Source organism: Vulpes lagopus, chromosome 2 (genome assembly GCF_018345385.1).
Source record: "Vulpes lagopus strain Blue_001 chromosome 2, ASM1834538v1, whole genome shotgun sequence".
In the NCBI taxonomy this organism is placed as follows: domain Eukaryota; kingdom Metazoa; phylum Chordata; class Mammalia; order Carnivora; family Canidae; genus Vulpes; species Vulpes lagopus.
The window spans coordinates 40,045,235-40,162,123 of record NC_054825.1 but is presented as its reverse complement, the minus strand read 5'-3'; the positions used below and the strand labels follow the sequence as shown (position 1 = coordinate 40,162,123).

The following is a 116,889-nucleotide window of genomic DNA, read 5'->3' as shown; positions in this document are numbered from 1 at the left end:
GTGGAAGCAACTGGTTCTTCTCAGCAACTGAAGGATTATCAATGCCTGGTGTTGTAGGTGTCAAGCAGTGGGTGGTGTTAACAATGGTATTTTCCTGGAACAGTCCTGTGTATTTTTTTTTAAGATTTTATTTATTTATTCATGAGAGACACACAGAGAGAGGCAGAGATACACGCAGAGGGAGAAGCAGGCTCCTTGCGAGAGCCTGATGTGGGACTCAATCCCAAGACTCCAGGATCACAACCTGAGCCGAAGACAGATGCTCAACCACTGAGCCACACAGGTGCCCCAGTCCTGTGTATTATTGGGCAATTTCCCTGGCTGTGTGGCAACCAAGTTCATTCACTGGTTTCCCGGGAGATCCCCTAGGCAAAGTAATATGATTTTAAAATCCCCTTTCTGATTAAACTAACTAGTGTGGCTTTTGTTGTCTGCTGGTAAGAACTCTGTCCAACACAGGTGGGGAGCCCAGGGCATGAAGAGTTACTGAGTGTGAAAATACTTCAAAAATATTGTCCCCTTTAAACATGTTCTCTGAATGCAAGCCAAGAGAATTTACAAGCATCTTGCTGAAATAGTGAGGAAGAGATACCAAAAGTTTCTAGAGAGAAAGGGATGGTAAATGGAAATTAATTATAAACTTCCTGCTATTACAAATTTATGATGTAGAAAAAGCCAAGGTTTTTTCTTTATTTAGTATGCTGCCTTTGTTTTATTGTATTGAAGATTTAAAAAAAAGGTATGTACGGTGCTTCATGGATTCATTTATGACCGCAGACCTCAGCCTTATTTTTCTCAGAAGCTTCTCAGCAATGGTTTCTCCTGCTGCTGAGATGTCAAGAACACTCACCATTAAGCTGAGCACAGATTCCTAGCCACACATGGCCAGGACGATACATCCAGTGACTAAGTAGGACCTGGTCATTGCAGCTGTTGTCTTGAGCAACCAGAAGATCTTATGATTCTTTGCAGCCATAGCTTTTTACAACCCTATAAATTCAATTTCTAAAACATTGAATTCTTGTTTCTCTAACCAGACTGCAAGGTCCTAGCTGGCCAGGATTATCTTCTTCAAAAGCTCTGCGATCCCCACACAGATGGTCCTACACAAGAGTCTCTGCCAGCATCCCAGGGAAGGGACAAAGGACCCACAGTTGTCCGTCCTAGCTCTGAGGGAGTACTTTGGTAGGTAGCACAGTTCCTCAGGCCACCATGATGAGAAGAAAGATGGCTAGCCCTCCATCACCAGCGTGTGGGCAAGTCCCACAAAGGGAGACTATTGTGTGCAGTGGGAGGAGCCTCTCGGTCAGTCGGTCTCAGTCTCAGGATGCCCTCACACCAACGCTTGGGAGCTACAGAGTATACATGGGTTTCTGTGTTTCACTGAGCCTCTTGGATGCTTCTGAGAGTTAACAGGCAATCATGGATGTGGGCACGTTGCAAAGACCATCCCTGAAGGGATGATCATTGCTTGGTGGCAAAAGGTTTATGTGAGAAGCTCCTTATCTGAAGGGCTTTCCTCACTGGGCTCTGTGTTCCAGACCTGTTCTGTTCAGACTGGGTGGCTTATAAACAGCAAACATTTACTCCCAGAGTTCGGGTGGGGAAATCCATGGTCAAACCAGCAGGTTGGATGTCTGATGAAAGCCTGCTTCCTGGTTCATAGATGATCATGTTCTCTCTGTGTCCACACATGGCAGAAGGAACAAAGGAGATCTCTGGGGTGTCTTTCACAAAAGGACTAATCACCTCCCAAAAGCCGCACCTCCAAATACTATCACATTGGAGATGAGGCTTCTACATATGAACCGGGGTGTGGAGAACACAAACATGCAATCAATATCACCAAAAAACACACTTTGGACTTCTTAGAGCTGAGAGATAAGCAACCTGATGGAAATGGGTTCTCAGCTTCTCATCTGTTAAAGGTGTGATGACACACACAGCAAGGATCATGTTACCTCCTTGCTTAGAGCTGCTTGGGATTGTTGCATGGGGAATAAAATCCTACCCCCCAACCTAGGGTTCAGGGCTCCACGTGAGCTGCTCCTACAGTCCCCACCCAGCTCATCTTCTCACCATTTTCTCCTTTACTCCAGCCGCAGTGCTCTTCTCAGTTCCTTGGGCATTCTGAAGTCTTCCCTTCCCTGGAGCCTTTGCACTTCCCTCCCTCAAGTCCAGGATTTCCCCCGTTCTTTGCCAGATCAACATTCCTTCACACTTTGTCTGTCTTGCTCACTGCCAAATCCTTCACTCCCAAAACTGTTTCTGCCTCGTAGATGCTTAGTTATTTGTTATTAATGAAAAAAACTGACTGAAGAGCAGTGTGGGTTCTAACTAGCATAATTTATTACTGTAAAGTGGAAATAGAAGTAGTTCCAGCTTTTCCATTTTCTTTACCTTTCCATTCTTGGGCTTCCAGTCTAAAGGCAGAAACTATATAGAGTCCAAACGGGTTTCTTAGATCCAACATTTTTCTTTACAGCATTTCCCATAGGCTTGTCTATGTCTTTCTTGAGGCTGAAGGCTGTCCATGCTTTGGCAGTAATCAGCAACCTCCTTTCTAGGTGGGAGAACATGGCAACTCAAGTCCACTGACAGCTCCAGAGTGCTGGGAGAATTAACTAATAAATGATTGGGAAGCACTCGGCAAATGTAAAGTGCTATATAAATGCTTAATAGTAACAACCACCCTGTCAGGCATCCAGGGTTGCTTTTGAGCCCTGTGGTCCCTGTGTAATGATACGAACCCTATAAAGTGCTTTACGAATAGTAAATAATTCATTCTCAGGGCACCCCAGGGAAGCGAGAAAGTATCCCTCTTACTTGAAAGGAACTGAGATCCAATGATTGCTGGGGCTGCTCAGCCAGGAGTCCTTGCAAAGCCAAGTTTGGATCACCATGGCCCTCTGCATTGGGCCAGGTTGGGCCCAGCTGCTCAGGGCTGAGAGCGAGCCTAGGCTCCCTGGGGCTCTAGTTGGACATTTGTCTGTCAGGCTCTGGAGCTGAAGGCTGTAGCTTGGAAGAGTGAGAGGCACAGGAAAATGAATAAACATAGCTGGGAGCACAAAACACCCAGTGGCTTCTTGTTGTCAAGGCTCTCGCCTTGAGGTTAGATATTTCAAAGGCCTCGGAGAGAAGGGAACAGCCAAAGAGGGGAGACAATGGTGTAGGGTGGCTGGAGGAAGAGGACTCCCTCATAAGGTCCAGGGACACCCCACCTCAGAAGTGGTCTTGAATCCACTAGCCCTCAAAGGAAGCTCTCTCAAGTAGGGCTTAGTATGCTGGCCCTGGCCTCACTTCCCAGGTGTCAGGGCAGAAACTCACCCTTCAGAAAAGCTGCTACATGGGGCTCAGGCCCAGGGGCCTGAGGTTCAGGACAGGTTGGGCCTCCAGGGGCTGGGCATTAGGATGTTCCTTACCTTAGGGGTCTTGACTGAGAGGTCTAGGAATTGAGACTCCACGTCTCTTCATTGCAGTTTTGGCATTGTCTCCCTCCTCTGAAACCTCAGAGAGCCCAAGGATCATGCCTGGCTTTCTTTACCCTCAGACAGGGGATGGAAAGGCCTATCCATTGTCTTCTCCCAAAACATGTCAGAAGTGGCTGAAGGTTGCTTCTCTGTTTGTGATGCTGTAGATGCAGGTAAGAAATTCCACACAAGATGAGGGGTTTGGCTTCTCCAAAGTAGGTGCTGAGTTAATTGAAGGTATTAATAGCTCCAGCTCCCTACTGACTCACTGTGTGACATAGGACGAACCCTTAACCCCGCTCCCAAAGATAAAATGCAGATAACCATCGCTGTCACTTTGCCCCGCTGTGTGGAAGGCAGATGCCCTGACAAGCTAATAGGCTCATGAGTCATGGCACCGCAGTATCAGGTCACTCCCTCGTGCTAGGACTGCACTTACATCCCTCTTCTCAGGTCCCGGGGCAGCACTTGGCACATCTAACAGCCAACAGTCCCAAGACCATCAGCCCACCCACAAGTCAGTTAGCAATCATCTGGCAGTGGCATCTTTATTGTTTTCCCCTAAAGCAGCGTGGGACTGGAAGGCAGCATGGTGCCTTCATGTGGGGTCAGTGCCTTACACACACCTTCTTCCTGATCCTCAGCAGATGAGGAAGCCGAGGTCCAGAAGAGTTCAAAAGTATCCTCAAGTTCTCTCAGCTGGCCAGCCCAGCTCGTGACCTGCTCACCTGTTCCGAGCCCAGAGCTCCTTCTGGCATGCCCTTCCCCCTACAAGGCCCAGCGAGACTGCAGCATAGGCAGAGCAAACAGGCCTAGGGGAGCAAATGGGAGTGGACAGTAGGGCTCGTCCCACCATCCCGCAGCAGCCAGACCCCACTCTCCCACCAGGGAGCAGGGCAGCAAGAGGAAAGGAAGCAGGAGTGATCAGATTCTTTCCAGATGAAATAAAATTTAAGGTTAAGGGGAAAAAAACATTTAACCATTTAACCTGTCCAAGAGAGCCATTTGTTATCCGTTCCTTGTGCTGGCACCACGCTGAGCATGGGGAGGAAGCAGTCACCTGGCAGGCAGCACCCAGGCCTCAAGACCCATAAGGAATTAAGGAGACATGAGTGCATTGCAAATGTTAGGGGAGTGTTCTGCAGAAAACAGAGGGTGCACGCCTCAGAGAAAGCCACTCTACAAGGGAACACTGCAGTAGGTAAAAGACACCGTTCAGGGTAGATATGTAATACTCACCTTCTGACAAACAGAGCACAGCAGATAGGAAGCACCAGAAGGAATACAGAAATAATGGAAGGAAAAATCATCATGGTAGATTTTAACATACATCTTTTAACCTTCAACACTTAAGCAACTAAAAATGAGGGACATAGAAATAAGAATCACAGTTAATAAGATTGGATTAGCAGGCAGGGTTTAGACTTTGTGCCCTACTGATCAGCATCCTGGAACATTTATGAAAGAGGACTCAAAAACTTAAAAGCAGAATAATTTGATAATTAATCAGAATCAGTAGACAGCAGTCTAAAACAAAATACACCAAGACCATAAGTTGATTACAAAGTTTAAGGCCCCATGGAAATAAAAAAGAGAGCTCTTCCCTAACTTGAATCATAGGGGTCACATTTGCAACTACAGATTCTTGGGCGGGGGGGGAACAAAACAATAAAACCAAAATCACTGAATTTCAAGGAACATAATGTGGCCCAAAGTAGAAGCAGAAACAAGTTTATAATCTTAGGTGCTCTCATTATATATTTTGTGTATATTTTATATATTTATATATATTTAGAATATATATTATAAATATTCTATATTTTATATAATTTATATTTTAAATGTATATTTTATATTTGCATACTTTAAATGTATATAATATATATTATATTTAAAATATTTTTAAATGAATATTAGTCAGAAGCATGAGAAATTAGCAGGGAAAAAAAGCCTAATTAGGACAGGTGGATGGAAACTATAGGGATAAAGGCAGAAATCAATACTGCAAACAAAACAAAGAAGTGGAAAGGCCCTCACCCTAAGAGGAGGTAATTAATAAATCCTTCTGAAATTGACCATTTGTGTAAGGGGAATGGGGGTGGGAAAAATCACTATAATTAAGAAAAGAGAGATAGATGAAGCACCTGGGTGGCTCAGTGGTTGAGTATCTTTCTTTGTTTTTTTTTTAAATTTTTTTAAATTTTTATTTATGATAGTCACAGAGAGAGAGAGAGAGAGAGGCAGAGACACAGGCAGAGGGAGAAGCAGGCTCCATGCACCGGGAGCCCGATGTGGGATTCGATCCAGGGTCTCCAGGATCGCGCCCTGGGCCAAAGGCAGGCGCCAAACCGCTGCGCCACCCAGGGATCCCGAGTATCTTTCTTTGGCTCAGGAAATGATCCTGGGATCCTGGGATCGAGTCCCACATTAGACACCCTGTAGGGAGCCTGCTTCTCCCTCTGCCTGTGTCTCTGCCACTCTCTGTGTGTGTCTCTCATGAATAAATAAATAAAATCTGGGGAAAAAGAAAAAGAAAAGAAAGAGAAAGAAAGAAAGAAAGAAAGAAAGAAAGAAAGAAAGAAAGAAAGAAAGAAAGAAAGAAAGAAAGAAAGAAAGAAAGAAAGAAAGAAAGAAAGAAAGAAAGAAAGAAAGAAAGAAAGAAAGAAAGAAAGAAAGAAAGAAAGAAAGAAAGAAAGAAAGAAAGAAAGAAAGAAAGAAAGAAAGAAAAGAAAGAAAAGAAAGAAAAGAAAGAAAAGAAAGAAAGAAAGAAAGAAAGAAAGAAAGAAAGAAAGAAAGAAAGAAAGAAAAAAAATATAATTAGTTAAGTGAGGGAGGAGGGGCAAGACTGCGGAAGAGTAGGGTCCCCAAGTCACCTGTCCCCACCAAATTACCTAGAGAACCTTCAAACCATCCTGAAAATCTACGAATTCAGCCTGAGATTTAGAGAGAGACCAGCTGGAATGTTACAGTGAGAAGAGTTCGGCTTCTATCAAGGTAGGAAGACGGGGAAAAAGAAATAAAGAAACAAAAGGCCTCCAAGGGGGAGGGGCCCCGCGAGGAGCCGGGCTGAGGCTGGGGCGAGTGTCCCCAGGACAGGAGAGCCCCGGCCCGGAGAAGCAGGAGCTGCACCAACCTTCCTGGGCGGAAAGGGGCTCGCAGGGAGTTAGAGCAGGACCCAGGAGGGCTCCTAAGGGAGACAGCGCAGACACCTGCGCCCCGGGAGAGTGCACTGAGCTCCCTAAGGGCTGCAGCGCGCACGGTGGGACCCGGAGCAGCTCGGAGGGCCTCGGGCGGCGGCTCCGCGGAGGGGGCTGCGGGGCGGGAGCGCGAATCCAACAGCGCAGGCCCGGGAGCACAGGGCGCGGGGACACAGCCCAGGATCCGGCCTCCCCCGGGACAGGCAGAGGCCGGGAGGGCCCAGGACAGGGAGGACGCTCCTGCCCCGAGCTGAGCAGATCAGCGGCCCCACCCCAGAGCCTCCAGGCCCTGCAGACGGAGAGCCCCGGAGTTACTGCGGGGCTGACTCCAGGGCTGCAGAACTGGCCCCGCCACTGCGGTTGTTCCTCCTGGGGCCTCACGGGGTGAACAACCCCCACTGAGCCCTGCACCAGGCAGGGGCAGAGCAGCTCCCCCAAGTGCTAACACCTGAGAATCAGCACAGCAGGCCCCTCCCCCAGAAGACCAGCGAGACGGACCAGTTCCAGGGGAAGTCGAGGGACTTAAAGTATACAGAATCAGAGGATACTCCCCTGTGGTGTTTGTTTGTTTGTTTGTTTGTTTGTTTGTTTGTTTTTGCTTTTTGATTTCTGTTTGCTTCCCTCACCCTTTTTTCCCCTTTCTTTTTCTTTCTCCTTTTCTTCTCTTTTTTTCCTTTTTTTCTTCCTTTTTTTCTTTTTTCTTTTTCTCTTTCTTTCCTGCTTTCCTCTCTTTTTCTCCTTTTCCCAATACAACTTGTTTTTGGCCACTCTGCACTGAGCAAAATGACTAGAAGGAAAACCTCACCTCAAAAGAAAGAATCAGAAACAGTCCTCTCTCCCACAGAGTTACAAAATCTGGATTACAATTCAATGTCAGAAAGCCAATTCAGAAGCACTATTATAAAGCTACTGGTGGCTCTAGAAAAAAGCATAAAGGACTCAAGAGACTTCATGACTGCAGAATTTAGATCTAATCAGGCTGAAATTAAAAATCAATTGAATGAGATGCAATCCAAACTAGAGGGCCTAACGACGAGGGTTAATGAGATGAAAGAACAAGTGAGTGACATAGAAGACAAGTTGATGGCAAAGAGGGAAACTGAGGAAAAAAGAGACAAACAAGTAAAAGACCATGAGGATAGATTAAGGGAAATAAATGACAGCCTGAGGAAGAAAAACCTATGTTTAATTGGGGTTCCCAAGGGCGCCGAAAGGGACAGAGGGCCAGAATATGTATTTGAACAAATAATAGCTGAAAACTTTCCTAATCTGAGAAGGGAAACAGGCATTCAGATCCAGGAAATAGAGAGATCCCCCCTAAAATCAATAAAAACCGTTCAACACCTCAACATCTAATAGTGAAGCTTGCAAATTCCAAAGATAAAGAGAAGATCCTTAAAGCAGCAAGAGACAAGAAATCCCTGACTTTTATGGGGAGGAGTATTAGGGTAACAGCAGATCTCTCCACAGAGACCTGGCAGGCCAGAAAGGGCTGGCAGGATATATTCAGGGTCCTAAATGAGAAGAACATGCAACCAAGAATACTTTATCCAGCAAGGCTCTCATTCAAAATGGAAGGAGAGATAAAGAGCTTCCAAGACAGGCAGCAACTGAAAGAATATATGACCTCCAAACCAGCTCTGCAAGAAATTTTAAGGGGGACTCTTAAAATTTCCCTTTAAGAGGAAGTCCAGTGGAACAATCCACAAAAACAAGGACTGAATAGATATCATGATGACACTAAACTCATATCTGTCAATAGTAACTCTGAACGTGAACGGGCTTAATGACCCCATCAAAAGCACAGAGTTTCAGACTGGATAAAAAAGCAGGACCCATCTATTTGCTGTCTCCAAGAGACTCATTTTAGACAGAAGGACACCTACAGCCTGAAAAGAAAAGGTTGGAGAACCATTTACCATTCAAATGGTCCTCAAAAGAAAGCAGGGGTAGCCATCCTTATATCAGATAAATTAAAATTTACCCCGAAGACTGTAGTGAGAGATGAAGAGGGACACTATATAATACTTAAAGGATCTATCCAACAAGAGGACTTAACAGTCCTCAATATATATGCCCCAAATGTGGGAGCTGCCAAATATATCAATCAATGAATAACCAAAGTGAAGAAATACTTAGATAATAATACACTTATACTTGGTGACTTCAATCTAGCACTTTCTATACTCGATAGGTCTTCTAAACACAACATCTCCAAAGAAACGAGAGCTTTAAATGATACACTGGACCAGATGGATTTCACAGATATCTACAGAACTTTACATCCAAACTCAACTGAATACACATTCTTCTCAAGTGCACATGGAACTTTCTCCAGAATAGACCACATACTGGGTCACAAATCGGGTCTGAACCAATACCAAAAGATTGGGATCGTCCCCTGCATATTCTCAGATCATAATGCCTTGAAATTAGAACTAAATCACAACAAGAAGTTTGGAAGGACTTCAAACACGTGGAGGTTAAGAACCATCCTGCAAAAGATGAAAGGGTCAACCAGTAAATTAAGGAAGAATTAAAAAGATTCATGGAAACTAATGAGAATGAAGATACAACCGTTCAAAATCTTTGGGATGCAGCAAAAGCAGTCCTGAGGGGGAAATACATCGCAATACAAGCATCCATTCAAAAACTGGAAAGAACTCAAATACAAAAGCTAACCTTACACCTCAATAAGCTGGAGAAAAAACAGCAAATAGATCCCACACCCAGCAGAAGAAGAGAGTTAATAGAGATTCGAGGAGAACTCAATGAAATCGAGACCAGAAGAACTGTGGAACAGATCAACAAAACCAGGAGTTGGTTCTTTGAAAGAATTAACAAGATAGATAAACCATTAGCCAGCCTTATTAAAAAGAAGAGAGAGAAGACTCAAATTAATAAAATCATGAATGAGAAAGGAGAGATCACTACCAACACCAAGGAAATACAAACGATTTTAAAAACATATTATGAACAGCTCTACGCCAATAAATTGGTCAATCTAGAAGAAATGGACGCATTCCTGGAAAGCCACAAAGTACCAAAACTAGAACAGGAAGAATAGAAAACCTGAACAGGCCAATAACCAGGGAGGAAATTGAAGCAGTCATCAAAAACCTCCCAAGACACAAAAGTCCAGCGCCAGATGGCTTCCCAGGGGAATTCTATCAAACATTTAAAGAAGAAACCATACCTATTCTACTAAAGCTGTTTGGAAAGATAGAAAGAGATGGAGTACTTCCAAATTCGTTCTATCACCTTAATTCCAAAACCAGACAAAGACCCCACCAAAAAGGAGAATTACAGACCAATATCCCTGATGAACATGGATGCAAAAATTCTCAACAAGATACTAGCCAATAGGATCCAAAAATACATTAAGAAAATTATTCACCATGACCAAGTAGGATTTATCCCCGGGACACAAGGCTGGTTCAACACTCGTAAAACAATCAATGTGATTCATCATATCAGCAAGAGAAAAACCAAGAACCATATGATACTCTCAATAGATGCAGAGAAAGCATTTGACAAAATACAGCATCCATTCCTGATCAAAACTCTTCAGAGTGTAGGGATAGAGGGAACTTTCCTCAACATCTTAAAACCCATCTACAAAAAGCCTACAGCAAATATCATTCTCAATGGGAAACACTGGGAGCCTTTCCCCTAAGATCAGGAACAAGACAGGGATGTCCACTCTCACCACTGCTACTCAACATAGTACTGGAAATCCTAGCCTCAACAATCAGACAACAAAAAGACACTAAAGGCATTCAAATTGGCAAAGAAGAAGTCAAACTCTCCCTCTTCGCCGGTGACATGATATTCTACATAGAAAACCCAAAAGCCTCCACCCCAAGATTGCTAGAACTCGTACAGCAAATTGGTAGCATGGAAGGATACAAAATCAATGCCCAGAAATCAGTGGCATTTCTATACACTAACAGTGAGACTGAAGAAAGAGAAATTAAGGAGTCAATTCCATTGACAATTGCACCCAAAACTTAACATACCTAGGAATAAACCTAACCAAAGAGGTAAAGGATCTATACCCTAAAAACTACAGAACACTTCTGAAAGAAATTGAGGAAGACACAAAGAGATGGAAAAATATTCCATGCTCATGGATTGGCAGAATTAATATTGTGAAAATGTCAATGTTACCCAGGGCAATTTACACGTTTAATGCAATCCCTATCAAAATACCATGGACTTTCTTCAGAGAGTTAGAACAAATATTTTAAGATTTGTGTGGAATCAGAAAAGACCCCAAATAGCCAGGGGAATTTAAAAAAAGAAAACCGTATCTGGGGGCATCACAATGCCGGATTTCAGGTTGTCCTACAAAGCTGTGGTCATCAAGACAGTGTGGTACTGGCACAAAAACAGACACATAGATCAGTGGAACAGAATAGAGAATCCAGACGTGGACCCTCAACTTTATGGTCAACTAATATTCGATAAAGGAGGAAAGACTATCCACTGGAAGAAAGACAGTCTCTTCAATAAATGGTGCTGGGAAAATGGGGCATCCACATGCAGAAGAATGAAACTAGACCACTCTCTTGCACCATACACAAAGATAAACTCAAAATGGATGAAAGATCTAAACGTGATACAAGATTCCATCAAAATCCTAGAGGAGAACACAGGCAACACCCTTTTTTAAGCTTTTGAACAGTAACTTCTTGCAAGATACATCCATGAAGACAAAAGAAACAAAAGCAAAAATGAACTATTGGGACTTCATCAAGATAAGAAGCTTTTGCACAGCAAAAGAAACAGTCAACAAAACTGAAAGACAACCTACAGAATGGGAGAAGAGATTTGCAAATGACGTATCAGATAAAGGGCTAGTTTCCAAGATCTATAAAGAACTTATTAAACTCAACACCAAAGAAACAAACAATCCAATCATGAAATGGGCAAAAGGCATGAACAGAAATCTCACAGAGGAAGACATGGACATGGCCAACATGCACATGAGAAAATGCTCCGCATCACTTGCCATCAGGGAAATACACATCAAAACCACAATGAGATACCACCTCACACCAGTGAGAATGGGGAAAATTAACAAAGCAGGAAACCACAAATGTTGGAGAGGATGTGGAGAAAGGGGAACCCTCCTGAACTGTTGGTGAGAATGTGAACTGGTGCAGCCACTCTGGAAAACTGTGTGGAGGTTCCTCAAAGAGTTAAAAATAGATCTGCCCCACGACCCAGCAATTGTACTGCTGGGGATTTACCCCAAAGATACAGATGCAGTGAAACGCTGGGACACCTGCACCCCAATGTTTCTAGCAGCAATGTCCACAATAGCCAAACTGTGGAAGGATTCTTGGTGTCCATTGAAAGATGAATGGATAAAGAAGATGTGGTCTATGTATACAATGGAATATTACTCAGCCATTAGAAAGGACAAATACCCACCATTTGCTTCAACGTGGATGGAACTGGAGGGTATTATGCTGAGTGAATTAAGTCAATCAGAGAAGGACAAACTATATGTTCTCATTCACTTGGGGAATATAAATCACAGTGAAAGGGAATAAAGGGAAGGGAGAAGAAATGTGTGGGAAATATCAGAAAGGGAGACAGAACATAATGACTCCTAACTCTGGGAAATGAACTAGGGGTGGTGGAAGGGGAGGAGGGCGGGGGGTGGGGATGAATGGGTGACGGGCACTGAGGGGGGCACTTGACGGGATGAGCACTGGGTGTTATTCTGTAATTTGGCAAATTGAACACCAATAAAAAACAAATTTATTATAAAAATTAGTTATGTAAAATGAGATGTAACAAAGGTAAGGAAGTTGCAATGAGTGTTATGAAATCTCACATTGAGATTTCCTCCAAAGAATATAAACATTCAGGTAAAGTTGATCGATTTTCTGGGGGGATAAAAAAAAACATGATATAAATTGGCTTTAGAAAATCAGGAAACCTCGAGGGGAGGTGGGGGCAGACAATATTCATGTTGAAATTTTTTTAATACTTCAAAATATCTCCTCCAGAATGCCCCATGGCTAGACGACCACATCTGTGTGTTATCCTTCACATTTTCAAGGCAAAGTTGATTCCCATGCTATATACACTCTACAGGAACAAAAAAATATGGTGAGTTCTCCTACTCATTCTCCAAAATGGACTTGAATGTGATATTAAAATGTGACCCAGAGAACACAGAAGAGCAACCATGGACCAATTTCAACCTCATGCATAAATATAAATATAAAAACAAAAATCAAGCCCAGCTTCATGGGTTAGCACAGGGCCCTATGCTCTCAGAAGGGCCCCATGGTTGATTTAATACTGCCACCCATTTGAGATTCTTAATAATTTTTCAACTACAGGCCCCACATTTACACTGGGCTCTAAGTATTGCAAATTATGTAGCCTGATGTAAATATTAGCAAATCAAATATGATAGTACAATAAAATAATCCCTACCTCAGTCAGGGCAATTTTCTTTGCAGATTCAAGGAGGACTCCACCTTAGGAAACCTACTAACTTACCTCTGTGATACATTAAGACAATAGTGTTACTCATATTGAGCAGACATTTGAGAAAACTGCATTCCCATTATTTTAAAAGTTGAATGACATATTCTTAAATGGTAAAAGCTAAACTTAAGCCAGAACAGTACTTAATTCATTAATATGCAGCCTCATTGCCTTTGAAATGAAGCACATTAAAAGAAGCAGTACAGGGAAGCTCTGAGAAGTTCTGTCTGCTGCAGTAAGCATGCAGGCTAGGAAGTGGAAGGCCTCCAGGAAAGTGCAGCATTATGTTATTTACAGACTATATGGTTATAAACTAAGAAGACTCAAGAGGGTTGACCAAAAAACTGTTTAAATCAGTAAGATCGTTGGGTGCAAGATAAACATAAATCAAGATCATCACTAAATACTGGTGAGACTCACTAAAAAGGAATAATAAGAAAATGACATCTTCATAATAGATTTTTTTAAGTAACCACAAATAACTATTACAATGACGTGCATAGTCAACATGAAAGTTTACTGAAATACATAAAGTATTATTTTTGTAAATGGAGAAAAATTTCAAGTGTATTGCAAAGTTGCCATAGGATTCTATAACCAGGCATTAGTTCCTTAATCAATTAGCTAATTAACGTTCTCCAATTAAATAGTTAATACAATTACTATCAATACATCAGTAGAATTTTTAAATGAAATGAATATTTATAAAATAATTCTGAACATTACCTGAAAAATAAACAACTGAGAAAGATTGGAAGCATTTTTAAAAAGCAGACTAGACTGTTGTGCCAAATTTTAAAGCATATTCTAAAGTTCCAGCAATTAAGTGTTTTGTTGGTGGAAGAATTTCAAACTGATCAATGGAACAGAGTAAGCACAGAAAGAAATCTCAAAATTATATAAGAATTGAGAAGTTGAGAAAAGGGAACATCACACCCAAGGAAAAAGGAATGGGTTAGTCATAAAATGGAGTTTTTATTCATAATGAAACCTTAGAAAAAAAGAAGGGAATACATGTCAATAATTACTGATATTGGAATGAGAAGGCACTTCTAAGATCAGCAATAACAAATACCACAAAGAAGGGGCACCTGGGTGGCTCAGTCAGTTTCTGTAGTCAGAAATCCAACTCTTGATTTCAACTCAGGTCATGATCTCAGGGCCGTGAGATCGAGCCCTGCATCAGGCTCAACAGTCAGTGAGGAATCAGCATGAGATTCTCTTTTGCTCCCTTTTCCTCTGCCCCTCCCCCTTCTTGTACTCATACATGCTCTCTCTCTCTCTCTCTCTCAAATAAATAAAATCTTTTAAAAAACACAAAGCAAAGTACCGATAAATTAAACTGTATAATCTATGTTTGTATGTTACATGTATATCACATCAAAAGTGCCACATTTAAATAATAAAAGGTGAAGACAAGCTGAAAAGGAACACTTTTGACAAATATGACAAAAGGGGTTTCTATTCTTATAAAAAAAAACTCTAAAATTTAGAAAGAAAAAAATTATCAAGATCCCAATAGAAACATGAGTTAAGTTGAAATCAGATGCCCAATAAGCCATCAGTATGTGAAAAAATGTTCACCTCACTAGTAATCAATGGGATGAGAACTAAAGCAATGAAATATTTTCTAGTGTATGTGGAGTTGATGATGAGGAAGGGACTAATTTTTGTTCTTGTTTTTAACATTGAAAGAGAATACTACTATAGGCACAAAACGAACTCTGAAGGGTTCATAAGTTGTGCACATTTTCTGGAAACAATTTGATAATATGTATTAGAAACTTCTAAAAAATTGTACCTTTTGATTCAATAATTCCATTTCTACAAATCTATACTAAGAAAGAGTTATCAGAGAAGCACCACAAGATTTAAGAAGAGGAAAGCCAATACAATATTCACTTTTTCCCACGTACTTTCACCTTTAATTAGGGGATACATCCTTTACACTGATTCCCATTTTTTGGTTAGAAAATTTAATTTCTTAACTTTCTCTTTGAGGTAGCTGAGATTCCCATGCAGTTATAAGAAGATATAATAGAGATCTGGCCTACCCTTCCCTCAGTTTCCCCCACAGTAACATCCTATATAATTGTAGTACAATATCACAACCAGGAAACTGGCACAGATACATCATTATTCATACTGTCTCCTGCTTTACTTGCTCGTGTGTGTGTGTGTGTGTGTGTGTGTGTGTGTGTGTTTAATTCTATGCAATTTCATCACATGTGTAGATTAGGGGGCACCACATAACCAAAGTACCAGCAGTTGTCTCCACAAGGATCTCTTGCATTTTTATAACCACACCCCCTCTATCCCATCACAGGCCCTCTCCTCAGTTACTACTCTGTCCTCCAAAACTATCATTTTGTCTTTGCAGGAATGTTGTATGAAAGGAATCAGACAGTGGGTAACCCTTTGGGATTGAGTTTTTTTCATTCAGCCTAATTCCCTTGAGATCATCTAAGTTGTGGCATGTATTAATATTTTATTCCTTGCTGAGTAGGATTCCATGGTATGGATGGACCACAGTTTTGTTTCATTGCTCACCTGCTGGAGGACATTTGAGTTGCCTCCAATTTGGGGCTGCTATGAACATTTATGTATAGGTTTTGCAGTATTATTCTTAAGAGTAAAAAAGTAAATAAATAAATACATACATACATACATACATACATACATACATACAACATGAATTCAGATGTCTAGTAGCAAGGAAATAACTATGTAGATTATGGCAAACTGAATATTTCAGTTATATGGACTTAAAAATCCATATATGGATTTAAAAATCCATATAACTGGGCCACCTGGGTGGCTCCGTTGGTTAAGCAGCCGACTCTTGGTTTCAGCTCAGGTCATGATCTCAAGATCATGAGATCAAGCCTGGAGTTGGTCTCCACATTCAGGGCAAAGTGTGCTTGAGATTCTCTGCCTCTCCCTCTCCCTTTGCCCCTCCCCCCACTCATGCACCCTCTCTAAAATAAATAAATAAAATATTTTAAAAAATACATATAATAGGGAGATAAACCATAAGAGACTTTTTTTTGTTTTTTTTTTGTTTTGTTTTGTTTTTGTTTTGTTTTGTTTTTTGTTTTTTTTTTTGTTTTTTTTTTTCCATAAGAGACTTTTAATCATGGAAACAAACTGATGGTCACTGGAGGGGAGGGGGTATGGGGATGGGGTAACTGCGTGATGGGCATTAAGGAGGGCATGTGATGCAATGAGCACTGGGTGTTACATAAGACTGACGAAACACTGACCTCTACTTCTAAAACATTTAGTTAATTACTGGAAGTTAAATTTTTAAAAATGTTTTAATTAAAAAACCATAATAGACATATTCAATGAGCTGGACTCAAAGGTACAAACAGAAAACGACTTTCTCCCCTCAACCACTGCGTTTAGGAAGGGAAGGTCTGATCTCCCTTGCTCACCCAGGCAGCATTGACCATACCCCTTAGCCTTCCATTCACTGTGAGGTATTTCATAATTTGTTCTTCAGGTATTTAAAGTCTTGTCCAATCAGAATCGAAAGCTCCATCTCTCATCCATTTAAAATCTCCCCCCACACACAATGGGAAATGAGGCATGGTGCAGCTTTTCTTGCTGAGGGTCCTGTACCCCTCCCTCTGTATTCTGCATCCCCTGCACCCCAGGGGCTGTGGAGAAGAAAGAGAACAGGATGCCCTCCTGCTACTGTGGGGTTCCTTTGCAGCCTCTTGACACCCTCCTGTCCCTGTCAGCTGTGCAGTGCAAGTGCTCTCTCCCTCTCTCTCTCTCTCCCGACTCCCCTCCCTCCTCTTCCACACTTGCCCCCTCTCACTGTTCTCACTGTTCTCTGCCCAGCCCCTAGGCCCTCCAGGACAGTCAGGCTAAGTTCTCCTAAACCACCCCCTGCCCTAGTCAAAGAATCCTTACTCTGAGCCATTTCACACTGAGCATATATTAGGGATTGGTGACTGGCTGAAGGAACCAGGCCCTATTGTCATTGATCAGGTAAGAATATGTATAGAACCTCATTTTAGAATGTGTATACCCCATACCTTTGTTTGTGGCATTATGGTCTTATATGAGACAAAACAGAAAAGCACATAAACTTTCCATAGTGGACATGACAGTGCCCTTCCCTGGTCCCCTGAGATCTGTTTGACCAGATCTCTGCTCTCTCTCCCAGCTCAGTTATGCTTTCCCCCTCCCACTCAGAGCACGGCTGGGTGTCAGAAGTGCCCCTTAGTCTATAGCTGAAAAGTATAAGGGTCCAGAAACTGCCCCTTGGCTGTAGGTTGGAACAGCTGTAAGGTGGAAATAACCTTCCAGAAACCCCCAGAATCGGGCTGAGGCTAAGTGCTATGGGGTTTTCCCTGAAATCACACCACACTGGCCTTCTCACTCTCCCTGCCATCCCCCCACTCCCTCTGCAGTGTCTCCTGGGAGCACTGCTTTAGCAACCCTCATCTACCCCAGGAAATCCTGACCTAAGAGGTTTTTAAACAGATGACGTTAAACCCATACTTTGGGGATGTCAAAAATGCTTCCTTGCATTACCTAGGAGCTACGGATAAGGGGACCACATATGGAGCCTCTGTTACATAAGGGTGCTGATCACACAGCATCTCATTCAATCTGCACAGTAGCCCCAAGTGTAGGGATTGTGTTCCTATTTTACAAAAAAGGAAAGTGGGATTTACTCTGAAGGTAAATACTGACTCTAAACTATATGTTCTCAGAGTCAGTGTGCCAGATTACTAGCAGCAGCAGCAGCATCTTGACAAGAACCAGGCCGGCCACCATTCTCAAGATAGTCCTGACAGATAAGGGTCATTATCCCCCTTTGGTAGACCGGGAACCTGTGGTTCACCACGTTGAGGGCTGGTATCAAAATCATTGTAGGACTTGAACCCATGACTTTCTGGCTCCAAAGTTGTACTACTCTCACCAAACCCCCAGAACTTTTCAGCAGCCCCAAAAACTTTCTTATAACAATAGGACCCAGGCAGACCAGAGGCACCCCCAAATTGCTGGCTGGTTGGCCCTGCAGCCCATGCTTTGAAAACCACAAAGGTGCCATCCATCAGAAACAGATCTGTCACCATGGTTTTTTCCCCTGGAAGAATGTCCGTGCCTCTGTGTGCTGGCTGAGTGCTAGAACAAGAAGTCCCTGGGAACAAGATCACCCTTGTCTCTGTAGACTCAATCCTAACAGGAAGAGGCACTCCATAAACAATTGCTAAATGAACAAGAGGTCACCCTTATGCCGCCTCTGTGCTTAAGTCTCAGTATGTTACCTAGTGGAATCCCGTGACAGAGACAGTGACTGTCTACCCCAACCATCACCCTTCTTTCTTCCTTAGTCATAGAGCCCTGGTTTTTTAGCTGGTAGAAAATACATCAGCAAAAATACTTGGTTCCCTCTCTCCCTTGCAGTTAAAGATAGCCTGTGGCTGACTCTGGCCAATGGAGTAGAAATGAGTTCTAGCATTCAATGGGAATGCTAGAAAATCTATTCAACTGGGCAGGGCAGCCTTCAATCTCTCCTTTCCCCCACCTTCCTTCCCACCACCAGCCTGGAATACTGGTACAAGACACAACCGTGTCCAACTGTATATAGCCGCCAATTAGTTTCCTTTGTTTTTACTTTGTCTTTTGCTATCTGTGTTACGACTCGATGTGGATTTGTGTTTATACAAATTTTATTTGTATGATTTCATGTTAAACCTCAAATAAATGCTTCCTTATGTGATTGTTAAAAAAAAAAAAAACTGCCAAACTTTTGTGATGGCTCAAACTTTTCAACCAGTTTGGACCATGAGGTGTCCTCATCGCTGAAAAGTACACATCAGGTGCACCATGATGGCACCATAGGACTGCCTTTCTACTGCAGGGATGCCCGGCTCCAGACTTCCTTAAATCATCATGATTTTTATTTTGAGAAAGAGAGATTTAGAGGGTAGGGGCAGAGGGAGAGAGAGAGAGAATCTCAAACAGCCTCCATGCTCTTCACTAGTGGGAGGAGAGGCAGAGGGAGAGAGGAAATCTCCAGCAGACTCTCCACTGAGCATGGAGTGAATGCAGACTCCATCTCATGATCTTGAGATCATGACCTGAGCTGAAACCAAGAGTCAGATGTTTAACCCACTGAGCCACCCAGGCACCCCTAAACCACCCAGATTTTTTATTTCTTAATAAAAGAAATTTATTATTATTTTTATTTTTTATTTTTTTTTATTTTATTTTTTATTCTATTGCACTTAAGCTTAACCCAAAATATTATAAATCCTTTCAATAATTCTGAAAGGTAGACTAGGAAGTTTTGCAGTTGATAGCTAAATTGTCCACTCCCCAAAAATTATGGCATTTGAGGGACTACAGTAAAGTCAGATTGAATCTTCAGATACCACTGAGCATTCTGAAGTGTCCCAGAGAAGTGCTCTTCCCCCACAGTGGGAAATGATGGCTGACTATCAAGAATTGGAGTGTGTAAGGGGTGTCCCACAGACGTTTTCTTCATGCCCTTTCTCGGCTATTTAGTTAAACAAATAGCAATAGGCTGCCTAGGCTTAACTGAAGGCAAAGAGAAAAGATATTTAAATACTTCCTCCAGACTGCTTTCAGCTACAGAAGAATTAACCACCATTAATTACAATGGTGATCATTATACAATGTGTAAAATACAGCTATGTAGATAAAACATGCAATTAAATAATTACCATTTTTCACGAGCTCTTATGGGTTCATTCCAGAATAATGAACAAGGTTAACAATGTTGTCAAATTAAACCTACCTCATTTCCATGCCCATTGCCCAGGCATTTACCTTCCTGGACCTCAGTGTCCTCATTTATGAGATGAGGGGTTTGAGTGAAGTGTTCTTAGGAGCCTTTGGATCTCCTGGATCTGGCAGATGAAGCATGGCTGTTCTGGGCCCTGGCAGAAAGAGGGCCCGTTTCCTTTGGCACATGGGATTTGACTTGGAAAACTGAGAAAGATGTTTATGGCAATGCAAAAGTGATTTTGTCTCCTTATTGGAGATACACAGCACTTTTTGCCTCTAACACTCAAAGCAAGTTCTCAGCGGCAAAAGGATTTACAAGGTACAACCCAATCTTTTCTAGGTTATGGTGCACATATAACATGGAAATAAAAAGAGGCTGCCTGTGGTTGTGCCCCTCCACAGCTTACCACCTTTCCCAGTGCTGAGGGAAGAGGTATGTTAGCACTTCTGTAACCTATGCATGGCACACTGAGAGGTGCCAGATTCAAGGACCAGAAAATCAAGAAAAGTAAACATTTCTGTCATGTTTGTCCTGCTATCAGATTTAGTTTTGTTTTTGTTTTGCCTAAAGGGGCTGAGACCTTGTGACAACCTATCCAAAGCCATGTCAGGGCAACTTGCCTCAAAGGCTGGGCCTGTATGTCCACAGGCTCTGTCCTCTTTGCCAGGACCCCAGCTCCAGGCTGGCTAAAACCCCTTGGGTCGGCCAAAACCATGGAACCATAGCGTGGACAAAAGGGCCCACTCCTCACGGGGTGGGAAGGGTTCTCGAACTCAGGGCCAAGTTTGTTCAGCTTACTGGACAAGCTCTGTCCTTCCTCTTGCAACCATGACAATCTTCCACGCAATGGCTAACCTAGGTTGGGATTCAGGGAAAAACCTTGAAAGAGAGAAACCCTAGATATCTTCTTTGGGCACTGAAATGTGAACTTCATTTTGTTTGTCCCATCAGCCAGATGACCATCACCCAGATGTCCTCTTTCACATATGTCACTGTTCGTGAGTAGGGATAGGAGGCAGTGGCCAGGGCTAAGATCTGTTAGGGACATTCCTTCTAAGTCTAGTTCCATCATTTACTTTACTTTACTTTACTTTACTTTTTACTTTACTTTACTTTACTAAGACTGGGTGTTTTCTGTGTGAAATAGGTATATTCTAACTACATTAACAAATATTGATTAAAAAACCTACTTTGTACCAGATACTATGTTAGAGTCAAGGGAGATTTTGATGAACAAAACTGCAGAGGATGTTGCCATGTGCCATCCAGAACCCACCTCAGAGAAGGACTTGCTGCCCCAGCTGCAGGATGTGCTGTGGGGGAGGGGTTGCTGTAGTGGGGAGGGAGGATGCTGTGGGTGGGGGGCTTAGCTGTCAGGCCCGTCACAGGCCCTGTCAGGACAGAGCAACCTGGCACAAGGTTTCATCTTTCTGAGGGCAGCTCCCATCCAATGACTGACCAGAGCCAAAAGATGAAGAACTGGCTATCTCAGGCGAAAACACCTCTGAAGGGCCACCCCACCCCCAAAGCTCCCAAAGATGTTGGACAGGATCAAAGCTTGATTGTGCCTCCACCTCCACCTGCTTCTAACTCCTCCCTTCTACAGGAGTTGGTCCCAAGAGCCCTCATTAATAGACATCCTGCCCACTAAAACCCATCTGGGGAAGAGTCTGTTTCCCCAGGAAACCCAACATACAACATAAACAACCTTCCCTTTCTTAAGCAATAAGCTTGGGGAGAGAAATTTTAATTCTGTGAGGACTGTTGAGAAGGGCAAATGAGATGTGTGGGAAAGCACTGTTGAGGCTATGAGTAACTTTTATTTCTAGTGGTTTGAAGTGAGTCGAGTTGCAATGTGAAAACATCTCTGATTGCTTGTAAAGAAGATATGCCAACCAACCCAACCCATACCCCCATACCCCTGCCCAGCCCCCGTGCCACACACACACACACACACACACACCTTTTCTCCCCTATCTTCAAAATCTCATTTTCAGTAGCCTGAAAGGGGTTACCCACCCAGACAGATGTGGCATTGTCCGGGTCCACTCTGGGGACAGGAGCTGAGGTTACTGCAGGCATTCCAAGGAGATCTCTTAGCTCATGCCTGTTAGGTACCTATCCTTAGCACAAGCCCAATTCCAGAAGCCACAAAAAGGAGAGAACCACATGACCCCAAGCCCAGCTGACAACTTTCCAAGTTCTACAGTGCTATAACCTACTGCAGAAGCAGAATCCTTGGCTCCAAACCACTAATGAACTCCTTCTAGCTCCAGGTTTAATTAGTTTTCATTGCAATATTAATGATCCTAACAAACCATTTCAACTTTCCTGTTGCACAGCTGGAATTCTTTTATTTGGCATTTGGTCTCTTTATAAGAAAATCCCACATGCATCCTCCTCCCTGCCTGTTCCATCGAGAGGGAATAAGATCACATTCTTACTTTGCTTATGACTTTGGCCAGCCCGGGGACAGTAGCTTTAATAATTGTGAAACTCAGAGCATCAAACACATCACAAACTGCCATGCAAATAACATATAATATAACTCCAGGATTTTAATTACAGTGACTAATATATGTACCAATCCTTAAATCTCTATAGTACCATTAGGGCACATGCATGGACATTATTGGGAGGCTTAAAATCTGCACAAGGTGTGTCATTAGTTGATCCAAGACCTTTTAGATCTAGAGTTCTCACCTGGGACTCAGAATTCATTTGCTGGGCACTTTGGACTACCCCAGTGAGAGGCAGAGCTATTTTCATTAGTGACTATGAAAAATGATTAAACCTTGCTACCAGCCCGAGTCAGTTCATGTTGAGAGCAGGTTTGGCTGCATGGCAGAACGGTCAGGCATTTGAGGGTGGATTCCAAAGCCTCTTTATTCTCTCTGCCTCTTCAAAGGAAGAGAGAAGCAACAGCAAACTGACATGGGATAGAACGATGTCCCACCTATTTCCAGACATTCTCTAGCCCAGCCCCAGTGGAAACTGATCTGGATTTATAGAAGAATCCACTGAATATAAGCACAGTGTTCTCCCAGGCAGAAACTTGGACTTGGGTGGAACGGTTGGGTGATGACTGATAGAAATTGAGTTAGGTTCCCCAGTAGGCATCTCCAAAGGAAGACCAGCATCCCCAAAGTTCAAGGATACATGATGAACTCAATCTCAACACCATCAGCATCAGCACTTAGAGGCCATGCTGTGTGGGATTTGCAGTGCTGAGCTTGTGGTGAGAGTCCAAGCTCAGATATACAGCCAGTGTGACTCAGTCCCAATAGATACCCAGAGAAGGAATAAGGAAGAAGAGAGTCAGACTTGCCTCATAGATGTGGCAAGGAACAGAGGCAATCATGAAGGTTCACATTAGAGATGAAAAGCAAGCCATTCCAGAGTCTGTTCTCTAGTGGGAAAGGATCTCCTCCTGTTCTTCCAACACCTCGGGAGGGAAAGTCTTCAGTGCCCATGGTTGGGGGAGTGACTTCAGTCAGGACATGGACATGGCTTCCTTAGGGAGAGGCCCCTCACCCCCACTACAAAGTCATGCAGTCTGGGACCACTCCCATGACAACACTCTCCAAACCACTGTCCTCTGCATGGCCCCACTCCCTGTGCTTCTGAATACTATATGCACTATGGCCAGAGGACTCTTTCCCAAACTTAGATCAGACTGTATCCCTTTCCTGCTCACAACTCCTTGAAATCCATAAGTGTTATCAGCTACACCAACAAAGGGGACCCTAGGTCCCAGAGGGCCTCATGAGACTTGCCTACTTCACTGTCCAGGACTTCAAAGGGGTCTCAGAGCTCCTGGTGTCCTGATGAGGTCTTCATAATCAGTCAAAAAATGGAAAAGGATAAAAAGTCCCATGTACAACCATGACTATAAAGTGTTTCTAAATAAACTTAACATGAAATGTGAAAGATGTATATTTCTTAAAAACTATTAAATATTAGTGAGGGAAATAAAAGACAATAAAGGAAATACTTTGTTACCATATGGAAGCTCTTAATATTTTTAATATATCAATTTGCTCCAAATTGTTCTATCCATTTATTTCAACCCCAATTTGTGGAAAGTGACAAATGATTCTAAATTTACATAGAAATGTGAAGACCTAGAGTAGCGAGGCTAATCTTGGGGGAAAAAAGAACAAAATTAAGGACTTAAGCCACCAGATTTCAAGACTTACCATGAAGCTATAGTAATCAATAATGTGTGGTTTTAGCATAAGAATAAACAAAGATGCCTTAAAATCCTGATAGAAAAGTATCTTTTGGGATGTCTGCATGGCTCAGCAGTTGAGTGTCTGCCTTTGGCTCAGGGTGTGATCCTGGAGTCCGGGAATCGAGTCCCACCACAGGCTCCCTGCAAGGAGCCTGCTTCTCCCTCTGCCTGTGTCTCTCTCTGCCTCTCTCTCTCTGTATCTCTCATGAATAAATAAATAAAATCTTTAAAAAAAAGGAAAAATATTTTTCATGAACTTAGAGGTAAAAACCCTCAACGGAGTATAAGCAAATATAATTCAGTGATATGCCAAAAGAATTACATGCTGTAACCAAGTGCAATTTATTTCAAGCGTGCAAGGCTTCGTCAATATTCAAAAATTAATCAGTGTAATCCACCATTGGATTTCTAACCTGTAATCCAGGTTAAAAAATAAAAATCATATGATCATATCAATTGACACAGGAAAAACATTTAACAAATCACAACACTCATCTATGATAATAATAAGGAAAATAAAACACCCAGTAAGTTAGGAATAGAGGGGAACCACCTCAACATGATAAAGGGCATTTACAAAAAGCCTTTAATTAACATCATACTTAAAAGGGAAAAACCGAGCAAGGGAAGGATGTCTGTCTCATCCATTCCTCCTCAACATAGTTGAAGTTCTATCCATTGCAATAAGGTAAAAAAATAAAACAAAAGGCATACAGATCGGAAGAAACAAAATTCTCCTTATTTGCAGATGTCTACATAGAAAATTCCAAGAAACACACACATAAAAAAACTAAAACTATTAAGTGAGTTTAGCAAAGTTGCAGAATAAAAGACCAAAAAAAAAAAAAATTGCATTTCTACATACACAAATGAACATTTTGAAACAAAAATAAAAACAGTACCATTGACTATGCTTCAAAGAAAATGAAACACATAGGTATAAATTTGGCAAAACAGGTACAAGATCTATATGCTGAAATTATGAAATAGTGAAGGAAGAATCAAAGAAGACCTAAATAAGGGAGACATACCAGGTTTATAGATTAGAAGACTCAACATAATAAAGATGCCAATGCTCCCAACTTAATTTATAGGTATAATGCAACTCCTACTAGAATTCCAGGAAGGTTATTTTGCAGACATAGACAACATTTTTCCAAAATTTATAATGAAAGGCACAAACCCTCAAATAGCTTACACATAAAGAAAAACAAGAATATAGTGGGACTAATCACTCTACTCAATATGAATCTTACTACAAAGCTACAGTAATGCTGCCAGTCTGGTGTTTGTGGAAGGATAGAAACATAAAACAATAGAACATTATAGAGAGCCTAGAAATGGATCCACACTACTATATTTTCATTAATTTGTTAGGCCTGCCATACAAAGTACCACAGACTAAGTGGCTTAAACAATAGAAATTTATTTTTTCACAATTCCAGAGGCTAGAAATCTGAAATCAATGTGTCATCAGGGTTGGTTTCTTCTGAGACCTCTCTTTTTGGCTTGCAGATGGCCGTCTTCTCCCTATGTCTCCGCATGGTCTTCCCTCTGGGTGTGTCTCAGTCCACATCTCTTCTTCTTACAAGGATACAAGTCATATTGGATTAGGGCCCAGCCTGATGATCTCTTTTTAACTTAATCTCTTTAAAGACCCAATCACCAAATACAGTCACGTTCTAAGATACTGGAGGTTAGGACTTCCATATAGGAATTCTGGATGGATACAATTCAGCCCATAAAAATGCCCAAATGATTTTTGACAAAGAGACCAAAGCAATTCCATGGAGGAAGGACAGCCTTTACAACATATATAGTGCCAGCACAATTATACATAATTGGGGGAAAAAATGATCATCGACCTAAGTCTTCCATCTTACACAAAGATGAACACAAAATGGATCACAGATTTCAATGTTCAAACTATAAATCTTTTAGAAGAAAAGGAAAAAAGTATTGTGATCTAGAAGTAGACAATGTATTCTTTAACTTGACATAAAATGCACAGAATAACCATAAAATAAAAATTAAGCTACATCAAAATTAAAAACTTTTGTCCTGGGCAGCCCCGGTGGTGCAGCGGTTTGGCGCCTCCTGCAGCCCAGGGCGTGATCCTGGAGTCCCGGGATCGAGTCCCGCGTCGGCCCTGTCAGGCTCCCTGCATGGAGCCTGCTTCTCCCTCTGCCTGTGTCTCTGCCTCTCTCTCTGTCTCTCTGTCTCTCTGTCTCTCTCTCTCTGTGTCTCTATGAATAAATAAATAAAATCTTTAAAAAAAGTAAAATAAAAACTTTTGTCCTGCAGAAGACTTTGCTAAGAGGATCAAAGACTAGTCGAAAATATTTGCAAGCCAAATATCTAATAAATGTCTTATATTTCCATGTATAAAGAATTTTCAAAACCCAATTGAAAAGAGTAAAAAGGAAATAACCCAATTAGAAAATGGATGAAAGCCATGACCAGATATTTCATCAAAAATGATATGTAGAAGATACACTTGGACTATTTACACTCTCACCGTTGTGAAGCCAGGCAAAGTCATATGTGATTTTGTTTTTAATTTGCTAGCACATCCTCAAATCTGTTTCTCCGCTTGGTATGACAACTTGTCCTTCAAGCTATCTGGGATCTCTGGACACATGTTTTCTTCCACTGTCAGTTTGCAGCCCTTTGGATCAGGATGGCTGCACCCGACCACAGCTCCTATCCTGGTTCTGTAGTGACCCTGAAGCTCAGAACATCAGGCCAATTTACCGCCTCACCTATGAGGCCAGCTGGCCACCTCCCAGAGGTTCCTACCCTTCCTTTCAAACCAGGCCCTTCAGTAAGATGGAAATGCCAACTGCATCCTCAAGACTTCCTTTCTTACCCAGGTCATAGGAGGGCCTGAATGCCAAAGCAGTGTTCTGTCCGATACCAACCCTGTGAGACTGGGGGAGGCTTTGGGGGGTGGCTGGGTCAGTCAGAAGCCTTTAAGTGGAGACTGGCAGAGCTCCTCACGAGCTCTCTGATCCTGATGCTTTACCTGTCACTTACCTGCCAGCCCTGCACTTGGACTAGCCCCATGGAGGTGGAGCCTCACACTCACCGCCTGGGCTTGGTGCTTCCAGTCACTGACCTGGATTCCAGTCTCAGCTGGACCCACCTTGGCTGGACCTGGTGCCGAGTTTCTCTCTTCCTACCTAAGCTGCTCTATCCTCACTTCTTCATGTTGGTACCAATGGCATAAAGGGGTCTTAGTCCCTACTAGGAAGCATTGGAGGCTGCGGCAGTGCCTTTGACTGTGGCATTCAGTCAGCCTTTATTGCATTCTTCTTTGGGATCTTCTTGGGTGGTCCCAGCAGAGACCAAATTAAAGGGTTGATGCAGGCAATGGCTTAGGGAAGAATCCCAGAGATATGGAAGGTAGGTCTGGGGGCCTGGACAAAGACAACATGAGAGGCAGTTCAGGGATTGGTTTACAGGTGACCCACTGCTGAGGGACATGGCACTCCATCTGGCCAGAACCTTCAGGAGAGCTTTTGAAATGACTTTCAGAATTATTCTCCCAGGGCTCAAATGGGAAGCAGCCCATCTTCCATTGTTCTCCCCCAGGACAAAGGCGGCCCAGGGACACACACCTCTGTGCTTTGGGACCTCACCTGTGTGAGTGCTCAGTGGGTTCCCACAGGTGTCCCCACATGCCCTGAGGGAAACCCTGAGACAGGAAGTGAGAGGCATGCAGTGTGGCACCCAGAAAGGGAAGGGGTGGTCCCCAGAGGGCTTGTTTATCCCAGATAGAGGCAGCAGCAAGCAGAACAAGAGGTGTCAACCATCTGATCAGCATGGTGCTCAAAAGGTATCCAACACCACAGAACCAGGGGTGTCAGTCTCTGAAAGGTATCGACTACCGTGACACAGTCCTGTCCTAGGGTGGCTCATGGCCTCTCAAGGAAGGCTGTTGCCATATCCAGGGGTCCTGGTTAATGAGGCACTCCTTCTCGTCCCTTCCCTGCAGCCATATTTCCCTTATCAAACGGAGTCATGAATACTTATCTTGCCTGACGTCCCCACTGGCTATAAAGTCCATGAGGGAAAGCGCTCACACAGGCCAACATACACAACCATGCTCAGGGCCCTGCATGTGTTAAGTCAGGGCAATGCAAGTCACAGAAACTTCACAGCTGACAAAAACGAGGCCCAGAGAGGGAAAGCGATTTGCCCAAGGTCACACAAGCGGTCCAATGTCAGATGTTGCGCTCCAGAGCTGGGGCCCTGGACCATGACCCTCCTCATCCTGCAGGAGAGCCAGGTAGGTGGGCTGCATTCGCTGCAGAGTGCCAGCACCTAGCCCAGTGCTCAGTCTGGACAATGGGGAGCGGCAGGAGGAGGGGGGGAATGAAGAGCTAAGGAGGAGCACAAAGAAGGGGGCTGACAGGAAGAAAGGAGAGAGGAGGGAAAATGACGGCTGAGAGAAGGAGGGGGTGTGGAGGTGGGCTGGGGAGGAGATGGGTGCTCTGAGCAGGGTTCATGCGGTTTGGGGTGCAGGGCATGAAGGAGGAGCTGTGATCCCTGAGGCTGCCACGTGGGTGGAGCTGATTCTGAGGGACTTGATCCAGCAAGGGTGCAAAAGCCTCAACATGTCTGAGCAGGGAATGTGACCAAGCCAAAGCTATCGCTGGCCCCGGCCACTAAGTGAAATGGGGCTACGAGAGAAGCCTGAGGCAAGAGCAGTGCCCCAGAGGCTGCTGCAGGGGCCCAGGGAAGCAGGCAAGGCACTGCAGGACTCGGAGAGAGGGAGGGGGAGAAGGGGGAGGCAGTGGGAAGTTTCAGGCTTCTGGGGACGGTGGGCAGTGGCACCCTCCCCATCCTGACATCAAAAACAACCGTTTAACGAGTGCCTACTATGTGCCAGGCCCTTGAAATACAATCTGCCTCCATAATGACAGCAATGTTTCCAGGTGGGTTTACCTCTTCTCATTTTACCTAGGAGAAAATTCTCAGAGCCTCGAGAAGTTCCCACCAGCCTCCGTGTTGGAGGGGACACAGCCAGGGTGTCTGTGCGAGTCCACAGACCACGTTCTTTCCGTGCATCGTGAAATTACACTCAGGTCATTTCAGTCAGCAGAGAGCATGACCAGGTGACAGCTGACCAGGCTTGGTGAGCTTCGTAGTGGCTGAGCACCAGGCCACAAATCATGCCACGTCACCATGAAAGCCAAAATAACAAGTGCCGATGTGTGGTCTGATTACTCCAGCTGTCTCAGCTCAACCGGATCTATTGACGATTTACTAATCCAGCCGATAGCCGAGGCTGGGCTGCGGACACACAAAGTGCCAAGCCGAAGAGGACACGCAGCCTGTCCTGAGTCCTCGGCTTAGCCAGCGGCAGTTCACTGGCAGAGTCGCTTTCAGGGTCAGCATGATTTACCTGGCGCCGGAGCTGGGAGGCCAGGCAGCAGACCAGTAGGCATCCCCCTGCTTGTGTCTCTCTGTTACAAATCCCTTTTTTTGGGCTTCCTCGCTGGACCCACTCGCAGATGGCCATCTCCAGCACTTTCATTCATGACAAGCTGCAGCGAGCTGATGGTGACACCCAAGCCATACTTTCAACATCCTAATCCCCAGAACCTGCGAATGTGAACTTATTTAGAAAAAGTTTCACTGCAGATGGAATTAAGGATCTCGTGATGAGGAAATCATCCTAAAGTATCCTGCTGGCCCTAAGTCCATAGACAAGTGTCCTTCTAGCAGAAAAAGGTAGAGAGACATTCGAGACAGACACCAAAGAGGTGATGCAGCCACAGAGGCAGGGACCGGAGTGGTATGTCCACAGCCAAGGAGTGAATGGTGCCACCCGAAGCCAGAGGAGGCAGAGAAAGGTCCTCCCTCTGGACCTTGGGAGGGAGAGTGGCCCTGCCAACCCCCGGATTTTGGACTTCTGGACTCCCAATATGAAGATGTGTGTGTATGCAGGGATCTGTTAGGATGGTCACAGGAAAGGAACGCACAGGCTGGCTTGCGCTTTGCACTGTCCAGGGCGAGTTGCTATTTGCAGGAGAATTTGTGACCTCATCCCTCAGGCCCACAAGCCCGTCGGGTCCTGCTCTGCCCTTGGCTGGAAAGGGAATCCCGAGGTTGCATCTGCTTCTTGGGTGTGGAGCTCTGGGCTGGAGCAAGATGAGAAATAGGCCTATTTATAAACAAATAGAACCAGAGGGCAGGCACAGAGTTTGCCAAGGGCTTTACCAAGGTCAGAGGCCCAGTCCCTAGGGACAGGACACATCGCTGAAAAGCAGTGCTCCCAGAAGAAGGGGGTGGGAGCAGGGGGCACTGGGGGCCTCTCTGAGCAGTGGGGCTGTGGTCCATTTCTGAACAGCCTAACTCAGGAATGTCCAGCTGGCTTCCAAGTCATATCTGGTGTCTCGAGTGAAGGGCAGGCCCGGCTGGGTGGGAGGGGATTCTTTCCCACTGCCTCATTGCTGCTCCAAGAAAGGAAGTGCAAGTGCCCAGGGCCATGCAAGGAGCCTGCGTCCTGTCTGTGGGCTGTTGTGCCACCCACCCACCCACACTCCTGCTGCCTCAAAGGCTGCACTGTGACTGGGCCTTGGAACTCCTCTGTGTCATGGTGACTGGGCCTTGGAACTCCTCTGTGTTCCTCACTGTAAAGCCCACTCTGTCAGCAGGACCAAGTCAGAGGGACACACTGGGTGGTGTGTCAGCCCAGGCTGCCCCATGGAGAGTGGGGAGCTGTGCAGCAGTGCCAGGGATGAGGGTGGACAGTGGCTCTGATTAGTGGCTGGGCCAGGGTCCACTCTCATCTGAGTGGGTGCTGGGCCCAGCTGTCCAGAGGAGGCCGTGCTGCACAGGCTGCCTTACCCAGCCCCTCCCACAGGCCTGCGCTCAGTTGATGCCCAGCTATCTTGCACCAGGGCTCCTGGCAGACGGGTTTCCTCCATGTCAGGAGCAGCCTCTGACATGGCCAGGAGACCTTCCTCATTTATATCTGTGACCATATCACATCTTTGAGTCTTGTACTTGTTAACACTTCTCCCTGTGGGAGTAAATTTCTGACTGCACAGCTGTAGCAGGAGGAAGAACAGAGGCAGACATTCACCTGCTTGGGTCCAGAAGACATGACCTTTAGTAAACCTTCAATCCCTGCTTCATCCCCTTCTCATTGTGTGACCCTGGATAAGTCAACAACTCAGCCTCTCTGAGCCCCATTTTCTGTTTTTAATTTTTTATTAAATTTAATTAGTTAACATATAGTGTGTCACTAGTTTTAGGTGCAGAGTTCAGGAATTCATCAGTGGTATATAACACCCAGTGCTCATTCCATCAGGTGCCCTCCTTAATGTCCATCAGCCAGTTGCCCCATTCCCCTACTCCCCTCCCCTCCAGAAACCCTAAGTTTGTTCCCTATAGTTAAGAGTCTTTTATGCTTTGCCTCTCTCTCCGTTTTCATCTTATTTTATTTTTCCTTCCCTTCCTCTATGTCATCTGTTTTGTTTCTTAAATTCCACATAGGAGTGAAATCATAGGGTATTTCTCTTTCTCTGATCAATTTGTTTTGCTTAGTGTAATACCCTCTAGTTCCATCCATGTCATTGCAAATGGCAAGATTTCATTCTTTTTGATGGTTGAGTAATATTCATATGTGTGTGTGCGTGTGTGTGCGTGTGTGTGCTACATCTTCAACCATTCTTCTGTGAGCCTCATTTTTTCATCTGTAGTGCGGATAACATGGCCTACCTCACCAAGCCCCTGGGGAGGTTAGATGGGTGGTGTGAGACTGAGAAAGCCTGCCACAGGTCAGGGGCCCTGTGCACTCTAGCTATGCACCCAGTCACATGGAACACTCAGCACAGCACCTTGCACTCAGGCTGCTCTCTGTCTGCTGAGGATGCTCATGGGGGCATCCATGCAGCTCATGTGATACCTGTAGCCCCCAGACGTCCTCTCTGCCTTCCCCTCCTAATTCTGGCTCTGGCCCAGCTGGTCCCCATCAGGGGACCTGTATTCCAAGCCTAAAACCAAACTTGTAGGGCACTTGGGTGGCTCAGTGGTTGAGCATCTGCCTTTGGCTCTGGTCATGATCTCTGGGTCCCGGGATTAAGTCCCACATCAGGCTCCCCACAGGGAGCCTGCTTCTCCCTCTGCCTATGTCCCTGCGTCTCTCTGTGTGTGTCTCATGAATAAATAAAGTCTTTAAAGAAAACTCATATCTTTCTCACTCACTTGCCAAGTCCTATCTTTCCTGCAGAGATCTGGCTATGACCTTCTCACGTTGAAGGGAATGTAGACTCTACATATGCTAGGGACTGACCTACCACCGCCACCACAGACTCATGGGACACTGCTCCATGTCGCATGGATGGCCCTGGATAAGTCATTTTTCCCTCCGTTTCTTCATCTTTAAAGTGGATATAATTATACCTACGTTTCAGAGTGACCATAGTTTGGTGGTTTGTTACTGGGCCCCACCCTGCCACATCGTAGGAGCACAGTTAACATTAGGTCCCCCCTCTCCTCTTGCCCAGAAGCCCCATGCATGAACACAGTGATGTGATGCAGGCCCCAGCACAGGCCCTAGCTGGTCCAAGGAGGCCGCAAGACCCAGGAGCCCAATCACAGGAGGAAGGGCAATGCTATCGCTCCTCTGCCCGGAGCAGTGCTTCTCATCCGTAATGGCCAAGCTGAACTCACTCATCTTCCTGGCCACCTGCCCCCACAACACACACACACCCAACACTCCTACCTCCCCTATGCTCAGGAGCATCCAAGTGTGAGGGCAGTTCTCTTCTGCCCCGTGCCCACTTGGTTGTCATGGGCTATTGTGGGACTTCGGGTTGCCTCCCTCTTTCCTCTGTTGCCTGGGTCGGACCCTCACGGTACCCGCCACACTGTCATAACAGCCTCCAAGGGCCCCCTGCCTTGCTTCTGCCCCTCTCAGACTGCCCCACATCAGGAAGGCTTCCTGACAGGCAGCTCCCAGAACCTCCATTCCCACCTCAGAAGAGGGCGTTAGCTGGATCTGGACATTGGCCTTCAATGTGCATGACAGGAGGGTCTCTAAGGTTGTTTAGCTTGGCAGCCTGCATTTTTCTGACAACCGTGACACTGGAGAAACAGACCCAACCCCTGCATGCTCAGACATCCCAGAGAAGAGCTCCACCACCCCTCAGGGGCCTGCCCTAGCACCCACTCCCTCCAAGCCCCAGAAGTTGGCATCTTGCACACTGAAACCAGCACCGAGCTGACAGCAGCACCTCCCCAACACACACACACATACACACTCACTTGCATGTGCACACATGCGTACTCTCTTACACAACCATCTCCAGGGCAGGTAAAGGGGAAAGCAGGATGGAGGGGCCATGTCCCGCAGGTGTCCAGCTGGGAATAAGGGGCTCCACCTTCATGAATGGCTGCCCACACTGCTTTCTGCATGCACGTGATGGTGCCACCACCTCCAGTTCCCCACAGTCTGTGGGGGGCCCACTCAGACTCTAAGGGTGCAGCTGAGGCTGGAGCAAGCTGACCCAAATGGGGACACAGTGCTGTGGCTCAGCACTGGCCAAGCAATGTAGGTCCACTCTCCTCAGTCAGTCTCTAGGGCCCTGGGACAGCAAGGCAGTGCCCCAGCATCTGTAGAGCACCTGCCAGGAGCAGGCCCTGACCCCAGCAGCCGTTCCCATAGCAGGTGCCATGATTACAGGACAGCATCCTTGGGAGGCACATCTTCAGAACCATCATGGATCTGTGTTTAAAGACTGTCTGAGACTGCAGAGAGCTCCCTGACACCACCACACCAGGTCCTCATGACGTCCTCTATGTCACAGCCAAACTTGCTCCTCCTCTGTGAGTGCCACCGCCCCACAGTGCCGCTACTGGGAAACAGAAACCCAGTCATCCGAGTTCCTGGGCTTGAGCAGTCTTCCTTCCAGCCGGTCACATTAATAACTATGATAGAGGCCTCACCAGGAGGCACCTGGTGAGGCAGGATTTGAACCAGGACCCAGTTACCGGTATAGACAGCCATACATCAATGTGAACTGAGAATAACTAGGGGGTTACCAGAGCCAACCCTCAGGCCCAGAGTAAAAAATGGGGGCAAGTGAGTAGCCAGGCCCACTCAGAGGCATCTCCCCCAGCTTCTTATCCATCCGTCTTTTCATATATTCATCAGATTTGCAAAGCAGTGGGCAAGGCAATACCACTCTTAGGAACCTTGCTTGAGCTTCTCAGCAACTCTGGCCATATGGGGAGGTCAAGTATCTAGAGATGGTGCTGTGGGGGGTTGTGTCCTACAGACCTCAATGAGGAGGTAGGGCAGGTACTCTCTGGGGCCGCCCTGGAGAGGGAGAGAAGATAGAAGAAGTTAGGGCAAAGCTTGTCTGGATCCAGGTGGTGCTACTGATACCTGAGGTGTCCAAAAGGGTGGACAGTGGGTTGGGACAACAGAAATCCCAGGGGTTGCTCATGCTTGCTAAACTGTGAGTATTGGCTCCTGTTAGAATTGATGCTAAAGCCCAGGCACCCAGGGTGGGAGACTGCAGCTGGGCGGGCAGGTGGCCAGGCTGGCCCCACCCACCAGTAGGACATATCTGAGGATGACATCTGCTGGTCCTACCCTCAAGGGTGACTGGGCCTGGCAAGGACAGAGGAGAGCCAGTGCATCTGACAAAGAGGTCTTTAAAACAAAAAATCTAAAAGATGACTCTCATGTAGGCAAAAAGATGGTCAGACAAATTAAACCTGCTTAGGCCAAATGCCTAGGTTAGAATCCACTACCTAAAGCCTTGTGGCCTTGGGCAAGTGTCCTGGCTGGAATGGGCTGAATGGTGTCCTCCAAAAATATATGTCCACACCATAACCCCTAGAACTTGTGAATGTGACTTTATTTGGAGAAAGAGTCTTTTTGCAGGCTTTGCATCCAAGGGCAAAGTGTTACAAGAGGCACTTGGGGGAGAGAGGCATACACAGAGGTAAAGCCCTGTGAAGATGGAAGTAGAGATTGGGGTGATGGCAGTCACAAGCCAAGAAATACTGGGAGCCACCAGAAGCTGGCAGAGGCAGGAAGTTTCTCCAGGAGAGCCTTGCAAAGCAGCTCAGCTCTGCAGGCACTTCAGCCATTGATGTCTGGACTCCAGAACTGTGAGAGAATAAGCTTCTATGTTTCAAGCCACTCAGATAATTTGTTACCGCAGCCACAGTGCACTAGCATAAAGAAAACAGGTTAATCATATCTGCTCTTCACAGTCATAAGTTATAGAGGACTAAAACAGGAGTGCTCATAAAAGAAAGTATGTAAAGATCCAACAATGGGGGATCCGCATAGGTCACGTACATTCATAAAAAGGAATAGTATGCAGCCATGCAAGAAGCTTGTGGACAATTGTCACTGATGAGACAGATATTCACATTATAATATCAAGCCAGAAAAACAGAGCACCTGAATAGTAAAGTACAAATGCATGTGAATCCAATTTTGTTTTTAAAACTATGCCCAAAAAAGGAAAAAATCACACTGACCATCTTTGGGTGATATGATACCAGTTCTTTTTTTTCTGCTTTATTTCTTGTATTTTCCAAATTCTCCTCAGTGACTATTACTGCTATTATAAGAAAATAAAAGAGCTGTCCCAAAATTTTCTTCCTGCAAATATCACACAATTGTGCAAGGTCGAGGGGCACTGAGGTGGCTCAGTCAGTTGAACCTCCATCTCTTGGTTTGGGCTTAGGTCATGATCTCAGGGTCCTGGGATCAAGCCCTGAGTTGGGCTCCAGGCTCAGCCAGAAGTCTGTTTGGGATTCTTTCTCTCCCTCTCCCTGACCCCGCCCTCTCTCTCTCTCTTTCTCTCAAAAATGAATAATTCTTTGAAAAAATTGTGCAAGTGTCACTAAAGACCCACTTTGTTTCCAGCTATAATCTCATGAGGTCCTTATAGAAGCCCTTATAGTAGCTCCCACTCTTACTCATTTTGTAGGTGAGAGAACCAGGCACCAAGAGGTGATGGCCCAACCCCAGAGCCAGCCTGTGGCAAATCTGGCAAGGAGCACCTCCAGCCTGCCTTCTGAGCCTTGGGGGGCCCAGCAACCCATAAGGATGGCCACCACTCTGGCCTCCTCTCCTTTCCCTGACCACTCCCAGGGCTTGGCCATGTCCTTCAAGTCAGGATGGCAGATCAAAGTCTCAAGTGCCCTCCAGGCAGAGATAAATAACAGAGAGAGAGAGAGATCCTAGGATTCTGCTTTCTTATTTTTAAATGAAATGAAGGATAAATCATTTCTGCTAACTGTTTTTACCTGGCTGTAGGAAATGATGCATCGCCATCTTTTAAAAGAAAATTAAGCCTTTAATTCCATGGCACATGTAATAAAATGGCACTTCAGCTCCCTGCCCTGAATATATGGCCCATCATGTCCTAATTTACTATTTCGAAGCTGCCTGAAATGTTCTGAAGTTATTAATGTGGCAATATATTCAAGCACAAAACCCAGCCTTCAAATGCTGTGAAGCACTCAATTAACGCAATGGATGGCCATGTGGGAGCCAAAGAGGTAATGGCTAGAGGCAGGCCACGTGAGCAAGGTGCACAGCTGGCCTGGCCCTGGGCCAGAGCCTCAGTTTCTTCCTCTGGAAAACAGAGATGATGGGACCTAACTCACAGGTGCAAGCTGCCTGATATGACCCCGAGATCCTGAGGAACACCCTTGCCCTCCCTTACCTGGATCTCTGACTGCACTACCATCTCATCTCTGCCAAGAATGCCCCAAATGCCATCCTCTCTATTCTGACTTGCTCACCATCTGCAGGGGAGCTGCTGCACATCCATGAGCGTACCAGTGCTTAGCACGTTCACGCAGCGCACACAAGGGGCAGTTCAACCCCAGGTTCTGAGCTGGCACATCCCACTGCACTTTGAAGACCAGGCATTTATGACCAGGGAACCGGCCCAATGATCCATGCAAAGGTATACTGGGGTGAAGTCTCAACATCAGAGAAAGGACGGGAGCCAGGGGCTTCTGTGTCTGTCCCCTTCTGCACGTCTCTTCTCTCCCCACAGCATGTGGTGCTAACCCACATGGCCATGGCCAACTTGCAGCCAGCTTCACGAGCTCTCCTTGATGGCTAGCACCTGGAATGGCCACTGCAGGTGTGCATCTGGATGGGCCCACCCGAGTGAGAGCCCTCCTGCAGTGCAGAAAGTTCCAAACAGGCTCAAAGGTACTGCTGGGGTCCCTGGGGGTAAGGGACTCCAGACCTTTCTGTGGGCCCCTTCAGCAGGCTGGCCCAACCCCCGGAAGGCACAGGCAGCCCTGCCACCCTACACGTTCTCCAGGATAAGGCTCATCTGCTGTTTAAGGGACAGAGAGCGGGGACTGTTCAGTTAGTCCTCAGCAAACTTGTAAGAGGAATTACAAACCTATGTTTGGAGAAGGCAAATGTCAACTTCTCAGGTGTAGACATGATCCCTTAGCAATGGCGGTGAGCAGAACTCCCTCTGATTGTCAGAGTCTGTGGCCTGAGGAGAAGCTGACAGCTACTGCTGAGACCAATTTTCTGGAGGAGCCAGGATGCCTGGGCAACTGCCAAGTGAATAGAGCAAATTATTTACATAGCAATAGGACCTCTTTCCTAGGATTGCTGTGATTATTAAAATGAGTCAGTGTGTGGCGATCAATCAGTCACATAGACATGGTCACCACCTGTCAGTTGTGGATACCAGCCCCTTGCATGGCGGTTTCCCAAACATACACAGATTCTAGGTGGCAGACAGTGAGTAAATGCTCAGTACTAAGAGGCCTGCTTGTGTGTCTTCCTCATCCCTCACACTCAAGCCTTCAGAGCCAAATTCTATTCCAGATGACCTCCTCCTTGCTCTCCTTGAATCTCAGGGCCACCATCTCTTGCTCACCGGACCCCTACATGTCCTTCTGATTGGCGCCCTGCCCCCCATCTCATCCTACAACATTCTGCATTCCATTCAGCAACCAGAGAAGTCTTTCTAAAATGCCCATCAGATCCTGGTGGCCCTCCGATTGAACCCACCACTGGCTCCCTATAACACTGAAGAAAATGCAAACACTGTGCCCTTGTCCTTCAAAACTCCACACTCTTTGCCTCAAATCCCCCACCCCAATCCCCAAATTTAAGCTGCAGGAAAGCAAGGACCCTGTCTGTCTCCTTCACTGTTGTATCTTTGTTGCCTGGCCCACAGTGGTCCCAAAACAAATGCTTCTAGAATAAAGGAAGGCTACAAATCCAGGCAAACTCACTACACTGTGTTGCACCACTAAACAAGGGAAGACACTCAAAAGTAATCACTTCAACTAAGCTAAGTTCAATCCCTCCTCCTAACCTAGGCTATATCTCTAAAGGGCCAAGGTGGCCTGGAGGGAAAGTGGCCCTAGAGGGACCGCCACATTCAGCGCACAGGCTGTGGACCGCACAAATCCAGGGATGCCGTTGATATAGGACAATGCTCTTAGAGTTTTCAGATGAGGTGGTGGAGCAGCTCTGTCCCCCCCACACATACACAACCTGCTCCACTGGGGATGAGCCCCCTTTGAGCCCCCTTCCTCAGCCCTGTCCAGACCCTCCTGTACTCCTCTGCCCTCAGTTAGTTTCCTCCCTAAGAATTTTCAGAACAATAAACCAGAGAAAGTTGCAAGTGATCATCTCCTGGGAAGGGAGGAGGATAGAGCGTTGGACAGGGATTGTGGAGACTTTGGCACGATTAAATCCAGCTTTGGGTCCTGTCTCTGCTGCTCACTGTGTGCTCTTGAGCTCAGCGTTTTTCCAAGCCCTGGGCTGCCAGTGCACAGAAACGCTTAGAACCTGTGAGCTGTGCTGGACTGGGTATCCGTATGGCAAGGCTGGTAAAGACATGGCAAAGCCGGAACCTCGTGGCCGACTCAGGACACAGCAACTCCATCAGCATGAGGAGCTTCGCTTCCCGAGAGAGTCAGCACACCCTTGCCTGCTTTTATTCACCATAGAGGTAAGCACGAAGTTACCATGTCGCTTCTTGCACGAGGCCACTGCAGCTTAGAAGGTCAGTGGCTGCCCGCCACCCCACACTGGCGATGGTGGGACAGTAACTGCCCTGGCCCTACAGGTGAGCCTTACAGCTCCTGTGTGGCAGCGGTGTTCCCAAGGCCCTGGAGCATAGGAGTCAGATACCTTGCTCTTGACAACTCAGCCCACTAGGTCTGCAGGGCCAGGGACCGCCACTCCCACCCCACCCCACACCTGCCCTCCCATCTGCTCTGTGGGGTCCATCCCAGTGCCTAAAATCAGAGTGGGGAAGAGGGTAGGCCTCCCGAAAACAAAATCTCGACCCCGTAACTGAGCTTGGCTGTCAAGTCACAGGCTGACGCTAAGTCTGAAAACTGGGGACATCACTGACAGTGCTGATGACAGCCCAGCTGGGAGAGTGGCTATATTTAGCCACATGCTTGACCTAAGATGCTATCGGGAGCAGAAGCACAAGGTTGGGGAACAGGAAGGAGGTGGTATAGAGAGCCCCCACCCCGTGCCGCCCCAGCTGTGCAGCCTTGATTAACTGCTCGGGTAAGTTTCCACTTCCCGAACAATCTTTGTTTCCAGCGTTAGGGAGGCTTTGTGATTTCCAAGTGCTTTTGGCCTGGAGGGGGAGGCTGAAACCAATCGGCTCTATTTGCAGCAGGAGGAATTCAGCACAAGAGAGTTAAGAAGCATGTTGGCCACGGGTGACAAAGCCAGGTTTTGCTTCCGTGGCCCTGGGTGCCTGCACCAGGGGGAGAGTCTCTGTGCCATGCTTCGGTGCCAGGAGGGGAACCCAGGCTATTTAGCAGGACGGATCCAAATCCCAGATTGCAATGCTCTCCCTCCTAAAATTTTTGAAAAGATCAAATGAAATAGAACATGAAAAGTATACAACACAGCAAACGGTGTGACTTTCTCCCCCTTTCCCTCTCCTACTGGGCCATTGTACAGATGAAGAAACAGAACAGAATACTCCGAGACGGTGATTTGCCTGAGGTCTCAGCCAGGGTCTCAGCAGTATCCGTGTTGCAGACACATCAATATTTCTCATCTCTGGGTTTGACCTGTGTTAAATGGTCCAAGAAAGTTGAGGTTGGGGCGGAGGTGGTGGTGCTAATTTCCCAGAAGCAATCTTACCTCTGCTCTTTGAAGTGTCACGAAATTGGCTGGAGACTGCTCCCATCAGCAGCACGGCACGAGGCTGCTGAAAACACTTTTAGCCCCTGATTAAAAAGGAGCCTTCCTTTCCTGAGCAATTACCAGCCTGCATCTCCTGATTTCATCCCAAAGACAAGGAAGATGAAAGGCTGGCCTCCAGATGCTCACCCTGCAAAATGCTGAATGCCCTGACCGTGCCCGCCATGAGGTATGCCAGGCCCAGCTTGGGCAGAGGTGGTTGGAGCTGCTGGACAGCAAGCAGGGTTTGCCATGGCGGTCACTTGTGTCCTTTCAAGCTCTGACACGGGCCCCCCACCTGGGCTGTAGCTGCTGTGGTCTCAGTCATAACCAAGGACATTTCTGTGAGTGGTACGCTCCATTTCCTACAGTTCATAGTAGCAAAAAGCCATAAAAAGGAAATACTCAATGTTGCCAGAGATGTGGTCAAACAGGCAGGCTTCCCATTGCTGGTGACCACAGAAAACCATTTGGCAAGACGTGTGCAAAAATCTTTGCTCCAGTAATTACACATCTACAAATATATCTTAAAACAAGTCTAAATAAGATTAAGTCTTACCTAAAGACATCTTTACTGTGGCATTTTCCAAGGAGCCAAATACACTGAAATCCTAGAGTATGGAATATTAAACCATTAAAAATAATGTTTCTGAAGAAACCAGAGTAACACAGAAATCTTTTTATTATAATGCTCAATGGCAAAAGAGCATTATGAAATTGTCCTGGTGAAATTGGCCACAACTATATAAAAAAATTAGTGACCTCAACTGTATAAAAAAATTAGGGGGGCACCTGGATGGCTCAGTCAGCTAAGCATCTGACTCTTGGTTTCGGCTCAGGTGATGATCTCATGGGTCATGAGATCAAGCCCCACGTCAGACTCCGGGCTCAGCGAGGAGTCCGCTTGAAAGATTCTTACTCTCTGCCCCTCCCCATTCTCTCCCTCTCCCTCTCTCTGTCTCTCTGAAAATAAATAAATATTCAAAAAAAATTAGAGAACTTATGAGTGGAGGTTTCTGTAATTAACAGACTTTATTTTCTGCAGCAGTTTTAGGTCCACAGCAAAATTGAAAAGAAGTATAGACTCCCTATACTCCCTACAAGCATAGACTCCCCCACTGTCAACATCCTGGATGGGGTTTCTCTTCCTACTTTTTCCTACTCTTCCCAAAATTGTCTATTATGAGAAAACTACATTTTGTTAAGAAGGAAGTAGGAAAGAAGGGAGGGAGGAAGGGAAGGAAGAAAGGCAAGAAAATTCTGAGCCTCATACCAAATGAAGAACGCAGACAAGGTTATGGCCTTTCACTTTCCAACACTCCTCTTTATTTCACCAGCCATTAGAATTCCTCACCATTAAAAAAAAAAAAAAAAAAAGAATTTCTCACCATTTTGACTTGTGACCTCATTCCCCCAGTCCCCATGCTTCTTCCCAGGGAGGGGAGACCATGTTAATAAGGCTCTATCAGCACTGCAGCCCTCCTGAAAACTCCAAATTCCAGCAGGCCTCCAAGGGAAGCTTCCTGAGCTCACTCTCCCACTCTCTACACCTTAGGCTGTACACACGTGCACACACACACATGCACACGCACCAAGGCCAAAGGGAGAACATAGCAGCAATGTCCACAAGAGCCACACTGTGGAAGGAGCCTCAGTGTCCATCGAAAGAAGAACGGATAAAGAAGATGTGGTCTATGTATACAATGGGGTATTCTTCAGCCATCAGAAACGACAAATACCCACCATTTGCTTCAACGTGGATGGAACTGGAAGGTATTATGCTGAGTGAAATAAGTCAGTCAGAGAAGGACAAACATTATATGGTCTCATTCATTTGGGAAATATAAAAAATAGTGAAAGGGAATAAAGGGGAAAAAAGAACAAATGAGTGGGAAATATCAGAAAGGGAGACAGAACATGAGAGACTCCTAACTCTGGGAAACGAACAAGGGGTGGTGGAAGGGGAGGTGGGTGGGGGGTGGAGGTGACTGGGTGACGGGCACTGAGGGGGCACCTGATGGGATGAGCACCGGGTGTTATGCTATATGCTGTTGGCAAATTGAACTCCAATAAAAACAAAACAAAACAAAACAAAACAAAACAAAACAAAAAGCACATGACCTGCAATGTCAGCGGCCCACCAGCAGGGGCCGAGCGCTCCAGCTGGGTGGGGGCCAGGGCGGTGTCTGTATCTGAGCCTCCAGTACCCAGAACCAGAGACACAGGAATGTTAAATGAATGAGTGGACGCATCAACAGGCCCATTTTTGGCCCTCTCTTTGCAGCGTTAACTTGGGAAATGGGATGTTCTGGGCAGTGATGGTGGAATTTACATATATTAGATCCTGCCACAGGAAGAACATTTAATACCTGGCCCACTTTAATCTCTGATAGGTCATTCTAAGAGCCAATTCCATCCAATTCTGTGCCACAGAAGAGAGAAGCCAGGACTGAGGTTTACCACCCACACACCACATAACCTTGGAGCCCATTCCTTCTCTCACAGGGCCTGGCTCTCCCCAGATGTAGAATGAGGAGGTAGGGTGACCTCTTTCCAAGATGCTATGATCCCATTAAAGATCACCTGAATATATGATGAATTCTCAGCCTGGAAGCACTTACAAAATATGACACATTTTATTTCTTGTGTCATACATAATGATATGTACAAAGAATTCAGGGTAAGTTCCTTAGGAGATTTTCTAATTAGAAAATAAGATCCTTAGAAAGCCATGAGAGCTAAGAAGTGAGCTAACAGTGGAAATCCACTTCTTGTTATTTTTTTTGGTAAGATAATAGTGCAAAGTCTGACCCCCAGGTGTGCCTGTGCCACACACATGCACACACGCACACACTGTCGCACACTCACACATATGCCCATAGGCATTTCCCTTCACCACCCCCACTGCCCCCCACAAATGACTGTATTGTAAGTGCACATGGAAAATGTTTAAGAATGAGGCCACCCAGTGGAATCTAAAAAGGGAAAGATGAAACATGGGTCTCAATGAGGAGGAAAGATACCTGGGAAGTGGAGGCAACCAGCTCCTTGTGGGATTTAAAATAGATCAAACACTGGGCTGTTTTCGTCTTTCTGGGGAGGAAAGCATTCAGGGGTGACCTGCTGACTTTTTGCCCAGAACATGTACTAAGGGCAAAGAGGCATCCTGGCACTGCTTTCTGTTGCCTAAACAGGTAGCCCTAACCAGGCAGGGTCTGTCCAAAGAAGCTTCTTGTTTCAAAGACCACAAGTAACATAGCACTCTCCTAATCTGAGCTGCTTCGCACGGAATGCCCATCTCAGGTTGAGCATGGAACAAAAGACTGAATACACATCGCTTATTTAACCTGTATCAAAACTGCCAGATCAATATTATTATGCCCATTTTATAGATCAGACCACTGAGGCAGAGAGTGGATTAACAATGTGCCAGTATGGTCAGTAAGAGGCCAAGCTGGACTATGTAGTCTGGTACCAGACCCTTTCTCTTGTCTGACTGCTTTGCAATCCCCTTTTATCTGGAAAAGTTGGGAGGGGCATGGAGAGGTGGCCAACATTTCTCAGGGGAAGTGGAGAACATTCCCGGAGGTCACAGCTCTGCCTTTTAAGTCTTGCTCTTCTTTCATCCCTTCCGTTCTTGCATCTCCACATCTCTGGCAATGGAGTTAGATCTGAGATAAGAAGCTGCTGAATACTCAAGCTCCACACCCATCTTTACAGACCCTCATGTTGTCTGGGGAAGAAGTTCATGGGAGTTCTTGGGTCCAGAGTCAGGAACCATGGCTCTGAGTTCCAGCTCTGTGCCCCCTCTAGTGTCTGACTCTGGATGAGTCCTGCTGCTCTCTGGGTCTTGGTTTCCCACCTATGAAACATAAGGGATGGAAGAGGTCATGTGTGAAAATGCTTTGTTAAGGCCAGCAGTTGCAGGAGAATCTCCTGGAGGGCTTGAAAAACAGAACTCTCTGAGACAACCCACAGAGTCCGAACCAGTGGAGCCTGAAAAATCTTCATTTCTAACAAGCTTCAAGATACTGCTGCTGCCATTCCAGGGTCCGGCAAACATCCAGATAAGAGTGAAGGGACACACGGTGAGAGGTGTGTTATGGAGCTGGAGGGCAGGGTCTGCATCAAAGGGAAGTTGTTCCCCTTGCCACCACCCCTCACTTTAATTCCACATAAAGATCATCTGTGGTGCTTATAACAAAACAAGACAGATTCTTCGACCCTGACCCAGATTTACCAAATCAGAAGCTCCAGGGGGAGGCCTGGTAATCCGTATTGGAACAAGCTTCCTGATCAGTCTTATCATCAAGGTGTTTGGGAAACACTGTAGCTTAACCACTAGTTCCAGATGGCAAAGATTTCCTGTGAAAGCTAATGGTTCATGTCCCCTCCAAGTGGGGACATGGTAATAAGTGTCAGCCTCTTTTCTGCAAGGAAGAGGTATCCTCCCACCTCCTAGTGAATACCTTATAAGTCCTGCAGGGTAGACTTCAGGGGTTTCAGCATTAGGACAAGTGTCAAAGAAGGAAGGGGACCTTAGTGGACTTTAGTGTGGCCCTCATCATCAGCACCAGGAGAAATCTATCCAGAGCAATGTAGTCATTCACTTGTATGTAGGCAGCTGTGTCCCATCTCTGGTCCCAGAGATCCCCACACCAAGGAACCAACAGCACAGCTTGAAGCAATAGTTCCCATCCTGGCTGCACATCAGATTTGCCCTCCCCTGTATGTGTGGCTGAATGTGGCCCCAGACCGATTCTTTTTTAAAGATTTTATTTATTTATTCATGAGACACACACAGAGAGAGAGGGAGAGGCAGAAGGAGAAGCAGGCTCCATGCAGGCAGCCCAATATGGGACCCTATCCCTGGACTCCAGGATCACGCCCTGAGCCAAAGACAGACGTGCAACCACTGAGCCAGCCAGGTGTCCCAGCCCCAGCAAAATTAAATCAGACACATAAGAGGGGAGCCAGCATCACAATATAATGCCCCACAGGTGATCACCATCTGTAGCTGGGCCTGCATTAAAGGGAAGAGGTGACACCCCAGCAGCTGCACACCTTCCTAGGCTCTCACCCTTGATCACCCATCAAGTGGTCAGCCCATCAAAAGTCAGTTACAAACCATATGGCATGTTCAATATAAAGACTCTAATTTAAAATAAAACCTCAAGGGACGCCTTGGGTGGCTTAGCGGTTAAGCCCCTGCCTTCCGCTCAGGGCGCGACCCTGGAATCCCAGGATGGAGTCCCACATCGGGCTCCCTGCATGGAGCCTGCTTCCCCCTTTGCCTGTGTCTCTGCCTCTCTTCTCTCTGTGTCTCTCATGAAGAAATAAATAAAATCTTTAAAAAGATAGAATAAAACCTCATTAAGTGATGTTTACATGCTTCTTTAAAAACTGATATTTTTTAAAAGATGCTCAACATCACTAACCCTTAGAGAAATGCAAATAAAAACCATAATGAGATACCATCTCATACCCATTAGGATGGCTACTCTAAAATTGTTTTAAAAAGAAAGAAAAGAACATGTGTTGGTGAGGATATGGGGAAATGGGAGCCCTTGTACCCTGTTGGTCCCACCAACACTAAGCCACTAAGAAAAACCACATGGCAACTCCTCCAAAAGCTATAATTAGAATTACCCATAGGATCCAGCAATCCCATTTCTGGGTATATACCCAAAATAAATGGAAACAAGATCTAGAACAGATATCTGTACACCCATGTTCATAGCAGCACTATTCATAATGGCCAAACCCTGGAAACAAACCAAGTATCCATGAATGGATGAGTGGATACACAAAATGTGGTCTATACACACAATGGAATATTATTCAGCCTTAAAAAGGAAGGAAATTCTGACACATGCTGCAACATGGATGAACCTTGAGGACATTATGTTAAGTGCAATAAGCCAGTCACAAAGGGACAAATACTGCATGGCTCCACTTATATGAGGTACCTAGTGTAGTCACATTCATAGAGACAGAAAGTAGAATGGTGGTTTCCATGGGCCAGGGGAGGGAGGCAGTTAGTGTTTAGTGGGGACAGAGTCCCAGTTTGGGATGCTGAAATAGTTTTGGAGATGGATAGTGGTGATGGTTGCCCAACTGTATGGACATTCTTACTGCCAAAGAATTATACACTTAAAAATGCTTAAGATGATAAATCTTATGTCAAATGTATTTAGCCATGGCTTGTTTTTTTAATTTTAAAAAACCCTGATATTTTGTGGAATTGACTGGGGTCTGCTCCATGATAAGGTGGATTTTATTTGAATCAAGTGCCTAAATCAGGACTAATGCTAAGGGAAGCGTGGCATGCATGTGTCAGTGTTCAAAACACCTCCTATCAAAGGCACAAGAGAACCCAGCCTCTTGCCAAACACAGAAACAATCCACCAGAGAAAAACTGTAAGGGAATAAAAGTTGGTCTCAGAGGGTCGGCACGTATCAATGCCAGGCACGTGTTTACCATTATGTTCTGTTCACTGACCCTTTTCATGCTTTCATTCATTTATTTACTCTTAGAGAGGAGAGGCCATGGAATCTCTCACAGGCTGCTTTGGAGCAGTTGGAGGGGAACAGATAGAAGTTCCCTGTGGGGCTTTGTCCAGGAACAAGGCTTCCAGGAGGCCCAAGGCAGAAGGTCTGGTACCTTCTGCAAACCCTGGCACACAGGAGGGACCCAGCAAATGTTGGCTTGTGACATGTCAGAGCAAGGCCCATCGTATGAGAAGTACAAAAGTGCCACCCAATCTGGGCCTGGGAATGAGTTTCAAACGCAGACCAAGCTGCCCGTGCCTCTTGGCCTGGGTGGGCAGGTGAGGGAAAGAGAAACGGGGGAGGCTCTGACTCTGCCCACTGGTGCGTGCTAGGAGGCCTCGCTACTCATCAGAGATATTTTGGGGGGACAGCCCTTCTGCACGCCTATCTCTTTTCTAAGCCAGGGATGGATTGTTTTCATTTCATTCAGAATGAACAGCAACGCGAAACTGGATCCAATTTCTGATCAGTGTCATTTCTCAGGCTTGCTCAGAGAAGACAAAATCCATTAAACTACCCCCCCTGTTCCCCTATGAGAGGCACTGAGCTCCCCATAGCAGCAAGATGGGAGCTCTTGAGGGTAAAGACTCATTTTATGTGGATCAGTGACTGGCTTATTGTAGGTGCTTAATAAATATTCAATCATAACAATCTTAATTACTGGATTACATCATGTCTGTCTTAGGGTGGGATATAAATAAATAATGCCATAATAATAATGAGGCTCTAACGGAGGGCTGCTCAGTTTGAGCTCCTACTACTTCGCAGGCGGTTTTAATAAATTTGGGTGGATTTCATATTTCATAAAGACATATCTGCTCACAGCAGGTAAATGCTTCTGGAGATAAGCCTTATATAGTATTAATGCCTGCAGAACACGTCCTGGTTTATGTCCTGTTCAAGGTTTAATTCAACGCAACATAGCTCCCAGTTCTCCAAGCGATTGATGGTATCCAGTGGTGAGGAGGGTGGCGGGGCTGGGCATTCAGGGCTCTGGCCCCACTGCTGGCTTTAGGGAAGACGTTGAGACAGGCCAGCTTTATTGTGATGAGCTATCCGTCTCCAACACTCTCTAGGCCACCTCCTGCTTAGAAAGCAATTGAAAACACCAAAGTCTTCTCCTGACAGGTTATGTAAATGAATGAAGTTATCTAAGGGCTAGCCGGAGGGCGCATGCCCCGCCCCTCCAAGGGGCAGCCCTAGCCCCTCCTCCCATGCATGGATGCCATCCAGTGGTGCCTAATCTTCCATTAAAAAGAGCCAAACAGGCCGCTACCACCACAAAATCTCCTGGTCTTTAAATGCTGCTAACCAATCCAAATTATTTTAAAGCAAAACCCTCCTGCAGCCTTCTGGGCCACACCTGGCCATGGGCTGCTTTATGAGAATCTGGGGTTTGAAGCTGAGAGCCAGGGATGTGTAAGCCATGGTATGTGCTGGTCCCTCCATGAAGGCCAGGAAAGAGCCCAAATCCCTTTCCTAATTGTTGGGCACCTGAGGTATGCACTAGCTTTGTTGTCTGCTGGACACACCATGTGACTCCCATGAAATCCCCAATACCCTGCCCTCTCTGCTGGAAAGTGTGACAAGGTTGTTGAGCCTTCCTCAGAGGACTGCACTGAGAACCAATGTTTCATAAAGTGATGGGGAGCCCTCTGTAGACCAGACGGCACCATCTGTGCCAAGAGAACAGTGACTCACGGATGCCCAGGACATTGTATGAAACCTCCCTGAAGTCCAGCCTCTGGAAACTTCTGGAAGCAGAGCTAGTCTTGGGGTATGTGGAGATCTGAATGTCCCAGGTAAGGGAAATGGTGACCTGCAAAGCTACTCATCCAAGAGTGCAGACTGGTTCTGTCCTCACCTTGCAGGTTGCTTGAGCCAGCCCCTGTCCCACTGTGCGTGTCCGCTAACTACTCTGTGCCCTAAAACAGGACAGGAGAATGCAAATGAACCTCCCCCGGTGGAGCTGAGGTGCCTGGAGTAGGTCTTGGCATCCTCTATTCCCCAACAGGAAACTAAATTAAAGGTACGTGAGCTGGGCGGCCCATCTGTGATTGGGAGCACCTTCCACTTCCCTCCTGGGACCCTCTGCAGCAGAGGCAATGCCTTAGGGACTTTGGGATATGCAAGGATCTGAGAAGCAGTATTTGCCCTAGACACGGTCATCACATCACAGCACTGGCCACAGGGCCGTGACCTCCCCAGCCCTTGGGAGAAAGTAGACAGCTACGGACTTTCTAGAGAAACTCCTGCCCTGGGGTATTTTTAGTACCACCATCCCATATAGCCATTCCAGGGGTGTTAACATCATGGGTGAAATTAGCCACTCACCTTTGCCAGGGGAAGGTGGCTCCAGCAGGGCGAGCAGGTGGGGGAGCTGAATGTGCCCCACTAAAACTCTGCACTCAGGTTTCCTCAAGCTGGTCCAACTATGATCTCTTATCAAAAGTAGGAACAGGTTTTCTTCACCCTGCTACAAATCATCTCAATGAAAAATGCATTATCATTTTTTTAAAAAAGGAAAAAACACACACATTCTGTTTATAAAACAGTATCTGTTCGTTTTAGGTATCCTTTTACCTCATGCTTAGTGATATGTTACTAGAGAACGTCTCTTGATGTGACTACAGTTTTATAGGGTTTTTTTTCTTTCCATGAATATGCACATTTTTGCTTGATTACTTAATCAACCACCATGAATATTTTCTTCTATTTTAAGTTTTTAATTTTTAAGCATAGCCTTACCCAACCAAACTCTAAAATTGGACATTAATTGTTTCTGGTGTTTTGTATAGCAGCCAGCATTTGTAGAGATGCTGGCCTTCTTGAAGCCACTTAATATCAAATAACCCTAAGTGAGGTTACCAGACAGACTGGAGTCTACGGGTTGGGCCAGGCAGCCCCAGGTGCCATCTCCTTTGCCACATGGCCTGAGGGACAGTCTCAGATCTCACCCTGGATCCCGCGGAGCCACCTGACCACAGTGTTCTCAGACTCCCTGCTGTGTCTCTCTCCTTCCCCAGAGCTCCCATCTCCCCCTCAGCTCACTCTGGCCCTCTTTCTCTCCTCCCTGCCCTAGGGAATTTTTTTAAATTATAGAACTTTTCAAATGTATACAAAAGTTCAGAAGATAGTAAAGCAAATGCCCAAGGCCAAAAAATCATGGTTCATGTACTCTAACCCATGTCCCCATACTGCCTGACTTAGAAGTAAGTCCTAGACATAATTTCATTCCATTCGTAAATGAGTGTAGGTCTTGCTAGATAATAAAGCTTCTTTCTTTAACATAGTATTACCACGCCTAAAAATATGAGCCATGATCCCTGAACATTATCAAATACCCAGGCAGCACTCAGATTTTTCAAGTTGTCTTATGTTTACTATGTTTGTTGGAGTCAGGATCCAAAAAGAGTGTATATGTGGCATTTCACTACTGTGTCTCTTTAGGGAAGCCTGGATGGCTCAGTGGTTGAGCACCTGCCTTTGGTTCAGGGTGTGATCCTGGGGTACCAGGATCGAGTCCCGCATGGGGCTTCTTGCATGGAGACTGCTTCTCCCTCTGCCTGTGTCTCTGCCTCTCTCTCTCTCTCTCTCTCTCTCTCTCTCTCTCCCTCCCTCCCTCTGTGTGTGTGTGTGTCTCATGAATAAATAAATAATATCTTTTAAAAAAATGTGTCTCTTCAGTGTCTTTTAATCAAGTGATCCCACCTACCTCAATTTCAATGGTTTGTGCGCAAAAGAAATTGACCACTTGTCCTGAAGAGTTTTCCATACCCTGATTTTGCTCCTTGCTTCCTCACAGGGTCATTTAGAGATTTTCTTGGTCCCTGTTATTCCTTTAATCTGGTTGTTAACTCCAGGGTTAGGAACTTATTATGATTCAGGCTTGATTTTTTTTGGCAAGAATACTTCATGGGCAATATGTATTTTCATAGGGGCCCCATGGTGGTTGTCATCTTAACCCACTGTTTTGTCGGGGGGTTTGAAACTGATAATATTCCAATTCTATCCTTCCTTCTTTATTAGAGAGACTGTTCTTCATCCATCATCCATAGCTCCTTGAACTATTCTATATGGTTCCTTCGGGGAAGTCAGGCAAGGTACTCAACACTATTCCACTTTTCAAAAGAAAGAAGCTGCTCCATATATCTGCCCAGGGGGCCATGGAGGGTGGCTTGAGTTGTTATTTTTTTCAGTATTGTTATGAACTCATGGGCTCAAGCAAATTCAACGTGTTTCAGTCCATATGGTGTTTTCTTACACTGTTCTACTTTTGCTGGTGGGAACCTCTTCACGTTGGCACCTTGTTTTTTTGGTATCCTCTCAAGGGGTTTTCTTAGCCTGCCTGCCTTGCAATGTGACAAGGGTTTCCAGACTCTTTCTTATACATTTTCTGCTCAGGGAACTTTTGTTCTTTTTAATGAGAAATCATGTTTAGAGACAAAAATCTTTATCCGAAGGAGATTCATTGCTATTATGTTAGTTATGCCTTTTTATTAAGCAATGCTTTTCTTTTTTAAAAGAAAGTACATTTTGATTTTACGCTTGATTTTTTTATGTTTGATTTTATATACTCTCTTTACTCTATATTGATATTCAATATAAATATAGCAGTACTGGGTTTTACTTACCATTTTGACTTTATATCTGCATCTGTTTTCTCTAACACTAAAAAACAAAAACAAAAACCTTTGCTTTATAATGTCATTAACATACTTACTAATTTGTTTTATCTCTTTCCATCTATATTTCTGAGAACAGTTCAAAATTTTACTTAACAGTTAATTTTGTGTTAGGCTATGTCCTGATTATGGATGTTAAGTCAAATTAATGTATTTCCAAATAATTCTAAATTATTCCCCTCTGTGAAATTAGGCCACCTACACACTAAATTCATTTGTTTCATTTTACTCTAATTTTTAGGGATTGCCTTTTTTTAAAGTTTTGGTTTAATCTAGCTTTATAATCTGGCAAGTACCTACATGGCTCCACATCAAATCCACCAAACACGGGACTCAGAGAAGCTCAGCTCCTATTCCCATTGCCACACACACCTGTGCTTTCCCTTCCCTACAGGTAACCATTTATGAGTTTTTATTTATTCTATCGTTTTTCTATAATATAAGCAAAAATATATAAATACTCACAGATTTATATCTTCTTCTTTTTAAGTAAATGGCAGCATAGGGTCCTGAGAGTCTCCCTCTAGCCCTGGGAGCAATGGAGAAATGCTCCTCATTGCTTTCTACAGCTGCGCAGTGCTCTACCCTGTGGTGGAGCCCCACTCATGGTCCTCCATTCATCACCTCCTCACCGAGCTCCCAGGTTTCTCCATCACTGCAAACTGGCTGTCACTCTCCTACCCAACTGAGCTCAGGTGCTCAGAATTCCATCACAAGAGAGCCTTCCTCAGCATGTCGCACTGTGAGTAGCTACCTGGGTCAACCATTTGCATCCTCTTGTTTATCATTAGCAATAGTCACGTGAAGGAATTATCAAACTGAAGTTTGGAGAAGCCAAATCACATGCCGGAGATCACACAGCTCTTGTTGGTAGGTCTGGGAATGGAATCTGTACATCTCTAAGGTCAAAATCTACAATCTTAGCCACTCAGCTATACATACTCTCCTGGCCATGCCTCCCAAAGTTCTGTCAAGTTCTGCCAAGTATCATGAAGATTACAAGTGGAAATAGGTGGCTGGATATACCTGGCACCTATGACCCACATCCAAAGGCTTCCAGGAGGTGAGACCACAGAGAGGCAGCAGGACAAGTGGGAGCCTACTGATGCTCAGTGCCGAACTCCTGAATTCAAGCCCCAGCCTCATCTTCTCCTATTTATTTAACTCATGTCCTCAGACCTCTTACCTGTAAATTGACCTCAGAGATTCAGTGAGGATAAAGCTTCACCCTGAGTGGGAAGCCATTCTGGAACAGTAACTCCCGGAAAATCACCTGTCACAATAGTGGAGTTGGCTGTGCTTGCTTAGGAGCAGCTCTTTCTTCTCCAGGGGTAGTTCCTGGGCTAGCAGGGTGAGCCCCACCTGGGAACTTGTGAGACATACACACTCTGAGGGAGGGTCATAGCAATCTGTGTTCTCAGCAGCCCTCCAGCTGCTTTGAGAACAGCTGCCCTGAGATAAGGCCCACACTCTTAGTTGGTAATGGTGGGGTGAGATGTAAGGCGGTAAGGAGCCCCCTCACCTGCACTGCTTTCCCATTCATCCACTAGCACGTGTTAGGTGGGGACAAGAAGGCAGACAAAATTAAAATCCTCTTGGAGCTTGAATTCTAGAGAGAGCATAGACAAGGCATAAACCCATGACCGAAGAAGGAGATGGTCCCATTAGGGATTGGTGCCATGAAGGATATAAACAGGATGGAGGATGGACGGGAGCTGAGAGAGAGAGTCAAGAAAGGTCTCTCGAAGGAAGTGACACTTGAGCTGACACTTGAATGGGGAGAAAGAAGAAGCATTGTAAAGATCAGGGGCAGAGAGCTCCAAGCAGAGGATCAGCAGGTGCATTGGCCCTGAGGCAGGATGGAGCTGCATACATGAAAAGGAGCAAGAAGCCTGGAGCCAGGGTGAGAGAAGTGATTCTTATATCGGTCCATCTCTGAGGTCAAAACAATCATACTATTCCTGGCCCAGAGGTGAGTATGAAACAGTTAAACAGTGGCTTTCCTCCCCAGCTACTGCTGGGGGACAGAGCAGGCAATGCCTGGGAGTACAGAACAGCAAGAGAACACATTTTGGCTTTGCACCCCAGCCCTGCCTTTTTTTTTTAAGATTTTAAAAATGTATTTATTCATGAGAGACACACACAGAGAGAGAGAGAGAGAGAGAGAGAGAGAGAGACCAGCCCTGCCTTATGATCCTCTTCTTCCACAGCCAGGCTGCTCTGTGAGTTCCCTCCACCACCTCTCTGCACTGTAAGGAGAAACAATTCTTCCAGGAGGCCCTGCTTCTAAGGGCACTTTAGTGATTATATCCCCAAGAAAAAGATTCAGTCTGGGGATACAGAGTGACCTGGCTTTGAGACCAGCTCTGCCATCAATTACATAATTTGGGACGAGGGATTTTACCTCTCTGACTTTGTTCTGCAACTGGAAATGAAGATAGGAATGGTCTGCCCACCCCCCTGGGTGATTGTGAAAATTAAAATATCCACTGGATAGGAGACAGGTAACCCAGTATCCAGTGGGTGCTTGGAAAATAGTAACTATCTCCCCTTTTCTTCATCGGCAAAAAGTTTAATTTCTTAAGGTTCAGTATTTTACAGATAATGAAAGAACCAAATAGAAACAATGATACTACTAATCTAGGAATACACAGTTCCTGCTTAACTTCCGAACTCAGAGTGGTTGGCGATGGACACGTTGGGACATTTTCACCATAACCACATCAGCTCTGATCCCAGGAACAGACTGGCCTCATGGAAGCAGTGGGTAATGAGGGTCAGGGTCACAGCCAGGAGAAGAGCAGCCCAGCTCTGCCCACTAGAAATACATGGTATGAGCCACATGTGTTATTTTAAATTTGCCAGTAGCCACATTAAAAGAATAAAAAGAAATATGTGAAAACAATCTTAATAATATATTTTATTGGGATGCCTGGGTGGCTCAGCAGTTGAGCATTGGCCTTCGGCTCAGGGGGTGATCCCAGGGTCCCAGGATCCAGTCCCGCATTAGGCTCCCCTCAAGGAGCCTGCTTCTCCCTCTGCCTGTGTCTCTGCCTCTCTATGTCTCTCATGAATAAATAAATAAAATCTTTTTTTAAAAAAATAATAATATATTTTATTAAAGCCAATATCAACACAAGACCCAACACACTATTCTATACAGAACACGATTAGGGAGATCTTTCACATTCTGTTTTGTTTCAGGGGGGGACTTTTTTTTTTTTTTTTTGCACTATCTTGGAGATCCAGTGTGCATAGTTTTACCCCCTTCAGCATGTCCCAGTTAAGACTGGCCAGGTTTCAAGTGCCAATAAGCCACACATGCTTGGCGGTGGCCAAAGGGGACTCAGTGGCACAGTAGTCGACACCTAAGACCCATGAGCCAATCTGTCCTGCCCCTGATTCTGTATAGTCTCATAAGCTAAAAATGACTTTTACATATTTAAGTGGAAAAATCAAAACAAGAATATTCTGTGATATGTGAAAATGATATAAAATTCAAATCTGTGTGTCCATAAATAAAGTTTTATTGGAACCCAGCTACGCCCATTTGTTTACAGATCATCTCTGACCACTTTGCACAGCCAAGCTGAGCAGTTGTAACAAAGACCATCTGGCCCGCAAAGCTGACAACCTTTACCTTAGACTACTACAGAAAAAGTTTATGGACCCCATGTTAAAGAGTAGAGCACACCTCTTCACCCCGTGCTCCTTCTGACTCCAGACTTTCAGATCCCTCCATATAGGAGAGATGACTTATATAAACTCCACATGCACTGTGGCTGACCTCTCAGCTGGCCACCAGGATTTCATTGGTGTTTGATAGCATTTTCATAAACTGGATTTACTTCATTTCATAGCACAGGTGCTATTTCTTGCATTGAAATCATTCATTGGAAAGTCCTAAGCAAAGAATTCTCAAGGAGAGAATTCTTAAGGAGAATCCCCCAGCCCAGGTGACTCTCAATGGACTATGACACTACCATCCTGGCACCGGGCTAGTTAGGCTAGAAGAGCAACACCCCTGGGGAAGGGGTACCAGCAATCTGAGCCAGTGGTCTGTTTTCCAGCTGTGAGCTGCAAACAGGATGCCCCCCTCCCACCTCCATAAATCCAGCCTCCCTGAGCTAGGCACGCATTATCATGTAACATCCCTTCCCAAAGGAGCCAACTCACGGTTCCTGGTAAGAAAATCCATCTGAAGGGAGGGGTCTGATTGCTCCAAGCCCTCAGCAGGTGAGTAGCCCAGCAAGGCTTGAGCTCCAGAAGTATCTTCCTACAGTGACGTCTCATCCTGCCATCAGCCCTGAGGATATACTTTCACTGTGGTGACACTGAGGTACAGAATCCCCTCAGTTCCCATAACAAATCAGTAGCTAAAGAGGTGCCCTGGCAAGACTTTGCTCTCTTGCCAGAGACAGGCAAGGAAACCAGGTGGATGGAAGACAGCCATGCTCCCTGGATGTCGGGGGTAGGGGGGCACAACAGAGGTAGACACACCACACCGGACAGGCAGACAGAGGGACCCTCATCTGCATCCTCAGTTCACTGAATGACATCCAGGACCACTGCAAGCCTCAGTCTGCTCAGAAGTGGAGGTGTGAACAGACATCAACACTGGGATATCATGAGGATTCAGTGAAAGAACACACAGGCAGTGCCTGCACATAACGCACACTCGGGAAATTACTGGTTTCCTTATCGTGTCTTTGCTCAGCTCCCTGACAGGTAGCAGTTTGTGGGCTAGAACAACATAGCGCCAGGCCCTAAGAGAAAGAGCGTACAGCGTCTGGGTTAATTTAGGTCAAGGCTCAGGATAGTGCAGGGCCTCGAGTAAAGGTTTTGTAAGTGCTAGCTGGCATTATTATTGTGTTGTTATTATTAGGCCCAGGAAACGCTCCACCCTCCTGAAGAACTTTTTGCAAAAAAAAGTTCCTAAAGAAGGCTGAGCGCTAGTGAAGAGCGGGCTGGGGCCTCCTGATGAGCAGGCCGCTGTAACCACAACCGTGGAAGAGCTGGGGAAAATGCCTCCCGCCATTCGCAGGGACATGTGCTTCAAACACCCTGCCCTGGAAATTCTGCACGGCTCTCGCTACCAACTTTTGAACATTCCTGAATAACACAGATGCAAAGCAGAGCTGATTTGCTGCAGAATTAGGTTAGTAAGCACCATGTACGTCCAGGCCAGAGCAAGGCCATTTTCACACTTGCTTTCAGGTAGGAGGGCCCTTCCCACAATGTTCCCGGGGTTCTGCTGCGAGCTGGGGCCAGGGACATCACTGCCAGGTCGGGATGCCGTAGCCCGCCGCCTGAGGACAGCTTTATTTATGCTCCTGCAGAATATACATGCAGGTCTTGTTTTTCTGGATGACTAGGGAGCCAGCTCACATAGCGTCCATGGTTCTACATTTAGAATCGTGTCTTCATTCACATTCTTTCCACGCAGCTCACGGCTCCTGGACTGGGAGAGAGTGGTCACTTTGCCTGGGCCTGGGCCCTGGAAGCCTGCCAGCTCCTCTCGAGCTCCCATTCTCAAGCTGGGGCTGAGGTCTCTGGCGGTGCTCCGTGCTGGGGTAATCCACACCGGTTGTGCCCACCGAGACGGAACCAGATGCAGAGTCCATGGCATGGGGTAGGTAGGGCACATTCTGGGATATGTCAGGTTCTACAGCGGTCAGCTGTGGTCAGGCGAACCAGAGAGGGCCCCTGGCCAAGCTCTGAGGGCTCCTGCTTCCAGGAGCGGGTCAACTGTGTTTTATTGTTCTCTCCCGACCCCTCCTGCTGACGCTGACAGAGCTGCCAGCCAGGGTCCTGCCCCCTGAAAGTCCCCTGGGTCACCCTACTGCTTTTCTTTCCTCAAACAGCCCCTTCAAGCAAACACCGCCAGCTCCTGCTGCACTTCAAAGCTCACGGCTTCTAGGACCCAAACCAGACATGTGGTCAGGCTCTCTACCTGTGAAGAATTAAAAGTAAGCTGGGGAAGGAATGTGCTAAGGAGCGGGAGGAAAGCAAGTTAGGAAGACCAGGGCCCTGCTAAATGGTTTCACACTCCAAAGCAAACTCCCCCATAAAATGGGGTTTAATGATGGAGCCTTCCCTAAAATCTGGAACAAAACGATTTGGGTCATACACGGATAACATGTGAACTGGCTATGAATTTGTTTCAATGCGTAATAGAGGGAAAAAATGAACCAGGACATCAAGCCTATGCTTTTGCAGGGATTGCTATTTACTGCAAAGCTCTATTTTTTAAAAAGTCAATCTACATTCTTCTTACAAAAACATAGTAAGTGATGGTATGGGTGGGTGAAGGTGTGGCAAAAATCATTTAAAAAAAACAAATGACTAGCATTTGAGAAGCTTTGCAATATGCGAGTATATCTGTGTACATGAATTCATTTGATCCTCAACCCAGCAGAGCTGAGGCAGTCTGTCCATGCTAAAGATGAATAAACTGAGGCCCAGAGAGGTTATGCGATTTGGCTGGTGTCAGATAGCTAGGAAATCTAAGAGTTCAGGGTTCCGAGTCTTTGGTGTTGTGTTGTGTTGTGTTGTGTTGTTTTAACAGTGGCTCACATCTCAGGTTGATTCCTTTCATTGGCCAGGTTGGCTAGTGTTGGTTTTGATAAGCAAAGGAAGTGAGTGGTGGGATGGGGTAAAATCGGGGGGTTCAGTTTGAGCCTCCCTCAAACTGTCTCTGAGTCCTGATCAGTGAGTAGGTGTCCCTGGAGTCAGGTCCTAAGTGCTCAGGGGCAAAAAGCAAGTTTCAAGGCTCCAGGGAAGAAAAGGGGCCGGATAATCCTGCTGGTTGGGGTCTGGCCCCTCCATCTGCAGGGAACAAGGAACTGTTCTTTCTGAGCTGGTTCAAACTGAAGTGCATGGACCCGGGTCCCTGTGACCCTCGCTACCAGCTGATTCAAGGCTGGAGGTGGTGCCAAGCCCTGAGTTAGGGCTGGGACACAGGTTGCTGGCCATGAGGAGCCCACAAGGCCAGGGAGTGGAGGAGGAGCAGTTCACAAATAGATACAGAGATACAGTGCAGTGCAGACTTTCAGGGGCTTTGAGCACCTCATACAGCAGGGCCCCTGGCAGGGACCAGCACCCCTGCTTTTCCAGGCTACCAGGCAGGGGAACACGAGAAAGGGCTCTTGGAAACAAAGACAAAAACTCTTGCCTTAAATCCTGGCAGTGAGTGGACTGTCACAGGGCCGATTTGGGGAGGGGGGTGGGGGGCTCCCAGGGATTGGAACAGCATGGGCAAAGGCAGAGGCAGGAAGATGTCTGGGGGTCTGCAGGCAGCATGGAGAGCAGGTGAGCCCCAGCCAAGACGGAGAGTGGCCGCCGGAAGCTGAGAGGGGCTCTCTGGGCTGGACAAGACCTGTCCCCTAGGACGTGGGGCTCGTGGGGCTCGCACACAGCGGGGTCTGCTGCAGCCGGGCTCGCCAAGTGGGCACTTACCTTGCCTCTTCCCCGATTATTCCCCATCTTTCTGAAACTGTCCCCCTGACATCCCAGCCTGGCCTTCCCCCAGCCTGTGGCTCGGCCTGTTATTTTGCTGCAAAGGCCCAGCGAGCGCAGTTCCTTCCTCGAGGAATGCGGCCGGTCCTCCGCGGGGATGATGAAACCGGCTATTTCTGCCCGGGACGTCAGCAGGGCCCCGGCCGCCCCGCTCCGGGCGCACCGGGCCTTTTAGCGTCTCCCGGACAAAGGTCGGCGGCCTTCGCGCCTCGGCCGTCGTATGTGCCTCTAAGTGCTGGAACCGCTTTGGGGAGCCACTCGGGGTGGAAGCGGGGCTCACGCGTAGGGCCCAGCTCAGCCGCAAGCCCTTGCTCACTCCCCAAGTTATCTATTACCCGCGGCCCGTCTGGATGTAAAAATAGCTGCTGAGGCTGTTTGTTTAATCTGACTGTTACTCGACACCACGCGGGTGCTGCGGCCCGACTGTTTGCCTCTTCCCCGCCGGGAGCGCGGCACTTGGCGGCTCGGGCCGGCGCCTGCTCGGGGACGCTTCGTGACCTTGCCGCGTCCGGACCACCTCGCGGCCCCGGTGTTCCCAGGTGCGCGGGTCCGAGGGCCGAGCGGCGCGGGTGCGGGGTCGGCCGAGGGGAGGCCGCCGGTCCGTCCCGCCCGCGCCCTTCCCGAGGCGGAGGAGCCGCAGCCGGACGCGCGCGGAGGTAGGCGGCGGCCGCCGGGGGGGCGTGGGGCGCGGGTCCTGGGGCGCGGGTCCTGGGGCGCGGGTCCTGGGGCGCGGGTCCTGGGGCGCGGGTCCTGGGACGCGGGTCCTGGGGCGCGGGTCCTGGGGCGCGGGTCCTGGGACGCGGGTCCTGGGGCGCGGGTCCTGGGGCGCGGGTCCGGGGACGCGGGTCCTGGGGCGCGGGTCCTGGGGCGCGGGTCCGGGGACGCGGGTCCTGGGGCGCGGGTCCTGGGGCGCGGGTCCTGGGGCGCGGGTCCGGGGACGCGGGTCCTGGGGCGCGGGTCCTGGGGCGCGGGTCCGGGGACGCGGGTCCTGGGGCGCGGGTCCTGGGGCGCGGGTCCGGGGACGCGGGTCCTGGGGCGCGGGTCCTGGGGCGCGGGTCCGGGGACGCGGGTCCTGGGGCGCGGGTCCTGGGGCGCGGGTCCTGGGGCGCGGGTCCTGGGGCGCGGGTCCTGGGGCGCGGGTCCTGGGGCGCGGATCCTGGGGCGCGGGTCCTGGGGCGCGGGTCCTGGGGCGCGGGTCCGGGGGCGCGGGTCCGGGGGCGCGGGTCCGGGGGCGCGGGTCCTCGGGCTGGGCCGGGCCGCGTGGGGCGCGGAGGGGCCGGCCGCCCGGGGCCCCGGCGCAGACGTGGGGGCCTCCGTCTCGCGCGTGTCGGGCTCCTCGCTCCCACACGCGGCCCGCGGACGTGCCGAGGTCTCACGGCGCCGGACGGGGGCAAGCCCACGGCCACGGGCTGACCCTGAGACTCCGGTGCGAGGCCAGGACCGAGGGGACAGCGGGTGGTGGGGCGCTCGGGCGCGAGCTCCGACAGTACCGGGCCTCGACCGGATTCACACTGGGCCAAACCTAAAATCGTATCTTTCCTTTCTCATGGAGAGGAACTGAGCCCTCGAGAACAATACTGAATAGGTGTGGGAAACTAGAGAGCCTTAAAAAATTATGATTTAGGACTTGGAAACTCTCCCATGAACATCGGTCATGGAGGGGGCCATGCGTATGGGGAAGGGGGCGGCAAGGTCAATATGGGAAATCTCTGTACCTTTCACCAAATTGTTCAGTTTCACTGCAAACCTAAAACTCTCTAGAAAATAAAAGCTCTTTTTAAAAACTAAATTATAGACCACTTCTTTCAACGCATCTAGCCCAATTATAACAAACTGTATTTGAAGTAATATTTTCTAAAACCCGTAGTATAGGAATCCTAGAGAGTAGGTTAAACAAATGGTTTTGTTATATGAGGTCCAACTTGCCAGCATTTGAGTTCCCTCTGCAAGGGCGGCTGGTAAACCACAGCTGCGGGCTGGGCACCTGGTTTTGTAAATAAAGTTTTATTGGCACACAGCCACATGTGTTCATTTGCATTTTGCCCATGGCTACAAAGGCTGAGGCCATTCGGCCAGCTAAAAGGGAAACATTTACTATGAGGCCCTTTACAGAAAAAGTGTGCTGACCCCTGCTGTACAGGAACACTCCTTGAGATGGGTCATCTGGTACCCACACAAAAAAGGCAGGGAAATTTCCAGCTGTTAAAACAGCTAGACCCTTCAGTACCAGTGACCGGCTCAGGAACCCCAGTCTGGGCTGGTTCTTCCAGTCTGGCTGGTACAGGAAATGTTCCGTTTGCCCCTGGGATGTTAGTTTTGCTGTGGAGTGTGGCCTGGGCTGAGCAGAGCAGATTGTGCTTATCGGGATGGTTTATAAATAGACATCTCTGGGTGACCCAAGTCCAGCATGTTTCTGTCCCTGGGTCTTTGAGAGGAGAACAATTGTGCCCGCTATTTGGTGGCCATAGGCTGGTTGGGATGGGAGCAACTGTGACTACTGGGAGGAAAGAAAGGAAAGGGGTTGATGAGACGCTGGGTCCTGGAAACAGGGGCTTGGATCTCCTGGAAACCTGGGGAGACAGGTGTGTGTGGAGGAGACTGGGAACGCTACAGAGGGCCGTCAGTCCTCAGAGGATGAATGCATTCACCAGTATGCAGGCAAGTGTCTTGGCCTCTCCTCCTCTTCTTTGCTCCTGACCCTAAGAAGCCCTAGATAGAGACCCTTACAGAAAGGGGAAGCCCCATGTCTAGAAATAGCCCTGTCCTCCAGCCTATGCCAGAAATCTCAGTAACCAACACCTGCCAGCCACCAGAGACAGGGCTAGGCCATCTTCTTCATTGTCTCTTGGGATTTCGCTCCGTCCGCCAACGGTTACTGGAGAGATGCAAAGGGTTTTAAGAGAAGGTGGCCCTCGTGGAGACATCAGAGCTGACATTTCCCAATGAGCTACAGAGGATCTTGGTTTTATTTCCATTTGAGGGTTTAAACCACCTTTCACCAAATCCAGCCAACCTGTAACCCTACAAACTCAATTTTTGTATGTTTCATTTAGTTACTTGAGAACACTGCTTGTCAAAATACCTCTTAGTTTCTGCTTGGTTCCCAGGGGTTGCAAGAGACAAATTGGTGAGGACAGACGGGGTTGGGGGGAACAAGGGATCTGTCAAGGCACATGGATCAAGTCCCAAAAATGGAGAGCATGGAGCACTGCTGAGCTGTGTGTCACCCCCAGCGTAAGTCATCGGTATCCTTATGGAACATCCCCTGGAGGGGTGCGTGTGGGAGCAATACATGTCTTTGATTTAAGGTGGAGGCAGAGCAGGTTCTCAGCTGACCTCGGTTCTCAGGTGGAAGCCTGCAGACCACTTGGCGCAAAGTGCATTCCCTTCTAAGCCTGTGTCTGTCAGCCTTGGAGAGCTTGACCACGGAGTCAGAGTATTCGGGAATCTGACAGCAGCAAGAGGATCTGAGGAGACCATCAAGCAATGATAGCTTTCTCCCCAGGACTTGACAGACAGACCTCCCTTTCCTGGTAGGAGAGGGCAAGGGACCCTTCTGGGCCAGAGCATGTGAAAGTGGGGAGCTTCCCTGTCCTCCATTCTCTACATGGCAGGCCCTCAAAGGTCTGGCCCAGAGAGGAGGAGCACAGCACAGGTGTCTGAGGCCTAGAAGGGCTTCCAAATCCCACTGAGACACCTGTACATGGTGGCAACAGCAGCCCAGGGGCTCTGTCGCCTGGATGCTGTTTCCTGCCTCAGTTGGTCCCTTCAGTCCCTGAGGAGCCCCTTCCAAGGGTGGGGCTTGAGTTTCCGAGTGACTGCAAGGCTGAGCTAACAAGAATTTTATTTCAGCCATGTCTTCACCTGGAGCCTCAGGAAGGCCCGGGGCAGAGGAAACCTTGAGATCAAGTTGAACGACGCACTCCCTGCTGACTGCCAGTGCGGAGGCCGGGTCATGCTGGAGTGGCCCCTTGGTCTGCCCTCTCCTGGGGCAGTCTGGCCATATGCAGCACCAGGTCCCCTCACTTGCCTGTTGGCTCCTCTCTGAGGCAGGTCAAGCCTAATGGCTGCAGAGGCCCCAGAGTCAGGATTCAAACCCACTGAACTAAACCCACCGGCTCAGAGCCACTTCTCTCCCTTTTTCCCCATCGTTTCCATCAGGGCTGGCCCTGGCTGCCTTATTCTCATGTGCAGAGCGCTTGCATCGATTGTCTGAGGTTTACTGCCGGGGTCGTCCAGCGTGGTAGGTCTTAGGATCCCCTTCGCAAAGGCAGGCACTGCAGTTCAGAGAGGTTTAGTAACTTGGCCCGGGAGGCACAGCTAATGAGATGCTAAGATGCAAACCCAGGACCAGAGTCCAAAGCCCACTCCTCTTCTGCATCCAAAAGAGTCTCTACGAGGAGGCCAGTCCACTTACCAAAGGGTCAAAACTGTCCTCCAAAAAGCCATGCATACTCAGACAGGCTGCTTCCCTTAGAGCCTCAGAGGTTCCCTGATGCTCCCAAGAGGCCTGCTGGAGGTGCTCTGCAGGGGCTTTGGGGCAGGGCATATCTGGACCAGCTCCACCCTTCTTAGCCAGCCCCTGGGCCTCAATTTTCCTCCTCTGTCAAATGGGAATGCCAACCAATCAGAATCCATCTCAAGGGCTCCTTTATGCATTAACTGAGCAAACATGTGAAAAGTACCAGGCACATAATAAACAGGATAGCTGGTTTCTCACTGCCCTATTTGTCAGTTTCTTTCCTCTCCTGCTTAGACTCCAACTTGGATCTTTTCCTTCCAGAGGTCACTCAAGAGAAACCCCACTGCTGATTCATGTTCCTTGCTTAGCTATAAGGTAGCTGGCACCATGGAGGACTGACCCATCCTCACAGTGACTGCTGGACATTCACACATCATTGTTACCTTCCCTCGTATACCAGATAGCATTGTGGACCTATGCACCTTCCCCACATACGGTGGAAGACTCTAGAGGGGAAGCGAGGTTCCCACCCACACAGCAACCTGGGCAGTATCTGGGCGACTCAGTGCACATCAACATCAGTCCCCTGCTCTGCCCCCCAACCCCTCCCAAGGGAGAGAAAGGAGATTAAAACTAATTAATTTTAGGTAATTTAAATTTACCTAACTTTAACTTAAATCTCAAGGGCAAGGGTAGGAGTCTAAATTTTAACTGGAGTAGAAGGTTTCCCCCAATTGCTTCTGGTGACTGCCTAGGAACTCCAGACTCACTGTTTATGGGGAACGCCCTACAAGCACCAGTGCTGTGAAAGGTCAGGCAAGATCCAGTCTGAGAATGAGGGAGCTGAGTGGTTTGCTAAGGCAGAGAAACCAGGTGGAGAGGACACACATGGCGGCGGATCCCAGAGCAGGGAAGCCCGATTGGCATGCTGGTCAGTCACCACCTTGCTTAGAGCCCCCTTTTACATTGGCAAAAGGCAATGGCATCCTAGTGACCTTCGCACTTCTGCCCTAAGTTGGGCATGATGCATGGTGGAAAAGATAGCAACATTTACAGATAGTTACCAGGGCCCGGCCACCTTGCACAATGCATTAGGTCCTCACAATGACCCCATGAGGTAAGTACTACTGTTAGTCTCACTTTACAGATGAGGAAACCAAAGCACAAATAGGGTGTGTAATTTGCAGAGGGTCACTCACAGCTAGTATAACCAGGAGCCGTGCCCAAAGGGATCTGGCATTGGTCCATGCCCTTCCCACTATGCTATACTTCCCCCTCTCTGGGGATTGGAAATGATGCCAGCTGGCATTTAGTGAGCACCTACCATGTGCTTTGCACATGTATACTGATTTAATGCACTCAGCAATCTTGTTGGTGGGTGTTAGCAATACCGTGGTCGATACGGGATTCCTTCCCTGCACTGTCAGCTTCAAAAACCCAAGGTCACTGGACTGGTGGAAGCTTCCATTCATTGAGTCCTCATGCTCTGTAAGTCTCCTCTGGGCTCTTGATATTTTTTCTTTTACCCCCACCCTTCACAACTACCCAGTGAGGTGGGAACTGTTGCAGATGAAGCATCGGAAGCTCAGAGAGGGGAGATAACTTGTTGAGATCACCCAGTGCTAGGAAAGGGGAGCCCTGGTCTGATTCTAGATCTTGTGCTCTTCCCACCACCCTTTGCTTTGTGCCCAGGCAGGACCAGGTGGATGCTCATGCACACACTGGCAGCCAAAGGTCTCCTGCAGCTGCCTTCACACAAGCCCCGCCCCGTGACACCTCTTTCCTTCCAACTTCTGGACCCACAGCTTGCATTCACCTCTGCTGCTCTCTCCTCCTAGGTGATTGTCCCTTTAAGAGGACAGCATCTCTGATCCACCTCTGTACTCCACACAGGCCCAGCTTGCCCAGAGTTGGGCCTTGAGTGAGGCAGACACAGCCCAAACCAGAGTGGTTGATGACCATGGGGCCCAAGTGGCCCAAGAGCCCATGGCTTATCAGTACAACCTCCCAAAAAAAGGGATGCAGCCTCCAACCTAGGGCAGTGGTGTTCCAAGTGTGGTACCAGAACTGGCAGCACCAGCATCTCCTGTGCCCCACCCAGACCTCCTGAGTGGGCATCTCTGTGGTAGGGCCCAGCACCCTGACAAGCCCTCTGGGGCCTTCTGAGAAGGACCACTGCCTTGGGGAAAGAGGGGACATTGTTCCCAAACATAGTTCAATGTTTGGGAACATTGTTCCCTGCATTGTTCCCAAACATAGTAGGAGATGCTCCGAGAAGCTGATCTTTTCCCATCAACTTAAACTGTAATCTTAAATAACTTTGCCTGTTGGAAGAGCATTGTTCAGTGTTAATTTTTAGAAGGATAACCTGGATGTCCACATCTGATTTTTTTCCAAGCTTCCTCTGAGGAATTCCACAAAGAAAGCAGGATGATTGTCTCTCCTTCCCTGGAAGAGCTGGGCTCTCTGCTGCCACTCCCCTTGGAGAAAGGACAGCTGTCATCTACCAAACAGACGTCTCCCATCTACTTCCAACTTCCAGCAGGAAGTGGGAAGGCCAGGGACAGCTGGGCTCTGACAAGTGTGTGTGTGTGTGTGTGTGTGTGTGTGTGTGTACACGTGCACACCCACATGGGGCTTAGAAATTCCTGGGTTTAGGACTTCCTTGACTCTCCATCCCAGAAAGTCATGCCCTCCTGGCTGTGCAAGGACAAGGAAGATGGCACCCTGCAGTATGCTCCCTGAAGGACAGCCAGATACGACAGATGCCATTTCTAGCTTTGCCAAAACCAATGCTCCCTGATGGGAAGAAGAGGAGAGCCACTGAAGGTAGAAGAGAAGGTACTAAGTGAGAAGTTGTTGTCCCTACCCACCCCGTGTGGACACCATGGCAGATGGAGACACCCTCAGCAACTCAAGGCATCCCTCTGCCTTGGCTGCCTAGGAAGGGCAGAGCCATGTAGCACCTGAGTCTGACTCCCCACACGGGCACTCTCTGGCTATGTGACCTTGAGCAAGTTCCTCAACCTCTCTGACCTTCAATTTTCCTGCCTCAAATTCCTTTGGCACCAGCCCTACCTAACTTGCCTCTGGTTGTGACTCCTGAGCAAGACCTTGTAGCAGGTAGTAGGAGCTGGATAAATGGGATGGACACCCAGAATTATCCAGCAGAGTGCTGGTACTCAGCAGGGCCTCTTCTAGCTCTGCTTCTGCCCCTTTGCTGCCCAGCCCCATGGTATCAGTTTACAGATGGGGAAATTGGGCACATGGTGAAAGCTGTAGCACCCCTGACCCTGTGGTCTGGATGCCCTGCCCAGAATCTCCCCTCATCACCCAAATCTGGGACACTCCAGGGCTGCTCTTAGGGGGTACTCTTCCCCAAATTTCTTGGCTATCCTTCCAGGGGCTGGAGAGAGGATGGGTGCTGAGAGACCTCCGCTCTCAACAAAGCCAAGTGTCTCTTCCCCTGGGACACCCTGAAGGGGCTTCCTCTTTGGACAAGGCTCTCCAAGATGGAGTTCAGGCCATTGGCTACAACCCTTTCTCCCTGAAAGACTGTTTCATGAGTCATAGAGATGTCATGAGTCCTGGGCTGCTGGGACTACCCATAAGCCCCAGCCTACAAAAAGGAGGTGGAGGCTCAGAAACACAAAGAGATTTGCCCCAAGTCTGTCTGACTACAAAGCTCATAACCAGAGAGACCCACTTTCCAATGAGACACAGGGTAGGCTTTCATGGCCTCTGCACCCCTTATGCAGAATCTCAGGTGTGACGGGGTGTGAGCAATAGGACAGCCTGTGACCAAGGGTCTTAAGATGCGCTCCAAAGAGAACCAGGAATGGAGGCTACAGGGAGCCAGGGGTGGGGTAGTACTGAGCAAAGGTTCTCAGCCTGCAGGAGGCATTTCAGGAGCTCCTGGAGGAACCCTTTGAAATGCAGGTTGCAGGCACCCTCTCCCTCTCAGCAGTCCCAGGGAGTGGGACTCAAACTCACTCAAACCCCATGCCCTCAGGGAGTAAACTTCTCTGGACTCCAGGTTCCTCCTCTAAAGAACAAGGCTAATTTCCACCTCTCAAAGCTGTTGCAAATATTAATTGCATAGTAATAAACATGAATCAATAATATTAGAGTATATAAAGTGCTTGTCTTATGCCAGACATACTTAGTACATGGGGATTTCTCTTATTCATTCATTTGCTCCTTTGACAAAAGCACAGGCACTGAGCAGGGTCAGGAGACACAGCAAAGGCAAGGCCCAGCTTGTAAACCCACCACCCGAGGTGGTCTCCTCCCCTGCCCAACAAGAATCTGATCAGATCCTGCCAGTCACAGCGGCTATGCCTGGGGTCCCTATTTCTCCATCCATATGAAAACCCAGCATCGCTACAAACAGAGCAGCGGCAATGGAACCAAAGCAGGAATGCCTGGTGTTACTGGTCCAGAGAAGTTCATAAAAAAACACTGTAGATCATAACTCATTATTAGGTCTGAAATCACCTACCTACCAAATTGCAAATAGGTTTTTTTTTTAATGAAAGAATAGAATAGAACAGAAGATATCAGAGTAGTACAGATAAGTAGGGTGAATTTTGCTTCATGGACTTTCCTTGATGTCTAGTTGATCCTTAAACAATGGGGCGGGGGGGGGGGGGGTTAGGGGCACCAACACCCAGCCCACACAGTAAAAAATCTGAGTATTTTGACTCGCCAACAATGTAACTACTGATAACACAAACAGTCAATGAACACATATTTTGTGTGTTATATGTATTATACGCTGCATTCTTACAATAAAGTAAGCTAGAGGAAAGAAAATATTTTTAAGAAAATCATAAGGAAGAGAAAGCCCACTTACAGTACTGTACTGCATTTATTGAGAAAGTCTGTGCATAAGTGGACCCACGCAGTTCAAAGCCATATTGTTCAAAGGTCAACTGTATGTCTCTGAGAAGTTTCCATGCCGTTAATGTAAATATATTTCCTATTACATGTTGAGGGAAAAACAAGCAAGTCTGAAACATCTGCTCCTGAGAGATGTGTAGCAAAGGGCATGCACATAATTCCCTTGGTGCCTGTGACCAGAAGGTAAAACACAGATCTGTGGTGCCTGGGGATCCCTGGGCCTCCTTCTGGGGCAGGCATCCCCCCCGCCCAGGGAGAGAACCCAGGACCTAGTGAGTCAGGGGGCTCCAATCATCTCAGGGACTCAGGCAGTGGCTGCCGCAGGGACCAGTTTCATGGCCATTCCTTTCCCCATTCTCTCCAGCACGGGGAGCAGCCCTGAAGGGGTGGGCAGAGCCAGAGCCAAGGTGGGTCTTTACTATTCCTATTTTACAGGTATATGTAGAAGTAAAGTGACTTGCCCAAGACCACCTTGGCTTGGCACCAAGTCCCCCACTCTTTCTACTGCCTAAAAGTACTTATTTGATTACCATCTCACTTCAGCTACTACCGTTTCCACAATTCAGGGCAAGCTGTTCTTGGGAAATATGAAGGGATGACCAGCTGGACTGACTGACTGACTGACTGATGTTCCAGGGGTGGGTCTATGCTTTCTCTTTGATTCCATAACAGCAGTTCTCAACCGGGGTGATTTTGCCCCAGAGGACTTCAGCAAAGTCAATACTGCCAAGGTTGAGAACCCATTTTTTATACACAAGGTAGGTAGCGTTGGCTCCATTTTACAGATGAGAAAGCTGAGGCTCACAGACTTGCTGTAATTTGCCAAGACCATCCCCAGTGACTGTATCAGACCCCCAGGACCTGGCTCACATCCAAGTAGACCCACCATTTTGGTGGTCCCCATGTTTCTGAAAGAGCTGTGTGTCCCCCTTCCAGAGGCTGCTCAGCCCCAGGTCATACAATCAGGGAATGGGAACAGAAGCCAGGATGCGCAGCTCACTGCATCTTGGAACTCAGCATTATCCACCTCTTTCATGTACCTCCCCTGGCCTCCAGGTCTTGCTTCTCCCCTCTCCTCCTGCAACTGGGCCACCCACTGGGTGTGCGATGCCAGGTGCTGTCACTCTCCTGTTGTGGTGAGCTTGGCGAGAGCAGGCCAGGCATTCCCTATGCCAGGCTCCCTGACCTCTACCTGCAGACATGGGTGATGCTCAGAGGCTCCTAAGGAAATGTCCCCTCCAGTCACAGCACACTGATAACCCAGGTGGGAAGGGGATGCAGGCTGGCCGAACTGTCTGTCGCGGGCAGCAAAATGCTCACAGTAGCTATGATTGCCTGCCCACAATGGGCTCTATGAGCCCAGCAAGTTCAGACATGCTGGTTCCTTCAGCCACATTCCTTTTGACCACTGGACCCCATGCAGCAGGGCTTTGAAGTTCCTTGTGCATATGATGTGATTCAGGGAGGATCCAGACAATGCCAGGCCAGTGCCACAATCAGGGCTCCCCAGTGCCAACCACACTGTACTCCCAGGGCTGGAGGAAACTGGCCCTGTCCTCTCCCAGGGCACAGGGGTCTGGGGATCAGCCTGAGAGTCCTTGGCTTCCCCAGTCCAGTTCCTAGGTTGAGGCCATTCAACCAGGCCAGGATGCAGGTCAACACTCATCCCCTGCTCACAAGTTTCAGACCAGAGGAGCCAAAATGGCCAAAGCAGATGCACGATGACCCATGAGCAAATCAAAGCTGTGCTTTCCGTGCATGAGAGACACCATCCAGTGGAAGCCAATCAGAGGCCATCTGAGGTAAATGTGGCCCAGTACTCTCAGCGACTCACCACAGCTCCACAAGGTGAGGTCCAGGTCAGTCCCGGCAGGGCCACATCTCCAGCACCAGGACAGGTTTGGCACACGGTGATGCTCTGTGGGAGGTGGCCAAGGGAAGGAGTGCGTGTGTGACAGACCTTCAAGTTTGCCTTATGAGAGCCCATGTGTTCTTCCAGCAGAATGTAATGACCTTGAAATTTCTGATTTCCAAAAGTTAAAAGGATAGAGCAATCATCATACTAGGATAGCTGAGGAGGAATCATCATGGGGCCAGGAAGCAGGACCCTGGAGCCAAAAGCAGGCAACCCCAGCTCCAGCACTCGGCACGACACAGCAAGGAACCCAGGTGGTAGCCTCAGTTCTTGGCCCTGTAAGGTAGGGAGAGGCACTTACCCTGATGTGTTTTCATGAGGAATGGGTGAACACAGGCACACATAGTAGTGGGCCTGAGGCCTGCCACACTGTAGACACTCGACAGGCATCTGCTCCCCCTTCTGGAGGACCCCGACTGTAGAAGCCGATTTTGCCATCATTGTTCACCATTGTCTACAAAATGTAGACAAGGGCATTGTCTCTGAAACTGCAAGGTGAGAGGGCTATTGGCAATTGCACAGAGAGGTCAAGAGCTTGGCCCAAGATTGATCAGCAGGGCAGAGTTCCAGAGCAAGGCACCTCCCTGGTTTGGGGTAGGGTGGTGAAGGCTGCATGTGGGATGTCTGTGTATTCATGAGCTGGACCAGGACCCATCGGCACACAGACAGGGGACTGTCAAGATTCACTACACTCAGCTGTTCCTCAAGGCATACCCGCCTCAACATCTCAAAAAAAACCACCTAGATAGAAGACCAAGAGGCATCAATTCCAATTTGTTAGGGCTTTCTGGGTGTGGTAAAGCCAACCCCTGTCATCTCCACCAGCTTCCTGCTTCCCCTTACTGAGAAGTGAAAACACCATTCAATTAAGGTAATTAAATCCATCCAAAGAGCTCAGGCTCAGAAACCACACTACAGGCAAGTGGTCAAACCCAGCAGCAAAGCAAACCCCAATGGCTTCCTGTGCAAAGACAGGCAGGGACCAGAGGGGAGTGAAACAGCCTCCTTAGCAGGTCGAGAGCATCTTGCCGGCTCTACAAGGCCCACCTGAACCTTCCTGCTGTCTGCCTTCCCCAGCAGGAGGGCCCTCTGCTTACCAGCTGAATCATCACCTCCATTCCCGGGGTTGTCACCGAAACGTGAGCTGAGGAGATCCATAAGAGGTGATTAGAAACAAAAACCCTCCTTTTCTTCATCCCTGCCCTGGATTCCCCACTGAACAGCAGCCCACAAGCCCACGAGCCCAAGACACACGTGTCTGCCCCTGACCCGTGGACCAGAGGGTCAGGGCTGCCTCTCAGAGGAAGCGTGGGGTAACCAAGTTGCAAGCCTGAACTGAATCCCAGCCTGCGTTCTCTTCTCTACATGCTGTCTGCGCCTCTCTGTGTCTTTCCTTCTCCACCCGGAAAATGGTGACAATAAGGCCTGCTCGCGCCACTTATAGGGACTGCAAGGTTCAAACAAGATAATGTCCACTGAATGTGTCCTGAACTGCAGGGTGATATGCAAACATGAGTCATCCCATACTGACTCATGGTGTTGGCCTCCTCTGATGGTGATTCACTTTGGGTCCCAAAAGCTGGTGAGGACCCCAGGTTGTGAGATAAAAAAACAGGATGTCCAGTGAAACTTAAATTTCAGATAAACAGTGGACATCTATTTTTTAGAAGTATGTGATGATTAATTTTAGGGAGAACTCTAATACAAAGCATATTCCACTATTAGACAAGACATACTCATACTAGGTTGGTTGTTTATCTGGAATTCAAATTTCACTGGATGTCCTGTATTTTTAATTTGCTCAATCTGGCAACCAAGCCAGGACAAACCACCAATGGCTCTCTCCCTTGCTATGTCCAACTCCAGAACCACAACAGGCCCGGATCCCAAGCCCAGCTCTGCCACTCATCAGCTGTGTGACATGGAATATTCGCTTCACGTCTCTGAAGGTCCACAGTCTCATGCCAGAAAGGAAGCTGATAGTGCACAGCCACGCAGGCAATTATGGGGCTGGGGTTGGGGCCTTGGAGCAGGGCTCTGGTTCTGTGGGCCCCTCACACTTCTTCAGCTTTGGATCTTGGATGAGCAGCTGTAGGTGGAGCATCTGAAGAAGGGCCTGTAGAGGGTGACCAGAATGAGTCCCTCCTCCAGCCACCTCCTGTCCTCACTGTCTGGGACAGACCAGCAGAAACCGAGCTGCATGCTCTCTCAGGCCTGGGCCAGCCCCAGCCAGGAGCCCCGTGGGAGGAAAGGAGAACGTGGGGTGGCAGTGCTTTAAGCTGTCCTGCACCACACTGCATGCTCACCGCAAAGCTCTGTCTTCCAGACCTGGCATCCAGGAGGCCCACTCAGGATCAGCAGCTGGAAACCCTGGTATGACCACCATGCACTAGCAATCCTGTCAGTCAAAGACAAACCAGGTCAGGGCTCTCTCTCCCAGGAGTTCAAAGCCTTGTTGGAAAGCTGGATTTACAGCAGATAAAGTGGAATACAGCAGTGCAAGTGGTTAAAAAAACCCAACAGGGAAGAGGAGAGCTGAGGATAAGCAGTCAGCCATTGGTGGCCAGGAGACAGAAAGAGACACAGCAGGCAGGTAGCACTCCTAGGAGCCAAGCCAGGACCCACCTGGGCCTGTAGCTGCTTCCCCAGTGCATGCACCACAGGCCTGCAGGGAGGGAATGTGAGGAGAGCTGGCACTTCGTGAGGGTCACCCAGAGACATTTGTAAGGGACCAGGAGAGAGAACACTGTACCTGCAAAGAGCAGTGTATTCCAGTTCAACCACGTGACATGGGAAAAAGCATCAGGTGAGGAAACATTTCAGAAGAGGTGGAATTCAGTAAGGACCATGCAAAGGATATTTTGTTGCTCGTCGGGAGAAAAAGCTGATTCACGAGGATGTACGCTCAGATCTGCTTTATTTGATATATTCTGATTCAAAAAGATGACCCTAGTTGGGCACCTGGGTGGCTCAGTTAGTTAAGCATCTGCCTTCAGCTCAGGTCATGATCTCAGGGTCCTGGGATCAAGCCCCATATCAGGCTCCCTGCTCAGGAGGGCGTCTGCTTCTCCTTCTGCCCCTCCCCCTGCTCATGCGTGCCTGCTCTCTCAAATAAATACAATCTTAAAAAAAAAAAAAAAAAGATGATCCTGGCAATAAGGGAAAACAAAACACATCCTCATGTATAATTCTCCGTGTCTCAAGGCCACAGGAGCACATACAGGCCCCCAGTTCCCCACCGAGCAACTATAGGATGGGGTGTCACCAAACCCTCCTGACCTCTCCCCAAGGGCTGAACTAGAAAGTCCAGTCCCCTAACTTCTGCATTCTGATGCTTTACAGAGCCTGCTTTACCTGATGCAAGCTTGACCAACATTTAGCATCAGTGGATGAAGTGCTGGAGAACCTGATAACCAAGCCAAGGCTGTGGGTGTTCTCCAGGGTTGCGTGTACAACACAGGGCAGATGCCAACAGTCATCTGCTGACACCTGCAATTTAGATAATGTATCAGTTAATGACCATTTGCAATGCGGTTGTAAACAACACCCCAGTTAATGTACTCAACAAATATTTGCTGGATGCTGGCCCTCCAGAAGTAATCAAATTATCCCCGACTGGAGTCCTGAGTGCAATTCAAATGACAACCAGGAAAATGGAGAAGTCACGAAGTCACTTCTTACTTCTCCCTGATTATCCTGAAACTCAATCCTGACTTAAATGGTCTGTGCCATGGTACAAATGAATACCTTTCACTGTGCCAACCTGGGAGCCGTCTCTAAGACTGATCTGTTCCACCCGCTTCCATCTCTTACCATAGGCAGATTTTATAAATTTTAGGGCTTGGAATCAAAAAGTAAGTTAAATGCACTTGAATCCAAATTCACTGATTTGAAATTTGTGATAATTCTGGAATTATCCAATTACGATTGACTTTCAATAAAATTAGTCCTGCTAAGCAGTCAATAGTGTAAATAGATGACTGAGGTGGAATGATTTGCCTACTCATTTAACAGATTTCTCTTGTGCTATGCACTATGCTCCCTAAGGATAGACTGGAGAGCCAGACGGACACAGACGGACCCAGACTCCTTGAAACTCCCAGGTTATCAGGAAAGATACACATTAAATAATAATCACCCAGTTAACCACTTGAGTACTTGAGTACATTACAGTAAGTATTGCAAGGGAGAGGGTATAGCAAGCTACAAAAGCATATAACAGGAAGACTTAAAATAGCCTAAAGAAGCTGCCTTACTGAAGGATCATGTGAACTGGGTTCTGAAGCATAGGTAAGACCCAAGCAGGTAACAGGAGAAAATAAAAGTAAAGAATTCCAGGGAGCAGGAGCAATGTGTGCAAAGGCCCTGAGGCATGCTCTGAAAGCCAAGCATGAGGAGGGAGACAGCCCAAGAGGAGGATGGAAAGGGAGGCTCCTTTTAAGGAGGTTCATTTTCATTCTTTAAAACTGGGAGGCCGAGCAGCCCTGGTGGCTCAGCGGTTTAACACCGCCTTCAGCCCAGGGTGTGATCCTGGGGTCCTGGGATCGAGTCCCACATCAAGCTCCCTGCATGGAGCCTGCTTCTCCCTCTGCCTGTGTCTCTGCCTCTCTTTCTGTGTGTGTCTCTCATGAATGAATAAATAAAATCTTTGAAAAAAAATAAAAAATAAAAATAAAACTGGGAGGCCATGGAGGGATTCTAAGCAAGAGCCTGACATGAACAGATTTGAGTTTTACAAGCTGTTCTTGAATGCAGTGTTGAGAATGAATACAGAATAGCCCAAGGGAGTAGCCCAAAGCAGTGAGCAGGACAGATCCACACTGGCCTCTAAAAAGTGTGTTTCAGCAGCAATGACAGAGATCCTGTGAGTCCAAGTACAGAGTGACAGTTTACCTAACTGTTCACAGAGCAAATGCTACCACATCCTTCTGCGCCCACATCTTAACCAGGTGCAAGTCGGATTGGTTCCATCCTTAGCCCTAAGCTCTATACCTCGGGGGAGCAGCAGGCAGTGGAATGGGCCCACTATTCCGTGACACAGAAGGGTCAGTCCGAAATTTTCTGATGGCCTTAATACACAAGGGCAGTGGTTCTTCTCAAGAGAATGTGTCCTTCAGTCTCACTCCTTCTTTTCTCTGCTTCAATTTGCCCTCCAGAAAAATTGAGCATAAGGATACCCAGCTCAGAACATTCCCACATTTATTCAGTTTCTATGTTGACAAACTGACTCCGCAAAAGTAAATCAGACTTCTCTTCTGAGTCAAGCAATTTTCTTTGTAGTTGAGGAGAAAACAAAACAACCACCCATTCCCAAGACATATGGATTTTTATGTGTGACCTGTGAAAATACAGCATGAGCTATGGAAACAGGACGCCCAGCATGGTGTGAGGACAAATGACAGTCTGGGAGTCAGGGACGAGGCCGGCCCCACGGTGGTAGACACAGGGCCCTCTGTGGGCCTCCAAAGAAATGTCCTCCACAAATCTGAGTGACTGTGATTATTAATATTATTAATAAAATACCATGGACTAGGTTAACATCCAGGAGCTGAGAAGAGGAAGGTCCTTCAGGAAGCCCCAATGGTCTGCATTGAAAATTTGCATAATGGATTTATTTTAATTAGTTTACACTTCATTCTGAGTACTCATAAAATTCTCCTGGGCAGCTTTTTGGTTCTTTAAGCTGTCAAAATAGATACTCAAGCCTCCTGCCAACAATAAATCGAACACTGTGCTACTGCTTGCTGAGTGGATTCAAGTTCTGCCACTTGAGTTCTCTTTATTGCAAAACCTGAGTTATTAATCCACATGGGAAAAGGCCTTTGGTCAGATTCGACTAGCAAAAAATAGTCCACACCCGCGCCAACCATATTAGAAATCCCAAAGGCTTAAAACAGGTTCCTAAAGATTTAATGAATATTGAAAGCAATAGATATGGGCTCTATATTGTTTTCACCAAAAATGCCTATGTCTGGAATTTTGTTGAGGTCAAGTGTGGATTTAAAAATATATATATTTGAAAGCCAACTGTATTATTGACATTTAAAGACATGTTTTGCACCTGATGCATCTTGACCAGTTGGTCAGTTGGGGCCACTGACACTATTTTTCTTCTTTCTAGATGGGCTATGATGATAGCAAATGTAAGCATGAGAAGAAGTTTTAAAACTACAGATCCTAAATCCCAGCAAAGCAGGCACATGCAGCCCCCACTGCTGTAACAGGTATGGAACCAACCCAAAGAAACACCTTCCATTGTCAGCTACAGTGCTGAAGGGCTCCACTGGGCGTTGGGAGAAGAGGGAGTGGGACCAGGCTTGGAGACTACTTTATGAATGTCCCATCCCAACCCAGGAAAATCAAATCAGAATTGACAAAGCTATCTGAATAAAGGTCTCCTTCCTGAGCCAGAAGAAATGTGGTTACAGCAGCTCTTTCTAATCCATGCTTTTGATATTTTGCAGTTTCAGCTACCTACGGTCAACCACGGTCCAGAAGCACATGATCCTCCCTCTGACATATGGTCAGAAGTCAATAGTAACCTAATCCTACATCACAGTGCCCAAGTCATTCGTCCCACATCATCTTGTCACGTAAACATTTTATCGTCTCACATCATCACAGGAAGGGTGAGTATAATACAATAAGATTTGAAAGAGAGAGAGAGAGACCACATTCACATAACTGTTATTATAGTATATTGTTATAGTTGTTCTATTTACTATTGAGTATTGGTAATCTTGTACTGTGTCTAATTTGTCAACTAAATTTTATCATAGGGAAATCGTAGTATGTATAGGATTCAATACTACTATTCGTAGTTTCAGCCACCCACTGGGGGTCTTGGAATGTATCCCCCATGGATAAGGGGGGACTACTATATTTTCCGAATAATCCAATATCAGTGAACATCTTTTATTACTGTTTGGAATTATGACACAAACCTCAGATCAGTTAGGGTTCTTTGACTATGCACAAAAGAAACAGAAACTGGACAAACTCAATTGAAATAGATAGGTAGTAAAAGGAAATTGGAGCCCTTGCAGACTCAAGGTGAAGGCTGAAGTTCCAGGCTGGGAAAAGATGAGCAGACAGACAGCCACTGGAGAGAACATCCAAACATATTTCCATCCTGGTGTCATCCCAGGAGAAACAGGACAGGGGCGTGGCCTGGGTCTCACATCTGCGCTTGGCCCAGGGAGGTCTCAGCAAGCACCTTGACTTTCAGCCCCACCAACACTAAACACAGTGGGGAGAAGAAATTGCCCCCAAAACTATCAACTGTTTTTACTCAGGGGAGAAGGATGGAAGCTGAGTGCTCAAAAAAATAACAAGTATCTGCTAATAGTGAGGCGGGGGCGGGGGTGGATTTCATTGCCTGGAGGTTTTTTACTTAACTCCAAGATTCTAAATTTAAATCCCCAACTATTTTATTTTCCTCTAAAATGTGGAGGTATAGAAACCCCAGTATCACCATTACCAAGTACAGCCATTGCTAAGATTAAGATCCCAGCATTCAGGACACCTGAAGCCTCCCCTAACTGTATACGTAGAACCTCAAGGTCCAGAAAACTTGACTCACAGTGGTCGAAGCCATTAAGATCTCCCACCCTACCCCAATAACACAACTTCCAGAAGAGGTAGTCCTGGCACATGCTCACAGCTCAGCAATGCTGTCAGGGACCCAGGGCTACTCTGCTCACCAGGCCAGCCTCAGCAAGTTGCCTTATAATTGTCATTGCAAAGTCAATGCCTTGGTGTTATGAGTTGAGTTGTATCCCCCAGATTTTTATATGTTGAAGTCCTAACTCCCGGGGACCTCAGAATGTGCTTTTATTTGGGAAATGGGGTGATTGCAGATGTAATTAGTTAAGATCAGATCATAGGGTGGGCTCTACTCCAACAGGACTGGTGCTTTCATAAAAAGGGGAAATTTGGACACAGAGACACAGACACAGGAAAGACAATATGAAGAGAGAGAAGGTGGTCATCTAAAAGCCAAGGAGAATAGCCTGGAACAGAACCTTCCCTCACAGCCCAGAGAAGGAACAAACCCCACTGACACCTGATTTGGGACTTCTAGCCTCCATAATTGTGAGATACTAAATTTCTGTTGTGCAAGCCAGCACTTTGTGGTTCATCGTTGGCCATAGCAAACAAACACACTCTGTCTCAGGCTTTGTGTCTGCATTAGAAGCAGGAGGAAACAGCACCAACAGAATGGAAACAACAGGGACTATTCCTTTGATCAGAAAGGCCAGGGACTCCTTGGGGGCTCAGTGGCTGAGGGTCTGCCTTCGGCTCAGGTCATGATCCCAGGGTCCTGGGATCGAGTCCCACATCGGGCTCCTCTTGGGGAGCCTGCTTCTTCCTCTGCTTATGTCTCTACCTCTCTCTGTGTGTCTCTCATGAATAAATAAATAAAATCTTTAAAAAAAGAAGGAAAAAAGAAAGGCCAAAACTTTCCCCGACATCAGAATGCTTCCATCCCTGTGACAGGAGCTGTGCCACCCAGAAGGAGAAGCCAGTGGGAAAGGGAGTGAGGTTGGCCAGCCAGCAGGGTCTGAAAGCTGAAGCAGAAGTCCTTGGCCTTCTAAAGCGCCTGGACTCTCCCCTCTGGGGAGACACAGCCCTGATTTTCAAGGCAGGGCTAAGGAACATGTAAATAGAAGCTTTCACAGAGCTGGCTCATCCAGTTCACTAGAACTCAGGGTCCCTCCTTCCTTCAGCACAGCCAGCTCAGTTTTCTCATTCACAAAACCAGGTCAGCCTGCCAACAAGTCAGCACTGGAAACTCACCATCAGGCTGTGGTCAAGATACAGGAAAACAAACAAACAAAAAAAAGCCCAAAGAAGGCTGGCCTTCAGGACCGAAACACAATGCCACTGGCACAGCAGCAACAGACCTGGGTGGGACATCTCATGCACTATCCCCCATGGGGGACCAGGAGAGGGCATGGGATGCCTGATGTGCAGGCCCTACCTCCCCCTTGGGAGCATCTTCATCTTCCATCCCCTAAAGCCCTGGCGGTGTCATCACTCTGACCAGCCAGGCAAGAAGGGAAGCATGCAGCCTTGCCAGCTTCTGCTGCTGATGTGAACGGAGCTACCGTGTAACAATGTCATCTGTCAGCTGAGGACTCAGAGCACCCTGCCAGATGTTCACTGTCCCAAATGCCCACCACTTGGGCCCACTCTAGGGTCTATACTTGCTATTTTATCTAACTTTTAATGTACTCATTGACTTGTTCCCTGTCTGGGCCAGAACTGGTCCAGGCAGTGGAAGGATGTACCACAGCAGTAGTGGTCATGGTCCCAGCGGAAGCAGCTTCCTCAGACAGGACCCAGAAGGAAAAGCAACATACCACCTCACACCCATTAGGATGGCTACCATGAAAATAAAATAAAATAAAATAAAATAAAATAACAAGTGCTGGCAAGGCTGTGGACAAGCTAGAACTCTGTGCACTGCTGGTGGGAATGCAAAGTGATAGAACCACCATGAAAACAGTAAGGAACTTCCTCAAAAGATTTAAAATGGAATTACCATATGATCCAGCAATTCCATGTCTAGGCAATTCCACGTGCCCAAAAGAATTGGAAGCAGAATCTTGAACAGGTAATTTGTATACCCACGTTCATAGCAGAATTGTTCACAGTAGCCAAAAGTGGAAACAGCCTAAATATTCATTGAGAGATGAATGGATAAACAAAAGAGAATAAACATTCAGTGGACTATTATTCAGCCTTAAAAAGGAAGGAAATTGAATGGAAGTGGATGATCCTTGAGGACATCATGGTAAGTGAATCAGCCAGTCACAAAAAGACAAATACTGTGTGATTCCACTCATATGAAGGACCTAGAATAATAAAATTCATGGAGACAGAAAGTAGACAGTGGCTGCCAGGGGCTGCATCGGCGGCAGGTGGAGGGTAGAGTAGAATTGATACCTGACGGATACAGAGTCTCAGTGTGGAATGCTGTCAAAGTTCTAGAGTTGGATGGTGGTGATGGCTGCACCAATATGAATGCACTTAACACCACTGAACTGTATACTTAGAATGGTTAAGTTGGTAACTTTTATTTCATGTGTATTTCGCCACATTTTTTTTTAAAGAAGAAAATCTAATGAAGGGACCATAACAGAGGTATAAGAATTAGGGAGAGCCCAGCATGTGGAGCCACTCAGGAAGTGAGGAAGCCATCCCCACATCCCCAGGGGGCAAGGGGAGCAGTGAGAGTCTGAGCCCAGGGGAGGGGCTGTAGTTAGAGAAGACTGCAGCATTGCCAGGACCCCATGCCATAGCCAGGAACAGGGATGGAGGGGAAATGCTGGGAATCTGGCTCCCTCTAGGCTCCCCCCAGCATCTTCCACTGGTCACCAAACCCTCTAACTGGTAAGTCAGAGAGTTCAGGAGCCCAGGTGCTACAGGCTCTTGGGCACAGTGAGAGAATGTGGGGAGGGGACACCCTCTGGAATGTCAGGGAAGACCTCTCCACAAAAATGGCACATCTGAACCATAGGCACTGTACCAGGCAGGGTTCTCCAGAGGAACAGGACCAATAGCATGTGTAGATATAAAAAGAGATTTGTTTTAAGGAACTGGCTCATGTAGTCATGGTTGCTGGTGGGTGTGACATCTGCAGAGCTGACTGGAGACCCAGGCGGATTGGTGTTGCAGCTCCAGTCCGGAGACCTGAGGCAGAATTCTCCCGTCCTCTGGGGAGCTCAGTCTTTGAGATGCGGCGCACCCACATTACAGAAGGTGGGTAATCTGCTTTACTCATAGTCCATTGATTTAAATGTTAATTACATCTAAAAAATACTTTCATAGCAACATCTAGATATATTTGCCCAAAAACTGGCCACTGGGGCCTGACCAGGTTTTAACACATAAAATTAACCATCAAAGGTACGATTATCCATCTAGACCAGCATGTAGTTCTCATATGGAGCCACTAAGTTGGATATCCTATTCATACCCTACACGTCTTTCTTTTACAGAGGAAAAAAAAAATCACACTGTGCAATTGCATCTGGTCAATAGGAAGCTCTAGTTTTGTGGGAAGAGGGCTGCTCTTCCAGAATCGTCACACAGAGGCACCCTCTGGCTGACCAGGGACAGTCTTCCCAGCTGGTGGATGATGCAGGGGAATAAGAAGTGCACGGACGGGTTCAGCGACTCCTCAAGCATCGGCAGTGTGCTGGACGATGCGGACAGGGAAGTGAGCAGCCTCACAGACCGGGCGTTCCGGAGCTTGTGCATCTCAGAGGACACATCTTTTAACGACTCTGACCTGACCCTGTCCCCGGATATCAGCCGCCAGGTGTTTGGAAATTTTCATCAGGGAACGGTGAGCCACACCCACAGGAAAAGCAGCATTTGGAGCCAGTTACCATCACAAGGCACCGAGCACGCAGGCTGGGCGGCCACATTCCAACAGCTACCCAAGTATGTTCAAGGAGAGGAAAAGTATCCCAAAAGCAGCCCCCCACTGACACCAGCCCAGAGGAGACTGGAGGTGCCAGTGTCTGGCCTGAGGAGCAGCAACAAGCCTGTTTCTAAAGTGTCATCGCTAATTAAATCTTTTGACAGGACCGAGAGCCAACATTGTGACAGCCGGCCTCCTACCAGTAAGCCTCCAGCTCTCAAAAATCCCCCCAAATTTGCTCCTCTTCCAGAAAGTGGCATCAACTTCTGCTTCGATTCTGCCTTTCTGACTGTCAGGAGGGTGCCTGCTGAAGTCTCTAGTGCCCATCAGAATAGCCATCAGCCTGGCAGGAAGCACGGAGAGCAGGAGTCCCCCAAGAATCCTGACATGGCCAGTCACAACTCCAGCAGCTTCCTCCCAACACCCGAAAATGTGGCCAACTCGTTTGAGCCAAAGTTCCCTTCTTCACCCCACAAGCCAGCCAAGGGCGAGCCTGGAAGGGGTAAGGACTGGCCTCGCAAAGGGACCTTTCTTCATAGTGAAAACAGTGCTTTTGAGTCATGGAATGCCCACCAACCGAGGCTGCCTGAGAGAAAGGAGGCTGCTGACCCTGTCCCAGAAAGCAAGGCTCCCAAGCACTACGAGGACACACCCCTGTTAAGAGAGCCCCTGGCCCCTGAACACCATGTCTCCCCCTGCCAAGCCCAGGCCAGCTGTAGTCAGGATGAGAACAGGCTGACAGCAGGGGCTCTCACCACATCTGGATCCTGGGGAGCTAGAGATCCAGGAGCCCAGATATTCCCTGTGGAGGGAGAAGCTTCTAGCTCACAGCCTGACCCTCAGGTGAAGCCGACCCAGGCCCCATGGAGGAAACCAAAGCCTAGCAAGGGAAGGAAAGAAAGTCTACCAGATGCTTCGGAAGAGAAGAAGCAGGCCACCAGAAGAGGCCCAGCCTTGTATACAAAGCACAATCCCCAGGGACAATTTCCAGAAAACGAGGCTCTTGACATGCCCATGGACCCCAATGAGCATTACAGTCCTCCTTTTAACATCAGTAAGCTTCTGACCCCTGTCATACCCACCAAGCATGTCTTGGATCCACCTGACAGTCAGCTGGTGGAGATAACCCCATCTCCCTCAGGACAGCTCAACGGGTACCAAGAGAAGGAGCCCAGTGAATGTCAATCTTGGGACACCTACAAATCCAAAGCCCCTAGCCTGTTGTTCAACCTTAAGGATGTGCGGAAGCGTGTTAAGAGCACATACAGTCCATCACCTCTCTTGAAAGGCCTTGAGGAGAAAACCAGAGGCAAGCAAGAACCCATGAGCAATGGCGTCATCCTTCCCAATGGGCTTGAGGAGAGCTCTCCAAACGAGCTCTCTAAGGAGAGGCCAGCTGACGGCCCTTCTGTGTCACACATCAGTACCCAGAAGGACCCTAAGGCTGACCCTGGTGCTGCCTCTGAAGACAGCTATCTAACTCTTAGCTCACCTCCAGCTACCACCCAAGCCCCCTTCTGTGTCAATGGGGAGGGAGATGACAGAAACAGCTACGAGAAGGACGATGGAGAACCAGAGATGGGCACTGCCAAGTCCGGCGAGTGTCCAGACTCTGGGGAACGCTGCCCCAGAAAGCACCTGTCCCTGAGGCTTTGCAGCAGAGAGCCTGAAGCAGGGAAGGCTGCAGAGAAATCAGGGACCTCCAGCCTAGAGAAGGGGTTCTTGAGATCCGTGTCTCAAGAAACAGAATCCGAGAGAGAGGCAGGATTCCAGAATCCAAACTTTAACCAGAAATTCTCCCCAGGGCCCCTCTCTCCCGAGGAAGAAGATGTGTTTTACAGTGACACACAATCTGATTTCATGCCAGGCTTCAAAAGTAAGGCCAAATTCAGCACCAGCTCTTCAGACCAGTCCTTTGCCTCATTTGAGGATCAGCAGAAAACGTGGTTCAGTGAGAGCCAGCAGGAAGACAGGAGGAATGATGGAAGTGCAGGAGACAGTCAGAAGGATGAGAAGGAGGAGACGATGGAGAAAGATGAGCTGCTGCACTGTGCCCTACGTAACGGGCCGGTGTGCATACAGGAGCACAGCAAGGGGCGACTGCTGCAAGGAGAAGGGGAAGGTTTGTCTGGATGTAGGCCCAGGAAGACGTCAAGAGAGGAAGCTAACTTCAGAGGCACTTGGACAGGGGGAAGTAAGGATACATGCAAAGACCTTACCCCCTCACCATCTTCCACTTCAAACAAGCACATACTGTTTGCAATTAAAGACAACACCCTCAGGGCCACCCCCGTGATAAAACCCATCATGCTGCCCCTTCTGAGGACCCTGTCATCAGAGGACCCACTGGGCAGTAGCCACAAAGAGGAGGACTTGCCAAAGCCAGGCTGGGGAGAAGAGGCTGGTGGTCTCTGTGGCCCTGAGAGCCAGGAAATGGCCAATACCCCAACACCTGCTAGCACGCAGGGCACACACTTGAAGCACACAGCCTGCGAGGGCATGGACCATGGGCAGGTGCCCAGCATGGCCTGGATGGAGACTCCTCAGCCAGTCCCAACAAGAAATGTCCCATCTCCTCCACTCATGGGAGAGGATAAAGGGCTGAAGCCACGACAGGTTGTGGCAAAGGAAGGCAAGAACAGTTCCATGGACCAGGGGAAGCTGGATGCTTCAAGGTGCATCCCCACCATCGCTTTGCCCCAAGGCGACCCAGAAGACCAGCCACCCCCACAGCAGCTGGGGATGTGCTGGGAAGAGCACATACAAGATTTCAAAAGTCACTTATTGTCTACACTTAGAGCAGGGCCCCCAGGGAGAAGATTGGTCCCTGGTGAGATGGCAACTTCCCCTAATGCCAGCTCCCTGGATGAGAGCAGCGCGTGCTCCCCTGCCACCAGCAGCATTTGGGACGATGCTTCTCAGGCCCCCACCAAGCCAGGCCTGCTGCCAGGGGAGCCTCCTCACCCCACCCCCTGGGCCAGCCCCTACTCTGCCGGGGTTGCCCGCAGGGAGGACCTGACACATGCCCTCACGTGGGAAGCTGGCTCAGACCCCCAACTTGAGCCAAGCACAGAAGACCTCCGGACACTTTCTCCAAGAGGTTTGGTGCTGGACACGGCCACCAGCTCTGTAGGCCTCCCTGAGAAACCAGAGCTTTCGGCTCAGCTGGAGAGAGCAGCCGGCAAGCCACCTGCGGTGCCCCCCAAAACAGAGAAGGCCCTACGGCGGGCGAAAAAGCTGGCCAGCAAGAGGAGAAAGACCGACCAACTGCAAGAAAAATATGGTGAAACCAGAGAAGAAAAGCCCTCCCTGGAGGACTGGGAGCAGAGGCCACCATCCCCTGGAGAGAGACCCCGACCCAGGTTCCCCACGGTCCGCTCTCTGCCGCCTCCCATCCACCGCCACTCAGTGTCTGCCTTCTCAGAGCCACTCAGGAGGCAGCCTGGGGGACCCCAGTCCCTTACACCTCTGCCCCCTTACCCTGCCACCCAGAAGGTCCTCCAAGATCCCCAATCTGGAGAGTACTTTGTCTTCGATCTGCCACTCCAGGTGAAAATCAAGACCTTCTATGACCCAGAGACGGGCAAATATGTCAAGGTCCCCATCCCATCCTCTGAGGGAGGTTCCCCCGAGCTGCCCCCACCCAACACACCTGCTGCTCGCTACATGCTGTACCCCCACTTCCGGCCCCTGCCCGTGACAGCCTTGATGCCCCTGCGCTGCTCCTCTCAGCTCTCTGCCCCCACCTTCTTAAGGCAGGGCCTTCACCCCACTGAGGCGGCCAGCCCTGGGTCCCAGAGAGCCTGTGAGGCCGGCCTGCAGCTGGCCCCAAAGCCTCGAGGCGACCCCACCCAGCACCCCGCAGGCCAGTGCCCTGAAGCACCTCCGCGGTGCCTGGGGGAGGAGGGAGATGCTTCACACCTGGGCATCATCTCCACCAACGACCTAGAGGACTTTGCCACAGAAGGCGTTTCTTGAGAACTACAGCAGACTAACCCCCCTCAAATAAACCCAGAAGAACTTACTTCCCCTTGCCCCAAAACAATCACTTACACACACACACACACACACACACACACACACACACACAAATCAACACATACTTAGCCATGTAGGATCCCTAAAGTCTCAAAGGAAGTGGGGATTCTGAGAAAACCCCAGCTGAAAGGCTTCCTGGGCCTCCCCAACCTGGGAGGGCACTGTTTGCATGACCGGGTCCCTCCTAGGCTCCTTTCCTGATCCTGGATCTGGCCTCCTTCCCTCTTCCTTCTCCCCTCCCTTACTCTGTCCCCCTCTGGCCATGCCACTGTGGTGGGTCCAGCCTATTCCTAATGACCGTGACTGCTCTGCTCCGGCATCCCACCTAATTCTTCTCAAGGGCCAGCTCATGCAGTGAGCAAGCTCCCAAGGTCCCCAGAAACAGCACACTGCACTGTGCCCAGCCCTGCCCAGCGAGCAGACCACCCAGCCCAGCCCCTCCAGGTCCAGCAGGGCCCAGAGAAGGGCCTCCATCCCTCCGCACTGCAGGAGCCATTTCCAGCTCACACAGGCAGAAATGGCTCAGGACTGCCCCCAGGCAACCCCACAGAAATGTTTATTTGGATAGAATGGGTTTTCTTTACTGAGGAAGCTATCCTCTGAAAGCTATTTTCTGATAAAGAAAAGGCTACCTTTTAAAAAGTGAAACAAGCTTGTGGATATGGTTCTGTCCCCGACTCCCACCTGCCATCTCTGGGCAGTGGAGGGTCTCCACTGGTAGGTTAAGTGCCTTGTGCTCTCCCAGCCTTCCCCCACCGCCAGCCACGCGGGGGCTTCACATTTGAGCAGAGCAGCCTTAGCATCTAATGTCATTCTGATGCTCCTCCTCGAGCTCCCAGCATCATCCCTGCCTTCCCAGGGCTGGGTTCCCCATCAAGGCCTGAGTCAGGGCCCAGGTATCCCAATTTCATGACTGTTATCTGTGCCCTATGCTCAAAAGGAAATTGTATTTTCCCAACTCCCTGGCCTTCAAGGAAGTGGAGGGAAGTATCTGATCCAGGTCAAGGGAGCAAAATGCAATAACCATCTCTGCACCTCTGAGAACAGAGACAGTCTGTGAGCACATGCCCACTGTGGGCAACTGTGCTGAGAAGGAAAGCAGGCTGGTCCTCATGGGCTTCCACCCAGGGCATTTGCTGAAGCAACTTCATTCTTGTGCTATGGGAAAGACAGGGGCAAACACGTCTTCCCTCCTTGTTTAGCAAGGGCAGCTGTCATGGCAGCTGTCGGGACTGTGCTGCCCATGTCCCATGGGACCCCACTAAATGCATCATCCTTGTTCTTTTGGCAAAGATGCTATTCCCAGGCTAGAAAAATGGCACAGAACTCACCAAGTCCCAGATTTGCACAAATACAAGGGCTCTAGCTTATTCTTGGTCATGAATTGGATTCAAGATTTTCTACCTATTTGTTTTCCCAACAAGTACAGCCACACCTTAATTTCATTGTGAAAATACTACACCAACCCCCTGGCTCAATGCCGTGATGAGTCAACCAGATGATTAGCCAGGAACACAGGCAGGCTGCCGTCCGAGAAGTCTGGTTCCCAGGAGTCACTCATCGGGGTGCAAGTGAGACAAACAAGCTATGATCCTGGCTCTGCCACTGTGGCTTAAGCATCCTCCCACCTTGCTTTCATCTTATTCAAATAAGAAATGTGATATCTCATTTTTAAATTCTCAGGGCCCCGGGGAAAAAAATAGCCTATCAAAAGTAGAATCCTTCTGTTAAATAAATAAATAAATAAATAAATAAATAAATAAATAAATAAATAAATAATTTTTAAAACCATAGTAATGGTAACTGTGTCCCCACAAGGAAAAATATATTTTCCTTAAGGGTAGCTCATGTTTGGGGAAGCAGTCATCATCTGTCTTAGAAACAACAGAAGCAGAGCTACGGGTAGAGCTGAAAGCGTAAAGGCAGATATTTGGAGATGAAGGTCAACTTCCCTGTGAATGTGCCAGAGGAACGCGAGAACTGCGTCTGGCAGAAAGCAACATCCACTCAGGGCGCAGGGATTCCTGGGACACCTGGCTCTGCAGCAGGTCAGCCAGAAGGAAGACCTCCGCCTGACAGCAAGGTGCCTATGTTCCTAGGAAGCAGGTAATGCTTCCAGGGGACAAAAGCAATGAACGCCAACTCATTTAGAAATCATGTTCTCTTCCCTCCTTCCTCTTTCCCTCTCTTCCTCCCCTCCTCTCCTTTTCCCTAACTCTCTGTTTTCCTCTCTCCCTCCTATTACAAACATTTTCAGAGTCCCCACTCTGTGCCAAGCACTTCACTGGGCACCGAAAGATATACCATGATAATAAGATCTGGTCTTCACACCCAGAGAATTAAAATCTAACAAAGAAGAAAGACAGTTATAGTCCTGCATGGTAAGCAATTTAATAGAGTGGTCTGAGGAGAATCTAACTCAGCCTGGAAGGATAAGGGGCTTCCTACAGGGGATGGCACCCAAGCTGAGTCAGCAAACACCAAATAGTACATGAGCTTCTGAAGAAACCAGAATTTCCCCAGCTTTAATCTATCCATCAAACAAAGATGACATTTGTTAAATACTAATAGATATGCCTTATGATGTCAAAGTATAATGGCTTAGCTAATTGTTAATTTTTTTTAGCATTTTTAATCAGCACAAGAATGAAACCAGGGTAGCCTCACAAGATAGACCTTTGTTGATATATTCCTTCAGCTTCTGAATTAATATTTTACTCTTCTGAGTTACCTGGAAAAAAAAAAAAACATTGTTTCTACTATTGTGTTTAATAGAACAGTGGCGAGAACTGTGAAAACATTATTTGTGGAAATTATGGGTCAAGGCCATGCTTGCATCTTCTATTTAGTGCACGGCCCTCCTATGAGTTATGACTCCTTCAAAAGTCCTGCTATGCTATGTGCCAGCCCTGCTATGCTATGTGCCAGCCCTGGAGCCGGGAGCTTTGAGACTGGCCTCCATCCTCGCAACAAACCTCTGAGAGGTATCCTCGTTTGCAAAAGCACTGATCTGCTGAGTAACTCCTCACAGTCACACAGTCACTGAGTGAGGGGGCCACACCAGGAACTCAGGCGGCTCTCACTCTCAGCAGGTGGACACTCTTAACACCCCTTATGCTTCTCGAAGTGTGGTAAATGGATAAGGAAGCTTCCACATTACCAGGGAGTTTGTTAGAAATCCAGAATCTCAGTCTGCATTTTCACAAGAGTCCCCGCTGATTCATTTGCACATTAAACTTTGAGAAGTGCGAGGAGACTCTTTTTGGCCTGGAAGGGTAAAGATTCCAGGAGATGCGCCCATGCCTTCATGTCTACAGCTTCTCCAGGGGCATGGAAAGAGAGTCTTACACATTGCGGGGCAGAGCTGCAGGGAAGCCGATTCACACCCCCTATAGGAAAGGTGTGTCTAGTAATACAGCCCTCTCTACCTGGCTACAGGGGCTTGAGGTGCACTAAGCTCCCCAACACTGCAAATGTGCCATAGAAGCTAGAGACCCTTTTTCCAAGACAGGGATAGATTCAATGCCAAATATGTCCTAACTACATCTTTTGAGTCCCCAGGCTGCATGTGGGACTCGGGTATGACAATGTCATGAGTCCAAAGTCAAAACAGGGCATGGCCACAGGAGTGAAATATAGAAGTGAAACATTTGCAATTTGAAAGAGGAGCTCTAGGGATGCCTGGGTGGCTCAGTGGTTGAGTGTCTACCTTCAGCTCCAAGGCATGATCCTAGGGACCTAGGATCGAGTTCCACATCGGGCTTCCTGCAGGGGAAACTGCTTCTCCCTCTGCCTGTGTCTCTGCCTCTCTCTGTGTGTCTCTCATGAATAAAAAAATAAATAAATATTTTTTAAAAAAAGAGCTCTAGGCAAAACCCAAATTCTATGCAGGCAAAAAGCATTTTGGCCCAAATAACATTATAACATTGCACACGATTGTCTTATGTGGGCCTTCTATATCATTCAGATATAAAGTCCAAGGTAAGCAGAGCCCCGGGCCATATCACTAGAGCCTGTCACCACCTGCTTACATGTCCTTAGTATCACCCTAGCAGAGCCATCCAAGCAGAGGCCTCCTCCTTGCACTCCTCTGTGTAGATCCAGAACTGCAGCTGATTCTGGTGGGGTTTATCTCCTTCACCTGCCAGCTCTCAGACAGGAAGCTCAAGCCTTTCTGGGCTTTACCATCACCTGGGCACTTGTTAAGGACAGCCCCAGCTCCACTTCCAATTCACCTCATCAGCCTATGTGGGAAGTGTAAGTGGAAAAGCTCCCCCAGAGACTCTGGTACATTCAGATTCATAAACACCATCCTAAGAAGTGTTCCCACACAAAGGGCCCTGCACTGCCCAGGCCTAGAGTTCTAGCCAGTGGAGAACTCAGTGGAGGGATATGAGGAGGAAGGGCACATCTGGGTTTGCCTATGGGCAGGGAGAACACACAGGCACTCCCTCTCCGGGTGGAAAGCTGTGGATGGGCAAAGGCACAGCCAGGGTCTGGGACTGTCCAGCGTAGCCACCAGCCCTGCCAGAGCCAGGTATTCCTTGAAGTTCTGAAAGGAGGCATGGCCTGATCTCAGAGGAGAGGAAGGGGGCATTGTGAGGAACGGGGCTCCCTTCCAAGGTATTTCAGGGTGGTTCTCTCAAATGGCTGCTACAGACAGTTTCTTCTCAGTTCGTGAGCAGAGATGACCTGCAGGTTTTACTATGGGATTTGGAGCTGCAGATCCTGAAGAACATTACGCACTTCATTTCTGTGACAAAGCAGGTCCCAGATTCTGAAACTGTAGTATCTGCAGCAAACGAGGCAGGGATTTCCGGAATTACAGAAGCGCAAGCTCATGTCCTTGAAGCTCTGAAAGGAGGCCATGGCCTGATCTCAGAGGAGAGGAAGGGGGCATTGTGAGGAACGGGGCTCCTTTCCAAGGTGGTAGAGCCAGCACTCCTGGCACACAAGGAGATAGTGGGGGGTTAAGGAGCCACACACATCATCATTGCCAAGCAAAGTCAGTCTTGTTGTTTGCATCATTTGTCCAAATGCAGTCTAGATTTTAAGTCCTTTCACTGTTCTAGCACTGTTCTCAAGCTCAGTTTATTTTGGGCACTGCCACACAAACACCATCCTCCAGGTCCTCCCTGCCATCGGTTCTCCTCCTGGGTCCCAGCCCTGACCTCCATCTCTCATTCCCATCCTTCTTCCCAAGTTCTGAAGTGTTCCTTGCTCTCTTTAGAGCCCTCCCTTTCCCCTTTGTAAAAAGGTGTTGAGTGATGTTGTTGGTGCCTATCATCCTGTCTTCAATGGCTAGTCCTATATTTTCTTCTGAGTTTGGAAAACTTTAGGCTGATGTGCTCTTCTTTCACATTTACAAACTCTAGATGACATTATCAGTCTCACTCTGCATTCCTGTGCTTCCAGCAGCCCATTCTTCTCCGCTGATGGAAAGTCCCAGCAAGCCAAGTCAAGTACTGACCAAGCGGTCTGCTTTTAGCAGAGACTCTCAGCCAACACTGCCATAAGTGGAGCCCTACCTTTGCTCTTCCTTGCAGGGGTCACCTATTGTGTACCCACGTGTGCAGAGTATATGGAGGGCCCTCTGTCCAGCCAAGGGATCCACTACACTGGGCAATGTGATTTCAGTGGCCTCTTCACCAGTCCTGACCCATACACATTCACCATATCTTTTCTGACAAGTTTGCTGACTTCCCAGAAGATGGATATCTTCTGATGGAAACTTTTTTGACACATGTTCAACATCACAATTCATTGGGAAAATGCAAGTCAAAACCACAAAGAGGTATCACCTCACAGCCATTAAGATAGCTAGTATTTAAGAAGAGAGAGAGAAAGAGAAAGAAAACAACCGTTGGTGAGGATGTGGAGAACTTGGAATCCTTATGCACTGCTGGCAGGAGTAGAAGGTGGTGCAGCTACTGTAAAACACAGTATGGCAATTACTCAAAAAGCTAAACAAAATTACTATATGATCTAGAAACTTCACTCCAAGGTAGATACACAAAAGAATTGAAAGCAGGAACTCAAACAGATATTTGCACACTTGTGTTCATAGCAGCATTATTCCCACAACAGCCAAAGGTTGGAGGCCACCCAAATGTCATTTACAGATGAACAAACAAAATGTTGTCTATCCATACAATGGAATATTATTCAGCCTTGAAAAGGAAGGAAATTCTGACACACGCTTTACGGATGAACTTTGAGGACACTTTGGTGTGTACAGTAAACCGGTCACAGAAAGACAAATACTGCATGATTCCACTTTTATGAGGTGCCTGAGGAGTCAAATTCAGAGACAAAAGGTAGAATGGTGCTTGCCAGGGGCAGGGGAGGGAGGATGGGGAGTTGATGTTTAATGGCTGCAGAGTTCCAGCTGGGGAGATCACAAGGGTCTGGAGATGGTTGGTGGGGAATGTACTTAAATGCACACTTAAGGATGGTTAAAATGGTCAATTTTATGATGTGCATATTTTTTCATGATTTAAAAAACAGAACAGAAACATAAATAAAGCCTTTGTCCAGCACAAACAGCCCATTCACCTCGAGGCCTTAGAGCAGGGTTGGAGTTCAAAGAAAACCATGCCCCTCGTGGGGATGAGAACAGACTGGGCTCCACCTTCTCCTGGAGACAAAGGTGCAGGGGCCAGAGGAAGGCAGGATTCAGGACTGTGGGCCAAACCAAGGGTGGGAGGCCTGTTCAGACCCACATTCTGGTGATGGCAGAGCAACTATATCTAACTCCAAAGAGAGAAAAGGGGAAAGAAAAAGCTCCGGGGCTCTCCTATTAAACAAGGTCCTCCCCTTCCTGACTTCCCAGATCAGCGCCACAATGGCCATTCCCTGGTGGCCAAGCCACAGTCCCCATCCCACTGCTCCCAATCTCTTGCCCCCATTTCAGTCAGACCCCAAAGCTGTCAATTCTATCTCCAGGCATCTATCAATATGCACCATTCATCTGCACCCACCATCAACCCTCATCCTGACTGCTCTTAGAGCCTCCTCACTGCTCCCACTCCCAATATCACCCCTTTCCAAACCACTCTCCCTACAAGGAATCCAAAGCCCTGAATAATGCCCCACCCTGGGGATACAATCTGAAGATGGCAGAGGAGTAGGGTCCCCAAGTCACCTGTCCCCATCAACTTACCTAGATAACTTTCAAATCATCCTGAAAACCTAAAATTCGGCCTGAGATTTAAAGAGAGAACAGCTGGAATGCTACAGTGAGAAGAGTTCGCGCTTCTATCAAGGTAGGAAGACAGAAAAATAAATAAATAAAAAAGCATCCAAGGGGGAGGGGCCCCCCCGCGAGGAGCCAGGCTAAGGCCCTGAGGCGAGAGCCCCCAGGACAGGAAGGCCCAGCCCCGGAGAAGCAGGAGCTGCACCAATCTTCCCGGAGGGAAAGGCGCTCAGCAGGGAAATCGGGCAGAACCGCAGGAGGGGCAGTGGGGCCTCCAGGCCCCCGGGGTCAGTAACAGAGGAGGGGCCCCCGGGGAGAGCGCGCCGCACACCGCGGGGCCCAGCTGGGTAAAGGGCTGGAGCGCCCGGCGGGGCCCCGGGAGCAGCTCGGGCGGTGGCTCCGGGCGGAGGGGGCTGCGCCCTGCTGCCTTGGGGAGCTGCGCCCCGGGAGTGCGATCCAGCAGCGCAGGCCCCGGATCCCAGGGCTCCAGGACACAGCCCACAATACTGGGCTCCCTCCCGGGACAGGCGGAGCAGGGGAGGGCACAGGACAGCGAGGACGCTCCTGCCGCCGGGCACCCCCCAAGCTGTGCAAATCAGCGCCTCCCGCCCCCGGGAGCATCCAGACCATTGTGGACTGGGGGTTGTGGGTGGTTACTAGGGGAGCTGACTCCAGGGCTGGAGAGCTGACCACCACCAGTGTTGTTGTTCCTCCTTGTGTCACCCTGTGCCTGGGACGGAGCGGGATGGCGGGCGGGGGGGGGGGGTTGCCAGGGAACAGGGGCCTCACAGGATAAACAGCTCCCACTGAGCCGTGCACACACCTGAGAATCAGCACAGCAGGCCCCTCCCCCAGAAGACCAGCGGGAAGGACAGGGGAAGAGCAAGTTCTTGACCGAGCAGTGCTGGAAAGCTCCAGGGGGAGGTCGAGGGATTTCCAGCCCCTCCTTGTTTTTGTTTTTGTTTTTGTTTTGTTTTGTTTTTTTTTACTTCCTTTTTCCAGTACAACTCGTTTTTAGCCACTCTGCATTGAGCAAAATGACTAGAAAGAACTCACCACAAAGGAAAGAATCAGAAACAGTACTCTCTGCCACAGAGTTACAGAATTCGATGTCAGAAAGCCAGTTCAGAAGCACAATTATAAAGCTACTGGTGGCTCTGGAAAAAACCAAAAGGATTCAAGAGACTTCATGACTGCAGAATTTAGATCTAATCAGGCTGAAATTAAAAATCAATTAAATAAGATGCAATCCAAACTGGAGGCCCTAACAACAGGGGTTAATGAGGTAGAAGAAAGACTGAATGACATAGAAGACAAGTTGATGGCAAGGAAGGAAGCTGAGGAAAAAAGAGAAAAACAATTAAAAGACCATGAGGAAAGGTTAAGGGAAATAAATGACAGCCTCAGAAGGAAAAATCTACCTTTAATTGGGGTTCCAGAGGGTGCCAACATGGACAGAGGACCAGAAAGTGTATTTGAACAAATCATAGCTGAGAATTTCCCTAATTTGGGGAGGGAAACAGCCATTCAGATCCAAGAGATAGAGAGATTCACCCACTAAAATCAATAAAAACCGTTCAACACCTCAGCATTTAATAGGAAAACTTGCAAATTCCAAAGATAAAGAGAAAATCCTTAAAGCAGCAAGAGACAAGAGATCCCTAACTAATATGGGAAGAACTATTAGATTAACAGCAGACCTCTCCACAGAGACCTGGCAGGCCAGAAAGGGCCAGCAGGATACATTAAGGGTCCTAAATGAGAAGAACATGCAGCCAAGAATACTCTATCCAGCAAGGCTCTCATTCAGAATAGAAGAAGAGATAAAAAGCTTCCAAGATAGGCAGAAACTGAAAGAATATGTGACCACCAAACCAGCTCTGCAAGAAATATTAAGGGGGACTCTGTAAAAGAAAGAGGAAGCCCAAAGAAATAATCCACAAAAACAGGGACTGAATACGTATTATGATGATACTAAATTCATATCTTTCAATAGTAACTCTGAATGTGAATGGATTTAATGATCCCATCAAAAGACACAGGGTTTCAGACTGGATAAAAAAGCAAGACCCATCTGTTTGCTGTCTACAAGAGACTCATGTGAGACCTAAGGAAACCCACAGCCCGAAAATGAAAGGTTGGAGAACCATTTATCCTTAAAATGCTCCTCAAAAGAAAGCAGGGGTAGCAATCCTCATACCAAATAAAGTTTATCCAAAAGACAGTAGTAAGAGATGAAGAGGGACACTATATCATACTTAAAGGATCTATTCAACAAGAGGACCTAGCAATCATGAATATTTATGCCCCTAATGTGGGAGCTGCCAAGTATATCAATCAATTAATAACCAAAGAAAAGACATACTTAGATAATAATACACTAACACTGGGAGACTTCAACACGGCACTTTCTGCATATGACAGATTTTCTAAGCACAACGTCTCCAAAGAAACAAGAGCTGTAAATGATACACTGGACCAGATAGATTTCACAGATATCTACAGAACTTTACATCCAAATGCAATTGAATACACATTCTTCTCAAGTGCACATGGAACTTTCTCCAGAATAGACCACATACTGGGTCACAAATCAAGTCTTAATCGATTCCAAAAGATTGGGATTGTCCCCTGCATATATTCAGACCATAATGCTTTGAAACTTGAACTCAATCACAAAAAGAAACTTGGAAGAAATTCAAACACGTGGAGATTAAAGACCATCCTGCTAAAAGCTGAAAGGGTCAACCAGGAAATTCGAGAAGAATTTAAAAGATTCATGGAAACTAATGAGAATGAAGATACAACTGTTCAAAATCTTTGGGATACAGCAAAAGCAGTCCTGACAGGGAAATACATCCCAATACAATCATTCCTCAAAAAATTGGAAAAAAACTCAAATACACAAGCTAACTTCACACTTAGAGGAACTGGAGAAATAACGGCAAATAAAACCTACACCAAGGAGAAGAAGAGAGTTAATAAAGATTTGAGCAGAACTCAATGAAATAGAGACCAGAAGAACTGTGGAACAGATCAACAAAACCAGGAGTTGGTTCTTTGAAAAAATTCATAAGATAGATAAACCATTAGCCAGCCTTATTAAAAAGAAAAGGAAAAAAAGACTCAAATTAATAAAATCATGAATGAAAAAGGAGTGATCACCACCAATACCAAGGAAATACAAATGATTTTAAAAACATATTTATGAGCAGCTATACGCCAATAAATTAGGCAATCTAGAAGAAATGGATGCATTTCTGGAAAACCACAAACTACCAAAACTGGAACAGGAAGAAATAGAAAAGCTGAACAGGCCAACAACCAGGGAGCAAATTGAAGCAGTCATCAAAAACCTCCCAAGACACTAAAGTCCAGGGCCAGATGGCTTCCCAGGGGAATTCTATCAAACGTTTAAAGAAGAAACAATACCTATTCTACTAAAGCTGTTCTGAAAGATAAAAAGGGATGGAGTACTTCCAAACTCGTTCTATGAGGCCAGGATCACCTTAATTCCAAAACCAGACAAAAACCCCACCAAAAAGGAGAATTATAGATCTATATCCCTGATGAACACAGATGCAAAAATTCTCAACAAGTTACTAGCCAATAGGATCCAACAGTACATTAAGACGATTATTCACCATGATCAAGTGGGATTTATCCCCAGGATGCAAGGCTGATTCAACACTTGTAAAGCAATCAACGTGATAGATCATGTCAGCAAGAGAAAAAACAAGAACCATATGATCCTCTCAATAAATGCAGAAAAAGCATTTGACACAATACAGCATCCATTCCTGATCAAAACTCTTCAGAGTTTAGGGATAAAGGGAACATTCCTCAGCATCTTAAAAGCAATCTATGAAAAGCCCACAGCAAACATCATTCTCAATGGGGAGACACTGGAAGCCTTTCCCCAAAGATTAGGAACAAGACAGGGATGTCCACTCTCACCACTGCTATTCAACATAGTACTAGAAATCCTAGCCTCAGCAATCAGACAACAAAAAGAAATAAAAGGCATTCAAATTGGCAAAGAAGAAGTCAAACTCTTCCTCTCTGCAGATGACATGATACCGTACATAGAAAACCCAAAAGACATATATTGATCTCTGTACAGGGGATAAAAAAAGAAAGAAAACCCAAAAGACTCCACCCCAAGATTGCTAGAACTCATGCAGCAATTCGACAGTGTGGCAGGATACAAAATCAATGTCCAGAAATCAGTGACATTTCTATACACTAACAATGAAACTGAAGAAACAGAAATTAAGGAGTCAATCCCATTTACAATTGCACCCAAAAGCATTAAGATACCTAGGAATAAACTTAACCAAAGAGGTAAAGGATCAATACCCTAAAAACTACAGAACACTTCTGAAAGAAACTGAGGAAGACACAAAGAGATGGAAAAATATTCCATACTCATGGATTGGAAGAATTAATATTGTGAAAATGTCAATGTTACCCAGGGCAATTTACATATTTAATGCAATCCCTCTCAAAATACCATGGACTTTCTTCAGAGAGTTGGAACAAATCTTCTTAAGATTTGTGTGGAATCAGAAAAGACCCCGAATAGCCAGGGGAATATTGAAAAAGAAAACCAGAGCCGGGGGCATCACAATGCCAGATTTCAGGTTGTACTACAAAGCTGTGGTCATCAAGACAGTGTGGTACTGGCACAGAAACAGACACATAGATCAATGGAACAGAATAGAGAACCCAGAAGTGGACCCTGACCGTTATGGTCAACTAATATTCAACAAAGCAGGAAAGACGATCCACTGGAAAAAGGACAGTCTCTTTAATAAATGGTGCTGGGAAAATTGGACATCCACATGCAGAAGAATGAAACTAGACCACTCTCTTTCACCATACACAAAGATAAACTCAATATGGATGAAAGATATAAATGTGAGATAAGATTCCATCAAAATCCTAGAGGAGAACACAGGCAACACCCTTTTTGACCTTGGGCACAGCAACTTCTTGCAAGATACATCTATGAAGGCAAGGGAAACAAAAGCAAAAATGAATTATTGGGACTTCATCAAGATAAAAATCTTCTGCACAGCAAAATAAACAGTCAACAAAACTAAAAGACAACCTACAGAATAGGAGAAGACATTTGCAAATGGCTAGTATCCAAGATCTATAAAGAACTTATTAAACTCAACACCAAAGAAACAAACAATCCAATCATGAAATGGGCAAAAGACATGAAGAGAAATCTCACAGAGGAAGACATAGACATGGCCAACAAGCACATGAGAAAATGCTCCTCATCACTTGCCATCAGGGAAATACAAATCAAAACCACAATGAGATCCCACCTCACACCAGTGAGAATGGGGAAAATTAACAAGGCAGGAAACCACAAATGTTGGAGAGGATGTGGAGAAAAGGGAACCCTCTTGCACTGTTGGTGGGAATGTGAACTGGTACAGCCACTCTGGAAAACTGTGTGGAGGTTCCTCAAAGAGTTAAAAATAGACCTGCCCTATGACCCAGCAATTGCACTGCTGGGGATTTACCCCAAAGATACAGATGCAGTGAAACGCCAGGGCACCTGCACCCCGATGTTTCTAGCAGCAATGTCCACAATAGCCAAACTGTGGAAGAGCCTCAGTGTCCATCGAAAGATGAATGGATAAAGAAGATGTGGTTTATGTATACAATGGAATATTCCTCAGCCATTAGAAACGACAAATACCCACCATTTGCTTCCACGTGGATGGAACTGGAGGGTATTATGCTGAGTGAAGTAAGTCAATCGGAGAAGGACAAACATTATAAGGTCTCATTCATTTGGGGAATATAAAAATTAGTGAAAGGGAATAAAGGGGAAACGAGAGAAAATGAGTGGGAAATATCAGTGAGGGTGACAGAACATGAGAGACTCCTAACTCTGGGAAACAAACAAGGGGTGGTGAAAAGGGAGGTGGGGGAGGTTGGGGTGACTGGGTGACAGACACTGAGAGGGGCACTTGACAGGATGAGTGCTGGGTGTTATGCTATATGTTGGCATATCAAAGTCCAATAAAAAATACATACAAAAAAATAAAATTAAAAATGCCTCACCCTGATCCAGAATGTTCCAGGATTTCCTGATCACCTCAGCAGAGCTGGCTCTAAAGGAAGACATGCAAGACTGTCACATACTGGGACCTCAGTTCTAAATGGCCTCATGAATTGCCTCCTTGGACTCCAGTTATACTGGGCTTCTCTGAGTAGATCAAATGGGCCATTTCTAGCCCTTTGCACATTCTTTGACCCCTCCACAGGAGGTTGGATCTGTGTCTCCTTGCCTGCTGGTCCATGCCCAACAGGATAGAGTTGGTGTGCAATGCCAAGCCCAGATCAAAAAAACACCACACCAACTTCACCAGTGCCCTGGATCATATACTCAAGTCTCCAGCTGCCATGGAGCAGTCCATATAGCCTGGCTCACTCTCCTGTAAAGAAGCCAACACTGACCATGTTAAAATGGTCTGGAGAGGCCCTGAGACCACATGGAAAGAAAGGGAGAGACCCCAGCTCTCCTGTTCCAGCTCCTACTTCTGGCTGCCTGAGCCAGAACCATTTCACCAAGCCATTGCCAGATTGATTCCTCACCCACAAGACCATGAGAGATAATAAAGTGATTGCCACTAAGCTTCAGAGTAGTTTGTGACAGAGCAAGAGATGACTGGAACTCTCTCTTTCTGCCAACTTCCATTCCCTGTCCACTCTCGCCCTCTCCCTGCCAGCTTCCTCTTGTCTAACTTCTGTGTACCCTGGGGCCCTCCAACTTAGACTGCATCTTCTTGGAGGCTGTCACCACCGCCCTCGCTCCTTCCTGACCAGGCACCTCACTTTCCATGGCTGCTGGTCTGTGTGCTTCCCCCATTACAGCATAGATTATAATTGCCTGTTTAACTGTCTCCCTCACCTACTCAATGGTCAGTTTTGGAGGGAGGGATTTTGCCTACATCATCATCTGCATCCTTGATGCCTAGCACCACTCCACCCTTGGTGCGAGATCCACGGTAGGCAACAGGTGAACATCACTTAATTCAGTGGTATTCTTATTTTATTTTATTTATTTTATTTTATTTTAATATTTTATTTATTCAAGTAATCTCTACACCCACCACGGGGCTTGAGCTCACGACCTCAAGATCAAGAGTCCCATGGTCCTCCAACTGAGCCAGCCAGGTGCCCCAGGGATTCTTATTTTAAATAGAAGTGTTGAAGCCAGTGAAAAGGATCTTTTGGGAAAGCAACCCATGCCATCTTGATCTTATTTCCTTACCTTCCCAACTAGTTGTTGACACCATGTGGATGAGTCAACCCACTCCCAAACCAGAGCAGGCACTCTGCTCTCCTGACCCTGTAGGAGGAGCAGCTGGGCAGGCTGTGCCCCACAAATGGGGTCTCAGGGACCTGAGGCTCAAGAACAGATGTCCCACAATGTATCCCATAAGTCAGAATTCACATTTAACTCATTTTCTTTGATGAGAAATTCACACCTGCCAACAAAAGGAGGCCAACGGCTTGCCTGGTGCTCACATCAACATCCAAAACTCAAATTAGAAACCAACTATTATTTGGTTTGGTGATGATGAAATGATGAGGATATTAGACAAATTGCATTAAGTGAAAGCAATGAGTGGACCTGAACTCTGTGTTTATTGACATGGGAGGACTCGGCACCAGACCCCAGTCTTCTGAAGCATTTCACCATGTTTGGCTGCCAAGTGGGAAGGCCAGGCTGGTTTAGATGGGGTTTAACTCTTAAGGAACTAAAGGAAAATCAAGGTTGCCCTCCTTCACAACAAGGAGGATAAATTCACTTGGTTGTCCTCTTCTCATTTCCCCTCAATCCAATGAAACTGTCTCGTTTTAGTTCCATAGATGGAGCAATAAGTATTATGACAAGGAAAAAAATGACTCTAAAAGACAAATAACATCACAAGCTAAAATGCCTACACATCCAGTTTAACTCTGTAGATAGGATTTTAATATATTTTTTTAAGATTTTATTTATTTAGTCATGAGAAACAGAGAGGAGAGAGAGAGAGAGGCAGAAACATAGGCAGAGGAAGAAGCAGGCTCCATGCATGGAGCCTGACATGGGACTCGATACCGGGACTCCAGGATCACGCCCTGGGCTGAAGGAGGCGCTAAGCTGCTGAGCCACCTGGGCTCCCCCTAGGATTTTAATATTATCAAGCATGGAAGAGCTTTAGAAATCCTAGAGGAGACACTGCTTGACATCTTCACATCTCAATTTCTCTAAGAGGTTTTGAAGTAAGGTGATTCCAAAGTTTCTTGGGAAGTCAGATCAGCCACTAAGATGGCCCTAAAAGTCTCAACAGCTGCCTTTGGGTGCATTCTTGAGGCTTTAAGAAGTTAAAATTAGAAGACCCCAGCTAAGAACATTAGTTAAAGGCCCCCTTACCACACCATCTCCCCAGAGCATGTTATTACGCTGATAGGTCCAGTCCAGGGAGAGACCTTTCCCTGTCTGCACTCTGCAGGAGGGATAGAGAAGGCAAGGCAGGAGCCACCAGAAGCAGGAGGAAGGAAGAGAGAAGCTGTATGCTATCCCCCCCCCCCAAAAAAAAATACCCACAACATATTTGAATATAATCTGAATCTTCCAAAAGATATAATCTTTTGGCAAATCTTCCATCTTTTGGCAAAAGATGCTAAGAAAAAGAATTTTTCTATATAAATCTGAGTGCCCTTATTGCTGGCCCTGGGGGAGATTTGCTAAGTCCAAAAGGACTTTCAGTATAGCTCCCTTTTCTGTGCCACCTGAGCAGGGACTTCTGTCTGCCACTTGAGCAGGAACCCCAGCAAGCCAGAAGAGATGTGTCCCTCTAAGGTATGTCAGTAGGCCTATCCAACTTGGCCATCTTTATTTAAATCAAGAATCTTTGGGATTTTTTTAATGAAAACTTGGTATTAACAGAAATCTGCTTAAAAATAATTTTATCATATTTCATGAATGACCTCCTAACTGAATTTACCAAACATTGAAATGAACCATTATCACTACTAAGCTACATGTTGTGAAAGCATGCCTCATCTGCCTCTCCTGTGGCAGCAGGGATTCCTCTACATTAAGCAGCAGTTTTAGACACTGGACAGCAAGAAGCATAGGACTGTGATCCTGAAGAGAAGGGAAACAGATAAGGTGAGCCCCAGGATTTCACCAGTTTATTGTCTAAAGGCAATTCCCAGGCTGGATTTCAGGAACGGCAGTCTGGCTTTTGGGTACAGAGATCAAAGTTTCAAGAGACCAAGAAAGCCAGAATTTTTAGGGTAGAGTACTAGAGAGGAGGGGCCTGTACAGAAGGAAAGCTCTGGAAATCTGCAAAAGGGATCCCCTCAAGTCTTTGGCCAAGTACAAATACACATGTTTGAGAGAAAACTACCAATGCCAGGAAAAGAATCACCAGAAATTCATAGATGGAACACTTCTCAGAGCTCATACAAAGTACAGACAGTTCATCTCCCACTAATTAGAGTGGAAATGCCTCCCACGACACAGGGCATTATATGGAATTGTCAGGGGAACATCACCTTAATAGTGGAGTGAAATGACTCTTAGAATAAAGATTTACTAGACCTGCCCTTAAAAAGCTGGTAGGTGGGGTGCCTGAATGGCTCAGTCAGTTAAGTAGCCAACTCTTGATTTTGGCTCAGGTCATGATCTCAGGATCCTGGAATTGAGCCTCAAGTCAGGCTCCACACTCAGTGGGAGTCTGCTTGAGGATTCTTTCTCCTCCCTCACCCCTTCTGCTGCACTCTCTGTCTCTCTCTGTCTCTGTCTCTGTCTCTCTCTCTCTCTCTTTTTCTCTTGCACGTGCGTGCTCCCCCTCTAAGATAAATGAATCTTAAAAAAAAAAAAAAAGCTAGACAGCAAGCCTCTAAAGCTACCATGACCAATATGATAGCCACTAGCCAAACATGGCTATTTAATACTATTCACTAGCCATATAGGAAGTGCCTATCATTTTGAACAACAGAGATTATAGAATGTTTTCTCATCAAAGTAAGTTCCAAAGGATCCAATGGATTCCAAGTAACTTAGCTACTTACCAGCAAAACCTAATTCCATTTAAAGGGATGCAATAAAATCTAGGCAACCAACAATATGAAAATCACAATATTCACTATTCAATCAAATATTACCAGGGATGCAAAAAAGTAGAAAAATATGATTCATAACAGGGGTGGGGTGATCATTCAATAGAAACAGACTCTGAAATGAAAGGAATAGTGGATGAGCAGATAAGGACACTAAGCAGCTATTCTAAATATATTATATATATTCTAGTATGCAGAGAAAAACGTGAGGGTAATGAGGAAAGAGATGTAAGATATACAGAATTACCCAATGGAGCTTCTAAAGTTGAAAAATACAATAGCAGGACACCTGTGTGGCTCAGCGGTTGAGTGTCTGCCTTTGGCTCAGGGCATGATCCTGGGGTCCTGGAAATGAGTCCCACATCGGGCTCCCTCTGGGGAGCCTGCTTCTCCCTCCACCTGTGTCTCTGCCTCTTTCTCTGTGTCTCTCATGAATAAATAAATAAAATCTTTAAAAAAAATACAAGAGCTTAAGTGAAAAATAACACTGGATGAGTGAAAATAAGATTATATAATCAAAAGAAAATATTAGTGAACTAGAAGATATAGCAATGGAAACTGTGCCAAATACGCTACAGAAAAAGACTTTAAAAAATTAACAGAGCATCAGCAATTTGTGGGACAATATCAAGAAGTTTAACATACATTTATTTGAAATGTGTTTGTTTTTTTTTAAAGAGAGAAGACAAACATTGAAGGAATAATTATTGCTTTTTCCCAAATTTGGTAATAAATATCAACCCAAAGATCCAAGAAATTTAACAAACCTCAAGCAGAATAAATCTAAAGAAAACCATGCCAATCAATGGGATTTTTAAAAATTTTAATTCCAGTTAGTTAACATACAGTGTTATATTAGTTTCAGGTGTACAATATAGTGGTCCAACATCTCCATACATCCCCCAAGGCTCATCACAAGTACGCTTCTTAATCCCTATCACCTATTTCATCCAACTCCCCCCACCCCCCTTCTGGTAGCCATCAGTGTGTTCTCTGTAGTTAAGAGTTTGTTTCTTGGTTTATCTCTCTCTCTTTTTCCTTTGTTCCTTTTTTGTTGTTGTTTCTTAAATTCCACATATGAGTGAAATCCTATGGTATTTGTCTGTTTCTAACTGATTTATTTCATTAAGATAATACTTTCTAGCTGGCAAAGTTTCACTCTTTCTAACGTCCGCATAATATTCCATTATATATACCATATCTTCTTTATCCATTCACAATCAATGGACATTTGGGCTGCTTTCATAGTTTGGCTATTGCAAATAATGCTGCTATAAACATAGGGGTGCATGTATCCCTTCTGTTTAGTGTTTTTGTATTTTTGTGTAAATACCCAGCAGTGGAATTGCTGGATCATAGGGTAGCTCTAAAGAATTATAATTTGTGGGTAAATAGGTGGGTAAATTTAAAAGACTTTTATCTTATATTTACTATAGTTAAGGGGTACCTGGGTGGCTTAAGTGGCCAACTCTGATTTCAGCTCAGGTCATGATCTCAGGGTCATGAGATCCAGCCCTGCACCAGGCCCTGTGCTCAGCACAGTCAGCTTGGGATTCTCTCTCTCCCTCTGCCCCTCCGCCCACTCATGCGAGTATGTGTGCACGCGCGTGCACTCTCTCTCTCTCTCAAATAAGTAAATAAAATCTTAAAAAAAAAAAGATAGCTGTTTAAAACAAAAATAATGGCAGTGTGGTGTTGGGTGCACAGCATGAGCAGAAGTAAAATATATGTCCACAGTAGCACAAAGGATGAAAGAAGGCAAAAGGAAGAATGCTGCTGTCAGGTTCTTATGCTATAGGAGAGGCAAGATAATCTCTTTTTTGAGAAAGAGAGAGAGAGAGAGAGATTATGCTCATGTGCATGAGCAGGGAAAGGCGCAGAGGGAGAGACAGAATCTTAAGCAGGCTCCACGCCCAATGTGGAGTCCAATGCAGGGCTCAATCTCACAGCCCTGAGATCATGAACTGAGCCAAAATCAACAGTTGGACACTTAACCAGCTGAGCCACCCAGGCGCCCCAGGATAACCTTATTATTATAAGTTAAAGATCATATTGCAAACCTTCAAGCAACCATTAAAAAATAAAATGAGATGGAACTAATAAGCCAATAGTAGAGTAAAATGAATGGATATCATACGGCAAGAAGCATGAATAAACTTAAGTTACACATAGAAACACAGATAACTTACTGATTTAATGTTCACAGGAATAAAATCAACTGGCAAAAGAATAAAAAATTTAAAAAAAACTGAAGTGGCCATAGTCATATCAATCAGAGTAGATTTTACAATAAGGAATAACTAGAAATCTTTCATAATAATAAAGGGGCCAATTAATCAAGAGGACATAACAATCCCAAATGTGTATGCATCTAATAACAGAACTCTAAAGTAAATGATTCAAATTAAAGTCACAATGAAATAGTACGACCTACCCATCAGATTGGCAGAATAAGAAATCCCAATGATTCCAAGCGTTGGCAAGGACACAGAGTGATGGGAATTCTCATATACTGCTTGTGAGAATACAAATTCATACAAACACTGTATTATCTATATGTTGATGTGTAAGAAAATAACACAAAACTTAGTGGCTTAAAACAAATGTTTATTTTCTCACTGAATATCACAGGTCACAAATGCAGGAGCGAAGACATGGTTTAGCTGCATTTCTCTCATGAAATTGAGTCAAGATGTCCATTAGGGCTACATTCCTATGACTTTCCTCAGTCAAGGAGTCTGAGAGGATGTAGAGGACCCTCCTCACCCCATCCTCCAGAAGGGAGCCCCTGAAGACCTGCAATGAAAGCATGCCAGGGTAGTAAAAACACTACTTATCCCCATCCCACAGAGACTCACCACAGGCATTACTGACAAGAGGCCCCACTTGTGAGGAGCTCGGGCAGGGTCTGGAATCAGGATGCCTGGACTTACATCCCCACTGGACCACGTACTCAGTGATTGAGCAGGTAGCTCTAACTCTGACCCTCAGTATCTTTGTCTATAAAATGGAGATCATTCTAATCCCAGTCTCATCTGATGATAATGAGGATTAGGTGAGTTACTACCTGTAAAGCACTTAGCCCATTACCTAAAACCAAGTGCTCATCCATCTGGTTCCCTCCACCACAACCCCTCACTGCTCAACAGAAGCCCCACAGCCTGGCTGGGCCCTCCAAGGACTGGGTCCTCCCCTGCACACCCACAGCTCCCATTCCTGGATGCTGAGCTCATTCATTGGCTGCTTCCCCCCACCAAGCAGGCTTGAAAAAGCTGCAAGAGGAAAGCCTCCAGGAGTGCAGGGCCACACAGCACCAGGGGGGACTGCTCCTGATTCTGCTGCAGCTGCACTTCCAGCCTTGCACACACAGGAACGGCCCGGGTTTAATAAAGGATAATTCCTAGACTGCGAGACTGAAGGGGAATTGGATTCAGATGACAAAGCAAATGCAGCTTAATTGGAAAAAAGTTACTCCCTCCTTCCTCATGCCAACCCCCCCCCCCCCCCCCCCCCCCCCCGCCTGCCACGCTAGTGCAGCCCTGCTCCTGAGGCAGAACCAGAGATACTGCCAGATGGGCGGCCCGGCCAGAGCTCTGCTTCTGGGATGGTGTCCTGGGCTCAAGCTCTGGCCCTAGGCAGAGAACTTCCTTGAGCTCCCTGTGAGAAGTGGTCACTGAGGAAAGGAGGCTGATGCTCTGCCCAAAGCTCCTGGGACAGGCCCTGATCTTTACAGTGACTGGTGTCGGAAAAGCCACATGTCGGAAGGATTCAGGCTCCTATCAGCTCCCCAACCCCCATCAGGGCTCCTCAGCCTGTCTCTTTCCACTCCTCCATCCTCCCTAAGCACGGGGACTTCTTACTGCTCTTCTAATGCTGCAGCCCCTTTGCACTGGCTGCCCTGGCAGTTTCCTTTGCTATGAATGTTCTTCCCCAGATGATCACCTGGCTCCTTCATTCCCCTCGTTCAAGTCTTCACCTTCTGGATCAGGCCTGCTCTGACCATCTTGCTGTCTGCCAAAACCTGCTCAGTGCCCACCTCATGCTAAGCCCCCCTCCCTTATTCCTCTTTGCTACTTTTCTCACATGTGTATCACCCACTAACATTCCATGTAATTTAGGATTAAACCATGTCTATTATTTATTGTCTCTTTCCCTTCTGTGATAATAGAAACCACGGAACAGGTGTCTCTATCTATTTTGTTCTTGGCTGTTTCCAAAGCACCTAGAACATAGTAGATGCAGAGATGCACAGTAGATGTGAATATGTGTTGAAGAGAGAAGAGAGGGAAGAAGAAAGGAATAGAGAAAAGGGAAAGACAGTTATCTGTGATGGGATTAAAGGAGATGCAACTCTTAGAGCCAGCATGGAGGAAGCAGCTGGTGAGCTCTAGAACAAGGGAAGTCTCTGCAGGGGCAGGTGTTAAGGCTATGAGTTCTGGCCTTGAGGAGCTGGGCTCACTCTTGAGGAGCCTGGTGAGCCACTTACAGGTTAGTTGTTATTCTCTCCATTGTGAGGAAGAAAAGTCTAAGGTCCAAACAGCTCAGTGCATACACAGAGAGGAGCTGGGGTCCAAACACCAGGCTTGTCCAGCTTCAAAACCAGAGCTGCTCCGACAACACCATGGATCTGCAAACAAGAGCCCAGCCATGCCATGCAGGCTGCACCAGTACAGGAGCAGGTAGGGAGGAACCCTGAAAGGGCATCCAGACGCCCTCTGGGGACCAGCCTTGACGAGGTCGGTGTGCTACACAGCAGCTGGAGCCTCTTCCTGCCCCGCCCTCTACCTTCCCCACAAGCAGACATAACTACATCCATCCACAGAAATATATTCCTCCCCACAAACCTCTCACTTTCAACCTGCTTCACCTCTGCAGCTCTCTGTCTTCTCCATAAAAGCAGAAGAGGTTCACTTGATAGCCCATTTAGCTCTCAGAATTCACACAGGGAACAAGTGTTTCTGGAAAGATGCATCATGCTGAGGCAGGTCATACCAGGGATCAGAACCCCACCTCGGACCCCAGCCTGGAGTCCTGTAGGTCTCAGGACATGCCTGGAGGCAGGCTGTCATCAAGGGCATTGCAACAGAAGGTCAGATTCAAAGTTAGAAAGCTCTAACCCTGGGACATGGGTTGGTTAGGCCACAGGGAATCTCACCCTGTGTGGTATCAGTGCAAGTAGCCCAGACCTCCAGGTCTGCAACAGGGACATCTCCTCAGCTTGAAAAGTCCCCTTAAGAATGTGATGCTAAAGATAGGGCTGGGGAGGGAGAGAGAGGGGAGGGAGCCCAGGGATATTTTGACTGTAGATACTCCTAAATGGGGGCAGGGGTAGAGACAAGCCTCGTCCCTCCAGATTCATCCCATTAGTAAACAGAGATGAATATTTCCCATAAAGAAGGACTCCAACTGCTGCCATTACTAATCACTGGCAATAAAACTACCAAATAAAGAAAAGACAGAATGATAAATCTACAGGCGGGATGCCCGACAGAACAATTAGATGTGGGAGACAAACATTCATTCACAGACATCACCACCAGGCATGTATTATTAATAAAATAGGCATTGAGCTCTGTCAATAATAAAAGGAAAGAGACCTCAGCCTTCCCCCTCCCCCAATAAAGTCATCCACTGTCCCTCAGCCTTGACATTGCGCTCTAGCTAATATCAGCTCCAAGATAGGTGAGGCTGTCACATGACACCACAGCCATGGAGAGACCCCTGGCTCCCTTTATCCCACTCCTGAAGGCAGGCAGGCCTCGTACTATCCCACCACCAACTTACACCTAGGGTCAGCCCCTCCTTTCTATGCTTTAATGAACCTCCCTGCCTACTTTTGCATAACAAATTATCTCAAAACTTAGCAGCTCAAACAACATTTGTCTCACCGTTCTGTAAGGCAGGAAGTGGGCACAATGGTGTCTGGTTCAAGGTATCTCATGAGGTTACCATCAAGCTGTTGTCCCGGACTGTGGTCTTATCTGAAGACTGGAGGGGAAGGGTTTGTGCAAGCTGACTACATGGGTCTCCAATCCTCGTAGCTGTTGGCTTGAGGCGCCCTCAATTTCTCACCATGTGGCCTCTCCACAGGATGGCTTCACGACTTGTCAGCTGGCTGCCTCACATACACGCACACCCTGAGTGAGCAGTCCCCAAGATGGAAGCCACCATCCTTTCATAGCCTAATTTGAGAAGCCACATCCCAGCCCAAGTGTCCATGGATGGATGAATGGATAAAGATGTGATACACACACACACACACACGCGCGCGTGCGCGCATGCACACACAGGATTATTATTCAGCCATAAGAAAGAATGAAATCTTGTCGTTTGCAACAACATGGATGGATCTAGAGAGTATTATGCTAGCAAAATAAGCTAGTCAGAGAAAAACAAATAACATAAGATTTCACTCATATGTGGGATTCGAGAAACAAAACAAATGAATCATGGGGGAAAAAGAGACAGACCAAAACACATCCCATAACTTCTATTCATTAGAAACAAGTTACAAAATCTAGACCTACCCAAGAAGGGGATTAAGTGGGAGGTGGGGATCACTGGGGGTCCATTTAGAAGCTGCCTTCCAAAGTCATTACATGTGGGTGAGTGGGGTGACAAGATGGGGCTGACAGGCAGAGGAGCCTTCTGGCTGAGAGGGAGCCACAGCCAAAGAAGGTAAGGAGGTGGGGGGAGGGGGGAGGGAGAAACAGAAGGGGTGGTGAAGGAAGTTTATTAACAAGATGCAATATTGTCTCCCAAGTTGTGTTCCATTTCCCCCAGCAGTTACAAAATGCTCAGAAAGTAACAAGGAATTCGGGAAATCATGTCAACCCCACATCTGCTCCTTAATTCTCCCATAAACATGGCAACATAGATTCTAAAAAACAGAGAATGAAGAAGATCCTTGGGGAAAATGGGGTGGCCATGGCCTGCTATCACATGCCCGCTCTCTTCTCTCCCAGGACTCCTCCAGCCACACCCACAACCCCTGCACCCGTGAGAGGGGTTGGCCCATGGAGAAACAGGAACCGAGAAACAAACCACCTTTTCAGGACAAGAACAAGCCACCCCAACTCATGTGGCAGTTGGGGTCCCCCTCCATCCTCAGGGCTCCCTCTCACGGGCTCCACACAGGCTCATCCCAGAGCAGCTGTTGCTCTACCTGGTTCCTGGGAGGACGGAGCTCAGAGGAACACGGGCCTCTGGGCCAGGACTGGCAATGGGGAGTCAGCTCTGAACAGGCATCTGGAGAAAGAGATATAGACATTAATGAAAGCGTAAGAGTGGCCATGCCGTCGTTTCCATGAGTAATCAATGACTACTGAAACTGTAAGGGAAGGGCAAGGCAGAGCAAGAGTAGCGGGCAGCCTCAGTGCTCCCCAAAGATAGGACAGGGGGGCCCCAAAGGCCCTTGTAACTCTGCTCAGGACCTCCCAGAACTCTCACACTGTCTTCCACTTCTTGTCCTCTATTTGCTACCTACCCATGCCTGTCAGGAAGTCAGGGAAAGGTTGACGAGGGTCAAGTGTTCCTTGCTATGGAGGTGAAAAGAGCAGGAGGCCCAGTCAGGGCAGTGGAAGACTGCACCAGAAGGCAATGAAAAACTGGCAGGAATGTGGGCCAGGAATATTTATTCCCCTGGCTCTCTTGCTGGGAAGCTGAGGGCTGGCAGTGTCTGGATTCCTCTCCCCAAGCCCCATCTCCTACCCAGCAGCCTTCTCCAAGTGACACAGCCCACTTGTTCCAGTACCATCCTATCGTGCTGGGTCTGCGGGTGGGAATGGCTCTCCACCGTTGCCAATCCCTCAGGGCTTTGCCACCTCTTGTTGGCTTCCCTTGACCCCACCTACGTGCTTGAAAACAGGCCCTCTCTTCAGCTCTTCTCCCTCATCCACGGGAGGAGACCTGCTGGACCCTGACTGCTAGAGATGGACTGGAATCTGTCAAGAGCTGGGAGCTGGTGGAGTAGGGCAGGAGTGATAACTGGACAGAGGGGAGTGAGGCCCTGGTGACCAAAGGCTGAGCCGGCCAGGCATAACCCATGGCTGTGCAGGAGTGTCCTGCTGCTTCACAGACTGGGGTCAGACTGAGGTCCCACTTCCCACACTCTGGGAAGCTCCTCCAGCTCCATGCTTAGGACACCTAATCTGCTCATAGGGAGGGGCATGATCCCCACAGTAACCTTGGAGGGATGGAAAGTGGGGCACCTGGTTTGCCCATCAGCAGACAGGGAATCAGGCTATCTGGTTGGACTGGGAAGGGCTGAGGGCCTGCCTCTGCTTGGAAGCCCAGGGAAAGTGCACCAACCAATACACTGACCAACACTGCAGCCAGCAGGATGCTTTCCTCCCTCCAACCAGAAGGGCTTATAATAGTTTGGTGCTCACCACAGAACCTGCCACCACTTTGAGGCAGCAATAGTAGAGAAGGAAGTACTGCAAAAGGCAAAGAACTATGGCTTTGGTGTCAGATGGCCCCAAGTGAAAATGCTGACTCCACTAATCACTAGCTGTTTGTCTCTGGAGAAGTCACTTAAACCCACTTAGCCTTGCTTTTTTTCAGATGTAATGTGAGAAAGACAAACAAACCTTGTAAATTCATGTGAGCATTAGAAATAATACATGGAAAGCATCTTGTCGAGCTCCTGGCACATAGATGGTATCCATCAGTGATCATTACCTTTACAATAAAAGACAACAACCCAACAACCCTTCAGACACCAAGACTTCCTGCACCACCTCCAGGGGAAAGCTCACCCTCGTCACAAGGTCCCTCCTGTCTGCCCTCAGCCTATGTTCTCCACTCCTCTCCTAACACCCTAGTCTGCCTCGCTTTGCTCCTCTCTCTTGGGACTACATTGGCCCTTGACATGAATATGTCAACACTCCCACAAGCAGAATTTTCATACATTATATCAACCTCCAAATCAACTTTCTTGTGCCAAAGGTAGGACTTTTAAACATTAGCTGATGAATGGATATTGTAATCTAAGTAATTAACAATTTGGTATCAATATAGCAATATTTGTGTTATAGCGGATACTGGTCCTTATCATCTTCAAAAAAAAGTAAGATGTAAAGGGGGGAAATCAAGTTTTTAACTGGAATTAAGACAGGAAAATATTAAAACCAGGCACACTGCTGCCATCAAACCTCTGCTTTGACCATAGTGATGGGTCACCGGGCCAGTCTAAGCACTGAATGTCCACCTGAGCAAGGAATAAACCAGTAGAAGAGCATTGGCCAGATGCTGGAAGGAAATATAAATGGAGGGAATGCAAACATATGGATTGAGAATTAGCTTCAGAAGTACATTCCAGAAGCTGAACCATGCACACTAATATGTGACTCTCCCCAAAATATGTATTTAAGAGAAAAAAACACTAGTGTGTTTTTTTAAAAACAGTTAGTAAAAAAAACTAGTTAGTTAAAAAAACTAACCAGTGTGAGGGATCCCTGGGTGGCGCAGCGGTTTGGCGCCTGCCTTTGGCCCAGGGCGCGATCCTGGAGACCCGGGATCGAATCCCACGTCGGGCTCCCGGTGCATGGAGCCTGCTTCTCCCTCTGCCTGTGTCTCTGCCTCTCTCTCTCACTGTGTGCCTATCATAAATAAATAAAAAATTTAAAAAAAAAGAAACAAACAAACAAAAAAAAACTAACCAGTGTGTATGATACATGACTATTTATGTGAAAAGAGGTATATGTCCATGTGCACATCTCTGGATGGATACACAGAACCAGGTAGCAATGGGCATCTTTAGAGAGAGAAACTGAAGAGGAAAAGTTGGCAATGGGGAGAAATATAATTCACTTCCTTTTTTCATAGCATGTGATTGTAAGTTGTATAATGATCCAAATGCAGAGAAAATTCACGCACTCATATGTTAATAGCTTACCACAGATTCCTTGGCCAAGACAAACAGGCTGGCATTCTGTCTCCTCTTGACGATTATTCCAAAAAGTTAATAAAACATCACCAAAGTCAATCTCACATTCTTCTTCTCACTCCTTTCCAGAATCCTCTTCAGCAAGGCTTTTTCACATCAAAGACAATTTCCTCCAGCGAGCACATGAAAAGATGCTCAAGATCACTAATCATTAGGGAAATGCAAATCGAAACCACAATGAGATACCACCTCACCCCCCTTAGGATGGCCACCATCAACTAAATAAATTAACAAGTGTTGATGAGGCTATGGAGAGACTGGAACGCCTGTACAAGAGGGAATGTAAAATGGAGCAACCACTGTGGAAAATAGTATGGTGGTTCCTCAAAAAAATCATATAACCTGGAGCTGCCATATGATCCAAAATCTCCCTTCTGGATGTATATCTAAAAGGATTGAAAGTGGGGTCTTGACGAGATATTTGAACACCTCTATTCATAGCAGCATTATTCACAATAGCCAGAAAGTGGAAGCAACCCAAGTGTCCAGCGATTAATGGATAGACAAACAAAATGTGATGTACGCCTAGAATGGAATATTATTCAGCCTTAAAAGGATGGGGATTCTATTACATAACGGCTACATCTACAACATGGATGAACCTTGAGGGTATTATGCTAAGTGAAATAAGCTGGCCATAAAGTGATAAGTACCACAGGGCCCCACTTTTATGAGTTCCTAGAATAGTCAGACTCATAGAAGGTAGAACGGTGGTTGCCAGGGGCTGGGTGGGGAGAGGGAAGTGAGAGGCTATTGTTTAATGAGTATAGAGCTTCAGTTGTGAGAAATGAAAAAGTTCTGCAGATAGTCTGCACAAGAATATACTGAAGAATATACTGAAGGATATACTTAAGACTATTGAACTGTACACTTGAAAATGGTTAAGATGATGTGGCGCCTGGGTGGCTCAGTCAGTTAAGCATCTGCCTTCAGTTCAGGTCATGATTCCAGGGTCCTGGGATGAAGCCCCACGTCGGGCTCCCTGCTCAGCAAGGAGCCTGCTTCTCCCTCTCCCTCTTCTGCTCCCCCTGTTTGTGCTCTCCTTGCTATCTCTGTCACTATCTGTCTTTCCGTCTCTCAAATAAAAATAAAATCTTTTTAAAGATGGTTAAGATAATAAATTTTATGTTACATGTATTTAACCACAAGAAAAAATAAATTGATAAAAATACATTTCCTTTTATAAATGTCACCGTTTGTTATCTGACGGAGCCCTGTGAAGTCATGTTGTAGAGAGTTAATGTTTACTCTATGTAACATTTTACATTATTATGAATTATCATCATGTTTAACACTCATTTTTTAAAACACGTGCAGTCACTCTATGACTCCAAGTATATAGCAGTTTAGAAATGAGAAAAGTATAGCAATGACAAACATCAGTGGTTGCAGGGGTTAGGGGTGGGGGACCATCTCTGGTGTGATAGAACAGTTTTGTACTCTCACTAGCATGGTTACAGGAAAATATACGTGTGATGAGATTTCAATATCCACCCCCTCAAAAAAAATTAGCACATGACAATAATGGATGAAATCCAAACTAAGGTCTGTAATTTAGTTAATAGTATTATACTAATGTCAATTTCCTGGTTTTGACCATTGAACTAGGGTTATGTAAACTGTGTCTCTGGGATCAAGTGGGTGACAGGTACGTGGGAACTCTTCTGTTTTGCAACTTGCATGTAAGAATAAAATTAGTTTATAACAAAAAGATTTAAAAAGTATGCCTCCAATATTTGAAGAATTTGTGATATAGTGCAGCTTTCTGGAGACAGGGCCAGCTTTATAAGGAGTAAGTTGCAGTTCAACCTCTACGCAGGACGTTCATGCCTTCTAAGGTGCACCCGGGGAGAAATCAGGGCCCGTCTGCACAGCACTCTTGGTGCCCCAGGCTCTCACTGTGCATCCCCTTCCACCCGCAAGGGCTTCTCCTTCAGATAATAGGGTTCTTCTCCCTCATCAGTCTGAACCTCTTCATCATCATCACTACCTAGAAGAGCTTATATGCTCCCTTTACAGCAGTAACCCCTGAGCACCAAGCACAGTGCCCAGCATTGCTTCCTCCTGCCTAATCTTTGTTGTTCCCATTCTATAGATGAAGAACTGAGCCTTGAAGAGGGCAAGGGACTTGCCAAGGCCCCAGAGCCAGTGGGTGGTACAGGATTCTGGATTCAAGGCCAGGTCCCATGACACCCTTAGCTGGGTTCCCTCACCCCTTACAGACCACCTCAGCTGCCACCTGCAGACTGGCATGTGACAGCAGGTGTGAGGCAAGCGGTGGGAACAGCTGTTCTCTGAATCCCAGCGGCCTGGGGCCATGCTGCTCTTATGTTCCCCAGTAGACAAAGTGCTCCACTTAGGAGAAGCTCTCTCCAGGCTGCGGGAACATTAGCTCGCTGACTCTTGGAAAACCATTTGGTCAGTGCTGACAGATAGGGCCATTACACCGCCACTTAGCCCCTCTCACTGCCCCATCCAGACCTTGGGAGAGGGAGGGTCTTTGGGACACGCAAGGCTCAGGGGAGGGTCCACATGCTTCACTTCCTGGCCACCCGCTTCCTCTGGCCTTTAGGCTCCATTTTGCCAGGCCCAGACTGCAGCAGCAAATGGCAGCTTCCAGCAGTGAGGTTTCAATGTGCGGCCAATGACCTTGTTCTCCTGATGGCTGCTCGCAATCTGCCTTCATAGGCACAGAGAGCTTAGGTAGTTTGCCCAATGTCACACAGCTAATTGCGTTGCCTACCCACACTGCTATGATCCCACTGGGCTGTTACCATGTATTGGGAACTCGGCCTCAAAGCAGAGTCTCCAGAGCCAGAGGCAGGGCAAGGGCTGCTCCCCTCCACAAAGTGGAGGCACGAAGCTGCCAGAGGATGCAGCCTTGCCCCCTGGGAACACCTGGTCCATTGACAGAGCTCACACAGCCCTTGACCTGGTAGGTTCCCAGTTTAGGTCAGTTTATCCTATACCTCCCACGCTCTCTAGATCCTTTGCTCAAGCTAAATGAGTGCCCTAGGTGGGGCTTCACAGCCATTCAACAGCTGGCAATCCTCCTCTCCCCGCCAGCTGTACAGGCATCTCGGGATAGGGGTTGCCATGACATCCAGGGCACGCAGCAGATCCAGGCCAGGATCTGCAGCCCCAGCCATAGCACTGACAACATATTCGGGTCCCTGTCCCAGCTCTGGAGCCCAGGTGTACCCTGCAGAGTCCGGGGAATCAGTGGCAGGTGCCCAAGTGCTGAGGAAGAGCAGAAAAGAGCGAGAGCCCATCTCCTGCACAGAGATAAAAAGGTGTTTTGCCCCAGACCCAGGCTGGCAAGATGCCAGGCTCTCTGCCATGAAGGGGCCTGCAAAGGGACTGGGGACTCCACACCCACCTCCTGAGAAAATGTTGTGGGTTGTAGGAGGGTAAAACTCCGGGAGAAGGCACATCCTCAGGCTGAGAGAGCCAACTCAGCTCAGGCTGAGAACATGAGCTTTCTACCTGAAAAAAGGGTCTTCAAGCCCTGGAGGTATGTAAGGCCAGTTGGGACAAGAGCTAGCATTTACACTGCACTTCCTCTGTGCCCAGCACCATTTAGCAATTAACTCATGGAATCCTCAGTGAAGGCTATGACGCTAGTTCCATTATCATCCCCATTTTCCATAAGGGAGAACCAAAGCACAGGAGGTTAAGTGACTTGCCCACAGAACACAGTCGATGAGAGCTG

At 47.1% G+C, this 116,889-nt stretch overlaps 1 protein-coding gene and 1 long non-coding RNA gene across 13 annotated transcripts; one reads left to right on the top strand and one right to left on the bottom strand.

Moving 5' to 3' along the window:
* Positions 1-31,868: 31,868 nt before the first annotated feature.
* Positions 31,869-59,214, bottom strand: LOC121484210. 8 transcript variants are annotated; one of them, XR_005985964.1, is made up of 6 exons: positions 59,077-59,213; positions 53,141-53,227; positions 52,805-52,987; positions 51,568-51,604; positions 49,268-49,409; positions 42,994-44,243 (listed from the first exon to the last, which is right to left on the bottom strand). It is a non-coding gene; the product is annotated as an uncharacterized LOC121484210 (long non-coding RNA). The 8 variants fall into 8 exon arrangements; XR_005985968.1 differs by lacking the exons at positions 42,994-44,243; positions 52,805-52,987; positions 53,141-53,227 and adding exons at positions 31,869-34,525; positions 37,602-37,764 and having other exon boundaries at positions 59,077-59,214; XR_005985966.1 differs by lacking the exons at positions 42,994-44,243; positions 52,805-52,987; positions 53,141-53,227 and adding exons at positions 35,093-35,391; positions 37,602-37,764 and having other exon boundaries at positions 59,077-59,214.
* Positions 56,031-87,678, top strand: C2H10orf71 (chromosome 2 C10orf71 homolog). Of its 5 annotated transcripts, XM_041743101.1 has the most exons (6): positions 57,632-59,792; positions 61,686-62,381; positions 66,281-66,439; positions 76,537-76,639; positions 76,880-77,044; positions 81,422-87,678. In XM_041743101.1, exon 6 carries the CDS (start codon positions 81,559-81,561, stop codon positions 85,825-85,827), a length of 4,269 nt encoding a protein of 1,422 aa, XP_041599035.1. In that variant the 5' UTR covers positions 57,632-59,792; positions 61,686-62,381; positions 66,281-66,439; positions 76,537-76,639; positions 76,880-77,044; positions 81,422-81,558; the 3' UTR covers positions 85,828-87,678. The 5 variants fall into 5 exon arrangements, with proteins under 5 accessions (XP_041599036.1, XP_041599035.1, XP_041599034.1 ...); XM_041743100.1 differs by lacking the exons at positions 61,686-62,381; positions 66,281-66,439 and adding an exon at positions 81,064-81,182; XM_041743103.1 differs by lacking the exon at positions 61,686-62,381.
* The last annotated feature ends 29,211 nt before the right edge of the window (positions 87,679-116,889 follow it).

Coding starts and splice junctions, on each gene's coding strand:
- C2H10orf71 (XM_041743102.1), top strand. CDS start 81,559: ATGATGCAGGGGAATAAGAAGTGCACGGACGGGTTCAGCGACTCCTCA.